This window comes from Bubalus bubalis, chromosome 12 (genome assembly GCF_019923935.1).
Source record: "Bubalus bubalis isolate 160015118507 breed Murrah chromosome 12, NDDB_SH_1, whole genome shotgun sequence".
Lineage (NCBI taxonomy): Eukaryota > Metazoa > Chordata > Mammalia > Artiodactyla > Bovidae > Bubalus > Bubalus bubalis.
The window spans coordinates 102715914-102854187 of record NC_059168.1 but is presented as its reverse complement, the minus strand read 5'-3'; the positions used below and the strand labels follow the sequence as shown (position 1 = coordinate 102854187).

The 138274-nt window shown below is 57.7% G+C and overlaps 2 protein-coding genes and 2 long non-coding RNA genes across 21 annotated transcripts; 3 read left to right on the top strand and 1 right to left on the bottom strand.

Annotated features, from left to right (window-relative positions):
• The first annotated feature begins 4929 nt into the window (after positions 1–4929).
• Positions 4930–48922, top strand: CAMSAP1 (calmodulin regulated spectrin associated protein 1). Of its 6 annotated transcripts, none has more exons than XM_045162386.1 (19): positions 4934–5140; positions 5308–5467; positions 19503–19765; positions 20514–20675; positions 27063–27143; positions 28011–28043; positions 30092–30233; positions 35507–35646; positions 35737–35833; positions 36489–36618; positions 37026–37117; positions 37958–38042; positions 38614–40963; positions 41877–42013; positions 42109–42317; positions 42559–42661; positions 44040–44155; positions 44599–44717; positions 47034–48922. In XM_045162386.1, the coding sequence occupies exons 2-19, from the start codon at positions 5308–5310 to the stop codon at positions 47334–47336; spliced, it is 4722 nt and encodes a 1573-aa protein (XP_045018321.1). In that variant the 5' UTR covers positions 4934–5140; the 3' UTR covers positions 47337–48922. The 6 variants fall into 6 exon arrangements, with proteins under 6 accessions (XP_045018324.1, XP_045018321.1, XP_045018320.1 ...); XM_045162385.1 differs by having other exon boundaries at positions 44037–44155; XM_045162390.1 differs by lacking the exon at positions 28011–28043 and having other exon boundaries at positions 4935–5140.
• Positions 48923–57885: 8963 nt separating this feature from the next.
• Positions 57886–136625, bottom strand: KCNT1 (potassium sodium-activated channel subfamily T member 1). 11 transcript variants are annotated; one of them, XM_045162372.1, is made up of 33 exons: positions 136405–136625; positions 125405–125563; positions 98682–98761; positions 98022–98121; positions 92524–92580; positions 91137–91185; positions 90989–91048; positions 90700–90774; positions 90549–90632; positions 89878–89972; positions 88697–88877; positions 77595–77759; positions 77114–77250; positions 76126–76189; positions 75907–76015; positions 75391–75499; positions 74478–74627; positions 73964–74202; positions 73485–73719; positions 72162–72267; positions 70027–70199; positions 69585–69656; positions 69344–69478; positions 69128–69239; positions 65664–65765; positions 65214–65297; positions 64839–64964; positions 64582–64602; positions 63546–63894; positions 62122–62184; positions 58969–59053; positions 58684–58835; positions 57886–58087 (listed from the first exon to the last, which is right to left on the bottom strand). In XM_045162372.1, the coding sequence occupies exons 1-32, from the start codon at positions 136515–136517 to the stop codon at positions 58715–58717; spliced, it is 3810 nt and encodes a 1269-aa protein (XP_045018307.1). In that variant the 5' UTR covers positions 136518–136625; the 3' UTR covers positions 57886–58087; positions 58684–58714. The 11 variants fall into 11 exon arrangements, with proteins under 11 accessions (XP_045018307.1, XP_045018306.1, XP_045018308.1 ...); XM_045162371.1 differs by having other exon boundaries at positions 57886–58835; XM_045162373.1 differs by having other exon boundaries at positions 57886–58835; positions 73485–73713.
• LOC123328683 lies at positions 87673–88629 on the top strand. Its single transcript, XR_006543701.1, has 2 exons — positions 87673–88083; positions 88419–88629. It is a non-coding gene; the product is annotated as an uncharacterized LOC123328683 (long non-coding RNA).
• Positions 106323–111165, top strand: LOC123328682. Of its 3 annotated transcripts, none has more exons than XR_006543700.1 (4): positions 106323–106575; positions 107142–107354; positions 107497–107672; positions 110994–111165. It is a non-coding gene; the product is annotated as an uncharacterized LOC123328682 (long non-coding RNA). The 3 variants fall into 3 exon arrangements; XR_006543699.2 differs by lacking the exon at positions 110994–111165 and adding an exon at positions 108543–108766 and having other exon boundaries at positions 106324–106575; XR_006543697.1 differs by lacking the exon at positions 110994–111165 and having other exon boundaries at positions 106331–106575; positions 107497–108329.
• Positions 136626–138274: the final 1649 nt, after the last annotated feature.

Sequence of the window (138274 nt, the reverse complement as noted above, 5' to 3'; positions counted from 1 at the left end):
GCTGGAGGGAGTTTCCACCTTTCTTTCCGGGCTGGACTCTGAAGGACCAGGTGCAGCCCTGTGTCCTCAAGCTCTGAGCTGGTGGGTCACTGATTAGAGCAGAAAGGAAAACAATAGGAAAAAAACCCAACAAAGCTAGGGATCAGTTTTTTTGAAAGTAAAATCGAAAAGACTTGTGCTAGACTAACCAAGAAAAAGAGAGGACTCAAATCAACAAAGGCATAAGTGAAAGAAGAGACATTACAACAGATACCACAGAAATACAGAGACTCAGACTACAATAAACACGCTCCCACAGGCTAAATAGCCTAGAGCTAAAGAAATATATTCCCAGAAACATACAGCATGCCAAGACTGAATCGTGAAGAAAGAGAAAATCTAACCAGACCAATAAGGACTAAAGAGATTGAGTCATCAAAAGTTTCCCAACAGGACTTCCCTGGTGGTCCAGTGGTTAAGACTCTGCCTGCCAATGCAGGGGACATGGGTTCGATCCCTGGTCCAGGGGGATCCCACACACCTCAGGGCATCTAAGCTTGCAGGCCACAACCACGGAGCCTGAGGGCTCTAGAGCTCGAGCTCCACAGGAGAAGCCACCGCAGCGCGGAGCCGGTGACAACTGGAGGGCAGCCCGGCTCGCTGCAACTAGAGGAAGCCTGTGCGGCAGCCGAGGCCCGGCACAGCCAGTGAGTCAGCACGCAAAAATTAAAACCCCCCCGCAAAGAAAAGCCCAGTCCCAGATGGCTTCATTGGTGAATTCTACCAAACCTTTAAAGAAGAATCAGTGCCAATCCTTTTCAAATTCCTCCAAAAACTTTTAGAGGGGTGAATTCTCTCATATTCATTTCACAAGGCCAACATTATTATCTTGGTAACAAAGCTGAATAAGGGCACTGCAAGAAAAGAAAACTATAGACTTATATCCGTGAAGAATATGGATATAGAGACTCTCAACAGGGGACTAACGATAGCACGTTAAAGGATCATACCCCATAATCAAGTGGGATTCATCCCTGGGATGCAGGATGGTTCAAAATATGTAAATACAGAAATGTGATAAAACACATTAATAGTAAAAGGTAAAATTACATGAGTATCTCCATACATGCAAACAAAAAATGAATTTGACAAAATTCAACATACTTTTATGTCAAAGTCTCCACAAATTTGGTATAGAAGGAATTTAAGTTAACATAATACAGGGCATATATGACAATCACAGGGAACGTCATAGTGGTGAAAGGCTGAGAGCTTTCCTGTTTTTTTTAAAGAAATTGTTTATTTTGTTTTGGTGGCTCAGCATGTGGGATCTGTTTCCCAATCAGGGACGGAACCTGCACAAACCCCCGCAACAGGGGAAGAGCAGAGTTGCAACCACTGGGCTGCCAGGGCAGTCCCTCCTTTTAAGATCGGAAACAAGGGACTTATCCTCTGCCGCCGCCTCCTCCTGTTGTCATCGATCTTTCCCAGCATCAGGGTCTTTTCTAATGAGTCAGCTCTTTGTATCAGGTGGCCAGAGTCTTGGAGCTTCAGCTTCAGCATCAGAAAGGATGAGATGGTTAGATGGCATCACGGACTCTTTGGACATGAATTTGAGCAAACTCCAGGAGACAGTGAAGGACAGGGGAGCCTGACGTGCTGCAGTCCATGGGGATGCAAAGAGTCGGACACGACTTAGCGACATGATCCAGCAATCTCACTTCTGGGTACATATCTGAAGGACATGAAATCACTATCTCAAACAGATATATGCCCCCTTCAAGTTCATTGCAGCAGCATTCAAAATATCTAAGACATGAAAACAACCTAAGCATGGGTGGATAGAGGAAATGTAGTATATAACGAAGTGTATGAGTATCGCCATAAAAATGAGGAAATCCTGCCATTTATGACAACATGAACTTGTGTTGAGGGTATTATGCTAAAGAAACCTAAGCCAGGCAGAGGAACAAGAACTGCATGATCTCACTTATATGTGGAATCTACAAAAATCAAACTCATAGAAACAAAGAGTGTATTGGTGGTTGGCAGAGGCTGGGGAGTGGGGGAAACGGAGAGATTTTGGTCAAAGTATAGAAATGCATAGTTACAAGATGAATACCTCTGGGGTGTGTAATGCACAGCGCGCTGACTAGTTAACATACCTGCAAGTTGCTAGGAGAGCATATCGTATGTGTTCTCACCACACACACACGTAACTAGGTGACCAATGAGTGTGTGAGGCAACCTTACTGTGGTCATCATCTCACAGTATATACCTATACACAGAGCAAATTATCACATCACACACCTTAAACTTACTCAATATCATGTCATTTATCTCCATAAAACTCCACAAAATGATTTGCTAAACTTGAAAAAAAAATTATACACTTTGACCAAGAGGGATTTGAGGCTGGTTCAGTATCCAAAAGTTATTAATGTAAAGAACTACATTAACAGAATAAGTAAAAATACCACACATGATCATCTCCATAGTCACACACACCAAGCATTTGCTGAAATCCAACAACCTTTCAAGAGTAAAACACCAAAAAAAAAAAAAAAAAAAAAAAGAGTAAAACACCCAACAAAACAGGAATAGAAGGGAACTTTCCCAACCTGATAAATACAACCCCTCCTCCCCCGCTCCCTACTGCAGTTAACATCATACATACCCTGTGGTCCACGACTGGATGCTTCTCTCCTAAGAGCAGAACAAGTCAAAGATATCTGCTCTGCTACTTTTAAAAAATTTTATTTTGGGGGCTACACCATGTGGCATTTAGGATCATAGTTCCTGACTAGGGATTGAACCCAAGCTCCTTACGTTGGCAGAGTGGAGTCTTAAGCCCTGGACCACCAGACCACCAGGGAAGTCCCTGCTCAGCTAATTCTATTTAATGTTGTGTTGGAGGTTCTGGCCCGGGTGAGAATAAAAGGCATCCAGACTGAAAAGGAAGAAGTACAACTAACTCTATTCCCAGAGGTCCAGCATCTCATATATAGAAAATCCTAATGAATCCTTCAAAAGACCGTTATAACTAATAAGATTGCAGGAAATAAAGTCAAGGTCAATGAAAACCCCCAGAGTCACCCTCTATCCCTGCTCTTTCTATGAACTCACACCCCAGCCATCAGGGGATGGTCTCCCTGCTTCCTTCCTTGTCCTTCCTACCACCTACTCTTCACCCAGCAACCAGAACGACCCTTCTAAAGGGTCAGTCACATCCTTCCTCCCCATGTTCAAAGTCCCTCCATGGACTCTCCAGGTGGCCCTAGTGGTAAAGAAACTGGCTACCAAGGAACCCTAAGAGACAGTCACACCCTGGGTCAGGAAGATCCCCTGGAGGAGAGCATGGCAACCCACTTTAGTCTTCTTGCTTGGAGGATCCTACGCACAGAGGAGCCTGGCGGGCTACAGTCCACGGGGTTGCAGAGTCGGACACGACTGAGCGCTCAGCTTCCCATCTCAGAGAACGGGGTCAAGGTTCTCCCTGTGCAGAATCTGCACCACCCCTCCCCCACACCTCTTTCCTACCAGTGTCCCTGGATCCTGGGTTCAGCCCCTCCCCTTTTCTTCCATACCAGGCACTCCTGTTGCAGGGTCTCTGCACCTGCTGTTCCCTTGCCCAGACCCCAACTGCCCAGGTACGCTCCTGCTTGCCCTTCAGTTCCTGCAGGTCTTTGCCAAATTCCCCCCTGCAGCTTACCTCACCTGCCCACCCCCAGATCCGCCTACACTTTCACCTCCTCGCATGCAGGCACATTCTTTCAGCTCCCTGGGGGCTGAGAGAGGGGCAGGGATTTGTGTTTTGTCCCCTGCTGTGAGCCAGGGTGAGGCTTCTGCCTGCACAGGACTGTTTGTGGCTGGGTCCTGGAGCCTGAGTCACTTGACAACCTGGGTCTTCTCTGGCTTAGGACGCTGGGTGAAGTGGAGGTGACCTTCCTCCTGGGCCCCTTACTCATAGAAAACTGTCTCTTTTCTGCTGTCCTCCAGGCCTTGGGCTCCAGAAGGCTGGTGTTTGGCAGAGAAACCAGCAGCCCTTTCTTAGGGCTTTCTAAAGTGTTAGGTGGTGAGGTCCTTAGCTGAGCATCACTTACACAGGAGGTCTGGCCATGTTATTAGCCCAACACAGGCCCTTTGGTGGTGACTTCGTCAGGACGGAGCCAGCCCCTTTTGGAAGACGTGACTGAGGCTCGTCCCCAAGGCTACACTCGTGGGTGAGGACCGTGCAGTTTGTCTCGGGTGTCCGGATGCCCACTTTCCCCGGACCTGGCCCTGGACTCCACGGCTAGTGCCCACGCGGGGCTCTCCCAGGCACGGGTGGTCCAGGCAGGCTCCAGAAGCTGCAGAGGGAGGGGGTTTCCCGGGCTGCCAGGGCCGCGGGGTGGGGGTGGGGGGGCGTGTATTCCAGAGGCGGCTGTCTTGGCGTGGGGTCCCCGAGCTCCCAGCACCCTGAGGTAGGAGGCGCCCTCAGGCTCTTTGGGTTACTTGACTGGAGGTTGGTTCTCTGGGTACCGAGGTCCGCTATGGGAGGAAGGCGGCTCCCCGCGCTGCGATACCAGAGTGGGGGGGAACCCCGGGGCTGCTCTGGGGCGCTGGGCCGCAGGCGCCGAGCGCTTTCCCAGGTCGCCGTTGGCTCCACAGGAGCTCCGCCCGTCGGGCGGCGGTTGGGGTCCAGCGGTCCGGACGACCCAGCGCCAGGGAAGGGGGAGGCGCGGCGCAGACAAAGAGATGCTGAGGGACCCGCCGAGGCCTGTCCGTCCGCGCGCGCGGGTGCGCGACCCCGCGCCGGCGAGAAAGGGCGGGGCCTCGGTCGACACCCACTGCGCCTGCGTGGAGGGGCGGAGCGAGCGCGGGCCAGCGCCCGCTGCGCCTGCGCAAAGGGGCGGGGAGAGCGCGGGCCGGCGGCCGCGCCCACTGCGCCTGCGCCGGTCTCGGCGGGGTGTGTGTGAGCGGTGTGCGCGCGCTCCCGCCGGTGGGCCGCCTCCTCAGCCACTGCCGCCGCCGCCCCCGGATCCGCGCACGCGCCCCCCGCCCCGGCCCGAGGCCTCGGCCCGCGCCCCCCGTTTCCCGCCCCGGCCCCGCGGGCCCCGGCTAGGCCGCGCAGCATGCAGCAGCAGCACCCGCGGCGGCGGCGACGGCGGCGGCTCTGAGGTGAGGCGGCGGGGGCGCGGGCCGGGGCGGCGAGCCGGGGGGCGCGGGGCGCGCGGGCGGCCGGTGACCGGCGGCCCCACGCGGGTCCCGGGCGCGGCGAGGGGCGCGGCGCCTTTGTCCCGCGCGGCCCTGCGCGGCCCGCGCTGCAGCGGCCCTTTTGTGTGCAGATGGTGGACGCGGGCGGCTGCCCGGCCGGGGAGGGCTGGAGGAGGATGGAGGCCGCGCCCGACGGCGCCGTGGACATCGTGCCGCTGGACCGCTACGACCCGGCGCGGGCCAAGATCGCCGCCAACCTGCAGTGGATCTGCGCCAAGGCCTACGGCCGAGGTGGGCCGGGCGCGGGGGAGGGGCCGTGCCGGCCTTTGTGCGGTGTCCCCGCGCGCGGGGTTGGGGGCGCCGGTCCCGCAGGTGCGGCGAGGGTCGGCGCGCCCCTGCGCCCCGCGGGCCGAACGCGGTCCTGTGCGGGCGGGAGTCCCGGGCCGAAACCCTTGTGACCCCTACCCTTCTCCAGTGTGTCCGAATCCCAGGTGTGGGATTCCCTAACGAGCATTCGTTTCGGATGGATCGGGCTTCATCCGAGTTGCTCCCTTCGGTTAATTCCAGTTTTGAAGAACTGGGTAACCTTGTTACTGGTTAGGCCTTAAATATGCTTAGTGGATTTAAGACGCTCCTATTCTTCCAGCTCTCGTGGTTTTACAGGCCCGGGTGATTCTCCTGATTATTGCTTGGCTCCGAAGGCTTTCTTTGATTAATTTCAGGTGCAAAATCGAGAGGGCGTTCTGTGTCATCTTTCTTTTCATTTGAAGCATTTGTTTGAAAATTGCCTTTGTTCTGGGGAAAACGGTTCTTGTTTGTGGAGTGAGACAGAATCGGAGAGAGACTCTTTTCAAAAAAAAGAGTCTGGTTGACCGGTTTTGAAAACTTGCTGAACAGGGCGGTTCCCGGTGACAGGATCTCACCGGTTGGAGTGGCCTGTGCTGTGGATGGAGTCGGTCAGGAGCACAGACACGCCCTGCAAGTCCTGGGGATTAAAGGCAGGGCCTCATTTTAAGTTGGTTTATAGCTACGGAGGGAGCTTCTCTCCCCCCCACCCCCACCCCTTATTTTGTGGTTTTCAGCTTTGCAGTTCTTTTTTATGCTTCCACCAAGCTTTATTCAGTTTCTGTATGGTACTATGGGGAAACGGTGATTTTGAGGAAAAGATGGAATTGGTAAAAAGTACATATGAAGTTTTGGGGACTTCCCTTGCAGTCCAGTGGTTATCTGTACTTCCAATGTAGGCAGCGTGAGTTCAATTCCTGATTGGGAAACTAAGATCCTGCATGTTTTGGAGCAGCCAGGGGAAAAAAAAAGCCTGTATGAAGTTTTAGGATATGGGGTAAGGAATGAGTCATCCTAGAGCGGCTACTCAGGTGTCCAGTTTAAGGAAGAGGATGTGGCTGTTGAACTCTGCAGGGTAGTGGGTCCCCAGTCTGTGGCCTCCCCTTACGCCTGCCTCACGTCTCACATTGACTGTTGGTTTGCTTTTCTTTACGTGTACCACGTATTTTTACACCACTGAACTCTTCTGGTTTAGTCCTACGTGTTTCTGCGCCTGTCACAGCGACTGCTTTATCCTCATCAGGTTCTTGGATTCCTCCTCGTGTCCTCCCGCGTCCCCCTCCTCGCGTCCTCCCCGCATCCTCCCGCGTCCCCTTCCTCGCTTTTCCAGTGCTGTGTAGTATTTTACAGGAAGCCTGTTCACTGTTGCCGGGCGCTGGCTGGCTGGCCTCCAGTTCTCCTGCACTTCGGCACAGCGCGTTCTCCGGCGTGGCTCTTGGGGCGCATGTGCAGCGTCACTCCTGTGTGTATTTTTAAGACTTTTGCATATGGAGTGGGCCTGAATGCTGTACAGACATGAATGCTTCTAAAAACCCTCTCGTTGTTTGCTCTCCAATTTCTTAAGCTTAGTGAATGCATTTTTATCCTGTTGCATTTAGCTTTGGCATCCAGCGTGGGATTTGTCAGTTCTCTGGCAGTAAATATGCATCTCTCTCACTGTCAGGATTGGATTAGTTTGGTTTTATTTCCAGGACCAAATCACCCTTTATTACTCGTTGGCGCTTCAGGTAATTAATTCGAGAGCTGATATGAAAACTGGCTGTAAAATTTTGAGATGACTGGGGGTGTGTATTTATAGAGCAGAGCGTGAGCAGGGGCTGAAGGAGACTGGAGGCCATCTGAGGTTCCGAGGCTGGGCTGCGTGTTGCCCATCCACTGCCTTGGTGCGTTCAAACACTAGATTTCAGGAGGTGTGGTTTCCATTCATTTTTGCAGAATGAGGATGCTTTTCTGGTCTGTACTGTGGCATGGGGGGTCACAGCCTGGTGGGAGGTTCCCCGCGACTCAGCGTGGGGTCTTGTCTTTCAGGAGATGGTGTGAGGCGGGGATTTTGGTAGAGGACCGTGTAGGTCTTTCCCCCCAAACTCTCTTCTTCATCCAAGGGCCTGTTCTTTGTTTAATCTTCTGGACGCCTCCATGCTCCTCTCTAGCTTGATTTTCAGTTAATAAGAAGTGATGGTTTCAGTCTGCATGTTTTACTTGTCAGTCAGCTTTTGAGGGGGATGATGGTGAAAGTGACTTACATCTTTGCTTGTTACACAGTTGTTCATTGAGTAGCTACACTGTTTGCATAGGAACGGAAAGCATGTGAACTCTCCAGGGCAACATGCTCTGAGGCCACCTTGTTGCGTGCACGCCTTTTGGGACTTGCGTCTCCCCGGGGCCCACCGTCTGCCGTTTGTAGTAAGTGGGGAGGCTCAGGCGAGCTCACCCTTGGCCGGGCCTGGAGGTGGCATATGGTTGTGCAGAAAGGCTTCCTCCGATTTTCCTCATCTGTGCCGCAGCCGAGAACTGTGGGCCGGCTTGTGCTTTTGTTTTTAGATTCTTCTCCTCTTTTTTCGAGGTGTAACTCTTGTTTTATTGACAGTGTCTTAATGATTTTTTCAGAAATAACATATTGGACATGTTGAAAGTTACTCACTTAGAAGAGTCATTAGAGTAGAACCTGCTCAGCTGGAATGTTTGTGATGTCCTTTTGGGTAAAAGTCTTAGTTGGTCAAGTTTAAAGGGGTGATTTGAAGTTGATTTTACAGTACAGGGTGCTGGACTGGAGCTACTGCATTCCTGGCTTTTGATTTCAGTCCATGACCTTAGGAACCTTAAAGGTATTCAGGCCTGAGTCTCAGGGACAGTGGGGGAGTAACAGCTTCTGTTACCTCCCGAGGACAGTGTTGAGAAAGTAACCCACGGAAAGCACTGGAAGGCACTTGGCTCTTTGCAGGTGTGCCGCTGTGTGACTGAGGAGCCCTGGAAACCAAGTTGCAGCTCGCCATGACTGGGCTGCCCGGACCTAGGCCACCAGGGTCCGCCTTCCCTTTCTGTTGGCAGCCAGGGGATTGGAGGGGCCGCCAGGCTGTCCAGAGCCCACTGCTGGCGAGGGGCTGGCACTCTGTTCTCTCAGCAGTCTCCTCGTTAACTGCTGACTTGGAAACGACGCTGTGGGGTGGGAGAACAGGGCAGCCTTGAGCGGGATCTTGGGGAGCAGGCCTTGGGTTGAGCCCAAGGCCAGCTCAGCGCCTGATGTTAGGAGCCGAACCCCCTCCCTGTGTGCTCCAGGGGGGTCACCACTTTCCTTTGTTGTCCGACATCTGGCTGAGAGGGAGCACGTGGTCAGCACTCCTCCAGGCCCCAGAGCTGGGGATGAAGTGGCCGCTGCGTCCGTCCCGGGACTGGCTTGGACGCGGCTGCTTAAGTCACCTGGGCGGCCCTCGTTCATGAGCGTGTCGGCAGGTTTATTGTTGTTGTTGACAAGTTCTTTTGATATGATTTGTTCAGGTTATTGGTTTTTGAGTGTTTCAGAAATATTTTTTAAATGTATTTAGAAAATCAGAGTATAACTGCTTGCCAGTGTTGTTCGTTTCTGCTGCACAACGTGAGTCAGCTGTAAACGCACGTACATCCCTTCCCTCGAGGCCCCCTCCCTGGGTTTTGTATTTTCAGTCTTTTTTTTTAGCATGGGATTTGGATGCTGCTGAGATGGAGGTGGCAGGGCAGCCTGGCTGCGTCTACTCAGTGGGTACTGAGTACTAGGGGGTCAGGGCGCTGGCTGACAGTGTGGCCTGGCCTCCCCTCTGCCTGGGCGTGCTGAGAACTGCCCACGTCTGAGCGCAGGGTAGCTGTGGTTGTCCCGTTCAGTGCTGTGTCTGCAGGACAGAGTCTGTGCTCACGGATTTATCAGGTTGCTTAAAGAGTTGGAAACGCCTTTGAAACAGGTGGGATAGGAAGACTTCTGTCCTGGTGGCTGTACGTGGCTGAATTTTTATTTCTAAAAATAGAACCGTTTGTACATGTTCTCTTTCCTATCCTGATGCCACAAATTCAACACTAACCAAAGAATGTAAATCTGTCTTTAAGTTCAAACTGTCCTGACCCTTTGAATCAAAAGCGTTGGCCACCGTTGTGCTTTACACTGTTAAGTTTGTGTAAGTGTTCTTTCAAAGAGCCCTGCGTATTTTCTTTGTATTCCATGTATCCTCCTGATTGCTCACAGGCGTCCAAGCTGGTTTTCTGGTGGCTGTATCACCATTTTATGCACCAGTCTCCTTTTTCACTTCCTACATTGAGGAATTTAGATGGCTGTCATTTTTCACCTAACGTGAAGGTGACCGGGATGGAGCCAGGGTCATGTTCATTTAACCAGTAACAGTCTCATAGCTATTGCGGGCATGGTTGCGTTTTGCACTGTAGGGAGTACAAGGGGAGGAGTTATGTGATGTTCTTTCCTTATTTGCTGAAAAGTCACATGAACTGTTGACATATACAGAGGAAAATGAAGTAATGCATGATGAAAAACGGCAGCGTGTCCTTAGTACAGGACCTGTCTCAAGGCGGAAGATGGAATTGTCAGGCGTTTCCATGGGACCCGAGTGCCTGGGCTGCTGGGCGCCATGGTCCCTGTGGGGGCTGCTTGGAGTGGGGGTGCTTCGTGGGGAGGTGGGCTTTGAAGGATGGCGGATATTTGGGTAGTCCCCCCACCCAAGTAGTAGAGGGGAGGGCATCTGGCAGGTTCTCTGCAGAGGAGGAAGTGTTCGTAGGCCTGAGTCGATTAACCTTATTGTGACAGAGGATTTGTGGACCGAAATAGTAGGTGATTAGCGTGGAAAATAGTGTGGGCCAGACTGTTCGCGGGGTTCCCAGCTGGCTAGGGATTTCTTTCCCCATGGGTGCCAGGGAAGATCTTTGCGTAGGGGTGACGGGTTGAGAGCCAGCCTGGCAAGATTCTTCTGACAGGTTGGAGCGGGTAGGGGCTGTATCAGCGCAATGTCCAGGAGCCCTGTCTTAGGCCGTTCAGGCTGCTATAACAAGACATAGACTGGGTTGCTTAAGAACAACAATTTTTCTCACGATTCGGGAGGGTGGATGGTCAAGATCAAGGTGCCGGCTGGGTCTCTGGTGAGAGCCTGCTTCCTGGTTCGTAGATGCTATCTTCTCGCTGTGCCCTCGTGGCAGAGGGGTGAGGGAGCCTCGCTGGATGGGCCCACACCCCACTCATGGAGCTCCACCCTCATGACTTAATTGCCTCCCCAAAGCCCCATCTCCTAACACCTTCACCTTGGGGCGGTCAGGTTTCGTTAGGTGAGTTTTGGGGGACACATACATGGAGCCCATAGCAGAGCTGATGTCGCTTTGACTTGAAGTACCAAGGCGTTGGCCAGTTTGTCTGCAGTGGGAATTAGGTAGGTTGAGTCAACAGATGCTGAGAGGGCGGAGTCCCTGAGACTGGCTGGCTAATGAGGTGGGGCAGGGTCAGCTGGGCGGCCACTGGAGCCTGCAGGACCCTTTAGGAGTATTTATAGTCTTCACTGCCTAGAACCTCCCTGCCTTCCTGGCTTTGTTGTCACAGAGAGAGATGATCTTTGAGTTTATTTCTATTTCTGACTTCTCTGCTGTGCCCTCACCTTGCCCTCTCTCTAAGACTGTTCATGCTAACTAGTTCACTTAAGTATCCCTCAGTCACTGTGCTCCAGGTGCTTCAGACTCAGGCAGAATTAAACTTGCATCAGTTCGGCTGAGCCTTGTGTTGTGACGTTTGGGTCCTTGGTGTGCTTCCCAGGGCTCATGGAGGGCCAGCCATGTGATGCGAGACCGGGAGACTGTAGTGCCTAAGAGGAGCCGGTACCGTGGCAGGAGCCGGAAGGGAGGGCGAGCAGCTCCCCTGGGGGAATCTGGAATATTCCATTCAAGAAAGTGAAGCTGAGTGTGTGGCTCACGGGGGTGAGAACCAGGCCGGGGGAGGGGGGGGGGCAATGCCACCTGCCCCAGGCTAAGGGAAAGGCGGGGGTTCTGGTTGGGCTGGAATGTGAGTTTAGCGCCTGTAAGATAAACGTGGATTGGAGAGACCGCCTAGGGCCAGATCTTGGAATGCCTGAAATAGCTGATAGCTGTTTTTGTATATGAGTTGGGAAGCCATTGAAGCTTTCTTAGGAGGGAAGAGATGTACATTAAACCTTGGTTTTTTAGAGAAATCTCTGTGGAGTGGGTTCCGGTTGAGTATACAGTGAAGAATCTTATCTTGGACCTTTGAGAAAACCAATTTCACATCCAGTAAAATGCACCCATTTGTGAGAGCATATAGTCCGATGAGTTAAATGAATGTATTCACTGCATGCACAGGGCCACAAGCAGGGTGAGCCATGCTCATAACCCCAGGGCTCCTTTGAGCCCCTGCAGCCAGTTCTCTCCCAGAGCGCCCCTGATCTAGGGGCATCAGGCGTTCTTGGTCTGCCTTCCTTACTCGTCATAATGCTCTAGAGATGCGTCCACGCATAAAGACCTTTTTGGCTTAGTGCTGGGGGTGGTCTTCATTGTTTGGCTCCCCGCATTTTGCGTATTCATTCACTTGTTGACGGACAGACACTTGGATTGCTTCTGGTTCTGTGAGCTGCTGTGAAACCTGCACGAGTGTCCGAGTGTGTGTGGGCGTGTGTCTCCGTCTGTCCTGGTCAGTGCCTAGGTGTGGAGCTCCCGGGTCGTGTGAGCATGTGTGACCGCTCGGTTGTTTTCCGCAGCGGCCGTGTCATCTTTTATTTCCGCCAGCACAGCGCGGGGTGAGGGCTGCGGTTGCTCGGCAGCCTTGCCAGCACCTGGCACTGCCAGTCTTTCCTGGTGGAGGCTGTCCTGGTGGAGGGGCTGTGACGCCTCTCTCCGCGGTTTCGGTGTGCATTTCCCTGCTGACTAATGATGAGTCTTCTGTTTTTTTAAGTGTGCTTATTGGCCAGATGAATCTTTTTTCTGTGGAGATGCCTTTTCTGATCTTTGGCGAATTTTTCTTAAAAATGAAGGTTTTATCTTGAGAAAATTGTATACTAACATGTAGCTGTAAGAGATCATACAGAGAGGTCCTGGTCGCCCTTTACCAGATTTCCCCAGTAGTAACTTCTTGCAAAACCATAATATAATGTCACGACTGGGATAGTGAGGTTGTATAATTAGATGTTGAGCATTCTGTTCCCACAAGGACCTCTTCTGTTACTGTTTCCCTATTACAGTCATATCTGCCTCCCTTCCTCACTGCTTGCTTGAGATTTATTTTGCCCTATTTTTTTTCTGCTAGTTTCTTGAGGTAAGGACTCAGACTATTGATTTGAGATCTGTCCACTTTTCTAGCGTAAGCATTTAGTGCTATGAATTTTCCACACGGCACTGCCTTGGCTGCATCCCACATATGTTGATATGTTATATTTTCATTCAGTTCTATGTATTTCTCTTTATTTCTTTTGATACTGCCTATTTGATTCATGAATTATTTAGAAGTGTGATTTCCAGTTGTTGAAATTTCTCTGTTCTGTGTTTTTGTTACTATTTCTAGTCTGATTCTGTGTGGTAAGATACCCTGCCATTCTTTTAAACTTGTTAAGATTTGTTTTATGGCCCAGGCTAAAGAATTGATGCTTTTGAACTGTGGTGTTGGAGAAGACTCTTGTGAGTCCCTTGGACTGCAAGGAGATCCAACCAGTCAATCCTAAAGGAAGTCAATCCTAAATATTCACTGGAAGGACTGATGCTGAAGCTCCAATACTTTGGCCACCTGATGCATAGAACTGACTCATTGGAAAAGACCCTGATCTTGGGAAAGATTGAAGGTGGGAGGAGAAGGGCCAACAGAGGATGAGATGGTTGGATGGCATCACCAACTCGATGGACGTGAGTTTGAGGAAGCTCCGGGAGTTTGTGATGGACAGGGAAGCCTGGCGTGCTGCAGTCCATGGGGTCACAGAGAGTCAGACACGACTGAGTGACTGAACTGAACTGAAGGTCTGTTTTGGTGAATGTTCTGTGAGCATTTGAAAGAATGTGTTTTCTGTTGTTGGGTGGCATGTTCTTCGCAGGTCAGTTAGATTCTGCCTGTGGTTTGTGTTGTTCAGATCTCTTTCCGTGTTGATTTTATGTCTAACGGTTCTGTCAGTTCAGGTGGGGATGTTGAAGTAAGTCCCTAACTATGGCTGACGGCTCTGTCGTGTTTTTTTAATACTGGCTCTTAGGCTTTGTAGCCTGGTGGATCCACATTTAGGGTTGTAAAGTCTTCTTGGTGGGTTGACCCTTTATTGTTACATGATGTCCCACTTTACATAACAGGCTCAGGGGTCTCCCCTGGTGACTCAGTCATTATTAAAGAATCCGCCAATGCAGGAGACCTGAACTCAGTCCCTGGGTCAGCAAGATCCCCTGGAGAAGGAAATGGCAGCTCACTCCAGTATTCTTGCCTGGAGAATCCCATGGACAGAGGAGCCTGGTGGACTGCAGACCAGAGGATCACAAAGAGTCAGATACGACTGAAGCAACTTGGCATACATAATGTTCCACTTTATTTCTAGTAATTTTCTTCCTATTTAATACTTTATCAGATGTTAATATAGCTCTTCCTGCTTTGTTTTTTTAAACAATATTTGCCTATATAGCCTTTTCTGTCCCTTTACTTTCAACCTACTTATATTGTTGAATTCGAAGTAATTTTCTTGTAAATGACCTATAATTGTATCTATTTTTTAATCCACTTTGCCAGTCTCTGTCTTTCAATGTACTTAGAATATTCACTTTTAGTGTAATTGTTGCTGTGTTACCTCTTAAGTCTGAGATCTTATTTATTTGTTTTCTGTTGTTCCTGGTTTTGTTTGTGTGTTGGTTTTGTTTTTTGGGCCTTCTTATGGGTTACTTGACTGTTTTGGGGGATTCCATCTTGATATATTCCGTCTTGTCATTTTGGGGTGTATCTGTGTAGCTATCTGAGTGGTTTCTCTGGGTATTACAGTATGCATATGTGACTTCCAACAGTTGACAGATATTATTTTACCATTTTGAACGAGGTGTGGAAACCTTTTTTCCATTTAGGTTCCTTTGCTCTCCCCACTTTTAAAAGTATTTAAAAGTCGTCATCGTCTCAAGTCCCTAAAAGTGTGGACTTTGTCTCACGGGGTGTGATTTAGGAAACTCACGGGGAGAAGGGTAGTCTACTTACTCACGCATATTACCTGCTTCTTCCTGGTTCTCCAGGGTTCATTTTTTTTTTTTTTTAATCATGTTCTTTCTATTTGGAGGATTTCCTTTAGCCAATCTTTCAAGGTTTGCTAGAGACTCCTCCCCCCGCCACCCAATTTTCTTTTGCCTGAGAACGTCTCTAGTTCTTCAGTTCCTTGGGGATGGTCTTGCCAGATCCGGACGTTCTTTTCCTCAAGCACGTGTACGCTGTGCCACTTCCTGCGCCTCCTTGGCTCAGAGGGGAAACACGCTGCCCATGAGTTGTATTCTCTTTCTTTCCAGCTGCTCCAAAATACTTTGTCTTGAGTTTTCATAAGTTTGGTTATGCAGTGTCGTGGCGTGGATTTCTTTGGGTTTATTCTATTTGGAGTTCCTTCAGTTTCTTGAATCTGTGAGTGGATATCTTTTGCCATATTTGGGAAATTTCCAGCTATTGTTTCCTTACCTTCTGTTTTAGCCCTGCTCACGTTCGTTTCAGAGACTCCAGCAATACAAATACTGGATCTCTTGTTATTCTTCCACAGGTCCCTGAGACTCAACTCATTTTGTTTTTTGAGTGTACTTTCTCTGATTCCATGCTCGGTTATCGCCACTTAAACTGTTGCGGCTGTTTGTGCTGTGCTTAGTCGCCCAGTCGTGTCTGACTCCGCGACCCCATGGACTGTAGCCCACCAGGCTCCTCTGACCATGGGATTCTCCAGGCAAGAATACTGGAGTGGGTTGCCGTGCCCTCCTCCAGGGAGTCTTCCTGACCCAGGGATCTAACCCAGGTCTCCCGCATTGCAGGCAGATTCTTTAACATCTGAGCCACCAGGGGAGCCTGGAGACTATTTAGTAAGTTTTAAAATGTTACTCTGTTTTTCAGTTCATTATCTGATTCTTTTTATAACTCCTATGTTGAATTTTTTTTTCGATTTTCATTTGTTTCAAGAGAACTTGTGATTACTTGTAGTCTGTTTTCCGATGGTTGTTGTAAAGTCCTTGGTCAGATAACTCCAACATCAGACTCATCTTGGTGTTGGTGTCAGTTGATTATCTTTTTCTCATTAAAGATTTCCTTGGTTCTGGGTGTGATAGGCGATCTTTGATTGTTTCCTGGTCATTTTGGCTGTTACGTTAGGTGACTCTAGGTGTTACTGAAGTCTTTTTTATCATAGTAGGCAGTCTCCCTGCTTAGGCTCCGCACGAGGTCCCGGCCCGCCGTGTGGACTGCGGTTCCAGGGGCAGTGCTCTGCTCAGAGCCTTTGCGGTGCCGTTTCGTGGTGCGTCAGGGGTTCCACTGCCCCTGCTGGTGCTGCTTTCGGAGGCGGAGGGTGGCCCGTGGGGCCGACTGCCCGGTGCCTCTGGGCGAGGTGGGATTCTCTTCCCCCAGGATGAGGAGTGTCCAGGCTGGACTCCCACCGCTGGACTCCCCTTGTGCAGGCTGACGAGGGGGTGTCTCCGGCCTGGTAGGGAAGGAGAGGCGCTTCCAGGTTGGGTTCCTGGTGGAGGTGGGTGTTCAGGCTGCTTCCTACCCCTTGCTGGTTCTGCCAGGATGGCCCCGGGCCAGTGGGTGGGACTCCCCTCACCTCCCCTGTGCAACAGGAATGAGCCTGCTTAACTTACCTTCTGTTTCCAGGCCAGGGGTCAGGAAGTACCAGGCCTGGGTCACCTTTGCTGGGTGGGAGGTGGGAAGACACCCTGTTGCTGTGCTCTTCCAGTCTGGGGTCGTCTTCCACCGTCCCCAGTTCTCTGTGGGTTCTTCTGTGAGTTACGCCAGGGTTTGCGGTTGTGCCCAGTGGAGAGGAGCAGGGAGAGACTGGTCCATGCCATCTTGTCCTGACCAGAGGGCCCCTTCTGGCCGCTTTACAAGATCCCCCTCTGTCTTTGGATTTTACCCATGTTACAGGGAGGTTCTTTGGTCTGTCGATTTCTTCCTTCTTCTTTTAACCCCTGCTGGGGAGCATGGGTTTCTCAGCGTTGGGACTCCCTGCCGGCTCTGCGGGACCCTGTCTCTCCCTTTGCTTCCGTCCCGTCTTGCCGTGGCGCTGGCGGCGCCTGCCTTTCCCCTTGTCTGCTGTGCTTTCTCTGCCCTGTGTGCAGTGTGCTGTTCAGACCAGTGTGTCCGTGAAGTCACTGCATATTTCTGTTCTGGAATTTCTTCTTGGTTCTTTTTCTTATCTGCCAAGTTCTTTTCTCTCTCTCTGTCTCTTTAAGAATAATTTCCATTTTTCTGCCAGAATTCTTCATCTTATCCTGTTTCCTTTCATCAAGTGTAGCCATCGAAGGTCTGGCTGATGCCTCCAGTTAGGGGTCCCCTGGGCCCGCTACTTCTCTGGCTTTCAGCAGTTTGATTAGGAAGTGTGTGGGCCTGGTTTTCTTCGAGTTGGTTCTGTTTGGGTTTGCTGGGGTTCTGGGCACCATTCATTCACATATTTTTCCTGCCCCAGGCTCCCCTCAGTGGGAGCAGTCATGGGGCCTCTGCTTTTCATTTCATCGTCTCTCTCTGCTCTGCAGATGGATTATTTCTGTTGATCTGTCTTCAGGTTCACTGATTGTTTTCTCTGTTTTGTTTGTATTTTTTAAATTTCAGTTAATTTTTAATGTATTTTTATACAATTTTTAAAGGTTACTTTCCATTTGTAGGTATTAGAAAACACTGCCACGTTCCCTGGGCTGTACAGGCTGTCCTTCAGCCCGCTTTGTTCCCAGTGTTTCTGTTTGTAACCCCGCTCCCCCACCTTCATGCTGCCTGCCGCCCCCGCTGGTAACCACTGGTTTCTTCTCCATATCTGTGAGTTTGCGTTTGCTTTGTTCATCTTTTTGAATCTGTCATTGAACTTCCTGTTGATAACTAGATTCTGCAGTTCTGAAGGTTTTTTGGTTTTTTTTTAAGCTTTTAAAAATTTATTTGTGTATTTATTCACGGCTGTGCTGGGTCTCTTGCCGTGCTCGGGTTTTGTCTCATTGCGGCAGCGGGGGCTGCTCTCGGTTGCGGGATGTGGGCTCTGGGGTGCGTGGGCTCACGCGGTTGTGACACATGGGTGCAGCTGCCCCACAGCGTGTGCTGTCTTCCCGGGCCCGGGCTCCAGCTCTCGGCCCCTGCACTGGCAGGTGGATTCTTCACCACAGGACCACCAGGGAAATCCTGAAGGTTTTTTTTTTTTTTAATAAGTTTTATTTCTCTGTTAATACCTTCTGTTCTTTCCGTTTGTTTCAGGAGGGTTTCATGGAGCCTTGTATAATAGATGCTGTGAAGTCTCTGCTGATTCTCTCATCTGGGTCATCTCAGAGTTGGCGTGTGTTGACCGTCTTCCCCCCTGAGAATCGGTCACATTTTCCTGTCTGTATATGTTGAGTAAATAATGGATTGGGTCCTGGACATTTTGAATAGTATGAGGCTGTTTTCTGGGTCCCGCTAAAATCCTCTGGAGGATATTGGCGTATCTGGTGGTTTGTTTAGCAGCCGGGTTGCAGTAAACCCCATTAGGTTCCAGAACAGATGTCTGTTTGCCATTTGTAGGCTGTGGGTTCCGAGGTCAGCTCGGTTCTTCGGGTCTGTCCTGCTCGCACTTGGCACAGGAGGGGCTCACCTGTGAACGAGGGTCCCCTTTGAGGCTCCCTCCTGTCCTGGGTTCTCCACTCGTTCTGGCCTCCCCTCGGCCGGCAGGCCAGGGCCCCGCTCCCGAGCTGCCCGCGCCTGCACGTGGGGAGCTGGTTCTGTCCCTGGGCCTTGCCTGGTGGAGTGGGGAGGGGCACTGGGCGCTGCCCCACTTTCTTTCTCTTCCAACTGGCATCTCCAGTGAAGGGTGGGGTGCACAGGGGTCCAGAATTAGAAGACCTCTGAGTGCTTGTTTCCACGACCAGCGTGAAGGAGTGAGTGAGTTCTCGAGGGAGACTGTCAGCCACCTCCAGAACCTCTGATGTAGCAGTTCTTGGCAGAACAAATGCTGGTCCTGGCAGGGCCTTCCAGTCTACTTGGTCTGGGCTGGGGCTGGACATCACGGTGTGTTTTAAGGCTCTCTGTCCTGCTGTGTCATGGAGGCCCGTAGCCTGCGTTTTCCTTCGCCTGGGTGGGCGCCTCCTGGGGGCCTCTGCCCCTGCGTGCTCCAGGTCTCCACCGTCCTGCCCCAGGCTAGCGAGGCGGCCTTGGTTGACAGGATGGGGCAGAGCGTGGCGCACAGCAACAGGAAGACACTTCCTTGACCGTCTTTTTAGCCTAATTGATATTAAAATTGATAACCGATACTTGCGTGAATTTTGTGGAGCTCCAGCCTCTGCTCTCAGCACCGTGACTTACTCGCGGGTTGTGATTTAATCCTCACCCGACTGTGGGAGATCGGCCTTCATAGCGTCTGTGATTGGCCCTCAAGGCGAGGCTGACCGGCCGTGAGAGGTGCGCCCGGCTAAGGCCAGGCCGCCACGCTCGGGCCCTGCTCTTGGCCCACATGCTGTCCTGCTTGCGCCAGACCTCGAGCTCTGATCCTTCTGAGTTGAGCTGTGGCCCCGTGTTAACTACAGGCTTGTCCAAATCCTCTCCTCTGTGGCCTTTCCCGTGGCCACTCCAGAGTCCTGAGCCTGGATCGCTGTGGTGTGGCAGACCCAGGTCTGCCCTGGCTCCCGACACTTCTGGTGAATCAAGGGCGAGACCTTGCCCTGCAGATGGCTATCCCCACACCCGTGTCCCCAACTCGACGTCCTCCGGCTACCATCCCACCAGCAGCTCCAGAGGCGGGAGGCGACTGCGAGCGCCGGTGCGGCTGCATTTGTGGTAATGCCCACACGTGGGGGTCTCCTGTCGCTGCAGATGACATCCCCGAGGACCTCAGGGACCCCTTCTACATCGACCAGTACGAGCAGGAGCACATCAAGCCCCCGGTCATCAAGCTCCTGCTGTCCAGCGAGCTGTACTGCCGCGTGTGCAGCCTCATCCTCAAAGGGGACCAGGTGGCCTCCCTGCAGGGACACCAGTCTGTCATCCAGGCCCTGTCCCGGAAAGGGATTTACGTGATGGAGAGCGACGACACCCCTGTGACGGAGCCCGACCTCAGCCACGCGCCCATCAAGATGGTGAGTGGCCTGGATGGTGGGGGGCAGCCGGGGGGTGGCTGCTGTGCCCCTGCAGCGCAGCGGAGTTGCCCCGAAAGTTTGGGCCTGAGACCGCCTTCTCTCGGCGGGATGTGGCTGGGCTGGAACGGGGTGCGGGCGGCTTCCCCCAGCGTGTCCCCGGGGCAGCACTGCCCCACCCCGGCTGCGGTAAACCGAGTTGCATTCAGAGGTGGTGACATGGAGTTGCCGAGCCCGCTCTGAGATTGTTTCACGTCTGTCTTCCAAGAATTTTCATGCCAAAATAAACAGACGCGCCTATCCTCCCCTGAGTGTCCCCCTCCCCATCCTCCGCAGCCTCTCACCAGCCTGGCGTTTCTGGGCCAGGCTGCTCCAGGTCGAAGCCACCTCCTGGCACCTCCCACGTGGCTTTAGCTTAGACTGTTCTTGGGTGTTCTGCATCCTCTGGTTTTTGGCCTGGCTGGGTGTGTTTTGGGTTGGGAGGATGTTACGGGTTCCGGGAAGAAAGGGCTCCAAGGCGTGAGTTCAGCATGCACAACCCTGACTGCCTGGGGCCAGCGGTGGTCACGTGGCCTCGGGCCTTTCTCGTGTCTTCTCCCACGGCTCAACTCTCACCGGGTCCTCGGAGAGGAGGGGGGGGCCAGGCTGACCTGACCCCGAGGAGGGCTCCTGTGTGGGTGTAGGGAGGGTCTCCGCCTGACCCTGGGCTGCGGGGCAGGGGAGGGTGACCGACTGCTGCCTCCGCCCGCAGAGCGCCCACATGGCGATGGTGGACGCCCTCATGATGGCCTACACCGTGGAGATGATCAGCATCGAGAAGGTGGTGGCCAGCGTCAAGCGCTTCTCCACCTTCAGCGCCTCCAAAGAGCTCCCATACGACCTTGAGGATGCCATGGTCTTCTGGGTCAACAAGGTGAGCACGGGGGCCCTGCCGGAGGCAGGCGAGCGGCCTGAAGCTCTGGGGTGCCCCGTGGGTGTGGGTCCTTTCTCCCCGAGAGCATCACTTGCCTGTGTGTCCTGCTGAGACGCGACCCAGCCGGAGGCCCAGGAGACTGTCCGCTGTGGTTCACACGGACCGGCTCCTCTGCGTGTGCAGACGGAAGGCTGAGGGCTGCGAAGGCGCTGCGTTGTGTGTTGGTGGTCCCGCTTCATAAATTTTGTTGTTTTTACCTCAGGCACCCAGTGTGCATTCATGGAGATCTCAGTTTTAGAAGGTGTTTTGATTAAGAGGAAAGGGTATCCTCTTGAACGCTGTTTTCTCCTTTCACATTTAGACGCTCACAGTGTGACCGTCTGTACGATCCATGTGAAGAGTGTTCGTTTTCCGGGGTATGTGGTGAGGGGATTCCACTGGAGCCTGTGGTTATTAAGCCCCTCCCTGCAGACAGGTACTGCGTGCGGGACACTGCGCTCACAGAGCAGAGGGGCAGAAGCCGGCCCTGCGGGGTGGTGCTCCGCGCCGGGAGCTTGTGCATTCCTCACTGTACAGCTCGCACACGCGTCCTCTGTCACATAGGGCTTTATCCAGGGTCAGCTGAGGAGCAGGGCAGAGCCTGGCGGGGCCTGCGTGTCTCGGGGATGACGTTCTGCCAGGATGTCTGCTGAGATGGTCACCCTGCTCTTGGTTCCTCCCTCGTGCAGGGCGGGGCCTCGGGGGTGAGGGACGCCGGTGAGGTGGGGGCTCTCGGGCTCACTGTGGACTTGCGGGCGTGGTCGGGACGTGGCGCCTGGCCAGTGCCTGCGAGATTGTCTCGCGGCGGCTGCAGCCCCTCTTATGCACCCTCCAGCTTTGTGGGGGTGCAGGTGGGAAGCACCCTGCGGGAATCTGGAGACAGAGAGGGGCCTGGCCGGGTGCAGAACAAGGGTCCCGGCGTCTACGCTCTGCATGTCCGCGGTGGCATCAGTCTTTCCGTTCAGCCGTGGGTGGCTGTGTAGAGATGTCTCACAGTGTTAGTTGGCATTTCCCTAACAACTAAAGGTGTTTCTGTGTATTTTGTTAGGTGTCCGTTCGGGTAGTTGGCCCAGGTTTAATGAGGTGGTTTGTCTTAATGAGTTTCAAGAGTATTTTATGTATATAAAGATCTAAGAGATCCAGTACTTTCTTCTGTGTATTTTCTTGTGTTTTTATTGTGTCAGCATCAGGATGATGGCCAGTGTCAAAAAAGTGAGTTGGGACGTATTCACTCCTTTATTTTGTGAAATAGTTTTTGTACAATTAGTATTATTTTGTCCTGAAGTCTTTGATGGATTCACTGCTGAAGCCATCTGGGCTTGGAGTTTTCTGTGGGAAGATTTTAATTATGAATTTAACTTTTCAGTGTACATGTAAGGTATTTAGGATTTCTGTTTAATTTCGTGTCAGTTTTGGCAACTTGTGACTTCCAAGGAATTTGTTAATTTTATTTAGATTTTGACTTTATTGTCACGTTCCTATTTCTTCATTGTCCTTTGGTGTCCGTAGTGATGTCCCCTCGTTTCCCCGCTCTTAGTAATTTCTGTCCTTTTTTCTTCCCTTTGTTGGTCTAGTTTGTCAACTTTATTAATGTTCTAAAAAACCTGCTTTTGGTTTTTATTAATTTCTCCAGTTATTTTCTATGTAACGTCTCTTCTTGCTTTTATTGTTTTTCTATTTATTTTGAATTTAATTTTCTCTCCTTTCTGGGTAAAGTAGGAGATTAGTTTTTACACACTTGTTCATTTTGATGTGAACATTTAACGTTAATCTCTCTAAGTAGTACCTCAGCTGCACTGTGCACATCTGTCTCACACGCTGTGGTCTTCCTTCTCTTTAAGATACTTTAAGATACTGCACTGTGCACATCTGTATCGCATGCTGTGGTCTCCCTTCTCTAAGATGCTTTAAAATACTGCACTGTGCACATCTGTACCACACGCTGCGGTCTCCCTTCTCTAAGATGCTTTAAGATACTGCACTGTGCACATCTGTACCACACGCTGTGGTCTCCCTTCTCTAAGATGCTTTAAGATACTGCACTGTGCACATCTGTACCACACGCTGTGGTCTCCCTTCTCTAAGATGCTTTAAGATACTGCACTGTGCACATCTGTACCACACGCTGTGGTCTCCCTTCTCTAAGATGCTTTAAGATACTGCACTGTGCACATCTGTACCACACGCTTGGTCTTCCTTCTCTAAGATGCTTTAAGATACTGCACTGTGCACATCTGTACCACACGCTGCGGTCTCCCTTCTCTAAGATGCTTTAAGATACTGCACTGTGCACATCTGTACCACACGCTGTGGTCTTCCTTCTCTAAGATGCTTTAAGATACTGCACTGTGCACATCTGTATCACACGCTGTGGTCTCCCTTCTCTAAGATACTTTAAGATACTGCACTGTGCACATCTGTATCACACGCTGTGGTCTCCCTTCTCTTTAAGATACTTTAAGATACTGCACTGTGCACATCTGTCTCACACGCTGCGGTCTCCCTTCTCTAAGATGCTTCACTTCACGTGTGGACCCCTGCTTCATCCGTGCGCTGTCTGGAAGCGTGTGGCTCAGTCCCTGTGTGTGGTGGGGTGGCTCTGGGTATTTTTCGGGGCGTTGGCTTCTCATTCCAGCGTGGTCTGCGTGCGCTCTGTGACTGCCGTCCTTCTGGGCTCACTGAGGCTTGTTCTGGGTCCACGTGTGGTCTTGCCGGTGTCCCCCGTCCTCTCTCCTGTCAGCCCGGCGCGCCGCACATGTGGGTTCGGGTTGCTGTGGGTGGTCGCATCTCTGGGGGCCTCACGCCCCGTCAGGCAGTTGCCAGAGGGCGCTGGCGTCCCCAGGCCTGACTGCGTCTGCTCTGCCTGTTGGGCGTGTTGTCCTCGCTGTGTGTGTGTGTTGCGTGTTGCTACGTTGCGTGCTGTTAGGATCGTTCTGTCCTTTTGTGTTCACAGAGTGTCCCTTTATCACAGGTGGTGGCCCTTGCCTCCAGCCTTCTCGCGACCAGCACATCTCTCGCCTTCCTCTTACTATTATTTTTTTTAATTTACTTGTTCTCGGTTGCGCTGAGTCTTCACTGCTGCGCCTGGGCTTCCCTCTGAGGCGAGCTGGGCTGCTCTCGTTGGAGACCATAGGCTTTAGGGCTTCGGTAGTTGCGGCTCGCGGGCCTACTTGCCCCTCGGCACGTGGACTCTTCGCGGACCCAGGGCTGAGCCCGTGTCCTCTGCATTGGCAAGCGGATTCTTCACCACTGGACCTCCAGGGATCCCCTCCTGTTATGTTTAATCTCTCCTTGCCTTTCTGTTTAAAGTGGGTTTCTTACAGATCTCTTCTAGGCAATTGGAGTTTTAGATAAACTGCATTTAACCCAATGCTGGAGATGTCTGGGTTTGCATTTCATCTGCTGCAACATGTTGGTTTTATTGACGTACATGAAGAAAATCTGATTTTCCATGGATGCGTAGTTGAAGAGGAGAGAGTGTTTTCACAATCTTTCCAGATAATCATACACATCATTTTTTCATTCTACCCCAAAACTTGACTAGTTTCTTGAAGGTTAACCGAAATGTGGAATTCGAAACCATTATTAATGAACGTTTTTTTTTAAGTTGAGATATAATTCCCATGCTGTAGAATTCTCCGTTTTAAGGTGCATCTTTCTCTGGGGTTTTAAGGTCCCACCAGGCTGTGCGGCCGCCCCACCGACTCCAGACGCTGCGTCACGCCGGTCGTGTCGGCAGTCGTACCTGCCGCCCCGTCCCCAGCCCCCGCCAGCCCCTCCTCTGCTTGGTGTCTATGTGGATTTGCCTGTTGCGAACATTTCATTTAAATGAAACCTGCAGCGTGAGGCCGCTCGCGTCTGACTCTCCATTTGCCACGGCGCTTGCGCGGTGCACGCTTGCTGCGGCGCTTACAGTGCCCGCTCCTTTCTGTAGTCGTGTAACGCCGCGCTGTGCAGCCCTTCCAGGTCTTGTTTAGCCATTCTTCAGCCAACGGACATCTGCGTTTTCCACTTTCTGGCTGTTGTGAATTCTGCTGTAAATGTTCTTATATGAGTGTGTGTGTGGCTGTGTCTTCGTCTTTCTTTGGCTTGTGTCTCGGGGAGGAATTGCCGGGTTGCACGGGGCCCTGTGAAGAGCTGGCAGGCTGGCCACGGCAGCCGCACCGTTTGCCTTTCCCCGAGCACCTGAGGTTTCTAGCTTCCCATGTCCTTGCTAATATGCACTTTCTGCTTCGTTTCCAGCCATTCTGGAGGGTATGAGGTGGTGTCTCATTGTAGTTGAAATTCACATTTCCCTGATGATGTGCGTCCTTGATAGCTCAGTTGGTAAAGAATCTGCCTTCAGTGCAGGAGACTCAGGTTCAATCCTGGGTTGGGAACATCTTGCAGAAGGGAACGGCTACCCACTCCAGTATTCTGGCCTGGAGACTTCCATGGGCTGCATAGTCTATAGGGTCAGAAAAAGTCGTGCACAATGAGCGACTTTCACTTTCCCTGATGGTGGTGATGGGGACCTCTTTTCATGTGTTTATTGGCCGTTTGTAGGTTTATTTTGGAGAAATGTCTGTACGGATCCTTTACTCATTATAAAACCTGACTGTCTTGTTATTGTTGCAAGGTTTCTTTTATATACTCTAGGTACTAGCCCAGTGAACTTTTTTTTTTTTTGAAAACCATTGTAGTAGATGACGTTTGAGAGGTCTTGCTGCTGTTTTCTACTTATGTTTAATTGAAAGACAATTGCTTTACACTATTGTTTTGGTCTCTGCCATGCCATCCGTGTGACTCAGCCACAGGTATACATACGTCTCCTCCCTCCTGAACCTCCCTCCCACCTCCCAGCCCGTCCCATCCCTCTAGGTTGTCTCCGAGCACTGGTTTGAGCTCCCTGAGTAGCCCAGTGAACTTTCTGTACTCTTGTCATATTGAAATCTTTCTTACACTTTTCCTGGCCCTGTTACCGTGGTTTTCTGAGGCTGCACCTTGTCACTGGGAAAGCTGTTCCCCTGATGTGTATAGATCTTCCGTGTCGTCACACCTCATGATACAGTATCAGAAACTACAATCATTAACACTGCATCAATCCAATCAGAAAATCATTTCCATGTTAGGAAGGTAATTTATGGCATAATCAAATTTCCCCAAATTTTTAGTTTCCAGTGTTTAATTGTGAAAAACTTTAGACGTGCAGAGGAGTTGCAAGAACTAGGGAGTGTCCTGTGGCTCCTGTGCCGCCCCTAGATTTCATAGCTGCTGTTTTTACGGCACTTCCTTTATCACTTACCCATGTACATGTACATTCTAGTTTATTTTAGAATATTTCCATATTTACTTTTATCTTTTTGTTTTAAAAACCATTTTTTTCAGCTGTCCCAGTGTTCCAGTAGTTAAGAATCCACCTTGTAATGCAGAGGGTGTGGGTTCGATCCCTGGTTGGGGAACTAAGATCCCACCTGCCGCAGGAGCAGCTAAGCCTGCGAAATGCAACTGCTGAGCCTGTGCGCCCTGACTCCGGAAGTCCTTGCGCCCTGACTCCGGAAGTCCTTGCGCCGTGACTCCGGAAGTCCTTGCACCGTGACTCCGGAAGTCCTTGCGCCGTGACTCCGGAGTCCGCATGCCACAACTAGAGAATCTGTGTGCCCTAACGGAAGATCCCACATGACTCAACTAAGACCCCTGATGCAGGCAAATAAATAAATATGAAAAAAAGGTTTTTTCCCTGTCCTTGATTTGATTTGCATGAGTTCACTTATCTGTGTTCTTTTTTAATGATAAGACATTCAGTTCTGTGGCATTTCATCTGATCGTAGCTTTGACCACATGCCCATTAGTCTTGTTTTTTCCTCCATGGTATTATTTTGTAATTTGCAGTTTTGATCTTATCTTTGGGTTAATAATTCCAGAAAAAGGTATTTTTATTTCTGAGCAGTTGTAGTAAGTGCTTCCGGGCGTCTGACCATGGTTGCTGGTGTTACTTTGGTGTCAGGGAGTGTGTGAAGTCCTGTCGGGTGTCCGGGGCGGGTCTCAGCCAGGTCGCAGCATTGGCGGTGTTCGGTGGCGTGGTGCTGCCCGAGCACCAGGGTGAGGCGATGAGGCCGGAGCAGCGCGCAGGCACCAGGGGGCGCCGGCCTTTTCCCCTCCTCCGTGTCATGGGTCACGGGGTCAGAGTCATAGGTCACGGGGTCCGTGTGTTTCCACAGGTGTGCACTGGTCTAAATACTGCCTGCATCTGAGAGTCAGGAGTTCACACGGGCGAGGTGGGGTCTGGGTTGTGAAGGAGGGACACACCCCAGTGTTGGAAGTCAGTTTCGATTGCCCCCCTAATGCATTTGATTTCTTCCACTTTAGGTAAATCTTAAAATGAGAGAGATAACAGAGAAAGAAGTTAAGTTAAAACAGCAGTTATTGGAAAGTCCAGCTCATCAAAAGGTAAAGGGTAAATTGCACTTCTCTGGAACGCTACGTTGCCGTAGCTCCGGGTTGTAGAGAATCGTGTCCGTGTGGGCTCCCTGCGTGTTCTTTGGTTTCACTTGCCAGGCGGGGAGTGGGTGCCCTGGGGCCCTGCCCTGGCGGCGGGGTCCTGGCAGCCCGCTGCCCTTTCTTCCAGGCAGGCGTGGCCTAGTATTGAACTTGAACTTGGGAGGGTGGGGGAGTGGTGGGAGGGCGTAAGGGTCACCTGAGGGGAGTCAGCACAGGAGGGGACGTTCCTGGCAGCCAGCGGTCCCCTCGGGGCCCTCGTGGACCACGTGTCCAGTGTGGGCTTCAGGAGGGCGAAGGTCCCGTGTCCAGTGAAACGACATGCTTCCTCCTGTTTCTCCCTCTTTGGGATGGGGGTGCCAAGTGTGTGTGTGACTGAATCCACGTTCCTCCGCCTGTGCACACCGTGGCGGCCAAGGCTGCGGTCCCAGGGCTGCGGGTTGAGGGAGCCTCCTCTTGCTCCTTCCCGGGCCCTGGGATGCTGTCCGCGGGTCCCTCACCCCGGCCACGCTGCCGTGAGCCCCCCTCCTCAGACGGGTGCAGACGGCTTGCCGAGGCCCTCTCTGAGCGGGCTTGGCGCCTGTCCTCTGAGGGCCCGGCCCGCACGCCTCCAGCCGCCAGCGTCGTGGTGGTGTCCGTGGCGTCCCCTGGGTCCCTGCTAGTGCAGAGTGTCCCGGGCCACGTGCACTGGGCACGTCTTGCCTCTCGGAGGCGGCGCACCTCCCGTGTGAACGTGGCGTGTTGCGTGTGTCTCGTCCGTCCTCAGCGGACCTGCCTGCTGACTCCTCTCCTGCCTTCCTTCCCTCGCCTCCTGAGCAGTCTCCCTCCAAGTGGTACTGGAAGTTAGTGCCCGTAAGTGGACCCCGCGCGCCCGGCCATCAGACGGCCGTCCGCCGCCATCACTTGCTTCCATTTCAAACCGCTCACGCCTGTGTCTTCGTTTGAGTGTCCTCCCTGGTGGTTTGTTGCACTTCCTGCGGGGCAGGGCTGGCCCGCTCTGGGCAGAGTGGACCGTGGTGCGGCCCTCTCCGCTCCAGGGAGGCCTTCTGTAGCCGCCACCCAGAGCGTGGTTTGCCCACTTTCTTAGGTAAACTTAACAGACAGCTTCGTGTTTCTCCTTTGAAGAGGTAGTTTCCTGCTTTATGTGATGAACTTCAGGGTCAGTGACAGGATCCATTCCCTTCCTTATAGATTTTAGCAGGAACGGCCCGTGGCACGCTCGTCCTGGTGGCGAGGCCCGGCGGCTGTCCTGGACGTGGGCCCGTCTGCTGCGCCGTTTCCCACGACCGACACTTGGCGCTGCAAGCGCTGCCTCTAAATGGAGTTCCGGAGAGCACGTTTCTCTGAAGCTTCCTTATTTTTGCCTGTCCCTTTAGTTTAATTGTTTGGATCAAATGGTCCTTAGGATTTGATTATAAAGGAAATATGGTGGATATAAACTGTCAGTGGGATCTGCATGAACAGTGAAAGAGTCCGCTTTGTGGCTGATGGATAATTTCCCTTCTTTGAAATGTAATAATCACAAAGAGGGGGAAGGCCTTTTTTTTTTGAGTGTTTATCTATTTCTTAGCTTGTGGAAAAGCTAAGGCCAGAGTCAAACTGTGAAAGCAGGTCCAAGGCGTAGTGAGGACTATCAGGCGTTCAGGTCCCCCGGAAGGAGGGCGTCAGGCGGGACGAGGGCCTCGAGCCTCGGGGTCTCCTCCAGGGTGGTTGGTCCCCTCAGCTGCCCGAGCGCGCAGCCCACTTGTCGGCAGCGGGCTGAGTGTAGGCGGGCCCGGGGCTGGGAGCAGGGCCCCCTCAAGGGGCGGTGGCTGCTCCCGGACCCAGGGGGTCAGCGCTTTCCCCAATGCAGACGCACACCATCTGTCCTCAGTGAGAAACCATCCGCTTTCCTGCATGCTGTGCTCTGCCGTGTGCTGTGTGTGCGTGCGCGTGTGGAGGCTGGTCGGGTGCATGCCTTGGGCTGCACGCAGGAGCCCTTGGGCCTGGCCCCGGGCGGGAGCCTGCACCAGGCCGAGAAACAAGTTAAAAGTCCCCGTGGAGACTGGTGGGAGTGGTGTGCATTGCACGGGCCCAGGTGGGGCGTATTCCAAGCACATGTCGCTGCCACAGGCTTTTCCTTGGGTTGATTGACTCTCCCATGCGGCTCCCGGAAACCTGCCATGAGCAGCATGGGCTTTGTCCCTCGAGCCGGCACTGTGCCCTTCCACCCTGGGGAGAGCATAGCTGCAGAAATGCCAGGCTTACCGGCAGGACGTGGTCACCCGGCGGGTGGCCTGCATGTCCACGCTCAGAGCGAGGCCCAGTTTCAGGGCGGCACCTGCGGGCGGGGAGGCTCTGCTCTGAGCACTTGTTTCCTGTCGATAAAGACAGCGGAACAGAAACCTCGGGAAAGCACTTCACGTGCCGTCAGACTCCCGGCTACGTGCGCCTGCCCGGGGGCCAGTGGACGGTCGGCGGCCTCTGCGCTGTTCGGGAGTGTCCCAGGTGCCGTGTGGACGCCGCCTTGTGTTACCCATGATGCCGAGCTGCCGCTGCTCCGAGAAGGGCAGTCACGTGGGTCTTCCTGGTGTAGGGCGTTCACCACGTAACTTGTTTCTCATCCATGGACCATGTGCAGCCCCTGGCAATGTAGACGTGTGTCCTGCCTCCTTCCCCGGGGTGCCTGGCCCTCAGAGGGCGACGGCCCTGGCATTCTGAGCAGCTCATGGCAGTCGCCCGCTGTGGCCAGGAAGCCTGGTTCCCTGGGTCTGGACGCATGTTCCAGGCAGAGGACGTTACCCCGACCAGAGGCTTTCCCGTGTGGCTGCCGTTGTTCTGACCGTGGTCCGGCCAGCTGCCGTGGACGCTGGCTGAGCGCCGGTGCCACGCGCAGTGACCAGGCCCCCTCTCACCCACAGGTGCGCTACCGCCGGGAGCAGCTGTGCGCGCGGCAGCCGCCCCACTTCCCGCTGCTGGAGGACCTGATGCGGGATGGCAGCCACGGGGCGGCGCTCCTGGCCGTGGTCCACTACTACTGCCCGGGGCAGCTGAAGCTGGACGGTGAGTGTGGCCCGCGCCTCCGAGGGCATCCGCTGGTGTCAGCGACAAAGCAGGCGGGAGTAACTCCAAGGCCTCGGCATCCCCTGGGGCAGCATGTGGATGCGTAGATCTGTCGACAGCGTGCCTGGGCCCGGCCTGCGTTCTGCCTGCTGGGGAGGGTGGGGCTGGGACATATATGGTAGCGCGTTCCCTATCAGTGACCGGACTTACGTCTCGGGGCGGCTAAGAGCCGGTCGGCTCCACTGCAGTCGAGGTAAAGCGTCCCAAATGCGGTTTGGAAGACGAGTGCGGAAGCCAGCCTGTGGACGCGCCGTGAGGGGTGCCCGCAGGCCTGGTGTCGGCGGCATCACCAGGTCGCGTGTGTCGCTGCGGTGCCCGCGCCGGGTTGTAGGGAGAGGTGCGAGTGATGCCCCGAGCAGCACTGACAGGAACAGGGCTGCTGATGTGGGTTTGCTTTGCACCCTCCTCTCTGACGTGGGGCGGGGCGGGGGCATGAGTTCCACAGATGTCCTGACTGCTGGCTGCACAGGGAGTGTCTGCCAGGCTCGTGGCTGGCACAGGGCTGACTGTGGTCCCTCCCCGATCCAATCAGACATGCTGGGCTTGGTAGTTTGTAAAACACACAGCTGAGTGTGAAAGAGAGGGGGAGTCTCAGATTCCAGGAGGGATCCCCATCTTTAGTGAAAACCCCTGGATTGGCACCTGATTCTTGGGCCTGGTAGGCCTCTGTACTTGTGTGGCCTGGGCCACCTGCCATGGGAGCCGTGACCAGCGCCCTGGGAGGACTGGGGGGCACCCCCTGCTGGCAGGACAAAGCCAGGAGCCCTGTCAGACGCCCAGACCTGGGGCTGAGGGGGGTCTTTCAGGGGGAGGTGGGCCACTGGGCTGCATCCTGGGTGGGAAGGAGACAGGTGTGCAGTGAGTTTATGTGAGACCGAGTCAGGACTCGGGAGACGTGTGGGTCTCACTTAGAGTGCCACAGTGCAGGAGTGGGCCACCTGCCCCCGCCCTGTCCCTGCGGGAAGGCAGCGGGCTGGCGGGCGCAGCAGACAGACTTGTGCAGATGGACATCTGACGGAGCGCACAGCGTTTGCCATGAAGACTTCAGGGGAGAGACTGGAGTGGTGCGCTTGTGTGCGCTGGGGTCTCCCTGACCCTCAGCACCTCCTGTGGCTGCCTCGTGGCTCACTAGTTCAGTGGTTCTGACTTTGGTTTTGTCCAGCCTGCGTCTCACCTCTCCACCGGGGTCTGGAGACAGAGGTACTAGGAGCAGAGAGTCTGTGGTGCGGATGAAGCACAAGCCCGCAGGAGGAGAGAGTTGAGGCACTGCGTCTGTAGCAGAACTTAAGAAGGGGGTTTTAAAAGCAACACAGGGTGAGATGACCGGAGGCGCACTTGTGACCTAACTTGTAAGACCGTCTGATGACACAGATGGGGACAGGAAGGCTGGAGGGGACTCGAGCACAGGGGCTCAGGCCAGGCCCAGGGCTCCAGCTCACAGGGAACCTGCCCCCTTAAATGAGAATGCATGGAGGCATTTACAAGAACAGGCTTGATAAAGGCCATAAAAGAAACCTCGACAGAGTTTGTCATAACACAGTAAAACGAGAAATCAGTGACAGAAACGTGCAGTGTCTTTCTCCAAACTGTTAAAATCTTGAATGTGTGGAAACCAAACAACTTGCTCTAAAGCATTTCATGATCTAACTTGGAGTCACAGTGGGGTTTCCTGGTTGGGGGCTCACCAAGGGCTGGTGTCTTTATCTGTTCAGCTCGCTGATACACCCCATGCCGTCCGGGACAGCCTGGCGTTTGGTAGATGTTTGTGGAATAAATGAGCGACGTACATGCCTGAATGCACGGGCCACAGCTCAGATGGCTTAAAGGGAGACTTGTTGTCTCAGTTCCAGTGCTTTGGCCACCTGATGCGAAGAGGCGACTCATTGGAAAAGACCCTGATGCTGGGAAAGATTGAGGGCAGGACGAGAAGGGGACGACAGAGGATGAGATGGTTGGATGGCGTCACTGACTTGATGGACTTGAGTCTGAGTAAACTCCAGGGTTTGGTGATGGACAGGGAGGCCTGTCATGCTGCATAAAGTCCATGGGGTCGCCAAGAGTCAGACACGACTGAGTGACTGAACTGTCGCCTCAGTGCATGTCCTGTAGAGCAAGGAATTTAAAAATCAGTATGCCAGGCTGATCTCAGAGCCTTTGACAGTAATAGAGCAATAAACCAGAAAAAGCTGAGGAAGGAGAATCAAGAATGGCCTTCTGTTTCTGCTGGTCGGAAATCATCTGAGCACAAGGGGGACCCAGGCTGCGCTGCAGATTCTGCCCTGGGGGACGTGCTCCCCTGTGTGGGGGCGGAGCAGGGGTTGCAGAGGAGGCCGAGCGAGAGCCCTGGGAGCCCCCGGAACTGACAGCCCTGGCACCAGGAGCAGGAGGGGTGAGAGGAGGGGTCCGGGCTTTCCCTCCCGGTGGGAGTCAGGGCCCGGTGTCCCAGCCGTGCTGCCCAGGGCGCTGTGTCCAGGACACACCACGGTCCCTGGGTTCCGGCCTTTCTCCTCTCTGACACCGCTGCTCTTTGCTTTATAACTGACCGGTGACTGGGCTGCATGGACATCAGTCTCCTGGTCACGCTTTTAACCCCAGAGTGGTCGTCAGATGGGAATTTCTGGCCCTACTTGTTGGTTGGCAGGTCGGCGTTGCGGTGCCGGGGGTCGGTCTCCTTGCGTCGGGATGGCCTCGTGGAGTCTTGCTTCGTTCGGCACACTGACCCATTCATCATTCTGTCGCTTTGATTGTCCCAGACCCTGTGTGTTTCCCATTGCCTCAGCTAAAGCACAGGGAGCTGGGCAGAGGGGCTCAGACGCCGATGCTCAGTGGGAACCTGGCGTGGCCCACAAACTGGGAGGCAGGCGCCACCTGTGAGGGGGATGCAGTGGGACTCCAGCCCACACGTGCCAGACACCATGCCTTGGACCAAAGTCAGAAGAGTGGAAAAGCAAAATTTTAAAAACTTGGGAAAAAAAAGGAAAATATTGTTACGACATTGTTAATGGGATGGATTGTTTAAATTACAAAATAGCACAAGCAATAGGAAAGATTACTGCATTTAACCATGTAAAATTCACTGTGCTGACAGAGGAACATCATAAAACTGAGCGATAAAATATGCCCTCAGAACACGTTTGAAGTAAATATGAGCTGACAGTGGGTCGCCATGCTGTTGCTTTGTGACCAGCACACACAGAGTCCCGACAGAGCAGTAGGATTTGAAGAACCTGAGGGGAAGTAAGAGCAGGCTTTTCGCAGAAGAGGCGGTCCAGGTGGGCACACGGCCCAGCACAGGGAGGGACGAGATGCCACAGGCAGGCTAGGGTGTGGACAGGCCAGGGCCAGGTGTGGGCAGCGTAGCTCGTGACCCCTTCGGGAAGGGCTCCCGGTGAAGAGAGCATGCGCAATAGTGAACATTGTGGAATCCTCAGTGAAAGTGAAGGCTGCGCTGTTGGGTCTGACTCTTTGCAGCCCCACGAACTATGCACCGTCCATGGGCTTCTCCAGGCCAGAGTACTGGAGTGGGCAGCCTTTCCCTTCTCCAGGGGATCTTCCCAACCCAGGGATTGAACCCAGGTCTCCTGCATTGCAGGTGGATTCTTTACCAGCTGAGCCACCAGGGAAGCCCAGAATTAATATATAGCCATTGGGAAATTGTGGAAACCTCTTAAAGAGATGGGAATACCATTGTGGGAAAAGACCCTGATGCTAGGAAAGATTGAAGGCAAAAGGAGAAAGGGGGTGGTAGAGGATGAGACAGTGAGATAGCATCACCAACTTAATGGATGTGAGTTTGAGCAAACTCCAGGAGATGGTGGAGAACAGAGGAGCCTGGCAGGCTACAGTCTGTGAGGTTGAAAAGAGTTGGACACGACTTAGTGGCTGAGCAACAACAAATACAGCTGTTGAATGACAAAATCTGCTCACATCAGTATAGAACTGTTTGGAGACATAATTCCGGGTCTGGGGGAAATGACAGGCTGCCGCCTGCTAGGCATGGCTTGTCGTGAGTGCGGTCTGCACTCAGCCAGGCGCTGTGCCCATGATTCATGGGGCAGGCCTCACGTGGTGCAGACGCCGCACGCGACGGGTCCCAGGGCTTAGAGGGTGCTGCCTTGGGGACAGGCGGGTCAGCACTGGGTGCTTTACCGAGAGAAATAAGATTCGGCTCAGAGAAGGGACGATGTTAACATTTGCTCACTCGGCGGAGGGTGCCTGGGAGTCTGATCTTTATATTTGTAATATTTCACAATCTGAATTTTAGAGTAAAAGGAACATTTCTTAGCAATATAATTGTTACTCAACTTATGAAAGTTTTCTCTTGAGAGTTCACAATGTTAGGGCATCGCCACATAGGACAGAATTCGAACATAAATCCCATTTGTGCGTGAGATTTCTAAATGGTTGAAAATGACTTCTTAGGAGTAAAGTTTTTTACAGTAAGTTTCTCGATCCTGTTTGTTTATTTACAGGCAGAGTTAAGTCGTCAGTACAGCCTCTTCTAGTTTAGCCTTGGTATCTAGTTTAGGGTGGCATCTGGGTGTTCCGGTCGCTCCTGAGGGTGGGCCCACATCCCCCTCAAGAGCCTGTTCAGTGGCCCAGTGTGGGTGTCCCTGCTGGAATTTTCTGGCTGAGGGTCTGGCATCCTGCAGAACAGCATGAAATGGAACAGTTGTCCTGCTCCGGGTGCAGACAGCCAGCAGAGGGAGACTGAGCTCTGTGGGTCTCCTGACTTCTGTGATTAGCAGCGTCCCGTACATTTCTGCGGGACAAGCCTGACGTTTCCCGTTTTATGCTCCCTTCTCACACCCATGGAGATAGTGTCACTGGAAGGACTCGGGGGAGAAGCTTGGTTAGATGTGCACTGACCTTATGCGGCCAGGTCTTGATAAACTGAGAGGTGATTGTCACAGGACATGCTTAAAAGGCCAAGTAATTTCTGTGTACTTTTTAGATGTTAACAGTTAAATTCAGGTCCTAGAGATTTTCCCTATCTTTTTCTTGGTGTTTTCTTTCTATATTTAGCATTACTTATAATCACTTGTGTTGTTTAATAATGCTTTTTGCCTTTTTAAATGTCACCTTTACCTTCATTTAAAATATTTTTCAGTTGAAAATTGTATATATATATATGTGCACGCAGATCTGTGTGCATGCACATCATGAAACAGCATATCTTTATCATAAATTATAGTTTTGTTTTTATCTATTAGATATATGCTTGAAGGAGGTGACGTCGATGGCTGACAGTCTGTATAACATTCGGCTTCTGAGAGAGTTCTCCAATGAATATCTTAACAAATGCTTTTATCTCACCCTAGAAGATATGCTGTATGCTCCTTTAGTGTTGAAGGTAAAAATCAATTATCAGAAGTGCATTTTTAAAACCACGTGGGAATAAGGTATTTACTGTGTCCTTGATCTTTTCTGTTTTTTCTTTTAGCCAAATGTTATGGTTTTTATTGCCGAGCTATTCTGGTGGTTTGAGAACGTCAAACCAGATTTTGTCCAGCCCAGGGATGTTCAGGAACTGAAGGATGGTGAGTGGCAAACTTCTGTGCATAAGAGTGCTCAGGAGGTGTGGTTACAGGCTCCTGCCTTCATGCAGCAGTGGAGTTTAATCAGGGCTTTCTCTAGGGAGCACCAGGGAGCTTGATGGGCTGTGAGCAGTCTGCCTCCAAAGTCCAGGTCTGGCCACCAGGACTGTCACTGGTACCATCTTTCTTGGACGAGTGTTCTGGGAGCAGCTTCAGGCTGGGCCTGACCTCCACCCCTGAGCCCATGGGGGCTTGAGCTGCAGTGACCACTGAGGCGCTCGGTCGCAGGCTGGGCCCAGCCGACCGGCTGCCCCCTGAGGATTTGGCTGCAGGGCGCCCTGGTCGGCTCCGTCTCCAGGCCCAGTGAGGAGGCTGCGTGTTAGGGGTCCATGCACCCTCCCTTGCTGCTCTAGTCTGGCTTGTGTCTTTTGATTTTAGTACTTATTTTGTTAAAATGTTTGTTTTATTCATTACAAAATATGCCTAATGACCTTGAAACCAGGTTTTTTTTTTTTTTTTTGAGAAGTTTGGTTTCATGTAAAGGTTTTGTTTTTAGTGCTTATAAAAATGGATTTATTTTTCTTAAAGATTCTTCTCGCTAGTGTTTTAAGTAGCGGTAAATAACAAGACTACCATTCCTATAAAATTGTTTCTGCAGCTAAATCAGTGTCGCACCCCAAAAGCAGCCGGCCCCCAGTTCCCATCTCCAACGCCACCAAGCGCAGCTTCCTGGGCGGCCCCGCAGTGGCGAACCCAGCTGACCTGCAACTCGGGGAGCCCGAGCCCCCGTAAGTCCGCCCGCCTCCCACCCCTGCCGTCTACTGTTCCCCCTGGGGTCACCTTTCCTCGGGGCGATGGGAAGCTGCGGGGAGTCAGTAGCGAGGACCTCCTCTGTGGGCGCCCCCCGCCCAGGTGAGCAGGGTAGCCTTAACACGAACTTGAATTTGCTGTGGAAACGTGAAGCCTGTTGTAATGTAGGCCATGACCAGAGGTCAGTGTGTCTCTGAGCTGCAGTCTGGATGTTTATCCAAGTTTGAATTCTTGATGTTCTTGGTACATTTTGGGTTCATTTTTACAGTAATTAATTTTCCCAGGGAGTCTGAATCTTTTGCAGGTTGGTGTGATTCATGCTGGTCTGGTTTTGAACTTGAAGACCAGCAGCTGGTGATTTTTCTCTCCTGTCCTCTCTGTTTAGGGGGAAGGGAGCCTCAGCTTTTAGCCCATCACACCCTTTACTGCCACTGAGACAGAAGCAGCAGAAGACGGTGCAGGGAGAGGACCCCCCAGGTGAGAAGCACCACCCCACCCCCGCCACCCCCGTCCCTCTCTGGAGGCCATTACATCGTAGTTCCAAAGTGAACAGATTGGTCATGATGTGGCGATGTTGGTTAGGAAGACTGGCGGCATGCTTTTTGTGTGTTATTGATGACCTTACAATTTATAGTCTTTACAGTGGCCGTATTAAACCTAGTGAATTCCATAAAGCATGGCGTTACATCGTGTCAAAAATTTACACTTTGACATTCACTGGTTCTTTTAATTGACATTGACGTCACTTGTTGATAAAGTTAAAGTGAAAGTCACTCAGTCATGTCTAACACTTTGCAGCCCCATGGACTATACAGTCTGTGGGATTCTCCACACCAGAATACTGGAGTGGGTAGCCTTTCCCTTCTCCAGGATATCTTCCCAACCCAGGGATCAAACCCAGGTCTCCCGCATTGCAGGCAGATTCTTTACCAGCTGAGCCACCAGAGAAGCCCAAGAATACTGGAGTGGGTAGCCTATCCCTTCTCCAGGGGATCTTCCCGACCCAGGAATCGAACCAGGGTCTCCCGCATTGCAGGCAGATTCTTTACCAGCTGAGCCACCAGGGAAGCCCATCATTTATTGATACTGCCGTGTAATTGACATTCTCATGATTTAATGACCTGGACTGACTTATACATTACCTATTGTCAAAACTGTGGAAAATTGTATTGGGATTATTTGCTTCCCTAAGCAGTTTTGGTGTGCTGAGTTATGATGCATTTCCTTGAGAAGTGGTTATTATATTGAAGGAATTTCAAGTGATATAAAACTGGTTACTTAACGCTGAGCTCACTCATTGTTTTCTCCAAACCGCAGACCAGCGACACCGATCCAATTCCTTAACCCGAGCCGACAGTCAGCCCCGAGGAGCAGCCATAGCATGGACGGAAAAAAAAAACAGGTGACCTGTCCACGTTTCCAAATACGTTTCTGCTGGAAATGTTGGTTAGTCTAGCAGAGCAGTGCCCCCCAGATGTGGTCCAGGGACCCCAGAATACACCCATAGCAACGCTGCTGCTTTCAGCCTTCTGAGGCCCTGGGCGGTGTGGGGTCACAGCAGCTTGACTCAGTCAGGCCCGAGAATCCAGCCAGGGACACAGCTGAGGCCGCTCCTTACACTCTGCCCTGGCTTGTTTTAGAAAATATGGCCACAGCTCATGTAATGGATTTCTTACCAGAATTTTTAACCGTTTTCAAAACGTCTCAGCTTGAATTCCTAGGGTGATACATACGGACTCGTATTGACAAATCCGTGAAAGCTCGTTGGGATCCTCAGCGTGGTTAAGGGGGGCTGGGCCAGAGTGTCTGAGGATTGCTGAGCTGCAAGACTCCTGGTTTTCCTTTGCCCAGGAGAGAGTTGTTTACACGTCCTGTGTGTAAGAGTAGGACTCTCTCGTGACTCGTGTTCTCGTCACTCATAAGCCTCTCGTGGAGACGTGACGTGTCCCGTGGCCTCTCTCCCCACGTTGCAGGCCTGTGTCTCAGCCGGCGCCCTTCGCCCTCCACCACACCGCGAGCTGTGACATGGACCCGGGCGGTGGCGACAGCGTCAGCCTGGCCCGCTCCATCAGCAAGGACAGCCTGGCCTCCAGCATCGTCCACCTCACCCCGCAAAACCAGCCCCAGCCCGCAGCCCTCAGGACCGACGGGAGGAGCCTCCTGAGCAATGTTGACATTGAGGACGAAGACGAGGAGCTCCTGGCCATCGTGAGGACGGACATGGCTCGCCAGGGCGGCGACCCTGGCCCGATGGCCGGTGCCAGGTCTCCCCAGAGGCTAGCGGACACCTTCGAGAGTAAGCCCGACAGCTTCTTCCTGGAGCCGTTGATGCCGGCTGTGCTCAGGCCAGCCAAGGAGAAGCAGGTGGTCACCAAGGAGGACGAGTGTGGAGAGGGGCGGCCCCGGGCCTTCACGTCCAGGAGGTCTGGCGATGGCCACCAGCCTCTGGGGCGGAAGAAGACGCCCAGCAGTCACGTCGCTCGGGACTTGAACAGGACTTTCACCCCCATCTCCTGTTCAGAGATGTCTGCAGGCTTCGAGGCTGTGCCTGCTGAGGTGGGGCCCCAGATGGCGGGGGACACGCATGGCGGGTCTCTGGCCAGCAGCGGTTTTGACCCATCGTCTCAGGGACAGTCCACCGACGGCTTCTTCCTTCACGTAGGCAGAGCCGACAAGGACGCGGAGGGCAGGCTCTACATGAGCTGCGCGCGGAGCCCTGGCGCCCTCGGCCCGGACACCTGGGCCGTCCTGCGGCAGGACTCTGACTCGGACGTTGCAGACCTGGACGAGGCCGAGCAGGACTTTGCCGGCGAGGAGCATCCCGTGGTGAGAGCCGGGTACGGTGGGGAGGAGGAGTCCGCGAAGCTGCAGGAGGACCTAAAGGTGAAGGAGCATGACAATAAAGACGACGCCAGCGGCCGCTCCAGCCCATGCCTGAGCACTGTCTCCCAGACCAGCAGCGCGTCCATGGCCAGTGGGAGCGCGAAGATGACCAGCTTTGCTGAGAGGAAGCTCCAGCGGCTCAACAGCTGTGAGACCAAGTCGAGCGCGAGCAGCTCCCAGAAGACCACGCCCGACGCGTCGGAGAGCTGCCCGGCCCCGCTGACCACGTGGAAGCAGAGGCGGGAGCAGAGCCCGAGCCGGCCGGGCGGGGACCACGCCAGCCTGCTGGCCTCCGAGCTGCTGCAGCTGCACATGCAGCTGGAGGAGAAGCGCAGGGCCATCGAGGCGCAGAAGAAGAAGGTGGAGGCGGTGTCGGCGCGGCAGCGGCTGCAGCTGGGCAAGGCGGCCTTCCTGCACGTGGTCAAGAAGGGCCGGGCCGACGCTGCCCAGCAGCCGCTGAAAGCGGGGTCCCTCGCAGGGGAGCACGCCCAGCACAATGGGGACGACTTCCTTGGCAAGGAGGAGGGCCGGGGAGCACTGCTGGGGTCTCCGGACGTGGACGGGGAGGGCCTGGCTCTCGTCCAGCCGCATAAAGCCCGGGACCCCGCCGGCCTCCCCGAGCTGGAGCGCGGCAAGGCGCTGTCGGCGGTGCTCCTGGAGGACACCGAGGGCGTGGACGTGGGTGAGTGCGACCTGTCCATCGAGAAGCTGAACGAGACCATCAGCACGCTGCAGCAGGCCATCCTCAGGATCTCCCAGCAGCAGGAGCAGCTGCTGCTCAAGTCCCCCACTCTGCCCTCACCCGGGCCCCACAACGGCGCCCAGGACCCCAAGGCCAAGGCGGCCATCCACTTTGTCGAGCCGCTCTCTCCAACGGCCCTGACCGGTCACCGCAAGCCCCCCCGCCTCGGTCAGGGCCGGAACGCCCGGTCAGGGAGACCGGCTGAGCTGAAGGTGCCGAAGGAGCGACAGCAGGGTTCCTCTCGCAGCAAGACCCCCACCCCAGGCCTTGAGACCGCCCCACACTCGCGGTCCTTCCCGCCCCGGACGCCCCCCGAGCCGGGCTGGGACGGGCCCAGCGAGCCCGGGAGTGAGGCTGCGGAGAAGTGCGTCTTCGACAGCTACCGACTGCACGACGAGAGCAACCAGCGGACGCTCGTCCTCTCGTCCTCCCGAGACGCCAACGTCCTGTCCGAGCAGGGGGGCTTCAGGGAGGGGCTGGAAGGCAGCGCAAAGGAGGCGGGACTCAGCACCCTGCCTGCGCCCGGGAAGGAGAACGTGCCACTGGACGAGCCCCCGCGCAGCAAGGCCAGCCTCATCGAGGTGGACCTCTCTGACCTGAAGGCCCCCGACGAGGACGGGGAGACGGAAGGCCGGGACAGCTCCGTGGACCTTGGCAGCGAGGGGGACCAGAAGCCGGGGGTTGGCTTCTTCTTCAAGGTAAAGGCTGGTGGCATCCACGTCCCGCAGTGGCCAGGCCATCACCCACCCTGGCCGTGCGGAGCCGCAGCTGCAGAGGCTAGGGGGTAGAGGCGGGTGCGCGTGCGGCCTCCTGGCTGCAGGGTCTCCGCAAGGGCCCAGCTCTCCCAGGGCAGCTGGCCACACCCCAGCAGAGCTTCTCCTCGGGCCCCAGAGCAGGAATTCTGTGTGGTCTTGACGTGTCACGAGGTGATTTTCTTGTGGTGGTTTTCCGACCACTTAATGAAAAGCACTCTTAGTTCAAAGGCTCCGCAGAGCAGGTGGTGTTTGGCCTCTGGGCTGAGGTTGGCTTCTCCTTGTTGCAGTCTGGGCAGGTGGAGAAGCTTCAGGAAACATCTTGGAGCTTTTTCTTCAGGAGGAGAGGGCAATGAGCCGTGAGACTCCTCTGTCTTGAGAGCCTCTCCTTGTGTCCTGGCCCTTGGGGGCGGCTCACACGGACGGAGCAGTGAGGGCCGTCTTGTCAGGATACACAGGCCCCTGCTTGGCGTTCGTGCGCTTCAGCTGTAAACACACTTCAGCTCCTGCTGTGGAAACGAGTGTGTGGTTTTTCGGGCAAATAGAGTCAGCGTCAGCACACTGACTGCCTTTTGAACGGCGCGGCTTGTTTCTCGTTTGCATTTTAGCACCTCTAAAGGGGGGCTCCTTCCTCAGCTAAAAAGGGTAAGGAAGCGTCTGGACTACATTTCCTGTTCTCAGGGCGTTAAGCGCGGGGCCAGGGTTGATGGTGCTGGGGGTCCCGCGAGGGTTGGTCCCGGCCACTCATAGGTGACTGCAGACATCCTGTCTGTACCTTTAGGGCAGGGCCAGGGCGTGACCGTGCTGGGGGTTCCCTGAGGGTCCGTCCGGCCGCTCATAGGTGACGTCTGCTTTGCAGGACGAGCAGAAGGCGGATGACGAGCTCGCCAAGAAGCGGGCGGCCTTCCTCCTGAAGCAGCAGCGCAAGGCTGAGGAGGCCCGCGTGCGGAGGCAGCAGCTGGAGGCAGAGGTCGAGCTCAAGAGAGACGAGGCACGGTAGGTGACGGACGCGCCTGCCCGCCGGGTCTATCATGCCCCCCGCCCCCCGATTCTGGGCGTGAGCAGGACGCCCCGGCCGGTCCTTCCCGCAGGCGTAAAGCAGAGGAAGACCGGATCCGCAAGGAGGAGGAGAAGGCGCGGCGGGAGCTGATCAAGCAGGAGTACCTGCGGCGGAAGCAGCAGCAGATCCTGGAGGAGCAGGGCCTGGGCAAGCCCAAGGCCAGGCCCAGGAAGCCACGGCCCAAGTCCGTCCACCGGGAGGAGCCATGCAGTGACCTGGGACCTAAGAGCGCCTCCCCCCGTAAGCAGGGCCGGGGGAAGGGCCGGAGGTAGTGTGTGGGCCCTGCCCCTCCGCTCCCCGCCGCCCCTGCGCTCTCCACCACCCCTCCGGCCGTCAGCTCCCACCTCCCTTCTCCAAAGCTGGGGTCGCGCGCTGGCATCCTCAGGTGCTGAGAGGCGGCGGGCCCTTCCCACCCCCGTACAGACGGCTGGTGTGGGGGACGTGCGTCTCACGGAAGCGCGCCTCGTCTTGTCTCCGGCAGCTGATAACCTGAGCCGGGCCCAGTCGGGCTCCAGCCTGTCGTTGGCCTCCGCAGCGACCACAGAGCCCGAGAGCGTGCATTCGGGGGGCACGCCTTCGCAGCGGTGAGCAGCGGGGTGCCGCGGGGGTGTGTGCGGTGTGGGCAGCGGGCCGTCCGGCTGGGCCTGGGCAGCTCAGAGCCGCGGCGGTGCCGTCGCGGGAGCTAATCCCGCTCGCCCAGGCTCCCCCACTGCAGAGACGGTTCTGCGTTTGTCTTTCTCTGCCTCCTCGTTGTCCCAGCTCTGGACGCGTTTGTGTTTTTAGCTTTTTGAGAGTAGTAAGTTGACGACACCCTCTTTATCCTTAAACACTTGAGGGCGCGTGTCTCTGAGCAGGGGCGTTGCCTCTTGTCACCACGATCATAGACCAGCACTGCCGTTGGGTCTGCAGTCCACGCTCGCCGTGGCCGGTCCCCAGGGTCCTTCCGTGAGCCCAGGCCCGTGTGGGGCGCGGTCTCGCTGAGTGCTTGTGCTCATTCCCTGGAGCGGGCGCTCACCCCCCTGTGTTTTCCCGGGGCTGGACGCTCTGCCCAGGACAGGCCAGTGGCTTTGCAGCCTGCCCCTCGGCAGGTTTCCCCCGATCCAGTCCAGCCTGTGTGTTTCTGGCAGCAGCACCGTGGAGAGGGGCTTGTGCATTTCCCAGAGCAGCCTGTCGTGTGTCACCTTGATGTGGGCTAAGGTGCTGTTCCCGTGGGCACTGGCATTTCCCTTTGTGATTAAGGAGTGAATCAGGAGGAGGTGGTGTTGGGGAGCCTGTCAATGGCACTGACCCCCCACAGGCCTCAGCAGCCCCCGCGGGTCTCTGTCCACGCTGCGTCCACACTGGGGTCGGCCTCCTGGCAGGCAGGTCCCTGCTGTCCTGCCTTGCCGTACCTCTGGGAGCTTCTTGACGCCTCCCGTGGACTCTGGACTCCGGTTAGAACTTTGCTCAGACGGTCAGTTACCGGGACTGAATTCAGGCTTTGCGCACACTTGCCTCCTGGCACGAGTGTGTCCCCGTCAGTGGAGGTGGCCCAAGGGCCATGGCTGAGGCCGTAGGGGAGCAGAGAGGCCTGTGACCCCACTGGGCTTGGACTCCGCCCACCAGGCCCCTTCTTCCCCTGGTCCGTCCCTTGTCTGGGGGCAGCAGCAATGTCCGGGCCCTGGTCACCTGGCTCTCATACCAGCAGGGCAGGTGCTGCCCTCCCACTCCGCGGTGCCACCTGAGGGTGGCCCTCCCCGCCCAGGCCCCTTGGTGCCCCGGGCTGGGTTCTGTCCCTGGTGCCATGTTTTGCTGGGGCAGACTGGCCATACTCCCGCTGCTGCTGCGGCCGACAGCCTTTCCTATGCTGGTGGTGCAGCCCAGCCCGTTTCGGGGTGGGGTCCCACCAGCCGGCACCAGTCACAGGCGAGAAGAGGTGTGCCTGCCACCCTCCCATCCCTGCCCTGTCCCCCTCCCCAGCAGAGTCGAGTCCCTGGAAGCCTTGCCCGTGCTGAGCCGCAACCCCAGCAGGAGCACCGACAGAGACTGGGAGACGGCCTCCGCCGCGTCCTCACTTGCCTCCGTGGCCGAGTACACAGGTGCCAGCCTTGTGCTCCCCTGCGGGGAGGGCGCGGCGTGGGGAGGGAGGGCGCGGCGTGGGGAGGGAGGGCGCGGCGCCGGAGTGGCAGCCTCTGCCCCTGCACCGCTCGTGCTGTGTGTCCTGGGCACGTGGGAGCCCCGCGCTGCTCAGGGTGTGAAGTCCCGCTTCTGTGTTTTCTGTGTATCAAAGAAACCGAAATTAGAAAGGGAGTAAGTTATTACTTACTTTAACCTTTTCCTTAGTTTATTTAAAACCTATAACTTAGAATTCTCACATAGATTTGAACTGGCTGTTACTCCGCGTTTTCAGAAAATTATGAACACTCCTAATTTAGCCTGTCTGCTGCTTGGTTTTATAAGATTGTTGCCTTTTGTGTGTGTGTGCGCATGCACATGCGTGCCACAGATACTCACTTTGCACATCTTGGTCTGCTTCTCACAGGTCCCAAGCTGTTTAAGGAGCCCAGCAGCAAATCGAACAAACCAATCATTCACAATGCTATATCCCATTGCTGTCTCGCAGGAAAAGTGAATGAACCTCACAAAAATTCAATATTAGAGGCAAGTATCAAAGTTTCACACCTAAGTTTTCACGTAGAGGAAGGGTATTTGTGAATGAAGGTTTTCCCTAGAGGGGAGAATCCTGATGGCTGACAGAAGAGGCCGCTGTCTCACACATGTGATCAGGCGTGGGCACACAGTCCTGTCTGCTCACGCTGCTCGGCGTGCCCTGACCCTCACTTTCAGCACGGCTCCACAAAAGAGCAGACCTCGGACCAGCAGGACAGAGGCTGCACTGGTCGGGCAGGGCCTGGGGTACGGCCCTGAGGGAACGGGAGGCGGGTGGGGCTCCTCACAGGGATGCCAGCCGGCTTGGCATGCTGTCGAGGAGGGGGCTGTCCTCGAGCATCATAGACAGTGTTGGGGTGGAGACAGGGCGCCCCAGCTCTGCACTGGGGCCACTGGAGAAATGGAAGTTTGAGGTAAAATGCTGGTTATTTGTGTCCTCTTCATGCTTCCTCCCCGGGGGCCGCAGGCCTCAGTCACTGTTTATGGTGAGTGGCGGTGGCCTCAGCAGGTGGAGAGTCCGGACGGAGGGTTCAGGTTAGGACTGGGTGCGTGCCTGTAGCCTCACGGAGGCTCCTGCTGGGGCGGGGCTCCTCTGTACCCTGGGTCACCAGCTCCTCAGCTGCCGGCGGGTCCGAGACGGCCCTGTAGTGGGCACCCACAGGACGTGCTGCCGGCTTGGCTCAGACGTCACAGCATGCAGACAGCCACAGGCTGGCTGGAGGGCGGCCCGGCTCCCAGAAGCCTGTCCACAAAAGCGGTTGAACTGATTCTGGCTGTGGCTGTGGTCAGACGGTGATGATGGCCTGGAAAGAGTGGAGGGGGCAGCATGGGGCTCCAGGGCAGCTGCGGCAGTCTGGTCAGCCAGCGGGGTCTCACTGGAAGGGGTCGTTGAGCAGAGGCCTGGAGTCGGGAGGGGTGCCATGCAGGTTTGGGGGCTTCCCAGGCTCCAGGTGGGACTGATGCCCCAGTTTGGCTGGAGCCAAGGAGCTCGGGGTCAGAGGTCAAGGGGTCGCTACCGTAGGGCCTCTGCGGGGAGTGACCGCATGAGCTGCCAGCCTGGGACAGACGTGTGAAGGTGGGGGCGCGGCGGGAGGGCCTGGAGGCTGCTCTGCCTCTGGTTTGGCTCGTGTTCAGACACAGTTTTTACGTTGTTGAAATCACTGGGATTTTGCCTTTTACTCTTAATTTTATAAATATGTGAATTTATTTAAAATAATAGGAAGCCCATTAGATACTGAGAAGAATAGTATCTATTTGTGAAAATCAGTTTTCTATAAACACAAATAGTGGGAGGAGGGGCACTGTTTTGCATCACAGGGATCTTCTTAGCCCCTGGCTTCCCCACCTCCATGCGCAGTCTCACGGACCGCGGGTCCCGTGGCCGCTGGACAGCTCCAGTGAACAGGGCAGCAGGGGGGCCAGATGAGGTCTGAGAGGGACGAGGAGGCGTCCTCACGGTGAGCGGAGACTCTCGGAGGGTGTCGGCACCCCAGGCCAGGCTCAGAGAGCTGCAGGGTAGGAAGCTAAGCATTCTCAAGTGTGAGGGGCGTCGGGCAACATGTTTTTGCGGTAACAACGTTCTGAGGTTGAGAGCCAGGTGCGGCAGACGCCATAACAAGGAGTGGCCGTCAGCCCTGCTCCAGGTCCTTTCTGTGACGGCCCTGGCGAGGGACGCTTCACCCAGCGTGAAGCCCCCTGTAGCGGCGTCAGGGCTGCGTTCCCAGGGCTGCAGTCAGGGCCAGGACCGCCCCCCAGAGGGACCCTGGACCAGGGCCGCTCCCCTGGCCCCCGGCTCTGTGGTCCCCTCAGCGTTTGCCGCCCCCGGTGGTGTCACGTGGAGGGGCTCATCCCGAGGCGGACCTTGGGCGGCATCTCTCACTGGCAGGATGTCGTCGAGCCTGTCCGAGGGGTTGCGCCTGAAGAGCGTCCCGTTTCCGTGCAGACCACGGCTTGTCCATCCGTCTGCTGAGGGGCATCTGGGTGGCGTCAGCCTTTGATCGTTGTGGATAATGCTGCTGGAGACGTCTGCACGAGTTTTCCCTGGATGCGTGTTTTAATTTCTCTGGAGCGCATCCCTGAGAAAAGAGCTGCTGAGTCCCGTGGTGACTCGATGTTCCATCTTCCAAACACCTGCCTGACTCGTTTCCACGGCGGCTGCGCCCTCCCCTCTGGCAGTGGGGAACAGGGCCCGTTTCCTCACGCCCGCTCCGGCTCTGGTCTAGCCTGGTGGGTGAGCGGGCGGTGGGCGTGGGGTCCGACTGCAGGGGCTCACACTCCGTGTTTCCCCGCTTCATGCCCCGCCCGCAGGAGCTGGAGAAGTGTGATGCCAACCACTACATCATCCTGTTCCGGGACGCCGGCTGCCAGTTCCGGGCTCTCTACTGCTACTATCCCGACACCGAGGAGATCTGCAAACTGACGGGCACCGGGCCCAAGAGCATCGCCAAGAAGATGATCGACAAGCTGTACAAGTACAGCTCGGACCGGAAGCAGTTCAGCCTCATCCCGGCCAAGACCATGTCGGTCAGCGTGGACGCGCTCACCATCCACAACCACCTGTGGCAGCCCAAGCGGCCCTCGGCGCCAAAGAAGACGCAGACTCGCAAATGACCCTGGCGCGGCGGAGTCTGCGGACGCACCGGCTGGGTCGATATTTATTACTTTCTTCCTTTTGGGTACGAAGTATGCAGAATCACAGACCTTTTTCAAAGAGGCTTCTAGACAACAAGAGAAAACCCCTCCCTGAGCTCCCAGCACCAGGACGGGGGTGGAGCCAGGGCCCGATCGGTCCCAGCGGTCAACCCGGCCCTGCTGCTTGGAGGCTCCCGGCCGGGGCGTGTCCCAGAGCTGCCGGCAGTGGGGTCCTTTTACTTGAAGTTCTCCTTCAGTGTAAATTAAAGTGATCTCCTTTGCTTCCTCGCCTCCCACCTCACCCCTTTTTGCACATGACCTGACCCCCCCCCCGCTCTTGTGGCTGGCTGTGATCTCACGGGATCACAGGACTGAGACTTGGTCTCGGGTCAGGGTGTTTGAATGTCTGTAGGAAAGGAGTTCATGGTGGGGAGTTGTTTTCATTTGAGAAATTGTATAATATTTATTGATTGTGTCTACTGCCAACGTTTATATCCAATTCTAAGATTTCTGGGAAAAAAAAAAACAAAATTCTTGTTTCTTGCTGCTCAGAAAAAGTTTACTGAAAATAGCAGTTCCCTAAAAGCACTGAAATCTGCGGTCTGTCTTCTGCTAGAATAACGTTTACAAGTGCGGCGGGTTCCCCTGCCACGCAGTCACGAGGGAGGCACGGTACTCACTGGCGTCTGCCCGGCTGGAGGTGGCGAGCCGTGCCCACACAGCCCTCGCCCGGTACGTTGGGGGTCGCGCGCCCATGATTGTTCACTTTAATAAAGACAGATTTTTTGGTAAAGTAGAATATTTTTTACTCTGAGCATGTTTCTCTTAAAAAGGTGATGATGCACTTAAGCTGACAGTTCTTTCTAGTGTTTTTATCACGTCCTGACTCGTCCCGTCCCAATCCTGGCTTCCGGAAGAGCTTCGGGCCTGCCGGGGAGCTTGCGGTTCTCCGTGTTGACGGAGCGTTTGGTCGCGTTGCCTATTCAAACAGAAAGTGGTCGTTGGCAGCTGTCCGGGAACCACAAGTCCGCGGGACGCTCCGGTCCCCCCCGCCTCCCCTCCGATGGTGGGCCTGGTGCTCCTGCCGGCCCCCGGTGCTTCTCGGGACCAGACCTTCCGGCGCGGCCTGCACACACGCTGCCCGTGCGACTGACCCGCTGACCCGACCGCTGGGACATTCTGGAGTCACTTATTTAGTTTTGCACATTTTTTTTTTTCTTCGGAGTGTTACTTGAATTTATCTCAAAACTGCAGAAAGAAAAGAAAAAAACTGAAGCTCAACAGAGAGAAAAAGTTAAAACACGCAAACTGGTCATTTCCGATGCAAAGGGGAGTGACCATGTCCACGAGGACGGAGGGGACGCGGCGGCCTCACCCTGCCGGTTGGTCGTCTGTACATAGGTAGACCTGTGCGGTTTCTCCAGTGCTGAGTGTTGAAACAGTCCTGAGTGAACTCCTGTGACATGCCGTTCACACGTGTGCTTTACTTCTCACTGTATGTTTGATAATTATATTATTATATTTATTTTAAGAAAGCACTAAAATGTAATAAAGTAATTAACTAATTTGCTTTTTATGGCCACGTTTGTGTGAGGTTGTCGTGGCTGGTTCTGTGGGTCACGGTCCCCACTCCACACTGCGGAGAAGCTTCCAGTGGTTTCTGGCTAACTGCCCTCTTATCAAGAGAAGACGCCCTTCCAGCCTCTTCCTTGATGAGGCCAGAACCCGTGACGTTCTGAGCACATTCACAGCGGTCCTGCTGGAGTCAGAGGAGGTAGAAGGTTTTCAGGGAAGACCGAGAGGTGCTTCCGGCCCCCGGGCAAGATGTCCCAGGCCTGTTGAACCTCTGGGCAAACTCTGGGTCTTCCGACATGGTCAGTCGGCTGTGGGGCATCGTGGGGGTTGTTCCCATGCTGGGCGCCCTCTGCCAAGCTCAGCAAGGACCCGCGGCACCACGGCCCCTGGGTGCTCAGCTGGGCCAGCGCTCAGGATGTGGGGCCGGACGTGCCCCTTGGGCCCCCTGCGCGTCGCAGCGAGGGTCGGGCGTGTTCCCGCAGCGGGGATTTACGTGTCTCAGCTGTGGCGGTGAAGTCGCCGCCTCTGTCCTGGGACTGGGCCACGCCCTGCAGACCTTCTGCCCTCCGGGCAGCTGCATGTTTGTCTCGCTTTCACCGTGGAGGGCCGGGCATCCCTTTTTTGCCCTGCAGAATTCCAGCCCACCACCTGTCCACCTGGGTGAGGAAGTTCGCGTGAGTCCTTGGCTGTGACCTGGGATCCCACAGCCCAGGTGAAATGGGTGAGCTGCTTACTTTACAAATAAATGTGCAGGGGCATTAATGTATCTATACACACGCTTGCACACGCCAGATGAAGGCTGTCTTCCCGTGTGTCCTCTGACTTGGCATGTCACCGCAGATCCATGTCTGATTGGGCTGTTTGGGTCCAAACTCTGTTCTCTGCTCTGGCACATGGAAAAGTAGCATAATTCCAAATTTACATCTGCGTTACACGTTTTCTTTTTTTGGTGGTGTCTTTTATGTGTTATTTTTGGCTTCACAGCTTGAGGGATCCTAGTTCCCCGACCAGGGATTGAATCCGCGCCCCTGGCAGGGGAAGCACAGAGTCCCAACCCCTGGACTGCCAGGGAAGTCCCTAGGTTGTACGTCTGTTCCTTAAAATTGTAGGTGTTACTTGGTGGGGAAAAAGTTACCTGAAATAAAATCTCCAGTTAAGATGAACTCGGATAACCTTTCGTAATTGATGCCGACCTACTTGGTGAAAGGCAGTTTGGCTTCTGAGAAGCGGGCGTGGGCGGCCTCGAAGCAGCTCTTCTCCCAGTTCGTGGCCTTAGTTTCTGGCGGAGGGGCGGATGGGCTGGGCTGCTGCGTCAGGGTCGCGGCCAAGTCCATCAGCATGGGTGGGGGGCAGAGCGCCTCATGGTGGCATCTCGCCAGGCCGGGTCTCAGGTCGGGGCTGTCCCAGGCTGTCCCAGGCTGCTGGCGTTGCCAGCAGAGTTGTGTGGCTCTGTCTCGCTTTCGGGGTCTCCGTGGCAAGGCCCGAGCTGTGGATCCCATTGAGGTCTTGGGGTGTGAGGTCTCAGGGGTGGAACTTGCCCTGGGAAGAAGCTTGGCTCCTGGCTCCCTCCCCTCTTCCTGTGCTCAGCCAGCAGAGGGATCTGTGTGTTCTCTCTTCTTGAGAAAGAGCAAGTTACCGTTTTCCAAGTTACTTCCTAAATAGTGAGGAAAAGCCACTTTGGCAGGAATGAATGATAAAGTGTAGTATACCATGCAGTCTGATCTCCACGTCCTCACTCCCAGATGTAACTTGTGAGGGGTGGTTTCAGGGGAGCCCTTCTTGGCCGTGAGAGCTTGGGGTTGCTCCTTGTACAGGGAAGTAGCAGCAGCATAGAACCCGACTCTCCCCTGAAAGTGAAGTCGAGACTGGGTGTCACGAAGCTCGGAAGCTCACACACTTGGAAGCTCACGTCTGGGTCTGTGTTTTCATCTGGTGAGTGGGAACTCCAAGTACCTTTACCATGGGTCTCAGCTGCATTCAGCCAGGCTGCATGCTGCCTGGGGTTGGGGCTGCTGAGACGTACTGTCGGGCACTTATCTGTACACACGTTCCGCATCTACAGCTTGAAATGCTCTGTGATGTGACTGGTTAAATTGACAAGCATGCCGCTGCAGGGACCGAGCTTTGAAATGGGGACTCACATGCCCCAGACGACGCCTGTTCTTTGCTCATCCCGGTCGGGGGCCTGTGGTGGAAGCTTGTGAGCATCGGGAGGCGTCAGCAGCAGTGCCAGGCAGGCTGAAGCATCAGGGCTTTTTTTTCCCCAATTCTCAACTTTTTTCCTTATATTGTGCATTTTTCCTTTCAGCTGACAATTCATTTCTTTTTTAATCTATTTTTAAAATTTTTAATTACAGGATAATTATTTTACAATGTCGTGATGATTTCTGCCAGACATCAACATGAACCAGCCATACCTTCCTTTTTGGTTTTTTCATACATCCCTTTTTATTTTATTTTGCTCTGGCTGTGTGGCGTGTGGGATCCTAGCTCCCCGGCCAGGGATCAAACTCCCCTGCAAGGGAAGAGTGGAGTCCTAACCACTAGACCACCAGGGAAGTCCCAGCACTTGAATTTAAAGTGTTTTTTTTCAACCATTTGTCTCCAGTTGAACTGATAAATCTCTCGAGTCTCTTATTTTGTAAGAAATGATTTTTTTTTTTGCCTTTTTTTATTCCCGGTGTTAAATTTTCATTGTGTGCAGTACAGTCCTTGTTCTTTTTTTTTTGAATTGAAGTAGAACATACCTACAGAAAAGTAACGAATTGCATGCACAGAACTTGATATAAAGTTTGAGTGTTTATTCTTATTTTAAAATGAGTGGTCCTCAGCACTTGCCACTAAAATCATCCCTAAAGGTTTTGCTTCTCCATTACATTGGTGTCTGGTCCAGTTTTATTAGTAGGAGTTGGTCAGCTGAAGCATGAGACGATGGAAGGGCAGAGCGGCTGTTTGCGGGGTGGAAAGTACGTCCTTATTTCCGTGTCTTTCTTCACACACTGCTGTTCAGCTTGTGGGTGCTGAGATGCCTCTTCCAGGGGGTGCTCGGTGCACCGGTGGGGCATTCCCTGGGGCAGGTTCCACAAGTTTCCAGCATTAGGCGTCACTGGCCTCAGAGCTTAGGGCAGCTCAGCTGGTGAGGGAGAGTGTGTGCCAGGCGTCCCCTGGGCGCCCTGTCCTGGAGCCTCTAGACCGCTGACTAGAAGGACCCACACTCGCTGGTCTAAGGCGTCCGGAAGTCTAAGACACACCTGTGCCGCCAAGAGAAGCCCTGCCGTGTAGACTGTCACGTCATCGTCTGGGAGACGCCCTGGTCTCAGGCTCAGATGTGTCCAGGGGAGGAGGCTCGGGCTGGGGTCCATGCAAGGACACCTGTAGACTGATGAATAAAACTAGATTTCTCTGCATCAAAACCTGGCCAGAGGCCTGGGAGCATAAGATTACGGTCCAGTTCCTGCTGCCGAGCATAATGTGTACAAACACTGGGATAAAGTCAAGGGAACCCAGACGAAGACATCATGCTCAACAGCATGTAAACAGGAATAAACATTCATCATGAGAGAGCGTATCAGCGTAATTTACGTGGAGAGCCGAGGAGGAAAACCAGGGGTAGAAACAAGTTGATCGCACTCAGCATGAATTATTCAGGATGAAAGTGCTGCAGTTAGAATTCTCATACTGATAACACACGGCAGAGATTTCCAGCAGACCCCTCCTTAACAGCGAAGCTCGGGAAGTGTCCCCCGTTAGGTCAGGGTGGAGCCCAGGTCGCTGGAGGCCAGAGTCCGTAGCCAAGGTTCTGGATATCTGAGTTGTCATAATAAGGCATCGGGATTAAAGACAGGACAAGAAATGCCCCAAAGGTCTTTATTAGCTGAGAGGTGAAGGCCCTCCTAGAAAAGCGGAGAACAGGTGGCGAGCGTTGGCACCACCAGCATGCAAGCCAGAGCGTTGCCATACCAGCAGGTGCGTCAGGCAAAGGCGGTCACAGGCAGTTGGTCACTTAGAGTGTCCCCAGAGGTGCGACAGCCAGAGGTTCAGTCTCCAGCTGTGCAGATGGACCGCCACCACATGCAAAGTCCCCAGGGGCCTTTCTAGGGGGTCTCAGCTGCTGATTCAGGGCTGGGCGCTGGGGACCCAAGACAAGGAGCCCTGAACACGGCGCCTGCTGTCACCCTCTCTCCTGGGCTCGGGCGGACTTCAAGGCCCCAGCAGGTGAGCAGGCCCACGGGCCCCCCCACGTGGACTGCAGTCCCTTCCGCAGGGGTTGGAGGCCTGCCGGGGGTGTGGCAGGGAGCCCTTCCTATGGGACTGAGCCCATGAGTCCTGGGGTCTCAGAGCAGATCAAGGTTGGGGGGGTGGTCTGCTCCTGCCTCCAGCTCGTGTCGGCACCTCCAGTCCTCAGAGGGCCCTCGGTGGGCGCACGGTGGGCTCACCCAGAACCCTGTGGCTGTGTCACTGGGCGTCCCCTGACGTAGAGGAGGGTGAGCATCTTAGAGGTCGACTGCGCTTAGGCTTCCTTTCTGGGAAATTCCTGGGGTTTCCTTTGCCCACTTTCAATTGGGCTGCTTTGGGTGGCTCTCTTTCTTACTGATGCATAGAAACTTTTAAAATAATCTAGACAGGGCTTTCCTGGTGGCTCAGACGGTAAAGAGTCTGCCTGCAATGCAGGAGACCTGGGTTTGAACCCTGGGTTGAGAAGATCCCCTGGAGAAGCGAATGGCTACTCACTGCAGTATTCTAGCCTGGAGAATCCCATGGACAGAGGAGCCTGTCGGGCTACAGTCCATGGGGTCACAAAGAGACACACGACTGAGTGACTAAGCACAGACAGGATTATTTCTTTATATGCAGAGCATATATGCCAAGTCGTGGCTCTTTTTTTTTTTGCTTTTTGCCATGCCACATGGCTTGTGGGATCTCAGTTCCCCAACCAGGAACTGAACTTGGGCCATGGCAATGACGAAAGTGAAGAGGAACTAGAGCCTCTTGATGAGGTTAAAGAGGAGAGTGAAAAAGCTGGCTTCAAACTCAACATTTGAAAAATGTTGATCTTAATCATGGCATCCAGTCCCATCATTTCATGGCAAACTGAAGGGGAAAAAGTGGAAGCAGTGACAGATTTTATTTTGTTGGGCTCCAAAATCACCGGACAGTGACTGCAGGTATGAAATTAAAGCACGATTGTTCCTTGGAAGGAGAGCTGTGACAAGCCTCCTGAAAATAAAAGTGAAAGTTGCTGAGTCGTGTCCGACTCTTTGTGACCCCAGGGACTGTCCATGGGATTCTCCAGGCCAGAACACTGGAGTGGGTAGCCGTTCTCTTCTCCAGGGGATCTTCCCAACCCAGGAATCGAACTGGGGTCTCCTGCATTGCAGGTGGCTGCTAAGTCGCTTCAGTCGTGTCCGACTCTGTGCGACCCCATAGACGGCAGCCCACCAGGCTCCCCCGTCCCTGGGATTCTCCAGGCAAGAACACTGGAGTGGGTTGCCATTTCCTTCTCCAATGCTTGAAAGTGAAAAGTGAAAGTGAAGTTGCTCAGTCATTCCCGACTCTTAGCAACCCCATGGACTGCAGCCTGCCAGGCTCCTCCGTCCATGGGACTTTCCAGGCAAGAGTACTGGAGTGGTGCCACTGCCTTCTCCAAGATTCTTTACCAACTGAGCTATCAGGGACAAACCTAGACAGCATATCAAAAAGCAGAGACATCACTTTTCCTGACAAAGGTCCATCTAGTCAAAGCTATGGTTTTTCCTGTAGTCATGTATGGATGTGAGAGTTGGACCATAAAGAAGGCTGAGTGCTGAAGAATTAATGCTTTTGAGTTGTTGTGCTGGAGAAGACTCTTGAGAGTCCCTTGGACTACAAGGAGATCCAACCAGTCCATCCTAAAGGAAATCAACTCTGAATATTCATTGGAAGGACTGATGCTGAAGCTCCAATACTTTGGCCACCTGATGCAAAGAGCATACTCACTGGAAAAGACCCTGATGCAGGGAAAGGGAGCAAGAGAAGGGGGTGGCAGAGGATGAGATGGACCTGAGTTTGAGCGAGTTCCTGGAGACAGTGAAGGACAGGGAGGCCTGGTGTGCTGCAGTCCATGGGGTCGCAAACGGAACAACAGCGTGGCAATGAAAGCCGGAACCCTAACCCCTGGGCCCCCAGGGAACTCCCTGGCTTTTTGTATTTTTGACTGTTACTCTTGGTATTTGGAATATAACCCCTTCTCTTGGTGTTTTTAATTGCTGTTTTCCTGGTTAGAGATGAATGCAGCACATTTCCATGTCCTTGTTGGTCATCTTGTTTTTCTTTTGTGAAATGTCTCTTCAAGTGTTCTGCTTCTTTCCCCTTAAAAGATATATTCTGTATATTAGTTATCTTATGCCTCTAGAGCTTCTGCACTCTCTTGATGGAGCTGTGATGAGCAGAGGTTCTAGACTTCTTTGGCTCCCTGTCCACCGCAGCCCCTCTTGCTGAGGACCCAGGCTCAGCACCAGCTCTTTGGGGAGGCCCTGGGGGAGGGTTCCCCTGGGAAGACCCCCAACCCACCCTGTGCAGCAGGATAGCTGGGAACCAGCCACAGGGGTTGCCTCAGCACCAAGGGGGCCGATGGGCTCCCCGTGGCCCCTCCGTCCAGACTCCTGGAGCTGCTGGGCTGAAGCCCCAGGCCCTGAGCTGGGCTGGAGAGGGGCTATGGATACTGAGAGCGAGTCTGCAGTCCCTGCCTGGCATCCCGGGGGCTGTGGCCTGGGTCCCTGGGACAGTTGGGGCAGCAGGAAGGCTCTCTGGGTGAGCTGTTCTCCCCTGCAGAGCCCTGGAGAGACCCTGGAGATAATGGGGGTCCCAGCCAGAGAAGGGGTCTGTGGGGGCTGGATGGTCTCCTGGAGGTGCCCAGGGCTGGAATGGAGGTCCACTGTGAACCCATGTGGTCATCTAGAACTTGGGAGGCTGGAGTTGGAGCAGTCCTGGGTAAAGATTTTTACTTTCTTTCTCTGGGCGTCCCTGAGTCCTCTGAGACCACCCTGCTTGGCACTCAGGCTTCCACAGACTTCACCGGGCCTGAACGTGGCCCTGGTCAGCTGGCTGCCCTGGAGAACTCCTCCCCTGGAGGCCCCAACCAAGCCTCTCAAGCCCCAGGGGGGCGAGGCTGGCAGTAGGGCAGTGGGCTGAGGTCCCAGACGGCATGCCTGTGTGCCTCCAGCCCAGCCAGCACGCCTGTCTGGCACCGGGGACACAGCCCTGCCCGAGCCATGGGAAGCCATAGCTCACCAATCTCACAAGAAAATGCTGCGATTCCTGAGACGCCCACCTGACAGGGGGCTCAGCTGCCAGGGGTCCTGACCCGACCTTGAGCCCCCAGAGGGAGAGGCACCTTTGAGACCGTTGGTCTGGCCCGGGGTGAAGACGAGGTGCGAACGTCATGGGGGTGCCCGCTTTGTGGTCGTGTGGACTCTCACCCGGCAGCCGAGCCCGTGTCCACGGCGGTGGGCCAGTGTCCTCCCGAGGCTGGGCCTCCGAGGGGCTGGGGGTGGGGTGGTCTCTGCCCTGCTCCCGACTGTGCTATGCACAGCTGTCCCTTTTTCTGCCCGCTCTGCTTCTAATAAGCGCTTGATACGATTCCGTCTCCTTTCATCTCCCAGCTACCGAACGCACTTCTCCCTGGGATTCTGGGTGGCTGCCCTGAGTCAGCTCACACCTGCGTCACGTCCATCCCCAGATGCTCGGCTCTGGGGGGAGGCGGACGGGCACCTCAGGACCGGCGTTCCCAGGCCACGTCACATCACGAGCCACAACAGCCCGCTTGTCGCTGGTGCCATGGTCGTGACCAGCTTTCTACAGGAATTAAAAAAATCAGAGGTGTCTCTCTCATTTTATATGTCTGAAAACCTGTCAAAACATTGAGAAATGTCTTCTGCTTGCCGGGTCAGGATGCCTGGATCCAGTCTCAGGCCTTTGCTGAAGCCTCTGCATGTGGCAATGGGTGTGAGAGTGCGTCTGGGTAGGAGCGTGTCTGGCCCAGAGGAGACCCCATTCCTCACCGCCCATCCTTGCACCCACACTCAAGCAGACAGCTCCAGGGATCCCAGTCGGGTACTGTCTTCCCAGTGGGGGACTGAGGGGCTGCAACCCCACCTGGATGGAGACCCCGCTCCAGAAGCCAAGAAGGTCCCCTCATTCTCCACTCCTGCAGGGGCCTTCTCCTCTCGGGGAGCTAGCACGTGGGTGCCAGGAGAGGTGGCGGGTGTGGAAGGGAACAGTCACTGGCAGGACCCTGGGAGCCACTGACACCCCGCTGGGACAGGCCCTGACCCCAGAGGCCACCCGAGCCCACATCAACAGCCTGTCACCCCATCGAGGGCCCCTGAGTTTCCCCTCCTCGATCAGACACCCTTCCTGACCCCCCACAGCCCGCACTGTCCCAGCAGCTCCCCCTACCCCGGGGCGTGGAGACCCTCTCTAGGTGGGAGGGTCCCGGGCAGCCAGTGGGGGGTGAGCTGGACATGCGGCCTTGACTGGGGAAGGGGAGGGCGGCCCTGGGTCATGTCGCTCCCTGGGGGCAGGCCACTCCAGCACCTGTCTGGCCTGGAGCCACACCCGACCTGGGGGCTAGGTTGGTCCTTCCCCTGCCAGACTCTTGGGGGTACTCTGTAAGAGCAAGAGCCCCCAGCTGAGAACCAACAGGGGTGTCTTTGTGCTGGGGAAGTGCACAGACCTGTCCCGGGGCTCGGCCCGGAACCCCTGCCTGGGGGAGCGTACAGGGGACCCCTGTTCCTGGAACCCCTGCCTCCAGCTGACTTGCTTCCTGCTTTTGGGGAGGACCCGGGCCAGCCGCATTTCCTTGGGTTGGGGGCTTTCCTGTGGGGTCCCAGGGGTTGTTCCTAACCCTTGGGCAGCTGGGGCAGACCCAGGCCCAGAGCATGCAACCACGGAGAGAATGCCTCACGAGGGGACCTCCTGTCTGCAGAGTGCATCCATTTAATGGGAGTTTCCAGCACTGACCGTGCAAACCTGTCAGCAAGTCACAAAGGAACTGAGGTAATGCCCGGAGTCCCTCCGTGATAAGAAGTCCCTGTCCTGGAGACGTGGGCCGGCAGCAGCCCAGCGGCTGTGTTGTGCTTCAGATTTCTCCTTTAAAAGGGCGTCAGATGGTGCGGCTGCAAAAGTTCAGCGTAAAAATACAGGAAAAGGCAGTTGTCCGAGTCTCTTCCACAAAGTCACGGGCCGTGGAATCCCCAGTGCGCGGCCGGGCCCCACGCTGACGCTTCTCCAGAGCCTGTCCTGCTGAAGGCAGGGGCTTGGCCAGCTGAAAACCCTCCTGCTTTCCATTTCATTCTCAAATGAGCGCACAGGGGACCCGGGCGAGAAGGGCGGCCCCCCACCCTGTGGCTTGGCCAAGAGCCACAGGCTAGACTGGTCCATGGCTGAGGAAACACGGCGAGTTTGGGCTGCAGCATCCCTCTCCTATTGTGGTGTGAGCCCCCGGCCCGAGCACCTGTCTGATCCACCCCAGCCTCACCCCGTGGTCCAGCCCGGCTCTCCCTCTGCCGTGGCCAGATTCGGTCACGAGTTGCGGTGCGTTTGTGCAAAGGATCAGGGTTGTACAGATTCATAAAAACAGGTTAAAAAGGCTTCCCACCAGCGTCTGGCGGTGCCCAGGGCAGCCCGAGCCTTCACCCAGCTAAGGTCCGCTCCCTCTTGACAGTCCCAGGAGCATCTGGGGGTTGGGCACTGGGCAGGGCCCCGCGCTCACGCATCATGGGCTTGCGGACCCCGCAAGGTGATCAGAGCTGTGTCTCGTCCCGCGTCTCGGGGTTGCAGGAAGCCAGCTTGTTGCTGCAGCTGCTCTTCCTGCTCTGGGAGCTGCTGGCCACATGGGCCAAGGGGTCGGAGCGGATGAGATATCTGTGGGAAGGGCGGAGGGCGCTGGCATCACGCTTTGCCCCGGAGGCCAGGCTGGACGCCCATGTGGGTGTGCAGTGCCAGTCCACGTGGTGAACAGCAGGTGTCTACACTTGCCTGGGGATGCAGTACTTACACAATGTCATTGGGCTCCAGCCGCGTGTCGGGCGGGGGGTTGATGAGCACATAGGAGAGGGTGTTCTGGTGGTCATTCATCTCGTCTGCGGAGGAGACAGGGCCCGGCGGGCGGTCACCCCTCAGCCCCTGCTCACCTCTGCTCCGCCGGGCCCCGAGGAGCTGGCAGCTCCAGTCAGCTGCAGAATCCTCCTGGCTGTGGGGCTGTCCCGCCCGAGCCCTGTCCTAGGGAACCCAGCCTGGCCGGTCCTCCCTGATCCACGTGGGCCTCAGCCCAGCACTGCACGGGCAGGGAGCACACCACCCCTGCCCATCCCCGTAGCTTGCTGAGTCACCAGCATCTTAGGAGGTGGTGACCCTGAATGTGGAGCACACTTGTGCACACCTCCACGTGTGCACACACCAGCACACAATGACATACCTGCACACACATCCAACCCAGGCTCATTCACCCCCCTCCCAGCACCCCTGCCCCATACAGGCCACCCCCAATCCCCTCCTCAGCTGTCAACCTTGGACTTGCCCTCTGTTTCCCAAAACCTATCCGGCAGCATCAGCCCAGAGTCCGACTGGCTCACCCTGCCGGAGGTCCCCTCTGGCATGCACAGGGCCAGGCCACTGCCCACCACGGGTACAGCCAGCCCAGCGTCCGGCTCTCGGGGTGGCCCCAGGATGCGACCCGCAGGGGTGTGAACTGGTTCTAGAGAAACCCTGGTCGCCACATAGATGTCTCTTTGGCCAACTATGGGGTCGGGCTGGCCACTGTCCAGCAGTGACCCTGCGCTCAGTGAGTGGCAGGAGGTGGATGGCTCGTGGCCTCAGTTTACACATCTGGGGATGCCTAGAGGCACCTCCTGACCCAGGACCGGGCATTGGGGGGGACGGCCCTGGTGGGGGGCTGGGTAGGGCCCTGGGTGACCTCTGCCCCAGCTCTTCCCACCTCCTTCTCTCTGCTCCAGCCCCTCCCGTCCCAGGAGGGCTCCCTGGCCATGGGGGTCAGGGACTCAGGGAAGGTGGGACAGCTGCTAGCGGGCCAGCAAGGGGTGCTGCGGCTCACTTCCCTGAACTGGTGAGCTCAGGGCCGAATCTGACTCTGGATTCGGGACCCCCCCATGGCAGTAGGTGGAGTCCGGCATGCTTCAGGGGACAGCTGGGGGTGGGGGTGCAGACCAAATGGGGATCGGGGCTTACAGATATCACCTGCTCCAGGCTTGTGTCCCCACCCAGCAGGAGGATGGCCTGACCCCCACCCCTCCCACCGCACAGGGTCACTGGTGAGCTTGGCTCATGGAGGCGGCACATGTCCAGGGAGGGCAGCAAAGAGCAGGGCTGGGGCAGCGGAGGTGTGGGCAGGAGCGGGAGGCTTTGGTGGACCCTGTACCCCTGAGCACAGCCAAGAACAAGGAAAATAGAGAGGCTGACAAGGGACAGGATCACCTGTCCATCTCACTCAGGGGCGGGGCTGCAGAGGGTGGGCATGGCCCCTGCCTCACTGGACCCTCCCCACCTGGCCTGGGCCCTGCCTCTGCCCGGGGCGGGCGGGCTATGGGCTGTCCCAGCCCAAGCTGGGCCCAGCTTTGTGTTTCTGGGGGTGCTGGGCTGAGAGGTGGTGGGGGGAGGCACGTGGGGTCTGGCTGTAATGCCCGGGGACTGGGTGACCCACGAGGCCCTGACCCCGACTTCCCAGAAGGGGCAGCCTCATCGCGCCTGCTGTGGGGCCGGGGGCTGGCCCATGACCAAGGGCAGAGCCCCCCTGCCTCCGCACTGGACATTTCAGCCTCCATGGGGGCTCCTCCCTGGACCCGCAGACCAGTCTCTTGCCAGCCACCACTCCTCTGGAGGCCCTGCCCCAGAACTGTGAACAAGGGACAGCTGGACCACTCCCCCCAGGGGTGACTGTGTAGAAGGGGCTGTGTCTACATGTCATGGCTGGGGGCATCTCCTCCCTCATCTGCACCCAGCTCGGGGAGGGGGCTTTGTGGTGGTGTCCCCCTGGAGGACCACCCTGCAGCCCCCTGGGACCAGCCTCTCCTCTGGTTTTAGGTCCTGGCCCAGGCACCTCTCAACGTCCACACCCCAGGGGCAGGGGCTCAGTAAACACCATGCAGTGACCCTGTGGGTGCGGCCACCCCGCCTGCGAGCCTTGGCAAGAAGTAGGGGTGCAGCCGGCCACAGGGAGGTGGCGACCCAGCCCTCCCGCTCAGGGCAGCCCCAGGCTCGGACTCGCGCTGGCCTAGTGGGGAGTCTGCTGTGAACACGGTCGTGGGTGCAACTGAGGAAAAACGCAGGAACCCGGGGCGGGGGTGGGGTGTGGTCAGGGCTCTGCCCCCTGGGCCACCCCACAGCTCCCCCACGGTGCACCCCAGAGCTTCTCAATCCTGAGTCTTGTTTGCCCCGGCCGTCCTCAGAAACTGGCCCACCTGAGCTAACACCCACCTGGGCTCAGGAGGCCTGCACAGCTCTGAGCCTGGGGAGCCCCCAGGTAAGGAAGGGGTTCCAGCAGTGAGGTCTGGGGCCTGGACTCTGCTTTGACCCCTGTTGGGGTCTTGGGGCGGGTCTGGGGGCTGCGGGGTGTCGTCTTGGAAGATACAGGGGCCCAAGCAGCACCTGAGCACCTGGATGAAAATGTGGTACATCAGGCTTTGTCTCAACTGAAGTGGTCCCCATCTCGTGAAGCCCCAGCTGGGGGGTGGAGGTCAACCGTCCACCTGGCTTGGGTGGCCCTCGAAGGCTCAGGGTGCTGCAGACCTCAAGGCCCCAGGCGCCAGCTCAGGTCTCACTGTGCTCCACCACGCCGGGGGTGCGGGTACCCTGGCCTGGGGTGCTCCATGCCAGTGCTTCTCGAGAGCTGGGTGGGCTCCCAGGGGCCGGCCAGTGGCTGCCTGCGTGTCCAGAGCAGGGCTTATCTCAGACAACAAAGTAGGCAGAAGGGCTGGGGTGCAGGGGGCCGTGCTGAAGTCAGCAGTCGGTGGGGAGAAAGTTAGGGTCCCTGCAGTGGGGTGGCCCGGGAGCTCGTGGGGCCCTGCCTGGAGGGACCCTCTCTCGTGTCTCGCCCTGTCTGCCTGCCTGGCCGGGGTGGGCGGCCACCGGGTGGACCATCAGGAAGGGTTGGCACGCCCCCTATGCCAGACTCCGGCCCCCGGAGCAGAATTACCTTGCAAATATCCCAGGTTTACCCGATTCATGACATCACTGGCTGTTAAATTTGCTACATCCTCTACGGAACACACAGGAAGAGGGACAGACAGAAACAGAGAGAGAGATTGAGGTCAGCAAGCAGCGCGGAGGAGGCGGCTGGCAGAGCAGGGGCGGGAGGTGCACGCGGGCCGCAGGCGGCCGTCTGTCCCGAAGCGAAGTCGGCTCTTTGTCTGCCAAGCTCTGGCGGGGAGGCCCAGGGGAGCCCCGAGGGGCAGGGGCCCGCTCTGGGGCTCAGCTGGGCTGGAGCACCTGTCTGCCAGGGTGTGACACGGGGCTGTGAAATGGGACCCCCACTGGGAGCCTGAGCAGCCAGCATGCCACCCGGGACGGGGGTGACAGCACCCGCCAGGGGAAAGGGCACAAAGTGGACAACGTACGCCGTGCGGCAGGGGTGTGGCCGGGAGGGGCTGGGCGGCTCTCCCGGGGGGGCGCGATCTCCTTGGGGCCGGCATATAGCCAGACCCGAGAGACCCTTGGGCAGCTCTGGGTGAAGCCCAAAGCCGCTTGGCCCCACTTGGAGGGGCTTGAGGGCCCCTGGCCCAGGAGGTGAGCAGCAGGTGGCAGGGTAGGGGAGTGGGTGCCCAGAAAAATATAGCCAGGCCCAAGGTGGGGTGTGGGGCAGAGTCCCCCAGAGACGGGGCCTAGCGGAGGTCAGAGCCTCCACCCAGCCTGGGGTGTGGATGAGGCCAGGCTGCGGTGGAGGGGCAGGGGGCTTGGGCCCCTTTCAGCCCCATCAACAGAAACAGCATCTCTGGAGCGAGGGAGGGGCGGGCCAGTTTCCTCGGGCCCGGCTGGGGACCCCAGCCCCATTCACGGTCAGAGTCACAAACTTTTCCCCGAATCAAGTGACAGAGAAAATCTGCCGCCGACAACACACGCCCTGGCAGCAGCACCCTGAAGTCGCGGGAATGGGGTGGCCTTGCCCCAGGAGCGGTGGTGGAGTGTCCTGGTGCTGGGCCCCCTGCCCTGCCCCGCCCCTATCCCACACAAGTTCCAGCTGCAGGGAGGGTTCAGGGAGGGGTGGCCAGGGCTCTGGGGTGTCCTCGCCACGCCCCTGTTCCTATCCTCAGGGGAACATGATGGGGTCCTGCGTTCCTGATCCCGGCAGGACCAGCCGGAGGTGGCCAATCTGCCCCCTGGCTGAGGCTGGTGCCTTTGGCTTTCAGGGAGCCTGGCAAGGCTGTCCCCACCCACAGCCGCCTCCTCCAGGACGGCTGCCTACTGGCTCAGGCAATAGGCATCTTTTTGTCTACAGATGTGGAAACTGAGGCCCCAGAGCAGAGGGTGAATGAACCCTTCCTTGCCGGGCTTGGCACTTAATCTAGGGGAGCCCCCCTCCCAACACAGGCCAGGAGAGCAGACAGACGCCCTGCCCCTTACCGTAGCCAGTGGTGGGCAGCCCCAGGTGCTTCATGCGGTTCTTGACCAGCTCTGAGAGCTCCTGCCGCTCCGAGCGCCGGTACAGGCTGAGCCGCTGTTGGCTGATCCACTCGGCTGCCGCTTTCCCCGTGTGCCGGGAGCCCTTGCGGCTCAGCCTCCGCGCCCACGGGAGGCTCTTGCGCCGCAGGAGCGGGTGCTCGGCTGGGTCGCTGCCCACCGTGTGCCGGCCGTGGGTGCTGCCACCGCTCGTGCCCACCCGTGCACCCCAGGGCCCCTTTGCCTCCCGAGTGTCCTCACAGTCCTCCACGCTCACTGAGACCTGGGACTGGCCGGGGAGGAGGGGTGAGGCCTGGGAGGGGAAGGGTGTCCGGGGATAGGAGCGGGGCAGGGGCAGGTACAGGGAAGGGGAACAGGAGCTGGGCAGAGGACTGGGGGGGACCATGGAGCAGCTGGGGTGATGGGGAGGACAGTCACAGTTCCGGGGGAACCTCAGGCCCTTCTTCTCTCAGGTGGAAGTCCCTTCCTCTCCCCAGACCCTGGCTCAGGCCCGTCCCTGACTTGCTGGTGAGAGCTGGGCCTCCCTCCACCTCTCGGGCTGCATGTTCTGACTTTACCACGGTGGGGTAGGGGAGGGAACACCCCCTCTAGGAGACTCAGTTTCCTCACCTCGGGGGCAGGAGAGAACAGGGGCAGCCCGATGGTGGGCTTGGATGTGCAGAGCCTTGCAAGGCTTGGTAGGTGACATGGGGCCTGGGGGGTGTGGAAGTGGGGACAGATAGGGGGAGGAAGGGGTACCTGCCAGGATGGGGGCTGTGCCCTGAGGGGCAGACAGCCTGGGGGCAGGGGGAGCCTGGGCTTCCCACCCTGGCCTCAGTTTCCCGATCTGCACGGGGGAGGAGAGTGATGCTAGGAGTCCTCTCTGAGCTGCACCTTAGCTGGTGCCACCTGGGGACTTGCTTCCCGACCACCCTTGCCCCCGCCAGGCCTGGGTGGGGCTGAGCTTAGGCACTCCCGTGGGCTTGAAGGGACCACTCACCTGGGCCCTGAGGTCGGGGGGCTGCAAAGGAAACCAGAGCCACCTGAGTACCTGTGGGGCTCCTCCTACCCTGACCGCCAAGGCTGTCTGAGCACCCCCGTGGGCTCATAACTCGCGGGCAGGCCGTCTTGCACGGTCCGGCGGCGCACGGGCGCCCCTCGGTGCTCTCCCCTCCCCCAAAGCGCCCCAAGGAACCACGTGGGCGCCTGTGAACCTGACCCCAAAAGGGCCCGTATCTCCAAGCCTCTGCCCCGCACCTCGGTGGAGAAGACGTGGCATTGGGTCCTGTAGATGCCGATAGGGATCTCGGCGCTGGAGGAGCACAGCTTCTGGAAGAGGCGGCCGTAGGTGCGGATCCACAGGTCGTCCTCCGAGATCTTCATCTGCAACGCAGAGCCTGGGCTGGGCCGGCCTCGGGCCGCAGAGGCGGTGCTCGCCTCCCCGGCAGGGCGCGCCTGCCCAGCCCAGCCTGCCACAAGCCCCGCCCCACCACCCGCCCCGGCCCGGCCCCACCCGACCCAGTCCCCCGACCCACCCCACCCAGTCCCCCCGACCCCACCCACCCCGCCCCCGCCCCTCTGGCCCCGCCCCGTCGCCCCGCCCCGTCTCCCCGCTCCGGCCCAGGCACTTACCGCACAGAGGTAGCCAGAGCCCGGCGTGGTGTCCAAGCCCAGCAACAGCCTGGTGATGGGGATCATGTAGTCCTTCACGAAGGACTGGAGGAGAGGGGCCGCAGTGAGGCCGGCGTTGTGGGCAGTTTCACACCCCCTGGCGGGACATGCCCGCCGGGCACCCACAGTGTCCCCTGCACAGCGTGCCAGAAGACGGAGCTGGGCGGCCTTTCCTGGCCTTGGTAGCTCGCCTGGTCATGCGCCCTAGGCTAGAAGGGATCAGAAACCCAAAGGCTGCCAGGAGTGACCCTAGGCCAGCACCCTCCTGGGAGGAAAGGATGGTGATGCTCAGGGGTGAACCCCTGTGGCTCCCGGTCAGGGACGGGGCCCAGAGCCACTCAGTCCCACTGGCCCCTGGGGACCCAGGATGGATGTGGCTCAGGACCGGACGTCAGCCAGGCCCCGGCTGACCTGATACAGCAGTGTGTCCAGCATGCTGATGCTGAAGACGCGGCCGGCGGCGAAGGGCAGGCGGAACATGAAGGCCAGGTTGGAGCCGTTCTCACGCTCCCTCTGCAAGACAGGGCGGCTCAGACGGGCTGGTGCCCACAGCCACAGCTGCACGGGGCAGGCAGCCCAGGGCGTGCGTGCACACGTGTGGGGTGAGTGTATGAACACGGGCCAGCAGATGCCCCCACACAGAGGCCAAGCACCCGGCTCGTGTCCCCCAGACACAGGGGGCCGGAACCAGGGGTAAGGACTCATGGCTCTGCTGGCGAGAGCCAGGGGCCCGTGCTGGGGTTAATGCCCAGCTGCTGCCGCCCTGGGCCCTTGACTCTCATAGCAACTAGTCCTGGAGCTCATGTCCTGTGAGTGAGGTGGCGAGGACAGCAAGGTGTGCGCGTGAGCAGCGACACGTGTCACAGCTCCTGCCTCCCCTGTGAGCACAGCGTTGCAAGACCCCACGTGGATTCCTTAGACCCGCAGCTCAGAATCACACGGTTCTTCTCTCATGGTATCAGACTTTGTGAGTCCGTTCGGATATGTGGGGCTGGAGTCAGGTGTCACAGGGCTCCCGCCGGTGACCAACTCCCCCACCCCTGCCTGGCCAGGAGACTCCTTTCCTGCACCTTTCCCATTTTCTAGAAGCCAACCATGGCCCTGGGCCCTTCCTCCACCTCCAGGGTTGGCAGGCTGACCTCTGGCCTCCCTCTTGCAAGCGCCCTGGTGATGGCGTGGGGCCCCGGGGCGAACCAGGGCCTCCTCCATCTCAGCGTCCTTCACAGAGTCGTGTTCCCCACTCCGTGCTGGTTCTGGGACGCGAACTTTTTCGGCGCGTGTCTCCACCGCATGAGGATGGCTTACAACTGAGGGGTGCCTCTGAGCCCAGGAAGTCATCCTTCCCTCGGGACCAGAACACGCTCCACACAGACAGAAGGTGGGACGCAGGAGCCCTCCCGGGGCCTTCTCCTGGGGCTGCTCCCTGCTGTGGCAGCTTCCTCCTGCAAACTTGGCTGGCGGCCGGCAGGGCAGACAAACACTGGGGCAGGGGCCTCACCTCTGTCCCTCCCCAGCAGCAGGGAGCCTGAGGGCGTGCTGGCACGTGGGTGTCCAAGAGGGAAACAGTGTGTCAGTCCTGAGCGGCGTTTTGCTGTCCCGAAAGAACAAATCATGGACAAGCCCCGGAATCCAACCCACGTGGCCTGCTGACCCCAGGCTGCACGCTCCCGTCGCATGCTATGAGGACAAGCGGGGAGACTCCCAAGATCATTAAAGCTGTCAGTTTCCCTTCACTAAGAACAGTGAATGGTTTGAGAAGCAAAGACTGAGGGCGGGTCCAGGGAGACTGTGGACGAAGGAAGGCTTGATGTTTCAGTGGCTTCATGCTGCCTGTTCTGTAGTGGCCACGGAGGAACTGGAGGCTGTAGCCCAAGCTCTGAGGTCACAGGTCACAGCGAGACATGGGAACCCACGTGGACGAGCCCTTCTGAGAACCACGTGTCTGGAAGGAGCAGGACTGAACGGGCAGGCTGGGCCCTGGTCGACGTCACTGTCACGGGTGCCGAGGATATTTAAACGATGATGCCACCAGGAACCTGAGTCTGGGGACGGGGTGGGGAGTGGGGTGGGCAGTGGCCCAGCCTCTGGGAGACCTTCCTGAGAACCTCCAGGGAGATGCAGCCACTGCCCTCCACGCCTTCCTGAATCCCCTACCCCCACCCCCGCCCTAGTGCCACTTTGATCTCGGGGAAGCATGTTGATCTGAATGCCAGAAGCGTTTCCGATGTTCCTGCAGTTTCCGCTCATGAAACAGGACTCCCCTCATCCAGATGGTATGTACAGCGTGATGCCACATTCCCACTCCATCCTCTGTGGAATCTTCTGTGTGCATAGATCGGGGGAGGCACCGGCTCTGACCATCTCTCCAGAGGGGGTGGATCACGTGGCTCTGTGCCCCTCTGTCCTCAGCCCCCAGGCACTGCACACGCCTGGCCCTGCCCAGCGTATCCATCGGCATGGCCTTCAACCCTGGGCTGCAGCCTCCCCAGGTCACACGTGCTCACTTGCTAACTTCTCTCCCCATCATAAAACCAGAGGACGAGGTGGGGAGTGGGCCGCCCCTGCCCCTGCCCCTCCCTGGAGGTGATGCTGCAGGGGAAGGTGGAAGGTGTGGTCAACTGGTGATGCCTGCCACAGAGGGCAAAGTAGGGGTTGACTTGTGGTGTCTGCTGTGGAAGGGCAGTGTCTGCTGATGGATCTATTTCAAGCCCACTGGCTGAACAGGTGACGGTGCAAGGCCCATAGGGAACTGGCGGCAAGTGAGGACCAGCACCAGGATGTCAGCCCTGACCCCAGTTCTGTGCTGGTCATCCTGCCTGAACTGGGTCAGACTGGCCCAAGCACCTGGACACAGTCCTGGCTGGGGCCGCTTCCGATGCCCACAGTCTCAGTTTGAGCAGACGGAGGATCAGCTCACGGGCTGGTAGGAAGTGGCTCTGAGTGGGCTCCAATGGGCTGTCGTGTGGGGTGCAGGCCAAGCCTCCTCCAGGGGCAGGACAGCCCGAGCTCCTCGGCAGCTGACTGAGGCCTCCGGCTACCGACCAAGGGGCTCCGGGGCCACCATGGGCCTCCTGGCAAAACGCACTTCCGTCGTCCACCTGGGTTCTGGGCAGGTGGAGCTCCTGCGCTGCCCCTCTGTCTGCTTTTGGGGCCAGGCCTGGCCTGGTGTGGGGTCAGCCATGCAAATGCAAGCTGCCCCCCGACAAGGACCCCCGTCTGGGCTCGCAGGGAATGGTCACTGCCCCCGACTTCATTAGCCGGGTCTGCTCGGTAGCAGCCCACCTGTTTCCTGGTCTCACCTGGGGCCACCTGAGCGCGGCCCTGCCTCTCCGTGGAGGGCAGTGCTACACTGACCCAGACAGGGGGCTCGGGAGGGCCTGGGGCCCACAAACATGCCAGGGCGGCACCACTGGTCCCTGGCGGGTCCCCGTGCCCCCCGGGCCCCTGCTGTCCTGGCCTCTGACCCACTGCGTGACCTGAGGCAACCACTCCCCGCTCTGGTCCCAGCGCCCTCGTCGGTACCAGGATGAACACGCCCCCGCCGGCGTTTGACAGAACAGACACGGCTCAGACGTGGGTGTGGTGTCAGGGCTGGTGTCACTGGGTTAGTAATTTCTGGTGTAACCAGCAGCCTTGGCCAAGCACAAGGCCGGGATGGACCTTGCCTTAAGGGGACGATGTCCCCTCCTGGCCGAGGACCCTAAAGTCTCTGGGCTGCACGTTCGAGAGCCTCACAATGGGACTAGAACCCTGCAGGAGGAGGGCAGGCACCCACACCCTCCAGGCCTGGTGCAGGCCCTCAGCTGGGCAGAGTCAGAAGGGGCACTTCATATGGGGGTGGGAGGGGAAGCGGTGGTTTGCAAGGGGCTACTCACCTTCTCCAGTTTAGAGAGAGCCAGAGAGTAGCTGTCCTTGGCGCGAAACTGCATGAACCGCATGTTGGACGGGTGGGTGAGCTCGGTGGTGATGCTGAGACTGGGGAAGAGCCTGGGGGGCGGGGGGGCGGTCCTGGTCATGGACATGGGGAGGGGCTCAGGGTGGGGCCCCTGGCCGCCGACGAGGGGAAGCTCAGGGTGACCCCGGCGCCTCACCGGAACATGGTCTGCACGTTGACGATGGTCTTTGCATCGGCCATGTAGTCCTCCTCGGCACTCATGGTGCTCTCCTTGTCTGCCACCACCAGATTGTCCGCATAGATGACGCCGCACCGCAGCAGGCTGTCCAGGCTGTGGGGACATGCCCGTGGGTGCGGCCGCCCCCTACTTGGTCTTGGGCGCCCTGCCCAGGGGGAGGAGAGCAGGGTGGGGGTCCTCCTGCCGGGAGGCGCCTTACTTGTCCACGGAGCCCTCCATGTAGTAGACCATGGGAAAGCAGCAGATGGCCTCCAGGAAGTGGTGGTCGGGCCTGTGGGCACAGCAGAGCCTGCAGGCATCCACCCGGCTCCTCCACCCCCACACCAGTTCTGACCTGGGCGGAGCAGGGGCCCCAGGACCATGATGGCTTGGACCGGGGGGTCTTTAGAGGCCAACGGGGCTGCTCTTTATTGTCCCCAAGGGGAAACCAAGGCCCCAGGACAGCTGAGACTGGACCCTGAGCTCTGGGCTGGCAGGCCTCTGGGGGTACAGGTGCTGGGGTGCACCCTGGGGGAGGTTCATGGTCATGGGGAGGATGATGGAGCAGCACCAGGGTGTGGGAAGGGGCAGGTGGGGTGGGGCCGCTCCCCCCACTCCCCACCAAAGGTGAGGGCACCCATGCCCTGCCCTCTGCCCCTCACTTGTTGTCCAGCAGCAGCACAATGGGGTTGAGCTCCCGGCGAGGCCGGTAGTAGGCGCGCAGCGGCACGATGAAGTTGTACAGCCCATTGCCCGCGGTCTCCGCCGAGACAATGATCAGCTTGTTCTTGAAGCCGTAGGCCTTGGCATCTTCGTAGCTGTTGTGCTTGCAGCCCTGGAAGGGGAGAACGCTGGAATCAACCATGGAGGGGGAGGGAGGGTGCTCCAGGGAAGCCTGAGGCCAAATGGCACCTGGTATCTCCGGGGCTACACGCCAGCCATCCACCATACCCCCCAGAGCGAGCTGGGGCCCTGCGGGGGTGGGAAGGGAGGTGTCTGTGAGCTTGTGGCCTTAGCAGATGCAGACACAGATGTGTCTGCATGGACACATTTGTATTTGTGCACATTTTGTCTTGTGTGTACACATTCTGCAGTGTGTGCATGTGTGTACACGTTTTGTATGTGTGTGTACGTTTCTTATGTGTATAACATTCTTTCGTGTGTGCACACATCTTATGTATATACACATTCTCTCATGTGCATATACACGTTTTTGAGTGTGCATGTTGTCATGTGTGTACACATTCTGTAGTGTGTGCATGTGTATATGTTTTGTGTGTGTACACACACATTTTGTCATGTATATACACATTCCATAGTGTGTACATGTGTGTACATGTTTTGTATGTGTGTGTGCATTTCTTATGTGTATAACATTCTCTCGTGTGTACACACATATTATGTGTATACACATTCTCTCGCGTGTATACACATTTTGTGTGTGCATGTTTTGTCCTGTGTGTACACATTCTGTAGTGTGTGCATGTGTATACATGTGTGTATATATACATTTTGTCATGTGTATACACATTCCATAGTGTGTGCGTGTGTGTACACATTTTGTGTGCACATGTCCTGCCATGTGTGTAAATGTTCTGTAGCACGTGCATATGTATACATGTTTGTGTGTACATGTTTTGTCATGTGTGTACATTCTGTTGTGGGTGCATGTTTTATGTGTGCATGTTTTGTCATATGTGTATACATTCTGTCAAGTGGTATGTACACTTTTTTTATGTGTGTGCACATTTTGTCATGTGTGTACATGTTCTGTTGTGTGTGTGCCCACTTTCTAGCTCTTTGCAGAGAGGCTCAGATGCAGGGCAGCAGTGAGCACCCCATCTTGTTTCTAAATGTGGTTTCCACTAACAGGAATCAGGTTTCTTGGAGCAGCAGCCAGTCCCAGGACTGGAGTAGGAACAAAAAGGGGGGGCAGGCACCATTAGTTCGGAAGCACAGACATCTTCATAGACCAGGAGACACGACGGAAAGACCTGGAGGCCCCATCAGCAAAACCAGGAAAGTCTGAGTGTCAAAACCAGGAGGATCCGCACAGAAAGCCGACGTTGCAGTAATGCACAGCAGGTTTACTGAGTGAAACAGTGAGTCCACACTGATGTACCCAAATGGCTAAGAAAGGTGAAGAATCTCTTCACGGGGAAAAGTGGACACAAACATGGAAGGAACTGGAACCTGCATCCATCAACTACAGAGGAAACGCATCAGGGGGTCTGTGATGAGCAGTTTTTGTACCCGGTCCCCACGTGTCTCCCCACAGTGACGTCCTGACTGCAAAGGTGAAGCTATATTTCCTCCAGGGAGACCAGGTGTGGACCCGAACCACGTGCTCTAAGGCAGCATTGCAGGGAGGCCTCCCAGAGGATGTGGCACCTCTGGGGGGACCAGCCCTTGCCCCCGTGCAAAGGCTGAGTTGCCCCCCTTCAGGGACGCTCCACCGAATCGATGACTGCACTCCCCAAATATGGGAGAAACCCAGGGAAGGTGGGGGCGAGGAGCCTTGAGATGGAGGGAGGCAGGCATGACGGGCACGCAGAAGTGGGTCAGGACTGGCTCTGGCAAGAAGGGCAGCTGGACTGTGGGCTGAGGGTCTGACACACACATCCTGGTGCTGGTAAGTGGACTGTGGTCAGGAGAGGCACACCCTCGCCTCAGACACGCATGTGGATGCAGGAGGGAGGGAACCTGCCCCCCTCAGAGGACTAGACACTGGGGAGGTGGACTTGAGTCAGGATGTCCTCAGGGTCCCTGCTGCCTCCCCATCTTTGCTGTGACCCACCTTGTCCAGCCGCAGGCAGCAGAAGGGGGCTTTCACGGGCAGGAGGTGGCACAGGGTGGGGGAGCTGCCGATGTAGGGTGAGTTAGGAGGGTAGCCCTTCACATACCTGGAGGAGTGGGAGAGACAGGAACCTCAGACATGTGCCCCGCACCCTGGGTGGCCACACGGGGGCGCCAGGCCTCGCAGACCAGACTGGGCTGGGGCACTCAGAGCCTCACCACCGCCCCTCCAGCCCAGGAAGCCCCAGGACCCCTATGTTCAACCCCTAGGCAGGAAGGAGGGCTGTGACCAGGACCTGTGTCTGTTCCCTCGAGATCGAAGGAGATTCCATGCAATGCACACACACACACAAACACACACATGAGCTCACACAGGCCTGAGAGCCACGGAAGAGCCTTAAGGGGTTCCCCTACCCTGGTGTTCCCAGTGCCCCAACGCTGGGGCAGATGCTGGCCCTTGGCCCCTGTTCTACTGGCGGCCAGGCTGGGCTGAGTGCCCCACAGGCTGCCCCCCACCTTCCCGCTGGCCCCTCAGTGCCCAGTGCAGACATGTGGGGTGGTAGGCCACCAGGCCACCTGGAGAGGGGCTGGCCTTCTGCTCGGCCTCCAGTTGGCTTAAGGGAGGTAGCGTTAGAGGCCAGTCTGCCACCTGCTCCGAGTGTGCAGGAGCCCTGCAGAGCCCCCTTGATCTTGGACCCAGTGCCAGCAACCCATCTTTAAAGTGCGTTGACTCCACCCCAGGGACAGAGGCAGGAGCAGAGAGTGGCCACAGCACGCTGACAGCCCAGCTGAGAGGGACAGGCCGTGCAGGCCTGTGACTGGCCATGGCCCTGGGGTCAGGTGCTGCCTATCTGTTCGGGACGAGGCCAAGTGGCTGAGACTCCAGGACACACTGGGGTCTTTTCCGTCTCATGATCTCAGAGGAAGATCTGGACTCAAACCCAGAGCAGCATGACAGCTCAGCGTGGGCCAGCAGTCTCCAGACATGGACGGCACTTCACCCAGGGCTCCGCAGACCGTGCTCAGAGTGCAGCCGCCTTGATCAAGTAGGCTGTGGTACTCAGGTCTGGCTGCCGGCCCAGAGTGCGAGGCTGAGGAGGACGAGGGGTGAGGGGGTACAGCACAGCCTTCCTGCCCAGGAGCTGGGTCCCCAGATTCCACTTGCCAAGCAAGGTCTCCGCAGAGGCTGTTTGGAAGCCTGGTTCAGAGCATGGGTTCAGGCCCAGTGCTGGCGGCCCCTCTTCCTGGGCACCAGGCACGCACATGCTGTGCCTCCCCTCACCCTTGGAGCGCGCCTGTCTTCCCCCCGCCCTGAGACACTCACTCCACCATGGACAGCCCCTCGTCCTCCGACGGCGTCATCTCGTCCTCTGACTGGTCACTCAGCAGGTCGCAGGGCAGCAGGGCCGAGCTGTCAGCCACCTCCAGCACGGGCGCGATGCTGGGCCGCCGGCTGCCCGAGCCGTTCTCTGTGGGGAGCGCCAGCTTGCTGCCCCCGCTGCCCCCGCCACTCTGTGTGGGCCGGCACTCCGTGTTCTGGAGGTCCATGGCCACTGTCCCTGGAACAGAGTGGCTGGACTTGGCTGGCAGCCCCTCCCGGGACTGTCCTGGGGGTGGAGGCTCCCTCCCAGTGCTGGCAGTGATGTCCCCATAGGAAGGCAGGGATGACCCCACCGGACCGATGTGCAAACTGAGGCCCAGAGAGAGGGGGCTTGCCCAGGGTTACGTGCAGGCCTGAGGACTGGGGTCTCCGGGCGGGGCCCCTGCCCGCTTGCCCAGGCGGGAGCGGGTGCCCGGCCTCACCCATGGAGGCGATGATGCTGTGCACGGGCAGGCGGGATGAGCCCTCGTACAGCCCCTGCCCCGCGAAGCCCTTCCTCTTCTGCTTTTCCTCCTGCTTGAAGATGAAGGCCGAGTTCTCCTCCTTGGTGATGTTGATGTAGAAGCAGGTGTCGGAGGCCGCCAGGATGTGCCGTGGGCCCGGGTTCAGCAGGATGCTCTTGTTGTCCTCGCGCTTCAGGCCGATGAGGCACACGCCGTACCTGGGCGGACGGACGGACGGGGGTGGAGCCCAGAGCTGCCCCTCTCGGGCTCCTCGTGGGGGTCAGGACCTCTTCCCGCTTGACCCCGAAGACCCACCGAGGGTTGCCTCAGAGAGAGGCGCTGGGCGCAGGTCTCACGCTGAGTGGGCGTGGCGTCCGACCCCAAGGCCCCGCCCACCCACCCGACGGTGGGCGAGGCCCCGCCCACTTCCGCCTCCGAGTCCAGCTCAGCGCTCCCTCCCTCCCGGGCAAGGACAGGGTGCAAGGGGCCGTACTTCTTGTGCGCGTGGAAGGCGGCGTAGGTGAAGCTCTTGCCCTCGTACTCGCGGAAGAACTTGCTGTCCCCCATCCGCACGTGGTAGACCTCGTTGCCCGAGCAGCGTCCGTACATGCGCTGCCACTGCTCTGGCGAGTCCTGGCCTTCCCTGGGGCGCGGGCAGGAAGTCACCCCCACCGTTGCCCCGCCTGGCCTGGCCGCTTCCAGGCTTCCAGGGTGGGTGGAAGCCAACGTGACCCCTGACCCCGCCCCTCCCCGTCTGTGGGAGACTAGACCCGGGTGTGGCCTGATGGGTCCCTCCGCCAGTTTTAAAGAGCTGTGAACATAATGGTCCAGCTTTCAGGGGGTGTCAAAAGGTTTCAGAGTCAAGACCGGCTTCTGTGGCCTGTGGGTCCTCCGACATCTTGGTTCCTCCCCGAGGGCCTCCCAGGCCCCACAAGGAGCCAAGGCCACCCGTTGGGGTGTCTTGCTAGAGAAAAGATGGCACTCCTCCTCTGTCCCAGGACAGCCCCTCACCTCCCGCTCTACCTGGGACCCCAGCTCAGGTGCTGAACACCAATGCGCCTTCTCCCACAGGCCAAGCGCGTCCCCCAACCACCCCCCTGCCCCTGCCCCTATCGCTGTTTCTAGACTCGCTGGCTCTCCTGAGCCCCCCACCCCCACTAGGCCCTCTGCTTCATGGAGGGCCCTGCCTGTGATTCCCTGCAGCCCCAAGGCCGCCCCCAGCTCCCACTCCTGGCAAGGCACCTACTGCTTCCCAGCTGGGTCCTCCCAGGTCGCCACCCCCTCCCATCTCGGGCTCCTCACCCCCTCCCATCACAGGCTCCTCAACACGTCCCCTGCCTCCAGTGTCTGCTCCTCTCCCGGGCAGCACGCTGCATGCCACGTGGTGGTCCCAGGGCAGAACTCACTGGCCGCGGGACGTGTGCACCAGCAGGGTGATGAGGGTGGACGTGGCTGGGCAGATGCAGTTGAGGGCCAGCATGGCATACTTGCACTCCTCCTCGCACACCACGTGCTCTGCGGGCAGGAAGGTCAGGGTCACTGAGTGCTTCTCACTGTCCCCCACAGTAGGCGCCCCCTTGTCTCCCTAGAAGGCTCCCTCCAGCGCCCCACTTTCCCGAGCCTGTTAATTCTCCTTGCTCTTCTGTGGTTGTTTCCCAGGCTTGGCGGAGAGCTCCAGGGCTGGGAGTGGGGGGAGGGAGCTGGCAACACCTTTTGCCCCCCAGGTGTCCAGCATAGATCTGTTCACCCTAGAGGTGCTCATCAGATGGTGTTCCTGCCCCTCCCCTGCCCTTGGCCCCTGCCCTCACTGACCCCCAGGCTCCCAGGTGCAGCACCTGCATGGGCTCTGCCTCAACCCCACCCCTGCCCCCAGCATGCTCCCCTTGGACCACACGGGTGCCCCCTCTCCTGGCCAAACGTACCTGCAAACTTGACATGAAACTTGTTCTCAGGCTTGAGGATCTGGACGTAGAGGGGGCAGTTCGGGGCAAAGTCCTTCACGGCCCAGGCACGCAGTATGGTCTGGTGGTCCTGAGCAGGGAGGCCACGGTCACTGCTGAGGGCAGCCAGCAGGCTGGGAGAGGGGCTCTGCCCCTTTGGCTGGCGGGCAGGCGCGGGGCCGGTGGCCAGGGGGCACTCACCGCCGCGGTGCGGTCCACCTCGTTCCGGCTGCTGAGAATAAAGCAGGCCTCCCCGTTGTCCATCCTGCAAAGCACCAGGTCTGAGCACCACAGGACTAGCAGTCCCTGTCTGGGCCATCAGGACCCCGCCTCGCTCTGACCAGCCCTGGACGGGCTGAGGATGGGCCCCTACACACTCAGGGTGGGGCTGAGGCATGGAAGGGGGTGCACTTTGTGGCAGAGATGCTGGACTCCGCCTGCTGTCCTGTCCCCTTCTGGGACAGGCTGCCAGAGGTCTGGGGATGGCCAGGTCTGCTCCCCTCATGCCCCGCCCCCAGCCCCTGGCTGCAGAAAGGCCGCCTGAGAGAGGGTCCACTTGCCCCAGGGCAGGGAGGCCTGGCGCCTCGCTCCTCATCACCCTGCACCCCCTACTTGTCCCTGTCGGGCCCTTGATTCCTGGGCTCAGGAGATGCGTGGATGGGGGCCCTGGCTACCCGGGATCCTGCCGCCTTGGCCTCCATACAACCCACATGTTTACCGTTTCACCACGAAGGTTACATCAGGCTCTGTAATAAAATGGTGACGAGTGGCGGGGGATGGGAGGGCCCTTCCGGGGGTGGGTGGGGGGCCCCCTCCCGGGTGTCTCAGAATGTGCTGCAGCAGATTCTGGAAAGTTCTGTTCACAACTCAGTCTCCTTACCTCAAGTCACCCTGTCACCTCATCTTTAGAAGAATATCCACCCACAGCCTCAGCTTCCCACCCAAGGTGCAGCAGTAGCAGCCCCCGCCTCACCCCCAAACACAGCCAGGCAGGTGGGAGAGGAGCTGGTGGGCTTGCCCAGGAGGCTATGCGGGGGTCAGTGAGGGGCCCGGCTGGCCTGGGCGGGCAGCAGGCACAAAGCTGGAGCTGCCGCCCGGCTGATGGCCCCTTCCGGCTGGTGTAGTGCTCAGGGCCGCCGCTTAGGCTGGCCGGCGCAGGACCGCACCCTCCCCGCAACCCGGCGCTCACTTGGCCCGCATGAGGTCCTGATCCTTGAGCGCGGAGCCCTGGAGGTAGATGACCCGCTGGGACCACAGTGGGATCTGCAGGACCCTGCGAACCTGGATGTCCATCTCCGTGGGGCACAGGATGACGACGTAGTAGTCCTGCAGGTAGGGCACCGTCAGCCCCCTGGCAAGCTCGCCGGCGCCCTGCCCACCCTGCCTTCCTACTGTTTTCACCTCTGTATGGCCTCTTGGAACCCCCAGCCTTCTCTGTGACGGTAGGAAGGCAGGACGCCACAGACCCACTCCCTACAATGAGGGAGACCATCCAGACTCCACCCCACAAGCAGGGAAACAGAGGCCCAGAGAGCTCAGGGGGTTCTGGGTCCCGATGGGGCTGTGGGCGGGGCCTCACCGCAGCTGTGGGTGGGACCGTGGGCGGGGCCTCACATGCAGTGGGGTGGGGCCTCACCTGCAGCAGGGTGGGACCAGGGGCGGGGCCTCACCTGCAACCGTGGATGCGCGTAGAACTCGTTCAGAAAGTCCATGAGCAGGTCGATCTTGAGGGAGCTCACGCACAGGATCACATGCTTCTCCGTCTGGGCCCGGTGGCGGCTGTAGTTGCCCCCCGACTTCTGCCGCTCCATCCACAGGTAGACGAGTTCCTCAAACTGCAGGTAAAGCGTGTGAGCGCCAGGTGGCCTGGGGCTCCAGGAACTGCGACAGCACAGGGCAGGGCAAGAAGGCTGATAGCCAGCCCATGCTGGGCATGAAGGTTGGAGACCAGAGCAAGCCAGAGGAGGCAGGGCGAGAATGGAGCCCTGTCCTGACCATGTCTCGGAAGGCCTTGGATATTTGTGGCACAGGTAACCCAAGGGGGACAGGTGGGGGCACAGTGGATGGTCTGGCCATGTGTGGGGTAGCAGATATGCGGCAAGTCCAGCTCCCGGCCCCAGATGGCCAACTGACTGTTAGTGGATGCTAAAGCACGTACTCTGGACATCCAGGTAACTACATGACCTCTGGGTCTCTGTCCACACCTGAAACACATTTGGAGAAACCTGGATGGGTCTTAGAGAATTCTCAGCCACAGAATTAGGGACCCAGACTTCCCATGTGGAAGGAACACTTTGAGTACCGTGGTCCTGAGCCCAAGTCAAGTTTGTGGGTGATTCGAGGCAGCAGCCTACATCTACCCTGGCCCACACCTCCTGACTATGAGCTTTGGGTGTTGGGAACCCTTTTTAAAAATAGGACAATGACAGAGACATAAAGGTGGGCGGGGTGAGGGGGAATGCCAGGGCCCTGCGGAGCTGTCGTGGTGCTGACCCGCCCAGGACCTCCCTCTACAGTCTGATTCCATGTCTGTAGGTGACAGCCAGGTCCCATGAAAGTCTCTGACTATTTTCATCCCAAGCACTGAGGTTGTTCATTTTTCTCACATGATTTAAAATCAGTGCCAGCAGCCACCTCCACTCATGCTCACCTGCTCTGGTTGATGTACTATATCTAGGTTAAGATCATCTCATTGAATTTATTGAGTATCTATTGTAGAAGGCAATGGCCACTCACTCCAGTACTCTTGCCTGGAAAATCCCATGGACAGAGGAGCTTGGTGGGCTGCAGTCCATGGGGTCGCAAAGAGTCAGACACTACTGAGCGACTTCACTTTCACTTTTTACTTTCATGCGTTGGAGAAGGAAATGGCAACCCACTCCAGTCTTCTTGCCTAGAGAATCCCAAGGATGGTGGAGCCTGGTGGGCTGCCATCTATGGGGTCGCACAGAGTCAGACACGACTGAAGTGACTCAGCAGCAGCAGGTTCTAGTAACAAGACCCCGTGGCCTTGAAGCACAGAACTGGGTCCTGCTGGGAGAGGCCAGAGACCCCAGGGTGATCCCTGAGACCTGTGCAGAGTCGGGGCTCTGATGGCAGACAGTTGGGTTCCAGCCCTGAGAGAATCATTTCCTAGGCAGGTTGATAGGGAGTCTAGGGGTCCCCAAGGAGAGAGGGGTCTGGAATTCTCAAGGAGGAAGAAAGGAAAAACTTTTTTTTCTTTCTCCACTCCTTAGGATTATATAACAATAATGTATCCTGCCTAAGGACAGTCTTTGGATTAAACCTTCTGTTATCTTAAAATGTAAATTATGGGAGTAGACCTGGTCTTTACAAGGATGTATCCTGCCTGAGGACAGTGTTATCTTAAAATGTAAATTATGGGAGTAGGTCTGATGAGGTCTTTACAACCTCCAGACATTCTTTGGATTATATAACTTCATTGTTAACACTAGCAAGCGGGTACTCTTTCTGCCCCCTTCTGATGCCTATGTCAGAAGCTTTCTCTATCTCCTTTATACTTTAATAAAACTTTATTACACAAAAGCTCTGAGCGAGCTAGCCTCGTCTCTGGCCCCGGATTGAATTCTTCTCCTCCGGGGGCCAAGAATCCCGGTGTCTTCGCGTGATTCAACAACAACCTTTCATCTTGGGGGCTCGTCCGGGATCCTTCAGGACAAGGTAAGGATGCTTGGAGCTTTAGTTCTTTGTTCTCTTAGCGAACACATTTTCTGCTGTGCTTTACTAACTCTACGGTGTGCTTGTGTGAATGAATGGCATGCCCTGCGTGAAGCAAGTAAGGAGCCCTGCTCTGCGGTTCCACGGTGATCTCATATGGCTTATGGCAGAAACCTGTCGGGGCATTATACCGACCTGCCAATGCCAAGAGGCACCCAATGTCTCCTTTGGGAACTGACCAGAAATGGGCAAAGTGTGTGGACCGAACCCTCCTTTCTCGGTCAAACTTTTCGGTCTCTTTAACTATTTCATAACTCCTTGGGAATTAGAAGTACTAACTTAATCTATCGGATCATAGACTTTCAAGGGACTTGTGATCTATACTGTTATTGTGTACTGCGGCTTAGGTCCCATACTGGGATTGGTAGTCGGAAAGCGCCTAGCCTCGCTAGGAATTGGGAGTTCGGAAGCTAGATGGAGCTCTAGCTCCCAGAACATCTCTGAGGTTAAAGGTTACTCAGATTGGGACTGCAATGGGTTTTTTTTTTTCTTTGATAACGCCAGCTCTTAGTGGATCAGAGGAGGCTGTTATACTGGTGTGGTGATGCTTGGAAAGAACATCTCAGTTTTATGTTTGCGTCGGTCTTATTGTAGTCAGGAAATACTCAGGGTTGTGCACAGGCACTCAGGTGACGAATGTTTCCCCTAGTAGTCTTAGCTTGGGAGGCATTATGGAAGGTTACTCTGATTCACCCTGGGTGACATCAGAGGCAAGCAAGGTTAAAGGTGAAGAGCTGGACGTCAAGTAGGGATGCTATCAAGTCTACCCCTGGTACATCCCCACCCCATCTCGGTGGTAGAACAGGGAGGGATGAGTACGGCGCCTGCGTCGGTAAGGGACAGATTAAGTCTGACCAGGAAGGAAAAGCTTTTGGTGTAACGTCTGTCTACACCCCCATCTAGAGCAGAGAGGGACGCCTCCCGTTAAAAAATGGTGCTGGTCGATTTTTTTCTCTCTTACAGATCAGATCAGATCAGATCAGTCACTCAGTCATGTCCGACTCTTTGCGACCCCATGAATCGCAGCACGCCAGGCCTCCCTGTCCATCACCAACTCCCGGAGTTCACTCAGACTCACGTCCATGGAGTCAGTGATGCCATCCAGCCATCTCATCCCCTGTTGTCCCCTTCTCCTCCTGCCCCCAATCCCTCCCAGCATCAGAGTCTTTTCCAAGGAGTCAACTCTTCACATGAGCTGGCCAAAGTACTGGAGTTTCAGCTTCAGCATCATTCCCTCCAAAGAAATCCCAGGGCTGATCTCCTTCAGAATGGACTGGTTGGATCTCCTTGCAGTCCAAGGGACTCTCAAGAGTCTTCTCCAACACCACAGTTCAAAAGCATCAATTCTTCGGCACTCAGCCTTCTTCACAGTCCAACTCTCACATCCATCCATGACCACAGGAAAAACCATAGCCTTGACTAGACGAACCTTTGTTGGCAAAGTAATGTCTCTGCTTTTCAATATGCTATCTAGGTTGGTCATAACTTTCCTTCCAAGGAGTAAGCGTCTTTTAATTTCATGGCTGCAGTCACCATCTGCAGTGATTTTGGAGCCCCCAAAAATAAAGTCTGACACTGTTTCCACTGTTTCTCCATCTATTTCCCACGAAGTGGTGGGACCGGATGCCATGATCTTTGTTTTCTGAAAGTTGAGCTTTAAGCCAACTTTTTCACTCTCCACTTTCACTTTCATCAAGAAGCTTTTGAGTTCCTCTTCACTTTCTGCCATAAGGGTGGTGTCATCTGCATAACTGAGGTTATTGATATTTCTCCTGGCAATCTTGATTCCAGCTTGTGTTTCTTCCAGTCCAGCATTTCTCATAATTCCAGCCTCACTCCTTTGATCTGTATCCTGAAAAACTGGGATAGATTTGATCCCCAGGGCTTAAAGAAGACACACCTGGTCTTCCTATGTGATACTGCATGGCCACAGTATTCCATTGGAGGACGGCAAACGGTGGCCAGTTGGAGGGTCTCTTAAGTATAATACTGTTCTACAATTAGACCGGTTCTGTAAGGAACAAGGGAAATGGGTAGAAGTAGCATATGTATTGCCCTTTTTCTCTCAGCGAAATATGCCAGACTTATGTCCTAAGGGTATAGATTTGGGCGTGAAACCTTCAGCTCCCTCCTTTACATCTCCTGTCTCCGTAGGACCTCAGACTACTCTGGTTTCAGTAGAAACTCAGACCATCGAAGTAAGAGATGAGATGGAGGACAGAGGACAAAGAGAAGAGGAAAAACAGGTTTCTCCAATCTATCCCTGGGATCATATGCACAGAGCAGCCAGAGAGACTGAGGAACAGCCACACAAGCTGTTGCCTCTTTATGAAACACCCACCGGGAGAAAGAATCAGTCTGTGAGAGTTAATAAGCCTTTCTCTTATCAAGAAATACAAAGAATCAAGGAGGATCTGGGAGACTATTTAGAGGACCCAGAAAAATATATTAGAGCCTTTAAAGGTGTTACTCTGCTTTATGACCTCACTTGGAAGGATGTGATGTATATCTTGGGACAAACGCTGACACCCGAGTCAAAGACTCGAGTTTTGGGAAAAGCGGTTGCTTATGGAGATGAATGGCTTGGTAATGAATCAGTAGGGAAGAGGGAGAACGAGATAGCGGCCCTCCCCACTGGGAATCAGGCGGTCCCAACTATAGAACCAGACTGGGACTACAGCACAGCTAAAGGAAGATGGGATCAGAGTAATTTTGTTAGATGTATTCTTGAAGGACTTAGGCAGGCGCCTTCTAAGCCTTTAAACTATGGCAAATTGGCAGACATAGAACAGGAGGAGAAGGAAGCTCCTGGTAAATTCCTAGATAGACTGAGAGAAGGCCTTCGAAGATTCACTGAGATTGATCCCGAAAGTGAAGAGGGAAAAGTGATCTTAAAGGATAGATTTCTCACTCAGTCGGCTCCAGATATCCGCCGTAAGCTATTAAAACAGGCGTATGGACCAAATCAGTCTTTAGATACTCTGTTACAACTGGCTCAGACAGTCTATTATGGTAGGGAATATGAGGAAAAGAAAGAAAGGAAACAAAAAGACAAAGGAAAAGGCGGAAGCCTTCGCCCTGGCTATGAAAAACGTTCTTAAACAGCCTGAGAAAAATGCCCAGAGGGGCCCAGGTGAAAAGGGATGGGCTTGCTACTACTGTGGAAAGGAGGGGCACCTCAAGCGGGATTGCCCTCAGGTATCTAAGCCGCCCCCGGTTCCATGTCAGGTCTGCAAAGGACCACACTGGAAGAGAGACTGCCCCAGAGGCGTAGGTCTCCGGGGTCCGACTCTCAATCAGGACTGAAGGTGCCCGGGGGTCCCCACACAAGCTCCCATCCTAACTACACCTGAGGAACCCCGGGTATTAATAATTATGGGGGGCCAATCCGTTGATTTCCTTTTAGATACTGGGGCAACTTATTCTGTGCTTACTGAAGCCCCTGGCCCACTTTCTTCCCGATCCGCTTCCATAATGGGACTGTCTGGACGAGCCAAAAGATATTATTTCAGTTCTTCTTTATCTTGCAACTGGGATTCTGTGCTGTTTTCACACGAGTTTCTGATTGTGCCAGAATCTCCCTCACCCCTTTTGGGAAGGGATATACTGAGCAATGGCAGCCCACTCCAGTGTTCTTGCCTGGAGAATCCCAGGGATGGGGGAGCCTGGTGGGCTGCCGTCTATGGGGTCGCACAGAGTTGGACACAACTGAAGTGACTTAGCAGCTTAGCAGCATACTGAGCAAGGTCCATGCCTCTGTTTTCATAAATATGGAGCCCTCCCTTTCTCTCCCTTTAGTTGAACAAAATGTAAATCCTAGAGTATGGGCTGATGGAAAATCTGTGGGTCGAGCACAAAATGCTATTCCTGTAGTTGTTAAGCTCAAAGACCCACACGTATTTCCACATAATAAGCAGTATCCACTGAAACCTGAAGTTAAGGAAGGGTTAAAACCCATCATTGAAAATTTAAAGGAGCAGGGACTATTATTAATTCCCTGTAACAGTCCTTGCAACACTCCTATTTTGGGTATAAAGAAATCGAATGGTAAATGGAGACTAGTTCAAGATTTACAAATAATAAATGAGGCTGTAGTTCCTTTACACCCCGTGGTGCCTAATCCTTATACTCTATTGTCTGAAATTCCTGAACGGGCCAAATATTTCTCAGTAATTGATTTAAAGGATGCCTTCTATTCAGTGCCTTTGGCGGAAGAAAGTCAATTTCTATTTGCCTTTGAAGACCCTACACAACCAGCTTCTCAGTTAACCTGGACAGTTTTGCCCCAGGGATTTCGTGACAGTCCTCACTTATTTGGACAAAGTTTGTCACGGGATCTACAAAACTTTAATAGCTCTGAAGTGGTGGTTTTATATGTAGATGATAGTTTGCTCTATGCTGAGACAGAGGAAGCTTGTTCACGAGCCTCAGATTTCTTAAACTTTCTGGCAGGCTATGGTTACAAGGCATCAAGAGAAAAGGCTCAGCTTTGTCAACAGTCAGTTAGATATCTGGGCCTAATTATATCAGAAGGGACTAGGCCCATAGGCCCTGAGAGAATTAAACCTATACTAAATCACCCCCTACCTATGACTTTAAGACAATTGAGAGGGTTTTTGGGAATCACAGGTTACTGTCGCATTTGGATTCCGGGTTATGGGGAATTTGCCCGGCCTTTATATAAACTTATAGCTGAAACTCAGCAGGCCCAAACCGACAAACTGGTTTGGTCTCCAGAAACTCAAAAGGCTTTTAAGGTTCTTCAGACTGCTCTCCTGCAAGCTCCAGCTCTGAGCTTGCCCACAGGGTCAGAATTTAATTTGTTTGTCACTGAAAGAAAAGGTGTGGCATTGGGAGTTTTGACACAACCCCGAGGGCCTCACCAGCAACCTATTGCTTATCCAAGCAGAGAATTAGATGTAGTTTCACGTGGGTGGCCCCACTGCCTAAGAGTAATTGGGGCAGCGGCTTTATTAGCACCTGAAGCTTTAAAAATAATTAATGGACGAAACCTTACTGTCCTGACTTCTCATGATGTGAGTGGAATCTTAAATTCGAAGGTTAGTATTTGGATGACAGACAGTAGGCTTCTTAAGTATCAGTCATTGTTGTTAGAAGGACCAGAAACTAAGCTTAAAGTTTGTGGAAATCTAAATCCTGCCACTTTCCTTCCTGAGAAGGAAAATGAAACACCTGATCACGATTGTTCTCAATTCCTAACTTTAAACTATGCAGCTCTGGAGGATCTAAAGGATACCCCATTAGACAATCCTGACATGGAAATATTTACAGATGGCAGTTCTTTTGTTCGGGATGGAAAGCGTAAAGCAGGTTACGCTGTGGTGACTGCGGAACAGGTTTTGGAAGCAAAATCTCTCCCCCAGGGAACCAGTGCTCAGTTAGCGGAGCTTGTGGCTCTGACCCGAGCTCTAGAGTTAAGCAAAGGGCAGCGGATGGGCCTGATAATCTATGTGAGTCTACTTCTGCTGACTCCAAAAATCCTGAGTCTGCCGTTGGATCCTCAAGACAATGTCTTCCTGTCCTGGGCTCACTCCTATGCTGCATTCCACAATCGGTCTAACTGCTGGGTCTGCGGAGCGCTCCCCTCTTCATCAGTGGAAGGCTTCCTCTGGTGGACATCCCCACTTCAAGGAAAAGACTTTCTCCAAGTCTGTGAATACCTTCGACAACAATCACATGTGATGCCTCTTCTTCATCTGATGACATTTACCAACCCTAAAATGGACTGGTGCAACACTTTGTACTTTTAACTATGGACATAATGCGACTTTTAATTTTGATTATACATTGTCTCGGTTCAATGACTATTTTGCTACATATAAGGCAAATAGGTCTAGATCTAATGGTTTTTTACCTGACGTTTATCAAATATGGGATGAGGTTATATGGCTAACTCCTGAAAAAGGACGTTTAATATGTACTGCCTCTATATGCTGGGAACAAACAGAGCCGTCCCCAAAAGTTAGCCAACAACTTAATTACAATGATTGGAAACAATTGGGAAATTTGTCTCAGGAAACATGCAATGTAATCATTCCCGCGTTTTCCAATCCCAGTTCAGGTTCTCCCTTTGTCTGGCCAGGCATGAATTGGGACTGGATATCTCAGTCGCGCTGGCTTGCTCCAAACGGGACTTATTGGATATGTGGCTCTTACCTATGGGCATGTTCCCCCTGGTTGGATAGGGAGATGCATCCTGGGTCTAGCCTTTACTCACAGCTTTATATTTTCAGAGCTTCCAGAAAAGCCTGCTAATTTACCCCACCTTAAAACTCGGTGGGCAAGGTCTGTATTTCATTGGTATGATTATTTGGCTGCAGCATTTGTTCCCTCTTTGGGAACTACAGATGTTATGTTACGAGTGGATGCTTTGAATAATTTTACTCAACAGGCATTACAAGATTCTCAAAAGGCTATTTCAGCTCTTAATGCTGAACAAGCACAAATTAGAAAGGTGGTTTTACAAAACAGATTGGCTCTAGATATTCTGACAGCTGCACAAGGAGGAACCTGTGCCATTATTCATTCCCAATGCTGTACATATATACCTGATATAAGCATGAACGTTACTCATTTTACTAACCACATGAACAAGATGATTAGGGCCATGGATACTCCTGATGCCTCAATTGCCTCACTTTAGGAAACGTTAACTGGTTCCCCATGGTGGGCAACTATCTTAATTACAATAATTCTGGTTGTTTTGTTCTTGCTGTTTGCTCCCTGCATCTGTAATTGTATAACTGGATTTGTTTCTAGCCGCATGAAAGCTTTTAAGTTACAAACGGTTGCTCAAACTCCTGCTACTGCTGTAGCTTCCTCCAGCTACTATTTGGGGCCCCTGGATCAGATATCCTCAATATGAGGATTAGGAGAATATGTTGCCTCACCAATTTAGGGACAACGCCCCTTGTCAGCTCGGAAGCAGTTACGGAATGAGAACGACGCCCCTTTTCCCTAGGCAACATAATTCTCCTAAAAGAAAAGGGGGGAATGAGAGAGTCATTTCCTAGGCAGGTTGATAGGGAGTCTAGGGGTCCCCAGGGAGAGGGGGGTCTGGAATTCTCAAGGAGGAAGAAAGGACAAACTTTTTTCTTTCTCCACATTCCTTAGGATTATATAACAATAATGTATCCTGCCTAAGGACAGTCTTTGGATTAAACCTTCTGTTATCTTAAAATGTAAATTATGGGAGTAGACCTGGTCTTTACAAGGATGTATCCTGCCTGAGGACAGTGTTATCTTAAAATGTAAATTATGGGAGTAGGTCTGATGAGGTCTTTACAACCTCCAGACATTCTTTGGATTATATAACTTCATTGTTAACACTAGCAAGCGGGTACTCTTTCTGCCCCCTTCTGATGCCTATGTCAGAAGCTTTCTCTATCTCCTTTATACTTTAATAAAGCTTTATTACACAAAAGCTCTGAGCGAGCAAGCCTCGTCTCTGGCCCCGGATTGAATTCTTCTCCTCCGGGGGCCAAGAATCCCGGTATCTTCCGTGATTCAACAACAACCTTTCAGCCCCACGAGGCACAGGTGCGCAGCTCATCTGCAAAATAGCCCGACAGTGCCTGCCTCCCAGGGCTGCAGCGAGGGGCAAATGGCCTAGTTGTAGAGGATCCAACAATGACCCCTGAAATCCTGTCCACCCAGAACCTCCGAATGTGATCTTATGTGGAAATAGGGTCTTTGCAGAAGTAATGCATTAACATGAGATCAGACAGAATTAGTGAAGTGAAGTTACTCAGTCGTGTCCAACTCTCTGCGATCCCATGGACTATAAATCCATGGGATTCTCCAGGCCAGAATACTGGAGTGGGTAGCTTTTCCCTTCTCCCAACCCAGGAATTGAACTGGGGTCTCCTGCATTGCAGGGGCATTCTTGACCACTGAGCCACTGGAGAAGCCCATAACAGATTAGATTCCTCTGGTTCAAGCCCCCACACTTCATTTGTGGGGTGCTTTGTTCTAACAGCTGCAGGAAGTACCACGTGACAAGTCAGCCCCGAGTGGGGAGGATGTTGTCAGCTGTTGTCACTGTTACTCTGGGAGGGACATTTACTGGTGGGCGTTTTCACTGTCTTCATCTCTAAGGACACTAACTGTGAACGTGGTATAAGGAAGAATGAAGGACAGGGGCTTCCCTGATGATCCAGTGGCTAAGACTCCAAGCTCCCAGTGCAGGGGGCCTGGGTTTGATCCCTGGTCAGGGAACTAGGTCCCGCATGCCACAACTAAAGATCCTGCATGTCACAATGAAGACTGAAGAGCCCACGTGCTGCAACTAAGCCGGTGCAGCCAAAGAAAGAAATAGTAAATTAAAAGAAGAATGCCGGATGGTAACCGGGACCATCCTTTTTCATCACTGATAGAGGGCGACACTGGCTTTCCTGGCAGGTACACTGTGCTCTGGATTGGGGCGAGTGGGGAAGGGAGGGTGTCAGCTGGGGCTGGGGTTCTGAGCTATTGGGTGGGGGTCGGAATGGGGGTAAGGAGTTGAGCTCAAGGTCAGCAGAGGGCCCCCTGGGTGGACTGGGCCCTGTTATAGCCCCAGTTAGGTGTCTCCCCTGCCCTCATCCCCCCAAACCCCAAGTGTCCACCACGAGGTCTGGCTCCCTACAGCCTGTCCTGATCCTTCCCTGGACCTTCTCCTGCCCTCTTAAGGGCTGCAGGGGGCAGTGCCTACAGCTGCCTGGCCCCACTCTGGGCCTCTACCTTTTATCTAAACACAGGTGGAGTCCTGCACTGTCCCCATTGTGCTCAGCTGGCAGATCGGCCTTGGTGACAGCTGACAGGAAGCAGCTGCCGCTGCACCGGCTGAGGACTCCCGATTCCCAGCCTGCGGAGACCCTGGAAGCCCCTCCCGCTCCACACTCGGCAAAGGTCCTGGGGAGCCGTCTGAGAGCGCCAGTCCCCGCCCTGTCCTGATGCAGCAGCCTCACTGATTACAGACCCCACCAGGAAGCCATGTCCCCCGCCCTCGTCGGCTCTGCTCCTGGGCAGGGCTCACCTGCAGCGGGAGCACCACCAGGGCCACGCAGATCATGATGACCACCAGCAGCTGGGACGGCCAGATCTTGGGTGTCACGTCCCCATAGCCCACGGTGGAGAAGGTGACGATGCAGAAGTAGAAGGACGTCAGGAGGGACAGGTTGTCGCCCGCGCGCTCCAGGTGCTGGATGCCGCAGGTCCTAGAGCCGGGGAGGGGCGGCGGTGGGGCCTCGGCCACCCGGCTCCCAGAGTGAGGCTCTGCCTGCCCGCGGCTCCTTGTCATTCGTCACCCACATGGCCCCCAGCCTGGGCCTGAGTCCAGCCGGGCACCTCCCGACCCTGGCCTACAGAGCTGGCACACCCAACACGTCCCTCCTACCTGACCTTCCTTTCTGGCCCTGAGGCTCCTTTGAGGCCCTTGGAAAACTGGCCACGAGCGTGGACATAGCACTGCGTAGGCTCAGTGTGAGCTTGAGGTCCGAGAGTGTGGATGTGGCCACCCAGGCTGTGAGCCCCACCCACCACCCACCTCAGGCTCATCCTCACCCAGGGGTCAGACGGCATGGGGCACACACAGCCCCTACCCAGCACAGAGCTGGAGAGTCCTCCTTGCTACTCCTGTGGCCCCACGTCCTGTCCCCAGGCTGGGAGGTGCTGCTGGCAGGGCCTGGGGGGCCCACAGTGCACACATGGAGCAGCATGCAGGGACCCTCCCCAGAGTAGACGCTCTGGCTGCGGAGAGGGGGCGGGCTGAATCACCCTGGAGTTTCCCACCCTGAAGACACCCCAGCCTGCTCCACTCAAGTCTGTGTGTTTTTTTTGGTGGCGGGGAGGGAGGGTAGGAGGCACATGGCCTTGGGGCCTCCCCTGTCCTGGCCTGGGGCAGGCATGCAGGGGGACGGGGTCTCCCCTTCAGGCCCCCCACCTCTCACTCTGGTGGCTCCCAGACCTTATTCTCAGCTGGGCCTTGCGCCCAGGGTCCCCACCCGGCCGAGAGCCAGTGCCCCTCCCCACGCTGTGTCCTGGACCCTGGAGGAGCTGGACTTGGGCAGCTCTGGTTTGGAACGTGGGCCCTGAGCTGCCTCCTGGCCCTCTGTCCCAGTCGGGCTGCCTCCCACCACCCTGAGGCCCGCCCGGCCTGTTGGATGCGAGGGCCCGGCTCTACCTGGGATGGGCGGGCGGCCGCCGGCAGGGACTCACCCCGTGAAGACCAGGCACAGCAGGGTGCAGAAGAGGATGAGGACCTGATTGAACATGGCCGACTGCGAGCGCAGGATGGCGCGGTGGAAGTCGTTCTGCAGGACGGGACACGGTGCCATCAGCGGCTCAGCCTGGATGGGACGGAGCCCAGGGCCCTTCCCGCCACCCCGGACACACACAGGTGAGCGAGCAGGGGAAGGACTCCACCTGACCTCAGCTCTCTCGCTCCCCGCCATGTATAGGCCAGAGGCCGTGACCTCAGCCCCGACCCCTCCCTTTGCAGCTGGGATGGGGGTGTGTGGCGGGGGGTGCCCCGGGAGGAAACGGTCCTTGCTAAGCACAGGGCTGCCTGTGACCCTGGGTCTTGGGGCCCACACCCTCTCACGTGCATGTTCACCCTCTTCCTCCCCCAGCCATGATTCCAGGGTCAGGGACAGGCCTGGGTGACTGTCCCCGGGGCATCAGGGATGAGGCTCCAGCTGGCCAGGAAGGAGGCGTGAGGGCATCTCGTGGTGACAGGCACACGTATCCGCCGGTCACTGTCCTGGGCACCAGGGGAGTGGGCCAGCTCCCCTGGGCCAGGACCAGGGCATGGCAAGTGGTGCCCTGGGGTCCTGGGGAACCTCACAGAGGTGAAGCAGTGGTGGGGGTGGGGGGCGGGGGGGGCTTACGATCATGTTCTCCAGGGCGTGCTTGGCCAGCCAGCAGTTCAGAAACACGGGGATGAACAGGTTCCGCAGCGGCGGCCAGAATATCTGCGGAGGAGACGGGTCAGGGGGCAGGGGTCTCGGCAGCCCCTGCCTCGGCCAGCGGCTCACCCACCGTGATGATGAAGGGCAGCGTGTTGATCATCTCCAGGATGAAGGACACACGGAAGATCTGCTCCCAGATGTTGCCCTGGGGAGCCAAGGGGGTGGGCTTCAGAGCGGATGGAGGGGAGGGGGCACCGGGGTGGGGTGGGGGCTGAGGAGACAGACAAACTGAGCCAGTGGGAGGTCAGGGGGTGAGACTGAGGGCTGAGGGAAGGGGTGCAAGGGGCTGAGGGAGGGGGCTGGCAGAGGGTGTCAGTGGCGGGGCCCTCCGGGGCAGGGCCAGGCCTGGGGGCACTCACTTTGTAGCTGAGGTAAATGAGAAGCATGGTCTCCAGGAAGCTGATGATGGCCACGATGACCTGGGGTGGGGTGGGAACGGAGCCTCTGAGCAGGGCCAGGGGGGCAGCGGGGCCCACCCAGAGCCGTGCCCCTCCGCGCCCCACTCACCTGAATGGCCCACAGAGCCACCTTCCTCTCCACCCACAGGATGGGGGCCCTGGGGAGAGAGGGAGGTGAGCCCCAGGCTGGGGGTCCCCAGCCATATGGGCCTCTGCTGATCCCAGGCTGTTCCTTGAGCTGGACAGTGGGTGGCAGCCTTGCCCTCGAGGGGCTGAGAGCAGGAGGGGAGGTGGGCTTCCTCCAGAAAGGAGGCCTTGGGGAGGGGCCTGTGAGACCAGGGGCTGAGCAAGGCTGCTCTGGGGACAGCCTGGCGGCCCCAGGTGGCTACTGTTTCTCATCAGGTCCCTGTGCCCCTGCACGGGGGCTCTGCTAGTCATCCGTGCTCTCTGGTTTCCTGACCTCAGATCCTTGCTTGACTATAACCCACGTGGCTCCCTTGAGAGTGACACGGGGGAGGGGGCATCCCTGCCCAGACACAGCCTCTGGACAAAGATTGGGGTGAGACCAGCAGGAGGGGCCAGATGGCCGAGCTCCGCGCTGACCCTGCCCAACCTCCCCAGGCCCAGATGGCCAAGGCCTGATCCTCAGGGGCCCCTGCTGCAGCCGGGGTATCGGGTAGTCACTTTCTCCACCGGGGGACAGAGACTAAAATCCCCAGGCCTTCCTTTGAGCGGGAGTTGGGCTGGGCTCAGAAGCTGTCCTGCCCCCACTGGGCCAGAAAGGAAGGGCTTCCAGGGCCAGGTGTGAAGGGAGGGGCTGGTGTGTCCCTACGTGTCCCTGTGATCCTAACCCTCTTGCCTCCCAGGGACAGGTGACCGGGCTGGGAACAGTGGCCAGGGCCTGGCAGATGCATCCTGCTGCTGTGGAGGGCCAGGACTGACCTGCAAGGCTGGGCTGGGGTGCCAGGGGAGGGGTGTGGGTGAGGGAAGTAAGGCTGAGAGCAGGGCTGTGGGTTTAGGGAGGCTGGAAGGGAGAAGCCTCCATCAGGGAGGCGGCCAAGGCCCTGGAGCTTATCCTAGCCTCTGGCCCAAGTGCCCCTGCTGCTCTGGGGTCACTTCTCACTGCCTGACCGCAGCACCTGCTCTCTTTGATCAAAGGCTCATTAATTGCAGAGGCAGCGGCCGGCCCTCTGGCAGGTCCCCCCTGTCTGTCTCCTCTCACCCAGGGCCCCTGGGGCTGGAGGGCATCACACAAGGGTGCTGGGCCAAGCCGGCTCCTGGTGACACCTGCTGCCACCCTTAGGTTGCTCCCAGGGTTTCAGGGGCTGTACCCCGCGGGGCCACCCCAGAGTTGTTCCTGCTCAGCCAGGTCCTGCGGATCCCAGGAGGCTCTCTGGCTGTGACTGGGCATCTGTCCCGCGGGCCCAGGCAGTGTCACTCTCTGGCCACCCAACCCTGCCCAGGACCTCTGAGCAGGAGCTGGGAGGCACACTCACCAGTTGATCTCAGAGGACGACTCATTGAAGGTGTAATTCTGCTTCGGGCAGCCCCAGCTGTGGAGAGACAGAGCTGGCCGCCACAGCCCCTCCCAGCACTGCCCCTGAAGGGACCGGACCCTTCCAGGACTGCCACGGGCTCAGGGAATGTGGGGGGGGGGGCACTTTCTCCAACCTAGGGCCAGGCCCCACATCTCAGATGGGCATCTGAATTCTAACACTCAGGGATGAGGAAGCCTGTTCCCACCCCGCAGAGGCTGTATGGAGGGTCTCTGAGGAGGGGGGTCTCTGAGGAGGAGGGACTCTGAGGAGAAGGGGCAGGGGAGGGGTCTCTGAGGAGGGGCAGGGGGAGGGTCTCTGGGGAGGAGGGTCTCTGAGGGGGAGAGTCTCTGGGGAGGAGGGTCTTCGAGGAGGAGGGGCATGGGGGGCGGGGGAGGGTCTCTGAGGAGGAGGAGCAGGGGGAGGGGAAGGGGGAGGGTATCTGAGGAGGAGGCTCTCTGAGGAGGAGGGCAGGGATCAAGACCATCCCCAAGGGAAAGAAATGCAAAAAGGCAAAATGGTTGTCTGAAGAGACCTTACAAATAGCTAAGAAGAGACATGAAAGGCAAAGGAGAAAAGGAAAGATATACCCATTTGAATGCAGAGTTCCAAAAACAAAAAGGAGAGGTAAGAAAGCCTTTCTCAGCGATCAATGCAAATAAATAGAAGAAAACAATAGAATGGGAAAGACTAGAGATCTCTTCAAGAAAATTGGAGATACCAAGGGAACATTTCGGAGAAGGCAATGGCACCCCACTCCAGTACTCTTGCCTGGAAAATCCCAGGGATGGGGGAGCCTGGTGGGCTGCCATCTATGGGGTCGCACAGAGTTGGACACAACTGAAGCGACTTAGCAGCAGCAGCAGCAGCAAGGGAACATTTCATGCAAAGATGGGCTCAATAAAGGACAGAAATGGTATGGACTTAACAGAAGCAGAAGATATTAAGAAGAGGTGGCAAGAATATACAGAATAACTGTACAAAAAAGATCTTCATGACCCAGATAATCACGATGGTGTGATCACTCACCTAGAGCCAGACATCAGAATGAGAAGTCAAGTGGGCCTTAGGAACATCACTACAAACAAAGCTAGTGGAGATGATGGAGTTCTAGCTGAGCTATTTCAAATCCTGAAAGATGATGCTGTGAAAGTGTTGCACCCAATACGTCAGCAAATTTGGAAAACAGCAGTGGCCACAGGACTGGAAAAGGTCAGTTTTCATTCCAATCCCAAAGAAAGGCAATGCCAAAGGATGTTCAAACTACCGCACAGTTGCACTCATCTCACATGCTAGCAAAGTAATGCTCAAAATTCTCCAAGCCAGGCTTCAACAGTATGTGAACTGTGAACTTCCAGATGTTCAAGCTGGATTTAGAAAAGGCAGAAGAACCAGAGATCAAATTGCCAACATCCACTGGATCGTTGAAAAAGCGAGAGAATTCCAGGAAAACATCTACTTCTGCTTTATTGGCTATGCCAAATCCTTTGACTATGTGGACCCCAACAAACTCTGGAAAATTCTGAAAGAGATGGGAATACCTGGCCAATTGACCTGCCTCTTGAGAAACCTGTGTGCAGGTCAGGAAGCAACAGTTAGAACTGGACATGGAACAACAGACTGGTTCCAAATAGGGAAAGGAGTACTTCAAGGCTGTATATTGTCACCCTGCTTATTTAACTTATATGCAGAGTACATCATGAGAAACGCTGGGCTGGAGGAAGCACACGCTGGAATCAAGATTGCGGGGAGAAACATCAATAACTTCAGATATGCAGATGACACCATCCTTACGGCAGAAAGCGAACTGGAGTCTATTAATGAAAGTGAAAGAGGAGAGCAAAAAAGTTGGCTTAAAACTCAACATTCAGAAACCTAAGATCATGGCATCCGGTCCCATCACTCATGGCAATAGATGGGGAAACAGTGGAAACAGTGACAGACTTTAATTTTGGGGGCTCCAAAATCACTGCAGATGGTGACTGCAGCCATGAAATTAAAAGACGCTTGCTCCTTGGAAGAAAAGTTATGATCAACCTAGACAGCATATTAAAAAGCAGAGACATTACTGTGCCAACAAAAGTCCATCTGGTCAAAGCTATGGTTTTTCCAGTAGTCATGTATGGATGTGAGAGTTGAACTATAAAGAAGGCTGAGGGCCAAAGCGTTGATGCTTTTGAACTGTGGTGTTGGAGAAGACTCTTGAGAGTCCCTTGGACTGCAAGGAGATCCAACCAGTCCATCCTAAAGGAAATCAGTCCTGAATATTCATTGGAAGGACTGATGCTGAAGCTGAAATTCTAATACTTCAGCCACCTCATTCGATGAGCTAATTAGAAAAGACCCTGATGCTGGGAAAGATTGAAGGCAGGAGGAGAAGGGGACGACAAAGGATGAGGTGGTTGGATGGCATCACCGACTCAATGAACATAAGTGTGAGTAAACTCCGGGAGTTGGCGATGGACAGGGAGGCCTGGCGTGCTGCAGTATATGGGGTTGTCCTGAAGAGTCAGTCTGAGAGGCTGAACTGAACTGAACTGAGGAGGAGGGTCTCTGAGGGGGAGGTCTTGAGGAGGTCTCTGAAGGGGAGGGTCTCTGAGGAGGTCTCTGAGGGGGAGGGCTTCTGAGGGGGAAGGCTTCTGAGGGGGCGGGTCTCTGAGGAGGCGGGTCTCTGAGGGGGAGGGCTTCTGAGGGGGCGGGTCTCTGAGGGGGAGGGCTTCTGAGGGGGCGGGTCTCTGAGGGGGAGGGCTTCTGAGGGGGCGGGTCTCTGAGGGGGAGGGCTTCTGAGGGGGCGGGTCTCTGAGGAGGCGGGTCTCTGAGGGGGTCTCTGAGGAGGCGGTCTCTGAAGGGGAGGGTCTCTGAGGAGGTCTCTGAGGGGGCGGGTCTCTGAGGGGGCGGGTCTCTGAGGGGGCGGGTCTCTGAGGAGGCGGGTCTCTGAGGGGGGTCTCTGAGGGGGAGGGCTTCTGAGGGGGCAGGTCTCTGAGGAGGCGGGTCTCTGAGGGGGGGTCTCTGAGGGGGCGGGTCTCTGAGGGGGAGGGTCTCTGAGGGGGCGGGTCTCTGAGGAGGCGGGTCTCTGAGGGGGGTCTCTGAGGGGGAGGGCTTCTGAGGGGGCAGGTCTCTGAGGAGGCGGGTCTCTGAGGGGGGTCTCTGAGGGGGCGGGTCTCTGAGGGGGAGGGCTTCTGAGGGGGCGGGTCTCCGAGGAGGAGGGGAGGGGCAGGGGGAGGGACCAGCCGGGTAGGCGAACACCAGCGGGGAGCCGGGGAGGGGGCTGGGGGCTCCACCTGGGCTGCCGGCAGAGGAAGGGCTGTGCACGGCCAGAGATGGACCTGGAGCCCTCAGGGCCTCCCGGAGGCCAGAGCTGCCGAAACGAGGCTGGACAGTGTGTGTGCCACACGGAGAGAAAAGCACTCTCCTGCCCAGTGTGCTGACTCTAAAAAGCAGGTTCCCCAAGTCACTCCTGAGAAGGAGCTTCCCCCAAGCCACCGAGGAAGGGGGCAGGGGCCTGGCCGCCATGCTAGTTCCACCCCAGATTACAGCCGAAGCCAGGGTCGCCAGGCTGCGGGACCTGACTCTCAGAGAGTCCCATGGTGGCAGGTGGCTCCCTCCCCTTTTTTTCTCAATTGGCCCACTTCCTCCTGCACCTGAGCCTGTTGTTGCAAACTCAATACCTATAGGAGTCACGAGCCACCTTGCCATCCATCCAACACCCACCCACCCATCTATCCTATCCATCTGACCCATCCATCCACATCCAGTGTCCTTACATCACCCACCATCCATCCTTCTATCCACTCATCCATCCAGCCTCCATCCATCCACCATCATCCGTCCACCCCCTCCCATCCATCCGCCCCGTCCATCTTCCATCCATCCACCCTCCACCACCCATCCATCCACCATCATCCGTCCACCCTCTCCCCATCCATCCACTCTACCCGTGCCTCTCCCAGCCCCCATTCTGTCCATTTGCTCTCCCACCCACCCACCACGTGCCAGGTGCTGTGCAATGAATACAACAGACCTGGTCTCCCTGGGGATGTAAAGCCAGGTGCCTCGATGTCTCTGGAGGTGGGAGAAGGTGAGATGAACACAGAAGAGTGCTCTCAAAGTCAGTTAGAGCCCTTCTCAAACCACCACAGTGCGACCTGCCCTCCCACACTCAGGATGAAGACGAGGTCTGTTCTCAGGAGCAGGTGAAGCAGTCTGGCCTGGCGACCCGCCCCACTGCACGTGAGGGTGGGGAAGATGCAAGCTTGCACAGCGACCTTTCACCCCTGCCTCCTTCCCAACTCAGCCAGCAGGAGCCCAGTGGCCAGGCCCTATCCTCCAGTGAGGAGGGGAAGGATCTGCTTTGAGGAGCTAGGGAGACAAGTGACGGACCACATCCTGACTGCAGGGCCCTTGGCCTCTGGACGCCCACCCTTAGTGTGAGTAGCGGGACATTTGAGGAAGTTACCTGTCCACAAGCCCAGAGACCGAGCAGAAGAGGAACATATAAGAAAGGAAAGGGTTTTGGACAAACCCCAGAGATGCCGACGGCAGGACACCTGCAGTGGGGCTGACGCCTGAAGATGAAGAGTTCTTGGAAATCACAAAATACGGGAGCAGAAGTGAAAACCTCAGCTAGAGGGCTGGAGAGGAAGCCGAGGAAACTCCCAGAAAGAGGAGAAACAGGAGAGAGGACCACTCCAGAACCTTCTGGAACCCCAATCTGGGTATGAGGGAGTCAAGAGAGGCTCCCAGGGCAGATGGGGACCCAGTTGCAGATGAGCCCAGCCCTGCGTGCCCCCAGCTCAGTGTCCACCAGGACCAACGTGGCGCTGAGAAGGCATCACGCCAGGCGTCCCTGAGACGTGACAGACATGGGCACAGAGAGCCAGCCCCACCAGCTTCCAGGGCAGAAAACTGCTTCCCACCAGCAGCGCGAGCAGGAGCGCGGGGCCCTCTGGACAACACGAGGCAGGAAGTACCTCGTCCAGCTGTGGGCTCTTGGGCATCGGCTCAGAAGGCGCGGGCACTGTGCCCATGGCCTTTCTGGGAAGCCCCGCAGCAGGTGTTCCATGTAAATAAGGGACAGGCCCCAGGGCTGGGAGGGGCAGGGGAACCAGGGGATTCCAGAGAAAGAGGCTCACCTCCTCTCCCCACTGAGGCCTGCTACCCCCACCCACCCAGGAGGAGCTGGGGGAGCCAGAGCCCCTCACCGAGACCCCCGGGCGCCACTGGGCAGGCGGGGGTTGGGGGGGCATCCCAGACCCTCTGGGAGAGTTCCGTCCGGGTGCATCTGCAAGTGCAGCCGCCGTCCACAGCAAGGACACCCAGTGTCAGCGCCAGCCTGAGGGCTGTGTCCCAGCCACGGCTCTGGGGGGGGGGGGGGTCCCACACACAGACCCCTGTGCAAACCCCATCAGCCTCTGTCACGGCACCAGGAAGGCCCAGCCCCTGGCCCACAGGTCACCCACCATCCAATCCCCAGGGCTGGGTCGTCCAGCAGGACGCGGACAATGTACAGCAGGCAGGTCAGCAGCTTCAGGGAGAAGTTGAACAGCCGGATCCTCAGGCCTGTGGGTGGGGGTGGGTGGGGGAGGCAGTGGTCAGGGCTCCTGGAGCGGCTGGGACACTGCACCTGGGCCGCTGTACCCGGCTGTCCTGACCAACACTGACCAGGTGGCTCTGCGTTGGGGGGCTCTGCCAGGCCGGCCTCCGAGAGGCTCCATGCCCTCCCACCTCATGGACGAGGTGCAGAGTGTTCCTGAGCTGCCGGCCCTGGGGGCGGGCCTGGGGCTTGGGGGAGGAACCTACAGATCGATGGACCAGAACCCACAGGCACCACCTCTGCACCCCATCCTGCATCCCAGGTGGCCAGGCTCCTGCTGGGAAGGCAGGTGGAGGGAGCCCACAGGGCAAAGGGGAGGGCCACACGGTGGTGCCAGGGAGCGGGGGGCTGAGCTGGTGCCCTTGGTGGCCGTGGCTAGCCCTGCCTCCAGGAGGGGCGCACCCCTCCAAGGGTCCCAGCATCTCCCACCCTGGAAGGTGGCAAGGAGCTGAGACAAGGAGCATTTCCATCGCCCCGCCCGCTCCAACAGAGCCCCTCTGCCTGCCCCCCCACAGACCCCACTCACTGGATCTTTGGTTTTTGATGAAGAATAGCTTAAGCCTCTCCTTGAAGGTGTTCTCGTTGACGTAGAACTCCACCTGGACCCTGGGGGGCAGGAAGGCATGGGCTTGGGGCTGGGGGCTCCAGCCCAAAGCCCCACATCCCCACATGCCCCCAGCAGATCTGCTGGCTGGCTGCCTCCCTCCCAGCGCCTGGGGCCCTCCAGGCCCCGCAGATGTGCACACTCATGGCTCCCAGCCTGGGCCATCATGGCGGCTGCCAGGACTACAGGTGGCCTGAGTGGCCGGCCCTTGGCTCAAAACACACCATATGCTTTGCACAGAATGTTCCAGAAGCTGATGGCCAGGTGCTTTTCTGGGGGCCCCTGGTGGCTTGTGCCTCGAAGCCTGCTGTAGCCTGTGGGATGGGCAGGGCTGGCAGTGGGGCCCCTCCAGCCACGGCTGTTGCCCCGGACAATCCTCAGACACCTGAGCCCCTGGGTGGGCACCCAGCCTCCGGGGAACAGACCGCACAGACTGGCAGGAACAGCCTGTTGAATGAGGAGGCAGGTGGAGCCTGGGAGGACGGGCCACTGCCCACACCTTAGGTGCAGGCCCGCTGTGGCCGGCTGGGGTGTCATGTTCCACCATAGTGAGAACTCCGGTGTTGACAGCAGGCAGGACGGCCACGGCCCTGCCGCCAGGTTCTTGCACAGGAAGGGTCTAGCATTGCCTTCCTCCTGGAAGTGGGTCTGGGCCTGGGACTGCCTTGCCCTGGGCTGGCACCTGCTGGCCCCCACATGGCCTCCATTGCAGGCTGCCTCAGCCGCAATGGAGGCTGGTCTCAGGACCCCAGAGTGGCCCGCGGGCATCATCGCCGTTCCCCGACTCCTGACCAGACAGAGGCACTGGTAGCCTGGGATTTGGGGTGAGGCTTTGGGCCGGAAAGGCCTGGTCCAAGTTACCCAGGCGAGCCAAGCCACCCCCAGAGATGTTGTGGAGGTGGGACAAGGCCGTTCAGGTGAGGCAGCGGCTCACCCACAGCTCTGTGTGATGGTCATGACACACACAGAGAGAGGAGGCAGGGACATCCAGCACCCTGGAGGCAGAGTTGTGCAGAGTGGGGGGGCCCCCGGCCTGACCACAGCGGCCGCCCCTGGTCACAGGGCTCAGGACCCAGCGAGAGTGACGGTGGTGTGGGCCTCCCCACCCTCAGGTCCGGATGCAATGTGGTCAGCGGGGCAGCAGGACAGGCCTCCTGCAGAGCAGGGTCCAAGCCCAGAGCACCCGCTGCACACTGTGCAACCCGGCACATCTCTGTTAGCCCTCTGTGAGAGGGGATGGGCCCATACCGCCAGTGGGCCCGATGATACACCCCACCCTGGCCCACTCCACTGCACCCCAGCACACCTCTGTGTTCCCCACTGTCTGCTGTACCCAAGCACTCTCACTGTACATCACAGCCCAGAGTACTCCTCATGAATGTGAGTCACTCAGTTGTATCCGACTCTTTCCAACCCCATGGACCATAGCCCACCAGGCTCCTCTGTCCAAGGGATTCTCCAGGCAAGAATACTGGAGTGGGTTGCCATGCCCTCCTCCAGGGGATCGTCCTGACCTAGGGATCGAACCTGGGTCTCCTGCATTGCCGGCAGATTCTTTACCATCTGAGCCACCGGGGAAGCCCGCATGGGTCCTAGTATATCCCTGAGCACACGACTGTACCCTGTGTACCCCAGTGTAGACTACACCCCAGCACAACCCACTGTACATGGCCCCCTAGTATGCCCAGTGCGCCCCAGCACACTGCACCTCTGCACGCCTCGCTGTACACTGTATCTCTGCACGCCTTGCTGTACACTGTACTCCAGTACATCTCTGCACACCCCACTGCACCCCAGTGTACCCCACTAGACCTGAACCCCAGCCCCCTCTGTAGGTGCTGCTGGGGCCAGGTCAGTGGAGCTCCCAAGGGTCCCTGGGGGGAGCTGGTCAAAAGCCTTCTCTGTGAAGGAGGGGCTCAGACAACCCAAGCTGGGCGGGGGTCAGGTCAGGGGCAGCCACCCCTGAGTGGTGCCCACATGTTCCGAGGGATCACATGCCCCCTCACTCTCCTGCCTGCACAGCGAAGCCTCAAGGAGGGGTCCCCACCCCTCGTGCCCTCCACTTGGGCACCCCTCCCCTGAAAGTCCCTGCCCAGACCCAGGGGTCAGGATGGCTGACCTAGGACCAGTTACTCCTAGCAATTAGTGGCCTAGGAACTGCTCCTAGTAACTGATGTGGACAAGAAACCCACATCACCTGTCAGTCCCCATGCCCAGGCAGCTATGGACACCCAGACAGGTCTGGCCTGGGAAGTTGAGCCTGGGTGCTGGGGAAATCCAAAGGGCCGCCTCCACTTTTTTTTTTCGTTTTTTTTTTTTTTTTTTTTGCTACACCGTGTGGCATGGGGGATCTTCCCTGAGCAGGGATCAAACCTGTGCCCTCTACACTAGAAGCATGCATCTTAACCACTGGACTGCCAGGGAAGTATGTTGCCTCCATGAGCTGTGGCTGCCCACTTCTCCCACCACAGAATGCAAGTTGCAAGCTTTCCCTTTAACCTGAAGTTTAAGGCGGTGGGTGTAGTTCAGCTGAGGGCGTGCCCTTGGCTCAGCAAGGCTCCTGAAGGAAATGGCCACCCGGGGGGCATGGACCATCTGGCCTGACAGAGCCCTGCTCCTCACCTGCCTGGTCCCAGCTGTCTGAGCCTCAGCTGCCTCACCTAGGAAACAGGCAGTGACAGGAACCGCCTGCCCTGGGCATCCTGAGGGTGCCTGGCAGCGCTGCTGAAACTGTGAAGAAATCAAAACAATCTCCTCTGTACCTCGGGTTCTCCCTTGAAAAGTCAGGCTGTGCTGTGCTGTGCTTAGTCACTCAGTCATGTCCCACTCTTTGTGACTCCATGGACTGTAGCCCGCCAGGCTCCTCTGTCCATGGGATTCTCTAGGCAAGAATACTGGAGTGGGTTGCCATGCCCTCCTCCAGAGGATCTTCCCCACCCAAGGACTGAACCTAGGTCTCCTGCATTGCAGGCAGATTCTTTACCATCTGAGCCACCAGGGAAGCCCCCAAATCCAGCTAATTGTTGGTTTTCAGAGGAGGATTAAGTGAGAGAGGACCTCCGCCCTTGGCCCTGCCCTGCCACCCTCTCTCAGTGGTGCCAGCGATCAGGGCTGGTTTTGCTGAGTCTGACTCTGGCCGATACCCATCACTTATGTCACCCAGAGAAGATGGCACTGTGCTGTAAGCCCACGTGTGTGGCCGCAGGTGGCACATGGTGGATGCCCACCAGCTGTGGCTCGAGGCTTCTTGGTGGCCCCGTGGTGGAGCTGGCTGCCAAGCCCGTGGGACGCTGCTCTGAGGAGCAGGGGAGGGCTGGGCGGGGGCCAGGAGCTGGGACACCACCAAGAGCTCACATGGCGATGGCCCTGCTAACAAGCTCAAGAGCCCTGGGGAGGGGCCGACGAGGCGTCCACCCCTACACGCCTGCTCCTGTTCAGCCACTCATTCCTTCAGTGGGCGGCCGGCGGGGAGGGCTGGGCACAGCAGAGGGGCCACTGCTGCTTAGCCCAGGGCGCAGGAAGGTGTCAAGCCCTGGGCAGGCCTAGTCATGGGGCCCTGAGGCTTCTGGGACCTTGGCCTCAGAAGGGCCCTGGGGTACCCCCAGGGTTAGGCCACGAGCCCCAGGCCAAACCCACACCCGTCCGGGACAGTCCTCACCCCTGGTCTGTCTGTCCTGCTCGGAGTGAGCAGCTCTCTGACTGTGAGGACAGGGACTCAGGCTGGGCAGCTCAAGAGCCATGCCCCCAGCCCCTCACCGGGCCTCTCAGGGGCCTCCTGCCAGCCTCGTGCCCATACGCATGGAAACGGAAGCCCACCCAGGCTGGGTGCTGGCTCACGTCACCCAGCGGGTTGAAAGACATGGCCTCTGGGCTCCCCCCGGAGCCCAGGGCTCTCGAGTTTCGGGTCCAGCAGTCAGCTCTGGCCCATCCCCACGCAGCTTGCCTTCTAGTGGCCCAGGCCCAGGCCCACGGCTGGTGTGCAGGGTCTTGTCCACACTGGATGGACTGGAGGGGGCCCCCTTGTGCCAGCAAAGTGGCTCGAACCCCACCCACCCCACCCCACACCCGGACGGGTCCTGCCAGGTGCGGCAGGTGGAGGACGCTGCAGCCCCCTCACCCCTGAGTTGACCAGGGGGCTGACTGGCGGGCTGACTGGCAGGCTGGGGAGTGGCCTTCCAGGGATTCCTGGCAGGCAGTTCCGGCACAGATGGCCTGTGCCGGGAAGCTGCAAACGCAGGGCCAGGCGGCCAGCCCTGGTGGGAGGGTGGCCAGACACCAGGCACATGGCCGCGGGCAGGCCCACCCGCCTGGCTGTGACAGCCGCGCACTCACATGGGGCCGAGGTCCGGTGGCCTCCTTCCTAGGGGCCTGCTGCGGGCTGGTGGCTGTCTGCAGGTGCCTGGGAGCTCCAGGCGGGAGGCTGAGAGCCCGCGGGCAAGACGGAAGAGCAGAGCCCAGGCCCAAGCACCAACTCCGAGGCCAGCTATTCTGAGACTGAGCAGAACCTGTGACCCGCCCAGGGGCCCAGGCAGGACAGACACGTGGCCTGCTCTGCTCCAGGTCCTGGGCTGGATCGGCAAGGAGCTGAGCTAGTCTGGTTTGGGGGCGGGGCCCTTGAGCTGACGGTGGCTCTGGGACCGTTCTGCCTCCGCCACACCCAGCCCCGTTGCAGATTCGCCTGTGGGGGCGTCAGGGGGGACACGGGCCTCTGCTGTAGCCCCCCCGACCCTCACTGCACAGGCTGGGGCACAGGCCAGCCTGCGGCCACAGGCCTCCTCTCCGCCAGTTGCCCCTCCTGGGGTCTGGGATGCTAAGGAAAGCAAAGGCTCCAAGCTGCCAGGCAGGGTGGGCAGCGACCTCTCAAAGCAACAGTGTTGTCCTGGGCCTCTCCAGTATTGGTCTGGCATCTTGGCTGGGTCAGGTCCCCAGCAAGCCTCCTTGGGCCTCCGAGGGCCCAGGGACATTTGATCTGCTGGTGACCATGCAGCTCTGGGGCAAAGGACCACAGCCTCAGCCCCTCGGGCGGCTGCAACTGTCCATTCCCCCCTCACCCTGCCAACAGCCTGAGACCCGCTCCCGGGGAGCCAGCAGAGGCACCGTCCCCCTCTCTGGTTACCCATTGCACCGCAGCTGGGGGACGGAGGCCCAGGGCTGGCCTGGGTAACGATGCCCGAGCCTCAGGCTGCAGGAGGCACTGTGGAGAAGCCCGGAGTGAGTGCTGGTGGCCACTGCCAACGGTGTTAATTAACGAAAGAATAATCAGGCCCCACGTGGTGGCCAATCTGGACTCCGTGGGCGTGAGCAGGTGAGGGGCTCCTTCCCAGGAATACGCCCGGCGGGGGTGCTGAGGGGCTTGGGTCCCCTGACCTCAAAGTGCCCTCCGCGGCCCTAACTGAAGCCAGGAAAAGCCTGGAGGGGCTCATGGTGGAGCAGCTGGGCCAGGCGCCTGGGGTCTTGGATCTGCACAGGTGGCCGCAGTGGGCTGAAGCCTGCATCCCCAGCGGTCACCTGCCTGCCTGACCCCACACCAGTACCATAGCGGGGTCCCCATCCCTTCCTAAGGGCTGTCGTCACCACTGTGGGGCCGTGGGGTATCTGGCTCTGGACACCCCATTTCCCACTCCCAGGCTCCTTCCCAGAGAGCCACGCCCCGTTCTGCCCCCAGCCTCAGCCCCACTCAAGGTCCAGCAGCCCCGGCCGTGCTCTGCTCTGGCCTGGGTGCAGGACAGATGGTGCTGGGCGCGACGGACCCTCCCCCTGGGCAGTCACGGCCCAAGCCCCTTCCCCCAGGGTCTGCTCGGGGCCAGGAGGACACTGTGAACCAAGCACTTACTGAGACACAGAGGAGTCCAGGCTGAACTCTTCCACATGAAGCCTGAGGGTGGAATGGAGCGGACACATCAACGCAGACAGCGGACGGATGGACGGATGGGGGAGCCTGGGCTCCCGGACACAGAGGGAGGACTCGGGCAGGGGCCGAGGGGAGCAGGGCACACCCATGCGCACACCCCGTGGTGGGGCCTGGCCCCCAGATGCCCCAGAAGCAGCATGGCACCCGTGGCAGTGTGGGTACATGCACCCCGCGCCCACCCTGGCAGGACGGGGTGACCCTCCCAGCAGACGGCATGCAGGACGGGCCCCCGCCTGCAGCCAAGCAAGTGGCTGGACAGCAGGTTCAGGAGCGCCCACGGCTCTGCTCTGCACTGAGACTGCTCCAGGCCTCGTGTGACCCCAGGGTCCAGGAAGGAGCAGGTGAGCCCCCCTCGACACCCAGGAAGCTGATGGCAGCGAGGGACACCCCACACACAGGGGCCACCAGCTGGACATGACAGTTGGGCTCCTTGTCGTCAAGCCTGCCCACCTCTCCTCGATGCCCCTGCCCTCTACAGGCCCTGGTGCCACCCCACTGCCCTGCCCCCTCGGCTTCCTGGTGACAAGACAGTTTGATACTTCTTAGGGACCCCCAGGGGCACCCCCTCTCCTGGGCCAGCAACACACACCTGCTGCCCTTGAGGCTGCCTTGGCCTAGGGTTCTTCCAGACTGGCTGCAGCCAGAGAACACCAAGGTGGGTGTGGCCTGCACTAACTGGAGACAGGGAGGGAGAAGCTGGTGGGAGCATCAGGGACTGGTGGGGGGCAGGGCACAGAGGGTCTGCTCTTTGCTGGTGTCCCTCCCGTCTGGCCCAGTGTCTCCAGCTTCATGGGGCCTCTCCTTCAATCCTTAAAGCAAACATCTTCTAGAAGAGGAAACCAAGGTTCAGAGAGGACCGCTGCCTTCCCAAGGCCACAGGCAGGGAGGAGGGAGCCTGTGTAGGGCCCTCTGGGTGGGGCCCCAGCCTACAGCTCCGGGTGCCCCGCGGGTGGGCCAGGTGCTGGCTGGGCCTGCAGAGAGCAGGGGGGCCTGGGCTTCACTGGGTCTGGGGTCTCTGGAAGCTTCTGGCAGGTTCTGCGTGTTTATCCGGCTCAGATCCCCTCTGGCCCAGGCGCTGCCCGAGTGCTGAGTTGGGCCACAGCCCGTTCCAGCGTCAGGTCAGGGCGGGAGCCTGGCAGGGCCACAGCCCGTTCCAGTGTCAGGTCAGGGCGGACCAGGAACTCGCTGGAAGCATGTCGAGGAGAGGGGACGGGAAAGAGGCTGGATTCCTGGCCAGGGGGTGGGGGGCACATGAAGATGTGGATCTGCAGGGGAGGAGGAGGCCCCTGGGTGAGGACTCCTGGGAAAAATCCGGGGGCAGGGGGCATTGGGAGACTTGGGCGGGCGAGCAGGAGGCCGGCCACAGGCGAGGGATCCGGGAGGAACAGCAGGAGAGCAGGGTGGCACCAATCTCAGAGCACAGGGGGCAGACAGGCTCAGCCCCCAGAGCAAAGTGCACCGCCGGTCCTGGGCTGGCCAAGCCGCTGTTTCCTGCAGCCCTCGCTCTCCCTGCCTGCCACGGCTGCCACCGTCCACAGAAGCCCTCAGGGCCCCGCACGCAGAGGTGGGCCCGGAGCCCCCAGGCCTGTCCTTGGTGGGAGCCAGGCTCAGAGGGGCCGTCCTGAGTTCGGCACAGGGCGGCGGGGGCTTGGGGGGCCCGGGCGTACGGTTGCCCCCAGAGGCCACTCACTGCAGTTGCCACCCGCCCGGGTCTCCAGCTGATTCTGATCCCGCCCAGGCCCTGCACCACCTGCTCCGGCTCTGCCTGACTCCACCCCACGCCCCAAGACCCCACCCCTCCTCCCTGCCTTTCACGAAGAGCCCCTGGGCTAGAGTTTCGCCTTTGTCTCCAACCCTTCCTTCAGCCCAGCTCTGAGCGAGCGCCTTCCTTGGCTGCCCCTCCTGGTAAGGGTCCTGGGTTGGCGAGCCCTGCCCCTGAAACTACCCTGGGGAAGGCGCAGACAACCCCAAGGTCCCGCTCACAGACCTCCCCTGCTGGCGGCCCCTCACTCCTTGCCCAGGTCCTTCTGTGCCTCCCCTGCCTTCCCCTCCCTGGACCCTCTTGCCTTCTTTCTGCCCTGGGGCTCCCTTGACCTCTGCGAGCAGCCTCCAGTGGGAGCTCAGAGCTCATCCTGGCCTCCGCTGCCCACTCCTCCCCTTGTCCATGTTCCCCTCTCCACGGCGTCCAGGAGAAGGACGGCAGGGTGGTAGGGGCAGGCGGTGGGGGGCGATCTAGGTAGGGCGTTGGGAGCCAGCCCCTCCCTGTGGCTCAGTCCCCTGGGGGCAGTGGAGACCCCTGCCTCTGCTGTGCTACCTCCCCAGCAGTGGTGAGGCCTCCAGGAGGCTCTGGGCCTCCCTAGGCTGGGCCGAGGCCTGGCTGGCTCCAGACACTGCACGCAGGTTGGGGCAGAAGCTACAGCCACGCACTCCTCCAGCAGAGGGCACCCACCTGCCTGCTCTGGTCTTTCCAGAATTGAAACCCTGCAAGTCCTCGTCTGCTCCGGAACCTGCCATGGCTCCCCACTGCTCCTGTCTGGAGCAAACTCCACAGCGTGCACCTAATGCTTCCAGAGATGAGCTGCAGGCACCAGCCCCTAGTGCTGCTGGGCTGGCTGTGCAGCTGCTCTGAGGACCCTGCCCCTCAGAGGCAGCTTGGGGACCGAGCCAGGCTGTTCACACAAAGGGTCTGTGCAGGACTGGGGGCGGCAGGGGTGGGAGTGGGGGGAGGGCTTCCTGGAGGAGGTGTCCCTGCCACCGCAGCTCCCGTGCTGCACTGCGGGTTCAGATGCAGCTTGGACAGGACCTGCCATCCCTGTGTCCCTGCAGGAACAGGGACAGCAGGAAGCCAATCATTTGCAGGGGCCAGGCTGCCGGTAACCAAAGCCTCTGGACTCACTGCTCCCTACAGCCTCCAGGAAGGGAATGGAGAAGAGAGGAATCTGGTCTCCAGGGCCTTGGCCAGCACTCGCCTCCCTCCTGCCCAGGGGCTGCCCATTAGCTGTGTGAGTCCACCAGGAGTGCCCGTTAGAGCACTTAGTCTCCTGCCTTAGCAGTCTCCTCCGGCAAATGGGAATGACCGCGGGGCAGCTGCCCCCTAGGGGCGTGTCAAGGAGCAGGAGATGGGGTGCGAGAGTGCGGAGGGTCCAGAGGGCCTGTGGTCAGTGGGGAGGGGCGGGGAGGCTCCCCAGGCACCCATGGTCTACCATCTGCCTGGCTGAGTCTCTGCCAACGCCTCACCCCAACCCTGACATGGCACCACACCCCAGCTCCCCAGGCTTTGGCCTTGGCTGTCTCCTCTGCCCGGAAGCCCCTGCCCATCTCCTGGTGCTCTGCCTGCAGGGCCAGCGCCCCCGGAAGCCCCCCTTCTCCTTGTCCCAGCCCAGCCCACACAGGTTTTCGTGCCCACGACGTGTGCCCACATTAGGGGGGTCTGATTCATCTCAGTTTCCCCCGCAGCAACTAGAAGGGCTCCCGGCACAGGAAAGATGCTGGCTGAGAGTTAGTGCTGCAGACTGAGCCTCAGTGTCCTCATCAGTGAAATGGGGGTGTCATGCTGTGCCCGTGCTCAAGGAGGGGCCGGAGGGGGTCGGCAGGACCCTGCAGGGCAGGGAGAACCAGCCTCCTGCACCTCTACTGCCATGGGCTCCAGGCACCAGCTCCAGGGAGACTGAGCCCCCAGCCTGCGCCCCAGCTCCCATCGGCTCTGCGGCCGCCCTGGGCCTCACACTGCTTACCTCTGGAGCGGGACACAGACGCTGGCCCTGCCTTACCCCAAGTGGCTTCTGGGGACCAACATGAGTGTAGCCTCCAGCGGGACAGGGCTTGGGCAGGGGTCAGCAGGTCCCCACCTCCTTTCTCTCCTCCGATTTCAGCTGCAGGCCCACTGTGCTCAGCCTCTCAGAGCAGGAGGGAGCAGGGGTCCCACAGGCGACGGGAGACACAGCGGGCGGGGCGCTTGGGAGGGGGTCCCCAGGGGAGACCCCGGCCGTCCCTCCCCTCCCCAGGGCTGCAGGCAACGCGGCAGGTGCAGCGGAGCGGAGCCCGTGCGGGATGCGAGCGCAGAGAGCAAAGCCCCTCCCGGCGGCGCCCCGCGCCCCCGCCCCTACCTCTGGCCCACGTCGCTGCCCACGGAGCCCCCGCCGCGGGCCGGCAGCAGCGGGCTGAGCCCGTGCGGCTCCTCGGGGGCCGAGGCGCCGGCTGGGGTGCCCCCCGGGCCCGCCTTGCCCTCGGACGGCGAGCGCGGCAGCTTGGCCCGCGCCATCCTGCCGGAGCGCACGGCGGCGGCGGCGGCGGCGGGAGGCGGGGGCGGAGCGGGCGCTACCATCTCCGCGCGCCGCCCCGCGCTCCCCGCGCCGCCGCCGCAGTGGAACGGCCGAGGGGGGGCTGGGATGCTGGGGGACAGTCGGGCTCCCTCCCGCCGCGACCGGGGAGCGCCCAGGCTCGGCCCCCTCCCCATCCCCGGAGCGCAGAGGGCGCCCCACGTGGGAGCGGGGGTCTCGGCGCCCCGGGCTGCGAGAGGTCTGCCTTCCCATGGAAGGAGTAGTAATAGTCACGCTGGCCCGCACGGCGCGGGGGGAGGGGAAGGGGAGGAATAGTAGTGCGGTGGCAGCTGGTGGCTCTTGGCGGGTCACCTCCGCAGGCGGGGACCCCAGACGGCCTGTGGGCCCTGGGGACCCGCCACGTGCACCTCCCAGCTCCCACCCCTGCCGCCCAGGTCGGGTGGGCCCAGCCCCACGGTCGGGGTTGGGGGGGACGCCGCTGTCTGTCTCCCTTCCCGCAGGCACTCCCTGCGCCCCACCTCCTCCCCCAAAGTGTCCAGGGAGTCCACGAGGTCCTCCTTTACCTGTACCCGCACTCGAGGCTCCATTCGGGGCGGGACATGGGATCCCGGACACGGTGGAGGCAGCTAACAGTCCCGGAGCCCGGTCTGCGCCCGACCCCTTCCCTGCCTGGTGAGCTCGGACCATCTCACGGAATAGACAGCTTGAGGAAGTGTGCAGATTTCTGTCCGTTTGCAAAGAGGGGAAACCGAGGCGCTGAGGGAGGAAGTGGCTTCAATGGGAGACCAGACAGGAAGGCAGGGAGAGGCCTCCCAGCTGACGGAGCCTCTTCTCCCTGTTGCCACATTATGTGGCTTTTCTGCCCAATTTCTTCTATTTTTGCAGACCAGGGAGGCCTGGGACTGAGGGGCGGGGGGGTAGAGGTGACTTGCCCAGGTGTTGGTGCTGGGAGGACCCAGGCTTGGGCTGGCTGCCCTGGAGCCCAGCTGGGTGCAGGGCACTCAGAGGACAGCTGTGCAGGTTGCCCCCGGGGGGCTCCAGGCCCTCCTGTCTGGTCCAAGCTCTGATGCCAGACTGGAGGCTCCAACTTGGCCAGCTGGCCTGCCTCAATTGCTTCACCCGTTTTGTGGCCCAGCAAACCACCATGGCCCTGTGCGGACAGAAGGTCTGTGAGAGGAAGGTGGGCCTCATGCACCCAGCTCCTGGCCTGGCCTCCCACCAGACAGTGCTGAGTCAGGATGAAGCCATTGGGTGGTCTCAGCAACACTTATATTTGCGCTTCCCCGACCACTTTCCACATCCTGTCCAGTCCCCTGTCCCGAAACTTCCCCTCCAACACAGGAGGCGGGAGGGGATAAACTGGTGTCAGCCACTCTTTGCCCCTCCCATGGAAGGGGTGACATGGGAGTGGCTGCAAAGAGGGAGGGCTTGAAGCACCTCCGGCCTGCTGGTGAGCGAGACACCGCAGCGCCTGTAAAACAGGGCCAGTAGGGTCGCGGGTACGGGCAGCACCCTCTCTGGGGCCCCGCTGAGCCTTTCTGCCTGTGTGTCCATGTGAGCCGGGCTGGGACCTGGGGCCCTTTGCTGCAGGGCTTTCTCCTGGACACACCTCTCCTTCAGCAACAAAATACAAAGAGACTAAACGAGACTAAAAACAACCTCGTGCATGCTCAGGTGGGGCAAATTATGGACAAAAGATAAAGACCAAAAACCCAACGGCCACATCTGAAGAGCAAAAACAGGGTGTCAGGAGCAATGCCTCTGTACTCAACACCACCAAAAAGGGGTGGGGCCATCTAAACCACCCCCTCCGGCATGTCCTGGACACACGCCTGCCCTCAGCCCATATCACGATCCCCGAGGCGTGCTAAGTCGCTTTGGTCATGTCCGACTCTTTGCAACCCATGGACTGCAGGCTGCTAGGGTCCTCTGTCCGTGGGATCCTCCAGGCAAGAGTACTGGAGTGGGTTGCCATTTCCTTCTCCAGGGGATCTTCCCGACCCAGGGATCTAACCCATCTCTTAACGTCTCCTGCATTGGCAGGCGGGTTCTTTACCACTAGCGCCACCTGGTGAGCCCAAATCAGAAGGGAAATGACTGACCATGGAATAACTGAGAGGGATGGCCCTGCTGGCACAGAGGCAGACGCGGAGCAGTGTCCAGGAGCTGCAAACACCCGAAGAACTGCTCATGCCCCAGTAGGGGCCCCGGCCCATTTGAAGCATTTAAAACAAATTTAGGAAATAGAAACAGAATGGTGAAAGGACTCCTCATGGAGTTCCAGGACAATAAGGCACAGATGCGCCGCACCCAGCATCAATCCCACCAATCTACTGGGCTTAGAGGATGAAGACAGAATTCTTCAGGCAATAAGAGAGACAAAGCAAATCAGGGGAAGGGAAGAGCACGCTGGCTCCAGGGGCTGGGGGAGGGGGTGGGGAATGAGTTTAATGGGGATGCGTTTCAGTCGGGGAAGATGAAAGCAGTGGATGGTGGTGTCAGCTGCCCATTAAGAATATGCTTAGTTTGCATTCCCACCAACAGTTTAAGAGGGTTCCCTTTTCTCCACACCCTCTCCAGCATTTATTGCTTGTAGACTTTTGGATCGCAGCCATTCTGATCATATATGAAACGAGTCGCCAGTCCAGGTTTGATGCACGATACTTGGGGCTGGTGCACTGGGACGACCCAGAGGGATGGTATGGGGAGGGAGGAGGGAGGAGGGTTCAGGATGGGGAACACATGTATACCTGTGGCGGATTCATTTTGATATATGGCAAAACCAATAAATATTGTAAAGTTAAAAAATAAAATAAAATTAAATTAAAAAAAAAAGAATATGTTTAGTGTATTTAAAAACAAAGATTGGAATGAGAGGCAAAGAAGGGATACTGCACACTGATCCAGGGATCCCTGCAAGAAGACTGTGTAACAATTTTAAATGTATGTGCACCCAACGTCTGTGCGGGATCAGTCGTGTCCATGACCCCATTGTCTGTAGCCCGCCAGGCTTCTCTGTCCACAGGATTCTCCAGGCAAGAATACTGGAGTGGGTTGCCATGCCCTCCTCTAGGGGGATCTTCCCCACCCAGGGATCGAACCCACATCTTCTCTGTTGGCAGGTAGATTCTTTACCACTGAGCCACCAGGGAATCCCTAAATCAACTATACTTTGATTCAAAAAATCTAAAAAGACTATTCTATCACAGACTGTACACTCAAAAATGATTAAGGCGGTGAATTTTAATCATGTGTGTTTTTTATTTATTTACTTTTGGCTTGCTGGGTCTGTCGATGTGCACGGGCTTTCTCTGCACTCTCTAGTTGGAATGCACAGGCTTCTCATTGCGATGGCTTCTCTTGTGAAGCATATGTGTTTTACACAATTTTTTAAAATTGTGAAAAAAAGAAGTACAAAATCCAGTTGGATGGGCTCCCACTAGCCCAAGAAGGGACAACTGAATATTAGACGGGACGAAGATGGGGCTCCCCTGGCAGTCCAGTGGTGAAGACTTTGCTTTCCAGTGCCGAGGGTGTGGGTTCGATCCCTGGTTGAGGAGCTAGGGTCCCACACGCCTCACAGCCAGAAACCCAAAACCAAACCAAAACAGAAGGAAGATGAGCACACAGTGTGTGGGTCTCCTCTTGCTTCTGTAACAAGCACTACAAATACAGTGGCTTGAAACTTGTCGTCTTCAACGGCTCTGGAATTCTGGGTCCTAAAGTCTACACGCGGGCAGGGGCTGGTTCCCTTTGGAGACTTTGGGGAGATGCTTCTGTGTCTTTTCCAGCTTCCAGAGGCCCCGGCGTCCCCTCTCTGGGGCCCCGTCCTCACGTGGCTCTGGCCCCTGCCTCTTCCTTCCGTCTCCCTCTCTGACTCTGGCCTTCCACCTCCCTCTTCTGAAAAGCCCTGTGACCCCACAGCGTTCCCCAGGTGACCCAGGATTACCGCCTCATCTCAAGATTCTTAACTTTGGACTTCACGGGTTTGGAGTCCACGGGTTGGGATTCCAACTGCCAATGCAGAGGACACGGGTTCAATCCCTGGTCCAGGGAGATTCCACACGCCGTGGAGCAACTAAGCCTGTGCACCGCAATTACTGAGCCTGTGCTCTGCAGCGAGAAAGGCCACCGCAGTGAAGAGGAGCCCCCCCCTTCCCCCGCAATTTGAGAAAGCCCATGTGCAGCAACCAAGACCCAATACAGCCAAAAGTAAATAAAACAAATCAGTAATAACTTTAAAATGTTAATCTCTTTCTTTTAAGGTAAGTACTTTTTTTTTTTTTAAGATCCTTGCTGCTGCTGCTTCAGTCGTGTCCGACTCTGTGCGACCCCATAGACGGCAGCCCACCAGGCTCCACCATCCCTGGGATTCTCCAGGCAAGAACACTGGAGTGGGCTGCCATTTCCTTCTCCAATGCATGAAAGTGAAAAGTGAAAGTGAAACCACCAGTTAAAGAAGCATGTGGCTTATACTCAAGGAGGGTGGAGCAGAACAGGAAAGGAGCTTGGCCAAGCCTCCATGGAATGTGGGGCTCAGGGAGGCTGTCCCGGGGAGCTGCCCTCCTCAGCTGCAACATAGAGGGGGAGTGCCTCGTCACATGTTGATGGATCACTGTGCCTAACTGCTCAGTGCAAGGTCTGGGCTGTCCACTAGCCAGAGTGTCCATCTGGCCCTCTCTAACGGAGGGACAACCAGGACATGGCAACGTGGGGACCACAGTGGCACTTAAAACCTTTGCCTGAAACATCCGAGTTCCATCCACCAGGCCTTCAGAACCAACATCCAGTTTATGAGAAATACTAGGAGAGGCAGCCAGACACACAGACAGCAGGACCTTCTGCAGGACAGGAGGCCTGGTGCATCAGCCAGTTGTGCTGTGCAACAAATTACCACCGACTTCGCAGCTTAAAGCAACACATCTATTATCTTTAGCCGTCCATTGGAAGGCTGGGCATGGCTTAGCTTGGTGTCCTGCTTAGGGTTCCATGTGCCTGAAACCAGCATCAGCAAGGCTGGCCTTCCACCTGGAGCCCTGGGGGAAATCCACCTTCAGGCTCATCCAGTTGGTGGGACTGATTTCCTGGTGGTTGTAGGACTGAGTTTCCCTTTTCCTGTTGTCTGTTGGTGGCTCAGCTCCTAAAGGCTTCCTGCATCCCTTGGCCCCTCCATCTTTAAAGCTGGCAATCGTGGCTCAGATACTCCTAGGCCTCAAATCTTTTCTTCCACTTCTGGCCAGAGAAAACACCCTGCTCTCAAAGGCCCACTGTGCTTAGAAAGGGCCCACCCTCCTGTTCATTACCTCAGCCAACTGATCAGTAACCTTACTTACAATGCAAAATTGCCATGGGTATGAGCTTCCAGGAGAAATATCAACAACCTCAGATACGCAGATGATACCACTCTAATGGCAGAAGGCAAAGAGGAACTAAAGAGCCTCTTGATGAGGGTGAAAAAGGAGAGTGAAAGGCTGGCTTAAAACTCAGCATTCAAAAAACTAAGGTCATGGCATCCAGTCCCATCACTTCATGGCAAACAGATGGGGAAAAAGTAAAAGCAGAGACAGATTTTATTTTTTTGGGGGGGCTCCCAAATCACTATGGATGGTGGCTGCAGCCATGAAATTAAAAGACCCTTGCTCGTTGGAAGGAAAGCTATGACAAACCTAGACAGCGTACTAAAAAGCAGAGACATCACTTTCCTGACAAAGGCCTGTCTAGTGAAAGCTATGGTTTTTCCAGAAGTCATGCATGGATGTGTGAGTTGGACCACACAGAAGGCTGAGGGCCAAAGAATTGATGCTTTCCAATTGTGGTGCTGGAGAAGACCCTTGAGAGTCCCTTGGACAGCAAGGAGATCAAACCAGTCAATCCTAAAGGAAATCAACCCTGAATATTCATTGGAAGGACTGACGCTGAAGCTGAAGCTCCCATACTATGGCCACCTGATGCGAAGAGCTGACTCATTGGAAAAGATCCTGATGCTGGGAAAGACTGAAGGAAAAGGAGAGAAGGGGGTGGCAGAGGATGAGAAGGTTGGATGGCATCACCAACTCAATGGACATGAATTTGAGCAAACTCTGGGAGATACTGAAGGACAGGGAGGCCTGGTGTGCTGCAGTCCATGGCGTCACAAAGAGTCTGTGAGCGACTGGACTACAGCATGAGCTTCCCAGGGCTGTGTGGTGCAGGCCGGAGGGTGTGAACAGCAGAAATTCATTCTCTCCCAGTTCTGGAGGCTGAAATCAAGGTGTTAGCAGGGCCTGCTTCCGAGGCCATGAGGCAGGATCTTTCCATGTCTGTCTCCAAATTTCCCTTTTTAAAAAGGACATCAGTTGGACCTTCTCTGGTGGTCCAGTGGCTAAGACTCTGAACTCCCAATGCAGGGGCCCTGAGTTCAATCCCTGGTCGGGGAACTGGACCCCACATGCTGCAACTAAATACCCCACATGCTGCAAGAAGACAGAAGATCCTGTGTGCCACAACCAAGACCCAGCACAGCCAAATAAACAAAAGTAAACACTAAAATAGACACTGATCAGGTTGGATTAGGGCCCACCCTAACGACCTGCTCATTAATTATCTGTAAAGATCCTACTTCCAAATAAGGAGACATCTCATCATCCTCATGGGCTTGGGGATTACGGTGGGGACCTAGGCGGGCATACCTGGTAGGAGCCATTCTGGATTAAAAGGAGTTAGCGAACCCTAATAACCAGATGCAACACAATATTCCTGGATGGAGCAAACCAGCTGTGAAGGTCAGGTTGGGGCCACCAGGGCAGTGTTCTCCCCAAGCCAGGTATGTGCTGCCCCTCCCTGGACTGTGCTATGGCTGCAGACCCAGAGCTGGGAGCCTTCTCCCCTGCTCACAAGCCCGCTGATCACCTCACGGGCACCACTTGGGGGTCCCCGGCTTCTCAGGGAAGACACTTCCTCTCCTGCTGCCCTCTCCAGCCCAAACATGAGTCTCAGAAGTTAAAGTGAAGTGTTCGTCATTCAGTCCTATCTGACTCTTTGTGACCTCATGGACTGTAGCCTACTAGGTCCTCTATCCACGGGACTCTCCAGGCAAGAATACTGGAGTGGGTGGCCATTCCCTTCTCCAGAGGATCTTCCCAACCCAGGGATTGAACCTGCATCTCCTGCATTGCAGGCAGATTCTTTACTGTCTGAGCCACCAGGGAAGCCCTGGTCTCAGGAGATGCCCCATAAATGCCACATGAGATCTGTGCTTCCCAAGGGAGTCTCCCTTCCTAACAGTGGCCTGGGGACTGGCCTGGCCACTGGGCTGGGGTCGGGGGTGGGAGAGGCTTCCCCAGACTGCTCAGCAGGTGGTACTTTTCTGTTCTAGAGAAAAATGAGGTGACTTCTCCCCGACATTCACTGTCCCCCAAATGCCTGAGATTTCCTGGTGTGTGTGTATCTTGGGGCAGCTGGAACAAGGGACCATGAATGAGGGAGAAATTTGTTCTCAGTCCTGGAGCCCAGAGGTCCAAAGTCAGCATCACTGGGCTGAAATCAAGGTGTCACAGGGCCATGCTCCCTCCAGAGGCTCCAGGGGAGGGCACTTCCTGCCTCCTCTAAGTCCTGGAGGCCCCAGGTGGCTCTGGCTTGTGGCCGTCACCTGTCTCTGCTCTGTTGTCACATAGCTTCTCGTGTGTGTGTGTGTGTGTGTCTTCTTAAAAGGACACCAGTCAGTGGATGTAGGGCCCACCCTAAATCTGAAATCATCCCATCTCAAGATCTTTACCTTAATTACAGCCGCAAAGACACTATTTCCAAATAAGGTCACATTCCGTGGTGCCAGTGGACATGAACTTGGGGGACACCATTCAAAGCACTGCAGGCCCCCTCCTGAGATTCTGCCTCTCAGCTGGAGACCTTGAGCTGGCCTTCTTCCTGCAGGATCTGCCTCCACTTACCAGGGGCCTGCACCTCGTGGGTGTCAGGGAGGCGAGAGAGGCAGGCTTTCCCTCCAGGGATCCTGGGATGCCCCAGGGCTTAAGGAATTTGAGATCGAGGCACACCTTAACCCCTGGAGAGGGTACCAGCCATCTATTTCATAGTGTCCACTTTGTTCCCCAAGCCTGTTGTGGATGGAATGAAGCCCCAACCCCCAGAGAGATGGCATTCAGAGGTGATGAGAGTTATTAATAGATGAGGTCCTGAGGGTGGGGCCCCGAGATGGGGTTAGTGCCCTCATGAGAGAACTTGTTCACTGTCTCTCATGAGGACAGGCAGGACGATATCCGCACACAGGAAGAGGCCCCATCAGGAATGCCCTCCCCACCTCCCCAGGTTGGCATCTGATCTCAGACTTCCAGCTGCAGAACTGTGAGCAGTAACTGTCCGCTGGTGAGGTGCCCGGGTGGGGGTGTCTGTCACTCAGCTGGAGCTGCCTGAGCCGCAGCCTGGGCACTCCCACCTCCCTTTGTTACTCCGAGTGCATGGCAGTGGCACGTGGTGGGCAGCATATCAGGAGTCTGATAAACTGCAGTTTGAGACCGAAACCGATCATGGTTTCCGAGACCCTGGGGGATGCTGGCTGTCCTCTCACTGGGCATCTGTGTCCTGCTTTGCACTAATTGGCAGGAATTTAATTTTGAGCTGTGCACACATGTCCCCAGGATGCAGGCTTAGAGGCAAAGAGATGCTCTGGGATGTGCAAGGCCAGAGGGTGGGATGTGGACAAGGCTCCTGGGGACACCTGATTTGCCATCTCAAGAGTCTCCCCCAGGATCCCTGGGGTGTGGGCAAGGGGAGGCCGGGCCCCACATCATCGCAGAACTGCTGACACCTTCACTGACGTTCTCCTAATCCCGGATCACCAAGAGCGGGACTGTCTTAAAAGTGGAGACCCAGGTCCAGGAGCCCTGCTGAATGCCCTCAGCGCCCACGGCTGGGTGAGATGACCACACTGCTGCTCACATGTGCGTGCATTCCCCGTCACCCTCCCTCGTTCCTTTCTCCTCCATCTTGTCCTACCTATCCTGCCCACTCCTGGCCTCCCAGGTCTGGGGGTGACCCAAGCTCCCCACCCCCACCTACAGGGAGGGAGTTAGGGTAGCAGGGAAGCGTGACCTGTCCTGGGAGCCCTGGCTGCCCCCCTGTCCACCTCCCAGGACCCTGCTCCCTGGCGCAGACCCCAGCTGACAATGGGGCACAGAGTCAGACCTGGCCCTAGTCCCCTGGTGGAGTGGGGGAGATACAAGCAAATGAGCCCCAGACCTGGAAAATGCTAGAAAAATCAGGATACTGCCTTGGGACACAGCACATAGACTCAGTAAGGACCCGGCACCACCCGGGCCTGTCCTGGATCTAATCACACAGAGGAAAAGTGAGTCCCAGAGAGACAGGGACATTGGGGAGCAGCCTGGTGGTGTCCAGGGTCAGCTCCCAGCTCCAGGCGCCCAGCACCCTTGCCACTGTTTGTTCATGGTTGAAGGACCCTTGGCCTCGGGTGGGAAAGGCCTGAGTGGGCACAGGCATTTCAGGCCTGGGCGTGGGGGGAAGTTGGGAGTGTTGGGGGCCCGCTGGAGAGGCTGCTGTGAGGGCGGCGGCCGTCCAGGGAGCTGGAGCAGCGCCCCAGGGGTGACCAACTTACGCAGGGAGCAGGTCAGGCCTTGGGCCTGAACACCCAGGGCTGCTCTGGCCTGGGGAGGGGCTGTGGTGGGGAGGTGGGGGTTTTGGCTTTAGATCTACACTCTGGGGTGCTGGATGTGTCTCCGCTAGCACCCGCCAGTCCTGTTCCGCATGGAGCTGAAGGTGGCAGGGGACCCCCAACCAGGTAGGGCCAACCTGCCTGGCCCTACCAGCCTGGGTCACAGCCATTTCCGAGGCCAGCCGTGTCCTCCGAGGCCTTCGGGTCTGCGATGGACACAGGGCCCTGGCTAGGGCAGGGCAAGGCCAGGGCGGGGCCGGGATCCCACCTTACTCCGTCCTGATCACACCTGAGCAGAAGAAAGGCTCAGGGAGTTTAAACCCAGGAGCCTGAGCTCAGCCCCGAGCAGGGAGAACCTTGGGGCCCTGGGTGGCTGGGTCTGCTCCAGAGCCAGCCTGCTTCAGCCTGGCCAGCATGGGGGTGGTCACCCTGCACAGTGACAGCACCCTCCTGGTGCAAGGCTCAGGCCCAGGGGGACTGTGGGCCCCAGGCCCTGGTCCTCACCCCGGGTCAGGCCCAGCAGTGACTCCCTCCTCCCCTTCCTCTCTGTGACCCCTCCAGTCCTCCATCCCAGGGACCAGAGGCTGCACAGGCAGGTCAAGGGATGCTCAGAGGTCAACATCGTCCCCCATGGCCCCCACCTCCTCCCTGAACAGCCCCTGCCCCCAAGCAGTGAGACCCCTACAAGTGCTTGCCCTCTCGGGTCCTCAGGAAGGTCCTGGGCCCTGCAGGAGCCAGCACAGAATGGTGTCCCTCCCCTCTGAATGGGCTTCCCTGATGACTCAGATGGTAAAGAATCCACCTGCAACTCAGGAGACCCAGGTTCGATCCCTAGGTTGAGAAGATCCCCTGGAGAAGAGAATGGCAGCCCACTCCAATTTTCTTGCCTGGAGAATCCCCATGGACAGAGGAGCCCGGCAGGCTATGGTCCATGGGGTCACAAAGAGTTGGATACAACTGAGCGACTAAGCACAGCACCCCCTCAATCCTGCTGCCCCCAGGCTATCCCCACCCCCACCCTCTCCAGGGAGCCACGGGGGTGGGGGTCACACCTCCTCTCTGGACCTGGGTGCTCTCTTGGAACACCAAGTTGAATTAGCTCCAGGTGCTGGGCTGGGGGCTGGCCTGTGCCCAGCTGTGACTCCCTGGGCCTCGAAACCCTGGCCTCCTGGGCAGAGTCCACCACCTGCTGTCCTAAACACAGGGCCTGTCCCCGAATCCCTGCACTGCCCTAGGCGCCTACCCCCGGGGAATGCACCACCCAGAAAGGCTCCAGTTCTGACACAAGCCCGCTTGGAAGGGTCTTAGGGGTCTTCCAGGCTCAAGGACCCCAGGGACCCCAGGTGGACCTCGTGGATCTGGGGTGAGGGGAGAGCCTGGGGCAGGTGGCCCTTGGCTTCACCAGATCCCCTGTCAAAGCCCAGCCCTTGCATCTCTCCTGAGGAACCTGGGGTCCAGTGGGGTCCTCTCCAGGCCCTCAAGGCAGGGGCTACCCCAGGGTCCCCAGAGCACCCCTGAAAGACAGGTGACGGTGCCCCAACCCCTCCCAAAGCTGCCCATGCAGAAACTAGCTGTGTGACTTTGGGGAGCCTGCGGCCGGCCCAGCCCAGACTCCCAGCTAACTGTCCTGGAGGGTCTCAGAGAGCCAAGGAGGGGCTGGGGCACCCTGGAGAAGCAGAGCACCCGGCAGAGCTCCCTCCCAAGGAAAGCCAGGCAGCAGGGGCGGGGCTGGCTGTTCCTGTCTGCAGGCTGGGGCTGAGTCGGAGTGGGGAAACAGGCGGGATGGTGGAGGGACGATGGGGAGGTGGGAGTGGAGAACGGGACACGTGTGGTGGTGATCAGGACACGGGGTGGGGGGCAGACCCAGGTAGAGCCGAATGGTGCAGGCGAAGGTGCCCCTCCTGCACTTCAGCACCCAAGGCTGCTTCTCAAGTTCCCCCACCCCTTCCCCCGTCATGCCCGGCTTGCAGCAGTCTGCAGCCCCGCTGGAGACTGCTGTTTTAGCAACTGCAGGTGAGGGCTCGAAGGGCAGGCTGCTCCTTGAGACCCCCGTCCCCACCTTGACTCCCCTGCACAGGGCTTCCCAGGCAGTGCTAGTGGTAAAGAACCCACCTGCCAATGCACAAGACATTAAGAGATGTGGGTTCAATTCCTGGGTTAGGAAGATGCCCTAGAAAAGGAAATGGCAACCCACTTCAGTATTCTTGCCTGGAGAATCCCATGGACAGAGGAGCCTGGGCTACAGTCCATGGGGTTGCAGAGAGTCTGACACGACTGAAGCGACTTAGCACATGGAGGCCCTGCGGGACCTTCCTCTACTGGAGGGGCCTGGCTTTGCCCCTCAGTGCCCCACCCCCGGAGCCCAGGCTGCGGATCCACTTCTGCTCAGCTGAGGAAGAGGGGCGGAGGGGGCGCCCCTCTCGCAGAGACCCCAACCCTGAGCCCTGCCTGCCCCTCCCTGCAGCCAGCCTGGGGGCCACAGCTGCCAAAGGTGGCCCCTGCAGGATGGGGCGGGGGTCGGTCTGCAGGTCTCCCCCAGGCTCCCCGCAGGGCGGGCCTGTCTCTTGTGTGCTTCGGCTTGTGTGAACAACAGAGTGTTGCTCAACTTCACAGGGGCGGTCAGGCTGTTGTCAGAGGAGCTTAGGGAAACATGGGACCGGCCCTTCCGGGCAGTGCTCTGACCCCTTGAGCCCCAGCCTCCTCACCTCCTTGCAGGAGGCCAGCACCCGCCCAGGAGAGGTGCACACCCCCGCCCGTCCCCCACTAGATGTCTGGGAGCAAGGGGGGCGTGGACCCTGACAGAACCTCCCACGGTGGTGAGGGGTCCCCGCAGGCCAGGCCGGGTCCCAGCTGGACAGGCAGCTGGCGACGGCACGCAGGCCAGGAGCCCACCTGGCCGCCCCAGCTCAGCTGCGGTTATGCCCACCCCAGCCCTTTGTGGATTCTGCCGCTTGTTGGAGATGAGCCTGCGGTGTGACAGCCCTGTTTGGCCCCTGCCCCCTACAGGGCATCTCCCCGAGCTGGGGGAGGGCGCTGGTACCTTGCGTCCAAGTTACAGACCAGGACAGGGCAGAACGCTGCCAGTGGCCCAAGCCCCGCCTGAAAAGCGCTTTTCCAACCTCTGCACTGCTGCCCTTTCCAGGCCAGGCTGTCGTCAGCCCTCTGAGGAGGAGGGACAGGGGCAGGGGCAGGCGGGCTGGGAAGGCGCGCCACCTGGCCAGGCCTGCAGGCCCTGAGCCGCGCGGGTGGCCCTCAGACCCCTGAGTCTGGCCCTCAGGACCAGGCGCCCCGGGCGCTCAGGAGGGGACCCGGAGCTGCCCTTTGGCTCCTGGGATGAAGGCGCAGTGAGCTGTCCCGGGACACGGCAGGGAGCCCCAAGCTCCAGGCCTTGGAGGGTCCAGGTGCCCTTCTGCCCAGAGCCCTGCTCCCCAGGAGTCCTGAGATCTGGCTTAGAGGCCGTGAGGAGGGTCCCCTGGGAACCTGGCTGCCCCCGGAAGGCGTGCCAGTCCTGGCTCTGCTCACCTCCTTGGTTGCCCCTCCCCACCAGGAGAGGCGGGGGGCCGTGGGGGTGCGACTCCTTCGCCATGTGGGCTGAGCCCCTCCTCCCCGCCAAGGCCGCAGCGTGTGAGGCTCTGGTGACTCACGGCTGTGGCTTTATTCCCCTGGAGAACAGGAAGCCCACAGCCCTGCCCGCCCACTCACAGCCTGCCAGGAGTCGGGCAGCAGCGCCCCCGCTCAGCCCGCAGAGGCTGCCCTGGGCCAAGTGAGTGGGGCCTGGAGAGGAGCCAGGCAGCAGGGACCCAGGGGCACGCCAGGGGGCAGGGAGCCCTGCACTGAGCCCTGCTGCACCCTGCCCTGCGCCCCCGCCCGTGCTGCAGAGAGGCCACAGCTCACCTCCCCAGACCCACGACGCGCACCGCCCCCCCGGCAGTGCTGACTCACCTGCAGCCTTCACCCTCCTCCTGCAGCCCCAGGAGCCTGTCCTAGGCCCACCCCGTGCCCTGGGGGGCTGTTCCCGGGGCACATGGATGCCTGCCTGAGCCCCCCAGCACCTGATTAGTGCACCTGGCCCAGCTGGACAGTCAGGCTGGCCTTCTTGGCCTCCAGCCTCTCGGACCCAGTGCCTGCTCCCGTCTCCCCCGCCCAGGACACACCTTACCACCTCTCCACACACCTGCAGGGGCCCCCGCAGGTCAGGTCCTCCACTCTGGGACCAGTGATGGGGGTGGGGGCCACAGGCACCGAGCAAGAGAGGGAGTTGAGGGAGGGAGGGGTCTCCACACACGTGGTCTTCAAGATGGGGGGCTCAGGTGATCTCAGGACCCCCCCAGGAACCCCAAGCTGGTTTCTGGCACTGCCTGCCCCCATGAGACCTGTGAGCACAAGGGGTTCATGAGAGGCAAGACCCGTAGCTGCCTTTGGGCAAAGGTTTGAGACAGAGAAACTCCTCCGGGGTGGGGGGGGGGGGGACTCCCTGAGCTGCCTGCTCGGAGGACTGGCCCCTTCCAGTTCCCCCACTGACTCATGCCCCTGCCCCTCAAGGCTGGTACTCGGTGAGGACAGCACCATGCCTCAACCCCCTCCAGCCCCCATGGGGAACAGGAGCAGAATCACCTTGTGCAAACCAGCAGCCCCTGCCCCTCCTGTGGGCCCCCTGGCTGTTGCAAGGGCCAGCCTACTGCACCCAGGCCCTGTGCTCCTCTGTGGGGTGGGCAAGGGGCCCTTCCCCCAACAGCCTGGCAGAGGCCATGCTCCCCCTCTTTCTCGGTGACACCCCCAGGGCCAGCCAGTCCTGCAGACACCAGTGCAAGGTCTCCATGCCCACCCGGGGACCACAGGGGTCTTTCCTCTGCAGGATTCACACACATACACACGCACGTGTGTATATATGTGCACACACAGCAGGTCTCCAAACACCACATGCACACAAGCAGGAGGTCCCTGGGCCCAGCACACAGGAGGATTTCACCCTGAAAACAAGGCCAAGGAGGATGGAGACTGGGGTTTTGCCAGGAGTCAGGGGGTGGGACTGCCCATGGGGACCAGGTTCCCCCCTGGGGTGATGGAATGCTCTGGAAGTACATACTGGTGATGATGTAAAGTTACCAAACTTCACTCTATATTTTAGGTTTTGTGTATTTTATCACGATAAAAAAAAACCCAAGTTGTAGGGTCCAGAACATAGTGGGGGTTTCAGTGCCAGCCTCCCAGGTCCCAGGGGACAGGGATAGTTTCCTCCAGGCAGACACAAGCCACCCTCGGCTGAAGGCGAGGACCTGCCATCCACTCCTGAAATCCGAGGGATGCGTCACTGCAATTACGTCAGCTGCAGTCACAGGCATTTCTGGAGCATTCGGAGGCCCCAGGCCCACTCAGGAGATGGATGTTGTTTCCTGCCCGACATGGAAAGAACCTCCGGGGCTGCTGTTTTAGAGAAATAACAGTCCCAGTGGAGCAGGCAGGGAGGGGCTGGTGCTGACTCAGGAAGGTGCTGAGCTTGTGCTCAGCTTAGGGAAGCCCCGGCCCTGCCCTCCTCCACCTCTGCCCACACTGAGAGCTAGGTGAACTCTTCACCTGGGCATGTGATCCACCTGGGGTGGATTTACCTATCACTTCTGCACTCAGTCTGACAAGACAAAACTACATGGCCTTAAAAAGCCCCTCTGCTGGGCTCACACCTACTGGTCTAAGTGGGTGAAGTCCTTGGGTTCCAGCTCTCCTCCCGATTCTACCCAGGGAATGCAAGCGAATGCCATCTGAGGTCTGGAAAGATGTTCTGTTGCCAGCAGGCAGAGCAGATTTCAAACTCATTTTCCACAAGCCTCATGCATAGTCCTTACGTCCTGGCCTCATTCACAAGCCTGATTTCTCTCCCAGCTGCAGTTTCAGCAGTGGATTATTCTGAAAGCCCCATCTTTGTCCTGACAATTTTCAACCTCATGGACTTTGTGTGCTAACTCGAATCACTGCATCGTGAGGGGAACACTGCAGATTCGCGACCCCGGTTCAGGGCTGGGTGGGGAAGGAGACCCGCAGATACCAGGCCACCGCCCCCAACACACTACAAGGGAAGCGGTTCCGTCCGAAGTCCCTCAGGCTCCAGTGTGAGTCCCTGCAGGCATAGAAGCACCTCCCTTGAGGCTGACAGAGCTAAAGTGCTGGGTGTTTACTGAGACAGCTATTTGGGGAAAAGGCAGAGAAAAGCAACATTTCTCCCAGCTTCCTGCCAGCCCCCTCAGCACATGAATTATTTCCAAGGGCTCATTTTGTTGGTCCTTTGCCGAAAGACTCAAGTTTATTTTGCTTTTTGCTGTCTCCCCCCTACCCCGCCCCAGGATAATCTGAGGCTAGGGTATGTTGTCAACCTTGGTAAGTGACCACGGCATGAGCTTGAAGGACATATATCCCCCGATTAATAATAAATGACCAGAGCCAGCGTCTGGAGGACGCCAGTCCTCAGCCAGCCCGCGGGGCTCCAAGACGGAGCGCTTCCGGCCCTGGCTTGTGTCCAAAGTCCGCAGAGCTGCTAGAGGGGCTGGGGGCCTGTGGGCAGACCCGGGGAGGGAAGCCTGAGATTCGGTCTCTGGGGCGACTGCCCAGCACAGAGCATCCCGTTCCACCTTCCAGGACCCTCCCAGGAAGATGCTTCCCACCTCCCCCACCCCCCCAAACCAAACTTCTCCGGTCGCGGAAGCCCGGGAAAGTTGAAGGGCGCGGGTCGCGGGCGCACCAGCGGCCTTCAGCACCGCGGACAGCTCCGCGCGCCGACCCCACCCCGCGCCCTCTCTACCTGTCGTCGTTCTGGAAGGACTGGTCGCCCAGCAGCAGGTCCCGGAAGCGGTACCGCGGAGGCAAGGGCAGCACCTCCGAGTCCAGGTCGCTCATCTTGAGGCCGGCGGTGTCCAGGCGCGCGCCGTCCCCGCGGCCGCCGTCCTCGGCGCCGGGCTGCCTGCGGGCACACGCCAGCGCCCCCTCAGCCCGCGCCCGCGCCCGCCCGCGCCCAGCGCCCCCGGCCCTCCTGGCCCGCACGGCCCCGCCTCCCCCGGCCCGCCCTGCCCGCGCAGCGCCCCCCATCCCCACGAGCCTGGCCGCGCAGCACAGCCCGGGCCACTGCACCCCTGCCCCTGCAGGGCTGTGAAGCCCACTGCAAAGCACCTTCAGGGTGTGGGGGAGCTTCACCACTGCCCACATCAGAGGCGGGCACTCACCCCACCCCTGGACTCCCACCAGGGCCACGGAAGCCCTCCCAGCAACCCCCACATAGACTGCCTACTCAGCTTTCCTCAGGATCCAGAACACTCATCTTCCCGTCAAAGACCCCCACTTCCAGACCCTCAGGCTGCTGGGCTTGGGCCAGGGGCGGTGGGGTGCGCATGACAAGGAGGCTTAAGAAGAGGCCCTTGTCTGCAGTCTCCATGGAGCCAAGAGGCTCAGGTGGGATCAGAACCTGGGAGGGGGTGGCAGTGGGGACGGCATGATCCCTCTGGGCCCCCAACTGCCCTTTGCCCAGTATCGCCAGGACTCTGGGGCCAGAAGCCCCTGTCCCCACCTGGCAGGACAGAGCAGAGGAATGGGATCAGACCAGGTAAACTGCGAGGGCCCTTGGTGGTCTGCAGCCTCCCAAACATTTGTCTCCTGGGGCACCTGCCCCTTCCCGCCCCCACCCCACATCCAGGTGAATTTTGGCTGCGGTCACCCTCAAGCACCACGGCTCCCAGTTCCTAACCTCCTGGGGCGACAGCCTCATCAGGACCTCTCTGCCCACCACACAGAGGCTTGCTCGCCAGCCCCCACGCCTCGTCATCACCCAGTGGGTGCTGGACACAGCAGGGCAGCTGCATAGCATTAACTGAATGCCCTGGGGAACCTTACCTCCACGGCACAGGCGGGCAGGGGAGGCGCGGCCACCACTGCAGGTGGGAGGCTAGGGCAGACCCCCAGCTCCCGCCAGGTGAGCCCAGCCCCAGTCCACCCCTTGGTGGTGCCCTCAGCCCGTGGTGGGGAGGTGGAATTCTCTCCCTGCAGCCTCCACCCGCTGGGCTGAGCCCTCACCCTGCTCTTCTAAGAATCAAGACCCTCGGAGGGGGTGCGGTATATCAGCTGGGACCCTTTGGTGGTGGACCCATGAATGGGCCTCTTGGGACCTTCAGAGGCACTCCCTCGACGGCAGACCAGCTGGAGGGCACGGGGTGGGAGGTTCTCTGCCCTGTGAGGCCCGTCCCTGCCAAGGGGCAGGAGTTGGAGGGAGAAGTCTGGCTCTGCCCCGGGCAGGTGCAGGGCTCCACTGACCACACTCATTCCCAAACTGAAAACTCATGGACAAGCTGTGCAAGAGGCTGGGAGGCCAGGCCACTCACCTGGAGCACGAGGTCCACGTTGGGGGCGGGGGTGGGTGGCAGGCACTCTGGTCCCCTCCTCTCCCTCCTCTAGGCAGGAAGGGCAGGTGCATTCCCTGGGAACCCCACTGAGCCCCTAGCCCACGCGTCCCGACCCCTGGACAAGTGGCAGGCAGGCGTCAGCCCCTCATCCCACGGCTTCAGGAGCTGCTCAAGGGCCATCCCGGGCCCAGGCTGCGAGGGGCCTTGTGGGCCCAGCATGCCTGTGTGCTGTTCTCCGGGTCACAGGGTCAACCCCAAGGATCTGGCAGTGTTTGTAAAACAACATTTTCCTAATTGCATCAGTGTGGCTGCATGTTTTTCCTTAGTCACAAACTGGTGGGGCTGTGGGGAGGTGCAGGCAGGCGGGGGAGCCATGTGGCAGGAGGTTGGGGTTGTGTTTTCTTGCTTTTGCCCCTTTCTTGCTGACCGCCTCTTTCAATGGCAGAACCCCAGAGCTCCCCGGGCATGGCTGCCTTTGACCCCTCCTCCACTTTGACCTGTTTCGGGTTTTCTCTCATATCCTGGCCTTGAGACCCGGATACAGCAGGGTCTCTGCCTCGGGAGAACATGGTGAGGTGGAAGGCGGGGGGACATTATGCCAGGAGTCAGAAGGCCAGGTTCCCGCCCCACCGTGTGGCCTCCGGGGGTGACCGGGAATGCGGCCCCTCCTCCCTTGTGGTGTGGCCGGGACACCAGAGCCTGGAGGGCGCACGCAGTGGGGAGCAGACGCCCCACAGGCCTCGCGGTTTCCTGCCTTGTTGCCCCAACAGAGCTGAAAGCCCACACGAGCCTGAGTGATTGTTGTGCTGGCCGAGGGCCAGGCCCCAGGGCTCCTGGAACGGTGCCCCTCGTAGGAGGGACGTGGCCGGGCAGCTGCTCCCCGTGTCCAGGGGCCTGCTCAAGGCCTATCTCTAAGCCTGAAGGCTTGTGTCACTGAGAGCTTCCAGGCATGTGGGTCTTGGGGGTCCTGTCCCCGCCCATGCCTGCCCTCCCACAGCTGGGATGGTCCAGGTGGGGCGAGAGCGGGCCACCTGTGCCTCCTCGTCGTCCCTTTCCCCTCCTCCTCGCGGAGTGACTGAGGGGCAGAGGACCCGGGAAGGAAGTCCAGGATCCCCAAACCACGCCCAATGTCTTTTCTGTCTGATGGCTACACAGAACGCAGGGCTTCCATGGCATAAAGAAGGCATCCATCTCCCTGGCCCTCAACTGCCCTCAGGACAAGACGTGGAACTTCATCGCGGGACTCACTGCCCCCCACTCCCCGGAGCCAGGGCAGAGCACCCCTCTCCCAGACAAGGCCTTGGGGGACTCTTAAGTCCCCTCGACATTAACCTGCCAGGCCCAGGAAGCTGCCCAGGGTCCTGATGACTGAGCAGGGCTCAGTCCTGCCCCTTTAGTCCATGGTGGGTGGCCCCAGGGAAGTCACTTGAACCCTCTGAGCCTCAGTTTCTTCTTTCGTAAATGAATATTCTGAAGCCTTTTACCGTTATGAGACGATGGCTGAGATGGAATGAGACAGCAAGTTTGAGGTGGTCATTGTGTGTAATCCATGTCAGTTTTTAATTTGGGGCTGGTGAGCCAGTTGTTTGGCCAAGTTCCTGTGGACAAAGGCCCTGACCCCAAGTGTCAGGTTCCTAGGACGGCCAGCTCCCCCTCCCCATCTCCCCAGTTCAGCAGGAGGCCCCTTTGGGGGCCTTTTGGGATGCTGACCAGGGAGGCCAAGGCGATAGGAAGCTCACTCCCAGCACACACAGAGCAGGAAGTCACCTCCCAGTTTGGGGCACATGAGCTCGGGCACCCTGACCCTCTGGCCCCAGGGGACAGACAGCCTGGGCCACAGCTGTTTCCCACCAGGGCTTTCCAGGTGATAGTGGTGGTAAAGAACCCGCCTGCCAACGCAGGAGATACAGGAGATGCAGGTTTGATCCCCAGGCTGGGAAGATCCCCTGGAGGAGGGCATGGCAACCCACTCCAGTATTCTTGCTTGGAGAATCCCATGCACAGAGGAGCCTGGAGAATCCCATGCACAGAGGAGCCTGGAGGGCTACAGTCCATGGGGTCACAAAGAGTCAGACACAACTGAAGCGGCTTGGCACGCACACGATACCCACAGGTGGCCAAGGGGCATCCCTCTGAGGGGCAGGACTTCCACTTCTCTCCCCTCCCAAATCCCTCCTCCCCCACCCTGAGTGGTCAAGGAGTTAAGCACGACTGAGGAGGGTAAAGTGGTCAAAAACCTCCTTCTCCCACCAAAGGCACCAGGCCCTGGTGGTTGCCTAAGTTTGCCACCTCAGTCAAACCATGCCAAAGCACAGAAAGAAACAAGTGACTTTGTTCATTTCCCTAAATGGACCTAATCCCATCACCAAAGTCAGGTGCAGACAACACAAGGTATTGATACATACGAGGAGACCTCCCTGAAGGCTCTAAGTGCAAAAATCCTAAGTAAACTGTTAGTAAGTGGAACCAGGAGGGCATTACAACACTATACCACCAGCATCCAGGATTTACCCAAGTGTGATGTACTTCACAACGCCAAGGAATTAAAGGGGAAAATCTATATGATTTTGTGAGCAATTACAGAAAAAGGATCTGTTAAGACCCCAAATCTGTTAGTAAAATTAGATATAGAGGGAAATGTCCTTAATTTGATTAGCAAAATCAACAGTGGAATCCTGGGGCCATTCCCACTCCAGGGGGAACACAAGACTGTCCGCTGCAACAGGCCCAACGGGCCTCCTGGGTGCCCACCCAGGAGGGAAATGAAGGGAGGTGTGAGAGGAGGAAGACAGGGGCTCTTTCTGTCGTCAGCAGCAGCATCCCCATTTGCTTCAAAACCCCAAGAGTCAACTGAAACCGATCAGAACAAATGAGAGCTTCTAACAAGGCCACCAAACCAGAGAGCGCCAAATGTATGAAGCGAGGGCAGGAGCAACGAGGCGGCCACAGCATCACGAGAGGGAGTTCCTGCCCCATTCTCCCTGGGCCTACAGGGTCGCTCGGAGAGGCCGCCCACCGCTCCCCGGCACCATCTAACGGTGGGAGGAGGTCGCGCTCCCAGCCCTCGACAGTCCCTTCCCCAGATGCGGGGAAAAAGTCAATCAGCACACAGCCACTTCAAGTCTGACAAACCGTTTCCAAGATTTACACTGAAGAATAAATACACAAGACGGCCAGGACGGGTGTGAGAGCAAAACAGAGAAGGGGCGGGCCTTGCCAGCTGTCAGGGCTAATTTATAGCCTCAGCAGAGGGACTGGCTGGAGCTTGGCATGAGAGAGGACACAGAGGAGGGGAATTCAGGACGAGAGGCAGGCGATCTAGGGAGGGAAGCAGCCACTCTGGGCTGGGGTTGGAACGAGGGCCACTCATGGGATGCTCACGGCGTCCTGGGTGGTGGGGTTGGCGTCCCCTCATTTTGCTGATGGGGAAACAGAGACGCAGAGAAGTGAAGGAACTCAGCTATCCAGGCAGGCCCAGCCCCGGAGCCCAGAGACCCTCGGGGCGATGCCATCTGGCCAGCCATCAGCTATAAGGAAAAACCCACTTTTCAGCCCCAAACCGAGGAGGAGACCAGAAGAGAACACAGAGCAGAGATGTCTGCGGTGGAGAAGGCCTATCGTTTAGCAGACCAGACGTATACATGCTACGTGGGAACAAGACACTTCCGTTTAAAGAAACAATGGCAGGGAAGAGCAGTGACAGAAATCAGGTCAGTGCCTGGATGCCCGGAAGTCACCCAGGAAAGACAGATGGGCAAGAAGAGGCAAAGGACAGAGAGGTGGCCACTCAGGAGACGCCACAGAAGTCCAGCTCTACACGTGTGAAGGGCTTCCCGCCTTCCTGGTCATTAGGAGACAGACCAGCGAGTACCGTAACAGGGCCGGGGGGACTTAACTCCAAGCCTCTGCCTGGGACCCTTCATCTACCCCAGGGACACTGGGCCCCCACCCCGCCTCACAATGACGCCTTGGACGGCCCGGACGTTCGCGATGGAGGACATATCGTCCTGTGAACACAGTCCGCTCCAAGAGAACCCCAGGGAGACAGGCTTGCTCTGCAGGTCTGGCTCACACCACATGTGTAGGCTGTCCCCACCGCATGGGGACAGTTCCAGGGAGCTGGGGTGGGGCGGGGATTCAGGCCTGCGCCTCATCCTCGGTGCTGCACCAGGAGACATACTGAGCGGGACTCAAGTTATTGGACCTGAGAAGAGCTAGGGACCACCTGCTTCCCCCACACGTCACTGGGCTGGAGCGCAGCCCCTGGGCGGGTCTCTAGGGAGGAGGGGCATACGACCTCCTGGGACAATGTCCCTCCTACCCAGGCTCCTCTAGGCAGGAGTCCAGACGGCTTGGAATGCTCAGGTCGACCCACAGTGTGACTGACGGATGCCCCAGTGGCTCAAGGATGTGGTTCTTTTTCTAAGATGCATCCTTCAACACTGGAGAGCCATGACCGACAGGGATGGCGGGTGTGTGCATGTGCAGAGGTGTGCATGGACTGGTGTGTGCACACAGATGTGCAGATGAACACACAATGTGCATGCACACACACACATGTGTGTGTGTACCCCCACATGTTCACACTGCCCAGCACCCAGGAGAGTCCTCGACCCTGCAGCACCACCAGGGAGGTGGAGGGCAGTCGAGCTCTGGGCTCGGTGCCCAGGGAAGCAGAAAGCCGCCGCCACTCTCTGCTGACCACGACAGAAAAGCTAAGTGCTTCCTCTGTCCTGTAATTAAAAAGCCAGAGCTGCTCAAGCTGCCCAGCAGCTGGTGGTGGTTGTGGGGGGAGGGGGGCGGTCTCCGGGAAATATCCACCCTCTCACTAGGGGAGGGGGCTTCGAGTCAACGCTGAGGATGGCCGCTCACCACCCACTCTGAGGGATATCAGAATCCAAAGTTGAAAGCTCAAAACACATCATTGAGCCGAGTTCAAGCTCTGGAGCCACCAAAGAGACTCCTCCTAGCAGCTTCTCCTGTGCGCCAAGCAAGCCCAGGGGACAGGAGGAGGGGCCTGGCATCCCTGTAGACACGGGGCCTCGGGCATGTCCATCACCTCCCTGCTCCCTGGCCTTCCCCAAGCCTCGGGCCCACCCTCAGGACACGGGGAAGCAGAAGCCATGGGGACTGCAGCGCCCACCCTGCCCGGCCGCCCACCTGGACTGGGGCCTGCCTCTGTGGAGGGCCCCTGCTGCAAGTCCCGAGTGGTCGCGGCGTGCCCAGGCCCCTCGGTGCCAGGCAGTGTGTGCACATCCAGATCACAGGCCCAGCACTCACCACCTGGCTGCCTGTCCCCTGGCTGGATGTAGGGTGGCTGCTGGTGGGGGCGGATGTTGGGGGGACCACAGACAGGCCTGGACTGAGCGGCTGGGGTCCACCTGCAGGTGGAAAGCTGCCCTGCCTGCCCCGTTCCCATGGCTGCAGGAGGCACCGCTGTGTTCCTGCTGAGCCCTAGGCCCCACGGCTGGCATGGCCTGCAGGGGCGCCTGGGCCTCGTCTGGGGGCTGGGGCCCAGATGGGGACACCCTGCCCAAACAGGACACCTCATAACACAGGGCCCTCTCCTTAGAGCCCTGAGTTCCTGAGAATCTGATCCCTGCTGGCTTCCTTGCCCCCCTCCTCCAACCTGCCAACATGTTGGGGCTCCCACTCCCCACACCCTAGGGGCTCCCGTGTCTGCCAGACGGGGTTAAATTCTGCGTTCACCCGGCAGCTGGGGCCTCTTCCTCTGGTTTGAGACTCTGAGCTTTTCCCAAGATCAGACACCTGCCAAGAGGCGTCCAGCAGCGGCCTCCAGCCCGGAATCCGGGTCTCTGTGAAAGCGGCTGAAGGCCCAGGCGGGGCCTGTCTCGGGGTGGAAGCAGGAGCGGGGTTTCTGGTCACGTCATTGTCAACATGCGGGCAGCATCCAGGCCTGCAAGGCTGGCACCGCAGGGTGGTTTCCGGGCCTCATTGGCCCATGAAGGACAAGCTGACCACAGCCACAGAGACTGCAGGAGGGACCCAGGAACACACCCCTCAGTGGGAAGTCCAAAGCACAGGGCAGACCTCCTGGGACAGGCCTTCCCAGGAACCGCAGTCCGGAGCGGGCCTTCTATCTCAAGTTTGAACTTGCCGGCAGCTGGTACGGGCCAGACGTGCCCATCCCCCGGCTCCGCAGGAGGAAGAGGTTTTGGCAAACGTGGCTGGCCCACCCGAGCACACAGCCTGGGAGTCCCCACGACTCCTTTAAAAACACCCGTGTCATCAGGCGCTGCTCCTGGGCCGCACTGTCTGCAGACTCCACCCAGAGACTGCACGCACCCGGGAACAGCCGGCGAAGCCCCACGGCCGTGGAGATGGAATGAGAAACCTCAGGGGAGAGGTCACAGTTCAGTCACAAGACCCTCTGAGAAGAGGGGAAGTTGTGCTAACAAGGCTGGACTCCCGCCGCGCAGGGTAACTCAGGGTTAGTCAGACTCTCAGACAGGCCTCCCTGGTAGCTCAGTCGGTAAAGAATCTGCCTGCAATGCAGGAGACCCTGGTTCGAATCCTGGGTCGGGAAGATACCCTGGAGAAGGGAAAGGCTACCCACTCCAGTATTTTGGCCTGGACAATTCCATGGAGTGTATAGTCCATGGACTCACAAAGAGTCGGACACAACTGAGTGACTTTCACTTTCAGACAGGCCGGGACACCCATGTGGACAGTGGTCAGAGCCAGGCGTGAGGACACGGTGACACCCGCAGCCACATCTGGACACAAGCAGAGCCCTGTGCAGGCACCACCCCCCATCCCCGTCTCACTCACCTCTGCCCACCCGAGCTGTGGCCAAAGGCAGACCCCCGAGTTCCTTCCAGCCCCTACACCAGGAAGCCGGCTCTCTGGCTATACAGGGCTGCGTTGGACCTCAGGCCTTTTCCCACAGAATCTCGGCCACTTCCTGCTGCCCTGCAGGCACGGCTCCCTAATATGGGCCTGGAGGGCTGGCCTGGACCTCCAGCCAGACATGGACCCTGGCGGGATGCCAGCCCTGGATCCGTGCCCTCTGCATCAGGGCCCAGAGGGTCCCACATTGGCCCTGGGGGGAGTTCAGTCAGGAAACCCTCCAAGGAGAGGGGAAGTTGTGCTAACAAGGCTTGACCCCTGCCGTGCCAGCGTAACTCAGGGTTAGTCAGGCTCTCAGACAGGCTGGGACACCCACATGGATGGTGGGCAGAGCCAGGCATAAGGACACGGGTGACAGAGACCGGCACCTGGACGCAAGCAGCGCCCTAAGGCTGCTGGCAAGAGGCGGGCACCGGCCAGCTCTGGGGCAGCTGGGGGTGCCCCAGCCACTCCCTCTCCCACCTGCAGGGCAGAGATGTCAGGACCTGGGGACGGAGCAGGGCTGGAAGGACAGTGCCCAGGGACCATGGGGGACAGCCGAGGCAGGGGACCCCTGGGCACAGAGGGGAGGCCCCGGGGTTCAGACAGGGAACCAGGCACCAGGGCCAGGACTCCTGCGGCCTGGAGTCCTCCTGGGACCCCCCATACCAGGCCTCACAGCCTGGGGGCAGCCCGGGGACCAGGCAGGGCCGGAGGTCAGATGGGGGTGAAATGCCCCCCACTCCCCACCCGCACCCTCCCCCACCTCCTCTCTCAGAGCTGAAGCCCATCTCCCTGAGCTGCTGGCCTTGGCCACAGGCCCCACTGCAGCCCAGCCAGGCTTCCCCCTCACCCGGCCTGACCTTCCCAGCGGGGGTCCCCACCTGGCCCGCCTGACGTGCCCTCGGCTCTGGCCGCCACCCCAGATGCCTGCAGCACAACTGGGAATCCTGCAGGGACAGAGGCCAGCTCTGGCCAGGGGACGGGCACTGTCCGGGGGAGACGGAGGCATCCGGCGGACTAAGCCCACCCCGCCTAGACCTCAGGACACAGCCCCAACCTTGTCTGCAGCAGGCCGTCCAGGACAGCGGGAGGAGTGGGACATTGGTCACCAGGAAGATGGGTGACACCCTTCCAAGCAGGGAGATGGGCAGAGGGGCAGTCAGACCGTGATGGTGCAAGACCCCTCTCGGGGTCACCTACTCTGCACCTGATGGATGTTACCTGGTTGACCCTCAGAGCGACCCAGGGGAGGTCCAGACTGTGTCTACTTCATGGGGTTAATTTTGCTTCCCAAGGACTCCACCGGGCGGCCTGCTCTCAGAGCACTGGCCCCAGGCTGTGCCCCCAGGACCCCACAGGTGCCAGGCTGGTACTGACCCTGCCGAGGGACCACCCTGACCCTGGACATGTGGCAAGAAGCCTCCGCTCCCGACCCTGGTCACTCAGCACACACGGCCCTCCCTTCAAGACCATCCGCTCCATTCCTTACTTGACAAGCGGGGAAACTGAGTCCCACAGAAAATGGCCACAGCGCTTGGCCTTGAACCAGGTGTCCACCCCTTCTCTGGCCTTAGAACGGCAGACAGAGTGGGAGCCAGAGGCCAGGGTGCTGCTGAGCTGGGGAGGCTCACGCCGGGCAGTGGCTGTGGCTGACCTGGAGTGTGGCTCCTGGCCGAGGGTGAGGAGTACCTGTGAGTGCCGACCCTCTGGGGGCTGGTGGGGTCGGGGGAGAGTCCCAGGAAAGGGCCCTGGGGCAAAGCCCCTCGGGATGGTCACTGCTCTGCCCTTCCGGGGCCCCCGCCAGCGCTGTGCCCTTGGTGCTGGTCACCAGGGGCCATGTGGCACCATGGACGTACCGGGAAGGTCACCTCTCGGCCCCCCTGGAAGGCCCTGCTAGTCGGCCCTCTCCTCACACATGTGGACAGAGAAGTGACCGGCCAGCGAGCACCACGGGACCAGACCCCACCCCTGCCCTTCGTCTGACAGCCTGCCTGCCTGCACCCCACACCCCACGCCCCACACGGGGCTCTTCCTAGGAGGAGCTGCCCCTGGGAAGCAGGGGAACCCCACTTCCCCCCAGATCTTTCTGGCCTGGGCCAGGCCATCCCACAGGCTCCTCCCCCAGGCCAGACCAGAGAGGGGGCTGGGAGGCCGGCACAGTGCCCGGCCCCTCTGGCACAGAGGGCATCCCAGCTTCCTGCCTGCAGGATCTGTGCCTCCCGGTGCCTGGGAGATGTATGTAAGCCTGGCCACGCCGTGGCCACCCTCCATCAACGGTGCAGACAGACAGACAGCAGTCTGGGCACCTGCTGGTGATCTGAGTGTAAGTGCCCAGCGTGCTGCCACACGGCCTCGAGGGGCAGCCCTCTCCCCCACGCTCCCCAGGCTCAGTAGGGAGGTAAGCTCACCGTGGTGGTGGGGGTGGGGGGGAAGGATGGGGGTAGAGGGGCAGGCGGCCTAGGGAAGTGGGGATTCTGAGGATGAGGGGTCCTGGGAGGGTGGCATGAACTCCATCTGGGGTCCCTCCGCATGCGGGGTGGGGGGGCCCGGCAGACCGTACCTGGGGGCGCACTGGCCGTCGTCGAACACGAAGGTCCGGTTGGTGTGGCCCCCACCTTGTGCCCCTCTGTAGACATCTCCTGGACCCCTGTGCACCCTGTCGGGAAGCGGCATTGGGCTGGCGGCGGCGACTGGGAGGCAAGGGACACACCGGGAGCGACAGGAGACTTCTTCCCCTCCACCCCTCTCCCAGCGCTGTGCCCTGAAACACTTCTCTGATTTCGGTGGGGGTGGGATTAAAAAAAAAAAATCCTGTTCTAGGGATGGTTTCGGCGCCGGTGCGGGCGCGCCCCCTGCTGGCCACGCCGGGAACCGCGCGAGGGACGGAGCAGTGGTCCCTCCGCGTCCCATCTGCGGAACAGCCTAATCCTGAGACCCTGAGATCCGGGGACCAGGCTCTTCAAATGCTAAAAAACCCCCCAAATCCCAAAGACCACCCCCCCGGGGGCAGGGTTCCACGGTGGGAGGCGCTCTCAGGGCGCTGGGGGCCTCTGGGCGCTTCATGGGTGAGGGTGCCTGCGCGGCTGACCCTGCCCGCCTCTGGGGCAGGAGGGGCGGCTGGTCAGCATCTGACCCGCCCCCATCTCTCCTGCGCCCCGCTCCCCGCCATCCCCCGCCCCCCACCCCCCCACCCCCACGGCACCGGTCACTCTTGCAGACACCAGCTCACAGACCCCGTGTGTCCATCCGCATCAGCCTCACCCCTGGGAGGCCCCTGGGCCTGGGAGAGGGAAGGGAGGTCGGAGCGCTGGAGGCGGGAGTGAGTGCCCCTACCACCACCCCACCAGGCCTACGCAGTGAGCCCCAGCCCCACCCCGAGCATCTTGCAAACAGGCAGAGAGGCTGGGCTGCACCCTGTTGCTGCTCCACCACCTAAGGGAAGATGCTCAGGAAGCAGAGGGATTGACTGGTGACACCCACCACAGGCTAAAACGGACATCCTGGCTCAGGGTCCCCCCCGCACCCCATGCAGAGTCCTACAGGTAGAGCCCCCGGTCTGTCCCGACCCTCAGTGAATGAACCAGGAGCATGAAGAGAAGCAAAGGCAGAAAAACAGACACAGGGGCAAGACAGCAGCCTCTGAAAATAGGGCGAGGGGCTGGGGCGCCAGATGGGGTGGGGGCCACTGAGGCAGCACCAACCGGGCAGCTCTTCTCAAGGCCCTGGGCACCAACCCACCCCCTGGGGAGGTCAGGGTAGGGGCTGCCAGGGCAGGGCTGGACCTGCTGATTGGGAGGGCGCATGGCAGGTACTTTGTGGTCCTGATGCCTGCATAGCTCCTGAGGTCCCATCTCTGTTTACTCCCAGGAAATGGCAAGCTCAACACCATGTTTTCCTGGAGGGGCACTCCGTGAAGGCATGGATTGCCCCAAAGTCCTCCGGAGGGCAGCGTGCACCCCCAACTGGCTCACCAGCAGTCTTGCACCCTGGGGGCTTTCCCTGCTCCCTCCTGAGCAGTCCCACCCACCCCTGCCCCACCCTCCAGCAGGACTCCCGCTGGTGTGTGTCCATCTTACAGACCCCTTGGAGGTGCCCTGCTGGTTGGTCAACGAGATGACTAGCCGGCTCTGTCAGTGATGGGAAACAGACAAGCCTGGTAACATTCCTGACATCATCAAGGAAAACAAAACACAGCTTCCATCTGCCATGGAGGAGCCAAGCCCCAAAACACCAGCCCGTCCATCCATCCCCAGCCAGGAGCAGGGAGCCCACCTGCCCCAGGACCCCCGGCCCAGGGGCCCCTGCACACTCGCAGCCAACGTTCTCTGCGGGGTCTACTCCAGCACCGCCCTCCCTTGGGCACCGGGAACACTCCCAGGGCACGGAGCCTGGCTTCTCCTTACACCTCCGATAAACCCCGGACCCTAGGT

Excerpts from the sequence above, each read along its gene's own strand:
- CAMSAP1 (XM_045162385.1), top strand. The coding sequence starts at position 5,308 with ATGGTGGACGCGGGCGGCTGCCCGGCCGGGGAGGGCTGGAGGAGGATG. Across the intron at positions 30,234-35,506 it reads GGGGCAGCTGAAGCTGGACG|ATATATGCTTGAAGGAGGTG; the intron begins GTGAGTGTGGCC and ends TTTATCTATTAG. Across the intron at positions 40,964-41,876 it reads GGGTTGGCTTCTTCTTCAAG|GACGAGCAGAAGGCGGATGA; the intron begins GTAAAGGCTGGT and ends TCTGCTTTGCAG.
- KCNT1 (XM_045162371.1), bottom strand. The coding sequence starts at position 136,517 with ATGCCGCTTCCCGACAGGGTGCACAGGGGTCCAGGAGATGTCTACAGA. Across the intron at positions 77,251-77,594 it reads ACGCGCATCCACGGTTGCAG|GACTACTACGTCGTCATCCT; the intron begins GTGAGGCCCCGC and ends CCCTACCTGCAG. Across the intron at positions 65,298-65,663 it reads TGGACACACTGCTGTATCAG|TCCTTCGTGAAGGACTACAT; the intron begins GTCAGCCGGGGC and ends CCTCTCCTCCAG.